Source organism: Chaetodon auriga, chromosome 20, assembly GCF_051107435.1.
Source record: "Chaetodon auriga isolate fChaAug3 chromosome 20, fChaAug3.hap1, whole genome shotgun sequence".
Lineage (NCBI taxonomy): Eukaryota > Metazoa > Chordata > Actinopteri > Chaetodontiformes > Chaetodontidae > Chaetodon > Chaetodon auriga.
In genome coordinates this window covers 16,862,647-17,006,825 of record NC_135093.1, presented here as the reverse complement: position 1 = coordinate 17,006,825, position 144,179 = coordinate 16,862,647, and the positions used below count along the sequence as shown (strand labels likewise).

General features: G+C 42.2%; 5 protein-coding genes and 2 long non-coding RNA genes across 8 annotated transcripts; 5 read left to right on the top strand and 2 right to left on the bottom strand.

Annotated features, from left to right (window-relative positions):
- Positions 1-38,311: 38,311 nt before the first annotated feature.
- Positions 38,312-40,510, top strand: LOC143338573 (bone morphogenetic protein 2). The gene is made up of 5 exons (XM_076759035.1): positions 38,312-38,600; positions 38,838-38,977; positions 39,286-39,402; positions 39,586-39,736; positions 40,068-40,510. The coding sequence occupies exons 1-5, from the start codon at positions 38,312-38,314 to the stop codon at positions 40,508-40,510; spliced, it is 1,140 nt and encodes a 379-aa protein (XP_076615150.1).
- Positions 40,511-49,229: 8,719 nt separating this feature from the next.
- On the bottom strand, positions 49,230-50,950 carry LOC143338914 (uncharacterized). Its single transcript, XR_013079277.1, has 3 exons — positions 50,882-50,950; positions 50,694-50,795; positions 49,230-49,301 (listed from the first exon to the last, which is right to left on the bottom strand). It is a non-coding gene; the product is annotated as an uncharacterized LOC143338914 (long non-coding RNA).
- Positions 50,951-55,405: 4,455 nt separating this feature from the next.
- On the top strand, positions 55,406-59,265 carry LOC143339313 (uncharacterized). The gene is made up of 5 exons (XM_076760482.1): positions 55,406-55,494; positions 57,766-57,819; positions 58,705-58,815; positions 58,965-58,978; positions 59,099-59,265. Exons 1-5 carry the CDS (start codon positions 55,434-55,436, stop codon positions 59,174-59,176), a joined length of 318 nt encoding a protein of 105 aa, XP_076616597.1. The 5' UTR covers positions 55,406-55,433; the 3' UTR covers positions 59,177-59,265.
- A 2,639-nt stretch (positions 59,266-61,904) lies between these two features.
- vstm4b (V-set and transmembrane domain containing 4b) lies at positions 61,905-79,159 on the top strand. Of its 2 annotated transcripts, none has more exons than XM_076759041.1 (8): positions 61,905-61,988; positions 64,165-64,572; positions 73,573-73,626; positions 73,860-73,967; positions 74,103-74,136; positions 74,233-74,357; positions 74,861-74,925; positions 75,648-79,159. In XM_076759041.1, the coding sequence occupies exons 1-8, from the start codon at positions 61,937-61,939 to the stop codon at positions 75,771-75,773; spliced, it is 972 nt and encodes a 323-aa protein (XP_076615156.1). In that variant the 5' UTR covers positions 61,905-61,936; the 3' UTR covers positions 75,774-79,159. The 2 variants fall into 2 exon arrangements, with proteins under 2 accessions (XP_076615156.1, XP_076615157.1); XM_076759042.1 differs by lacking the exon at positions 61,905-61,988 and adding an exon at positions 62,781-62,850 and having other exon boundaries at positions 75,648-75,869.
- A 7,767-nt stretch (positions 79,160-86,926) lies between these two features.
- Positions 86,927-89,261, top strand: lrrc18b (leucine rich repeat containing 18b). The gene is made up of 3 exons (XM_076760678.1): positions 86,927-87,192; positions 87,521-87,905; positions 88,344-89,261. Exons 2-3 carry the CDS (start codon positions 87,648-87,650, stop codon positions 88,800-88,802), a joined length of 717 nt encoding a protein of 238 aa, XP_076616793.1. The 5' UTR covers positions 86,927-87,192; positions 87,521-87,647; the 3' UTR covers positions 88,803-89,261.
- A 6,098-nt stretch (positions 89,262-95,359) lies between these two features.
- LOC143339376 (uncharacterized) lies at positions 95,360-102,778 on the bottom strand. Its single transcript, XR_013079321.1, has 3 exons — positions 102,384-102,778; positions 101,867-101,930; positions 95,360-95,645 (listed from the first exon to the last, which is right to left on the bottom strand). It is a non-coding gene; the product is annotated as an uncharacterized LOC143339376 (long non-coding RNA).
- A 4,363-nt stretch (positions 102,779-107,141) lies between these two features.
- On the top strand, positions 107,142-137,722 carry arhgap22b (Rho GTPase activating protein 22b). The gene is made up of 10 exons (XM_076760638.1): positions 107,142-107,302; positions 115,468-115,667; positions 119,703-119,790; positions 130,379-130,507; positions 133,295-133,502; positions 133,585-133,717; positions 133,806-133,879; positions 133,991-134,112; positions 134,269-135,298; positions 135,424-137,722. The coding sequence occupies exons 1-10, from the start codon at positions 107,260-107,262 to the stop codon at positions 135,644-135,646; spliced, it is 2,250 nt and encodes a 749-aa protein (XP_076616753.1). The 5' UTR covers positions 107,142-107,259; the 3' UTR covers positions 135,647-137,722.
- The last annotated feature ends 6,457 nt before the right edge of the window (positions 137,723-144,179 follow it).

Sequence of the window (144,179 nt, the reverse complement as noted above, 5' to 3'; positions counted from 1 at the left end):
TGGTGCATGAATGTATTCCTTTCTAGAATGCCATACAAGAGAGCAGGAATGTAAAAATATAAAAGAAGTGACATTTGTGAAAGGAGCAGTCAACCTTTTTTGACGTGCAACCTCTGAAAATAAACACATGGCCACTCACAGCTCCCCGCTGAAGTGTCAAACAACAGAATATTAAACTCAGACAAATTCCCAGAAGAAAAGCCACCAGAAATCATCCTTTAGCTTCATCCTGGAGGAACGTTGGGGAAATAAATGAACAGGAAATAATCATTGACTGTCACTGACCTCTATCCACAACCAGTCAGGCACAGTTGCTCTGAACACATTAGCATGTAATCAGCTCTGTTATGCTCTTCACCAGTGTTCTTTCTTGGTATGCTGTTTGGTGCTGGGCAGTTAGCAAACTGTGGGTACATCAAGCTTTTCATCTGAAAACAGCTGCCCGCTGCGGCCACAGAAAGAGAACAATGATGGTTAATCAAAGCGGTCAAGTTGCAGGCTGAAACCAAAATGCTCAATCTCTCCGTGAAGCTGAGAGGGACTCTTTTAACATTAGAGTTAGTCATATGATCCATCGTTAATATGAAAATATAGATTGTAGCAGCTTTAAATTACAGAAAAGAAGAGTACACATGCTAATTAGAAGAGGAATTTAGCAAAAACTAAACTGGAAATGTAGTCAAATAATCCCGGAGCCACTGTCCAGAACATTACCATTATCATCACCAAGTCCTAACCATGCTACGCCAGACGGCAGTGAAAGAATGTGTTACCCCTTTAAAGGCCCTGAACCTTGTCCTGTCTTCCCGCATGAAGACAAGACACATAATCTGACCAAGTTAGAGCACTTTGGCTCTTTCAAAGAACACATGTCTGTAGACGTGTTTTTGTCTGTGCTCTTCTGGCTGTGTTTAAGTAGGCGGGACTTGTTCGGAAAAAGGTGATGTCATGTACTTCCGCGCACCAACCAGAAGTTAGCTCCATTTGAACTGAAATCTAATAACAGATGTGGGTTTGTTTGCTGAGGCCACTGTCGCTCAAATCAGACGATCATAGCACACCCACACAAGTTATTAACTGTTGAACTAATGGATAAAGCTTGGACTCTGATTGTTGCTTATTAGTCAGAATTATGGAATATTATCAAGAAAAATATGAAACCAATTTGTAAGAGCTTCTTTTTTAGGGTGGGAGACGCTGTAGTTCAAACTTTAGAGTGATGTCTTCCACATCTTGGAATAGCTCAACGGCCTCTCACTCAGGATTTGTCCCACACTAAAAGAAATATTTTCACCTCTGGTGGTTGGACTGTTCAGTTTGCTGACCTAAAATAGACAATGAGAAATATTTTGGGTTTATAGTCCCCGTTAACCCACTTTAACTTCATCACCTCCCGGCAGCAACTCGTAACTCTGGAACATCTGTCTCTGTCTCTGTTTAGAGAAGACTAGTCACGTGTCCTGTTGTCCTGTTTCTCTTGAGCGTGTGTGCATGTTGGCAGGTCGGTGCACCTACGTGCATGTATGCATGAATGCGTGTGTGCGCGTGTGTGAGTGTGTGTGCGCCAGAATGAGCCATCCTTTGGCCAGCACGGGGCCCAGAGGGATGTTGACTCTGTTATTTTATAGATATCTGCAGCTGGAAGACAAATATTGTTGTCTTGCAGGGTTATTTGCTCAGACTTGGTAAGAGAATGTCTGAATCTCTTGTGGTACTTTTCAAATGTTAACTAAGAGAGTGCGAGGCCAAGCGTCTGACTTCAAGGCTCAAAAAGAAAGATGCGGTTGCATCATCAGCCTCAGCTCTCCGTCTAGCCCTTGTCCTCATATGATCGTTTGCTTAAGTCCGGCTCTCAGAGGACAACTCCCCCTCACATGCTCTTATGCTGTTAGACAGGGTTATTTTTCATGAAGAGTGGTAACTGACTTGCTTCTGGCTCATCTATTTAATCTAGTTCCATACAATTCTGGGAATGTCTCACTACAACCTCCAGAAATGAAGCAGGCTGAGACGTTAAACACAGCAGACAAAAGTGATGGTGATGCTGTTCAGTTAATACTTTTTAATTTTTTATTTATTGTAAGTAATATATTGTTTTAATTGATACTCCTGCAATGGCTTTTGAGTACACCTCAGGCCTCTGACCTGAAGCTGCTCACTGGACATTAACTGTCTTACAGCTTACCTGCTACTCCTTACAAAATTAGGTCATCAAAAATAGTTGAGGAATTTCCCCACTGAAAAAATAAAACTAGAGTTTACAACCATGTTAGGCTGCTTTGAGTTAACTGCTAATATCAGAATGCTAACATGGTGATGCTGTTTCCATGTTCATTTGACATATTGGCATGTTAAAATTTGTTGAGGAGATATTTCAGTCTGGACTAAAGCCACAGGCTGACCAATGACAGGCCAACTGGCGTTTTAATATTTTTTCATCATTTATCTTCAATTTAAAAGTAAAATCTAGGTGGATTTTGAATGCTGCACTCATGCTCAGAGATTATTCCCTCTGAATGAACATAGAGCAGAAAACTGAAATCAAGCAAAATGGAAACCTTCAAATATGTTGTCTGTATGCATTTTAAGTGCCCTCTCAGCTAATTCTCTAATATCTTACTGGAAAAACATCAACCGCTGGCCTCACCCACTCACTTTTCTCAAGCTCTGAACTTCTTGGCACTGCTCTGTCTCTCCCAACAGGGGCTGCGAAAACAGCATTAGCATACGTGGGAGGGGATTTTTTACCATTACTCAGAATCAGATAGCACACAGTTGACCGTGACATAATTCTGTTTATAATGGCTTGAGACCGAGGGCTGTATAAATGTCATATCCTTCTATCGGGGCTATCTACACGTCTGCCCGCAGAGCATGAAGAGAGAAGGCGTGGAGGTGGAATATGCAGAACTGGCTGAGCGAGGACTGACCTGCGACCAGTCGTAATGTAAATGTAATTATACAGTGGGTAGTTTCAGCGAGGCAATCTGATTGGACAATGGTGCGGTCAAGCCATGGCACAGCTAACCGTACTTGATCTAGAAATGCAGTCCATCACCAACTCAAGGTGCCATAACATCTATACAGCTACAGATCCACATATCTTCTTTATATCTCTGCTATCCCCTGACCTTCCTCTCTCAGTGGCTTTCCTCGTCTTTCACCTCTTCCTCCGTCCAAGCTGGTGGGGGCACAGTGAAACCTGGGCAGCACATGTGTTTGATAGCATCACTTGAGTTACGGATCAGGCCCTGGTCTGTGCTGCTTACGTAAAGCCGTAACAAGGACCATTTAGACAAACAAAATGAGGTAAATTCACCAAAGCCATTTTCTATTTATGCATAATTAGACTAATTTCTTCATAAATGGTTAAGCGAGAGAGAAAAAAGGCAGAGATTACATTTTGGATCTCTTTGTGGGTTTAGATCTAATTGCAGATTTACAAGTAGTTGATTTGTCGCAGTGCCACATTCAAATTAAGTCATCGGAGAAGTAACACAGAGCAATTCAGTTTAAATTTACTGTCACTCCTCTGTGCGCAATTACACGGTGAAACGTTATCTTAGTTTCAGGGCAAAGTCCAAGATATATTGAAGCAAAAGCAGCATGATGCAATTTTTTTTTCAGAAGTAGGTCAAGGAAAACAGTGTAATGCAAGATTAACATTTGCTGGCTTAATCCACAAAAAGAATCCAAAAAGTCAACACACACACACACACACACACACACACACACACACACACACACACACACTCAGTCTGACGTTAAAACATACATTTATTTTGATTGTTTAAAGATGAAAACAACCTGTCTGCAGTGTTGTCACAGTAAAGATGTCAAAGCATTAAAGGACGGATTTGGATCTGATGTAATTACAGCCATGTCTAAAGTACCTGCAGCCCCTCGACTCTCCCATGGACTCACCCAGGCCGGACCCTTACCCATGAAGGTCTGTGGCTCATGGGGAACTGTGTCCGTTAAAGGCTGCTTAAAATAACAATATCACAAAAAACACCCATATGAAATTGCTTTTTTTTTTTTTTTTTTTTTTTTCATGTGCCATCCTTGTCTAGACATACAGGCTGAACTACGTGACTGCTGGAAAGATTCTGTTCTGCGGCTGGATTTCTTTTAGTGATTTATGCTCTTACAAATGCCAGATTTTGATTGAGGTTTTCTTACTTCTGGAACACAACCCGGAAGTTCCAGTTTTACTTTGGCTCTATATGTTGGCCCGTAAAATGCATTTTGAAGTCTCGCCAAAACTACTGAAAGGCTTCAGCGGTCTGAGTTAGCCAAATCAAGTGGTCGCATTGCAAAGTTTCCTCATCCGACTTGAGAACAGAGGCTGTCATGGCTGTGCAGAGACACCAAGGATGATGATTTTGTAATGTGTTGTTGAGTTTAATTACTAAATAAGTTCTTGCACTCCAGAAATTGTTATAGATAGAGGCACTGGATCATAACCTGACTGTAAAAGAATCCAAAAAATCCCACACACTGTTGATTACTGCCCTCACTTTTTTCTGCATAAATAAAAATGACTTCACTTATGTCTCCGTAGGTTTCCTTGCTGAGCTGCCAGGACACAACACCAACAATGACCTTGCATATGAAGGAATCAGTTTAGGGCAGGTATTGACAGGAGGAACGATTTCAGAGACCCATAAGTCTCTTTTCATACATATGGCCCTTGAATTATTACGACAAAGAGTTTGTGAAGAGCTCTCCGTCAGCGCCTGCCCCTGCGTGAGCCCGCCCTCCGTCTCCAGCTCAGGCTACTGCAGGTTCACACAGGTCACAGGTGGCTGCCTGTCGGGGCAAGCAGCTCCAGATGGATGTCAAAGGACACCTCTCAATTTCACAACTCACCTCCAAGATAAGTCAACACAGCAGCGAGAGGAAGGGCAAAAGTGTCGGTGAGGGTAAGAGGAAACTCCCTGTTTTCTCATTGTTTACCTCTGTCCTACTTTGGCTGCACTTTTTACCCTCCGCATGGGACGTCATCATGTTCTCCTCTTCTTGTTCTTATCACCGCGAACAACAAAAAGCTGTGTGGAGTCATATTTTTTTTTCCAGTCCAATTCGACGTAATGGTCCAAGTGGAGAGAGCGCAGACACAAGAAATGAATGTGATACCTTTTTCACATCACTGTCAGCTCACATTGGTTGCGGATTCGTGTTACATCCTAGAATACATATAAACAGTCATCCAAAGGCCAGAATTGACCCTTTTTTGTGTGTTTCCCTGTCTCTCTGTTTCTCTTCTCCGAAGTTTAAAGCTTTTTCAATGGAATTCAACCTGGGAAATTCCCTCTTCTGACACTCTGACAGCTCTGGTTTGTGTTGTTCAGCATAATCAGTGAATTCTAGAGTGGAGCCGAACCTGTAATTACAAGGGAAATTAGCAATAGGCAGTAATTTGTGTCTATATACAGCCGGGCTTTTGACAGGGAGGGCGAGTTCATTCGTAACCTTTTTCACCAACTTGAGCAAGTTGCGAGAGAAGTTTGGCAGGGATGCTGAATGTTCATAATAATCCTCAAACATTTAAATCCCCATTCATTATAGCAGAACCAAGTATTTTGAATCGCAGTTTATATTGAATCAGTGTGCGATCTAATCCAGGTCAGCAGAGAATGACTGCAGAGACAGAATAAATTTGCAATGCCATCCCTGCATCCCTTTCTTTTCTCACTTCCTACCAAATTACGTCATGTGAGTGTGTAAAACATCGTTCAGTAATAAAGCCTTTGTTGAGTTCTTGAACAAAACCGCCCAATTCTCTCTTCAGATGCAGCAAGAATTGTGCTGTGACGCCTGTAATCTTGAAGCCATTTGGCCCAAGGAGAGTGCATTGCCCAGAACACAGTTAAAACACATTCGGTCCGTGTGGTTTCGAAAGCTCAAACCGTTTTTTAAATGCGCCGTGTTGCTGAATCACTACCAGCTGCCACAGCCAGCATCCTGCCAGGTTAGTCACCCACTGATGTGTTAGCAGCTGGCTGTTACACAGGCTGCTGCAGCAGCTTTAGATGCAGAAATGATAGGAAAATTAATATAAACAGCATCACGCATGAAACAAAAGAAGAAGAAACTTGGCTCAGGGCTGGTAATCAGTGCTGACAAAGGTATCGAAAATGGAACAAGAAAAAATTAAAGTTCACAAAGGCCCACTTACCCTAAAGGAAGGCAGGAACTAGGATTTCATTTACATATTCATATCATAAATGTTTTGGTAAAAAAAACAATTCTATAATTACATTGGCTGGTTATTGGTGAGTCATTCAATAACAGTTTTATTTATTTATTTATTTTTGTTAAGCTGGTTTCGCCATCTATAAAGCATTTTTTTCCCTCACTTTGCTCAGTTAATATGGTGACTTGTGTCAGCAGACTGCCGACTTGCACATCCAGCAGCCACAGAGCAACATCAGCAGTCATTTGGAGGCCTGTTTCTGGCCACCTGTCACTCTTACCTTCGCTCTGTTTTGGTCTCCACCAACTCCTTCACTCTACGTTCACCAGCTAGTTGCTAACTTTGTGTGTCTGCTCCTTGGTGCTTGGAAGGTAACAGATAACTGATGCAGCTGGAAACAGTGAAGTTGCAGACTGTAGAACTAAACATTGAGCTGAGAGACTAACATGTTAGATCTTTTTGCTTTCCACAACGAATACCACAACATGTTCCAACTGTTGACCAATAGGAGTACAAAACGCACTTCCATTCTTTCAAATCTGTAAATGTGGCTGTTGTTTGTCAGACTCTTCCCAGTGACATTATGCACGCTGTGAAAAGAGCAAGCCATGATTGGTCGGGTAGGAACGTGTAGTCTGTCATGTCTCTGACACAGTGACCACGTAATAAACAAAAACAGTGTAGCCACAAAAATAATGTAGTTTGAAACCTGGCATGGACAACAATTCTCTGCGGGTTTGTCACAGCAATTTTCACATTTGACATACTGCAGTCATTTGACCCAGTGATTATATAAAAGAATTGGATCCTGCAGGTTTGAGATTACATTTGTTCACCATACCCCTCAGTTTGCAATTGCTGTTGGTTTCACAACAGTTCCTGGGTTACTCGGGTTGTGGTGTATAAGTTTTAGCATTTTTACATGTTTCAAAAACTGAGTGGCTGAATGGCAGTTTACTCATTATTGGAGGTAAGAGTGAAAGAAGTGGAGCTTTGAGCTTGTTGTGACAGAAGCTTCAAAAAACTGCAGCATCACAGAAACTTCCACATTCATATTTCTCATTCTACAGCATAGCGCCATTCTGCCTCTTGGCATTTTGGGTTGTTCTGTCTCTAAAAGTCAGCACATGTTGCTGTCAAAATTTGCAGCCCTTTAATGATGGCTGTGATTCATTTTCAATTCATGTTCTGCTTGCAAACTTTTCTCTGCCTCTTTCTTCCTGTTATGTTTGTTGTCTTTGTCTCGTCCTGCTTCCCAAAAGGTTGCTATGATATTTGTCTGAACTTAGGACACCTGTGTAGGGCGTGAGCACTTCTGTGTGTGTAGGTGTGTGTGTGTGTGTGTGTGTGTGAGAGAGAGAGAGAGAGAGAGACAGCTGCTTGGAGGATAACAGCAGCATGTGATGACAGGGCAGCCAGGTCTAATTAGAGAGGTCTTCCAAAAGCTGCAGAGCTGATGTCACTGACACTGCAGCTGCGTGGGTCATCAATGTCCACACATACACACACACACACACACACACACACACAGTATTAAAGCCACCTACGTTCCACACCTGGTAAAGAGGGTGTGAGGTGTGAGGGCTTAAAGGGAGGGTTCTGAAGCGTCGATCATTTGCTGCAGTTGAGGGAGATTACGTGCTGAGTCAGACAAACAGCTGATCGACAGCAGTTATTAGCTCAGACCGGGGGCTTCCCCACTCGCCTGCTTCTTGGATACGAGGGCAGGAATACACCTGCACACTGTATTTAGATGACAGCCTTCCTGCTTCAATGAGCAAGTTAGGGGAAAGGATATCATGTAACAATCAGCTTTACGATGATCTTATTTAAAGATTGTATAGGTTTAAGCATAGCTTTCAAGAAGCAGCCTGAGAATACATTAATCAGTGACATTTTGAGAGCATGTTTCCGTTATGTTTTGATGTTTTAAACATTGTTTGGTACCATTTTTTAGTAGAATTCAGAAGTGCATCAGATTTGAATCATCTTGCACTTAAAATATTAATTTTAATGTAAAAATAGTTTGGAAAATACACTTGTTCTCAGATGAGAAGATCGATACCACTCTCATGTCTGTATGTAAAGCGGGGCGAAACTTTATGTACAGACAGGCAGTAAGTAGAGGGAAACAGCTAACTTGGCTCTCTCCAAAAGTTTAACAAAAAAAAAAAAAAAAAAAAAAATCACCTAAAACCTTTCATAATTACTGTTTTTACTTTTCTGTTCATGTGCAGATTTAATATGTTAGTGAGTTTTAGAGGTGTTTTAAGGCTTTATGCTAAGCTAAGCTAAGATAAGATAATGAGTCACTCATCTAAATCTTAAAAAGACTGTGAAATAGAGTATTACCCAAAATGTTGAACTATTCCATCAGCAGTAACCCAGACAGTACCAATGGGCCACATGGACAACACTGCACTCATTGTTTTTCTATGGTAGCGAGCCAGTCAAAAGATATTTTCTTATCAGTATGATGCACGACAAATCAAGGAGCAGCTGAAGTTGGCAACTCAAAGCTTTTCATAACAAAAAGAAGCTTAACAGGAAAGCAACAAGGTCTGGTATAACACTGTGATCTGCTAGGATGTCAAAGCTGAATCATGCATACAACAGTCCACGCTGGATACTGCGTTTGACTAAACATTTTACTGCTCAGTACACTGTGTGTAGCATTTATTATTAGCAGTGATAGCCACCATGACTAACAAGACAAGGAGGAGAACCTGCAGAAAGTGAAAGGAAGATTTAAGGAAAAGACAACCAGCAGTCTCATTTCAGTATTTTCTTTTCGCCTCCCACACTATGCCCATCTTCCTCTTCCCACCCACAGAAACACAGACTCTTGGAACGGCACACGTCACCACAGCCAAGTCTCCAAAGACTGACTTCCTCCAAAAACACAGTAATCTTGTTTGTACTGCCAATTTAGGGGTTAACAACACGATTCTGGTGTTTAACTAAAGGCCCTTTATCATTCCTCGGCTGACCTCAGCATCCCCATGGGGACCTAATGATGACATCATTAACAAGCGCCAAGTATTGCTGGTTGATAATCCCTGAGATCATGTGCTGTAACTGACAAGGGCGGATCCTGATGGTGGGCGTGAGAGAGAGGGAAAGGGATGGAGAGAACAAGAAGAGGGAGGCAGCGGCACTATCAAAAAACACGGTTAGCTCAGGCATAACACAAAACTTTGTTGGCAATCAGCCATGCTGTTAGTTATGGTCTGTCTGTATCTTAGAGATCTTTCTTTGAGATTTCTGCCACCCCAATACTGTCGAGTTGGATGGAATCAGGGCCGAATAATGAATCAAAGTATTATTGAAATCGTAGTACGGCCAACCACAACATCCAAAATTGTAGGTGTCGCAACATAAGGGAACATGCTTGTTTTGTACATACCCCAGTAAAGATCACACTATTGTCATTTTTATATTTTGTTCTGTGTAAATAAATGGAAAAATGACCACGCTAAACTTGTGACTTACTGCAATGTTTGTCACAATTGTCGCAATATATTTTTTTAGCATATCATTCATCCCTAGATGGGATTTCCTTCTTGGTTCAGACAGCACATGAAAATGGCCTTTTAAAAAATGAGCAGCCACGTCTGCTCCCACACATCGTGGTCATGTTACTTTAGATAATTCACAGACTCACTGTGAACAACGTCGACCACAGAATTAGTCCTTACAAAAACTCTTGACATTGAACAAGCAACTGTATCTTTAATGGTGGGAGGAGGATTTTTGCTTTTCTTGTACCATTATCCAACAAAGACATTCATTAAAACAGCAAAATGTTTGACTGATCCACACACTGACCGTTGCCTAACAACACAAAGAGTCCACAGCAATGCCAGCAGCTCTGTGAGGTCATCTGTGGCCTGCACTTTTCTGCTAAATGGTACCATCAGCTACTCATACTTAAAATGACAACGCTGACATGCTGATTTTTGGCGTGATTTATTTACCATATTCTCCATCTTACTTTAGCCTGGTAGCATTCCAACATTTGCTGGCACAAGACATAAAGTAGACTGAGGCTGATGGACAGGTCATTAGCTTTGCAGGCATTTAGCCAAAAACCAAACATGTAATCCTTTGACCTGATGATGGTGATGTTAAAAGATCTCCAAAGTTATTACAATTCATCCTGTGAAACATGAATGTGTGAACCTAACTTCAGCCTAACAATCCATCCATTAATTGTGGAGACATTTCATTAAAAGCCCCAAGCAAACACAACCTCATGGTGGTTTCATTATCATTCATCCTCTTGGCACTATGAAAGTTCAAACTACATCTCATGGCAGCCAATAAAATAGATGTTGCGATACTTCAGTTTGGACCAAAGTGGTGAACCAACCTGCTGACCGACTGACAAACCAACCTACCCATACTGCCATGCCTAGAGCCACACAACACATCAATGTACTGCTCACTGTGCCAGTGACAAGCAGAACTCAGCATCTGTTTCTCAATTTGTGCATCTGACCTTAGATCTGACGGGCTCACCAGACTAACACGTACTGGACTATAACTTCATTGGCAAGAAGGAAAGCAAGGCCTTCATCATGCATCCTGTCTGAACAGCATCATCATCTGTGTAACTGCACAGAGCTGGTGGACAGTGATATGACAACCTACAGCTATGTGCGTCTATTCTTTTACTACAAGCAAACCGGTAACATGGAGTCAAGCAGACACAATATGCTTCTGTCATATAAAGATCGACACACTGGCAAGAGATCAGATTTTCTACAGAAAATCTGGTTAGAATTTTCTAGAGTTAATCCTCCAAGTACCTCTCCACCATTTGGGCATCATGACACTAAGACCTTCATGAAGTTATTGTTTTCTGCAGAGAGAACTTCTTTATAAAGTTCCAACTTGCAAAAAGTAAAGAAATGTGTTTTTCACCATCCCTATAGTGTCTGAACATATGGCAGCTCAGTCTGAGTTTCTCCTCAGAGCACCATGGCGTTTATTTCCAAACACGCTTCCCACTCAGATGACACATGTGTGTTTATGTGTGTTTGGTGAGTGGGAGAGTCTTATCTAGCAGTTATTGGCCGACACACACATTATTTTACCTTCCAGTGTTTGTCAGGTCCTCAGGGCTAGATGAGCTACGAGATGAGCTGGTAAAAACAGAAGCGACCCATCCAACTGTTACTGTGAAGAAAGAGTTTTAGAGTGCGGCCTCGTTTGGCGGCTGCAGGGCTCAGCTCCCCTCACAGGTTATGTATCCCTGCATGACGCTGAACGCTCTACCTCTTGCTCGTGTCTGAGGACATGAGCTTCTGCTGAAGATGTAAAGCTGAGAAAAAGACCAGTAGAGAAACAGAGAGCATATGGTGTCAATGCTTTTTCTCTTTATTTGTTGCCTTCAATTATCTCCTTCCTGTAACAGACGTGCTGAGGCACACATCTCTTGTTGCTGAGTGAACATGGCCTTTACATGGTCCTTTACTACCCCCACCAGGTCAAATTAGGAACTGCAGCTGTTCAGATGAAGACAATTGTCAAAACATAGATTGATAATTAAATGTTATTTTTTTCTAAAGAACCCTACAATTGCAGTAAGTTACCACCAGACAATGTGAGGTGTGTTCCAGGAATCATTTCATAGATTTTTGGAGAGTCTATGTGATAAAATCTGCTGTTCTATTATATTCTTGTGTCTGTGGTGCCACTTGAAGAATTACCACCAGCCACCCACTGACAATGACTAATCTTCACCTGCTTCACCTATTCCTCAAGGAATCCTAGATAGGAATCAACATCCTCATCTTCCTATAGAGATCAGCTGGATTCAATCAGGAAACCCTGCACTGTAAAACCAATACCAGCCAACAAAAGAGAGATCATCAATTTAGCTTAACTTATCTTAACCAACCTAATTTCCACTGGGACGAGGGACATGGCTCCATAGTTTTTGCTCTTCTGTGCCTCTGTTTCTTTTCTACTGTGGATGTCTACCTGTATGACTGGCAACAGTAACAATGATGAGAGGAGGGAAAGTGTTTGACCACATCATGGGGACTTTTATGATGCAGATTACAGGCTGTAGGTCCTGAACACTCATTAAATGTATCAGTAAGCTGACTCATCCACCTGACACAGGAGAGACAGAGGAAAGTAAAAGTTTTAGAGGACGACAACTTACAGGGAGAGTTACTTTGTCTACCAATTACAAAACATATTTTCAGACTTTGAAAACCTTTTGTTTTCGTGAGAAACACTGCATTCAAAAAGCAGGAGGTGTTGTCAGAAAAAGAACCCTAGAGAGCAGCTTCACGAAAAGGATCATTTGATAGCTTCTTACTGTACGAAGAGCTGGAGCTGCTCACTTCCAGCACGACTCGGTTGTCAGTGCTCTTCATCAGCGCTTGAACACACCACCACACAGTAACCTGGCCATGTTTTTTTTTGTCAAAATGCATACTTTCAGCAGCATTATGACACCTGATGAATGTCAATGTGATGGACGTCCTCTTATAGCAAGATGCTAGTCTGCAAGTGTAATCATGATGCAATATCCATGTAAATTACAGCAGCAACCTCAAAGATAGAAACAAAACTGAAACTAATGAACTGCTCTCATCTGACTTCCTGTAATGGTCCTCATAGGAATAAAGGTTTAAGTGTGCGCACATACACACACGTACTCTTCTGTATGAACTCTAAGTATGAAGTTACATATCACTGACAGCAGACACCATGCTGCCTGCAGACAGACACAGCAGTCATGACTCATTAGGAGAAATCACTGCGGGGGGGATCTGTTGAGTCTGGACTGACGGACATGCATAAATTTGTGTGTGTTTGCAGGATGTATCTGTGTGCATGTGTGTCTGGATTGGCTGCTGCATGTTACTGATGGCTGTTACAGTGAAGCCTGTAGTGATCGGATAGATCTACACATGCACAGGTATTTTTCACAATGTAGCTTTTTCTGTGTTTTGGCCTTTTGTCCACACTCAAGCACAGTTTTAGGTTACTGAAAATTGAGCTTTTGGAAAAATCCTTAAAGGGTGAAGATAATCAGAAGCTCTTTTCACAGTGTATTTGCAGGTAGCCTACTGGTAATGGCAATGTGGACTCGGCATGAGTGTATCTCTGCAGTTGTAAGAGAATGGGGCAGTCACAGCATTTTAATAATAGAAAGGAATTTTAGCTGAGTCATTGTGCAAACATCTAGCCTCAGTTAGTAAAGCAGACTTATTTTCTGTAATGCCAGAGGTCTTTGGTAATAACTCAGATAAAACCAAACGTGTTTACACCCTTGTAAAATGAAGCATATTTCAGCAGAAGTACAGCCTTGTAGACAGCTGGCTACCACTGCATGCAGCTATACTTTGAATAGAGAAAAATGAAATGAGGAAAATCCTAATATTGGTTCTTACTCTATGATTGTATGATCATTGAGTGTGTTGCTCTCATTGGCTTTGTTATGACTACACTAATACAGAAAATGTAAAATTATCCCCCTGCACTTTTCTGTCTTGAAAATGCTCCATCAAAAAGAGCATGTGTATCCTGCCACTGTCATTATAGACCAAACCTCATTTAAAAAAAAGTATTGTTAGAGTGTAGATGCACAGATTATTACTAAGGCTCTCATTTTTATGAGATGACTTAGTTGTTGATGTTGGCCTGCGTCAGTATTATGTGACTTCCTCATCGGTGTACCAGTGCTCATTTAGTCAGCAAGCTAATCGGCCCAAAATCCACATTTTGCAGTGATTCACTGTCTGCTGACTAGTTTTTAGCACATCCATATCCTCAAAGTTATCAAAGGACTTCTGTTGCTTCTTTGAGAAGCTGTAACAGCTCACACCCACTTCTTCTGCTTCTTCCAAACAACCTAGAAATATGTATCACATCCTGTGCACCAGAGAAAGTTTACTGGAAAACACCAACCTGTTGCAGAGTTTTTCCCCTGAGGATGGTTATGGAGGTCTTGTGAATAACTAATAACTCCAGTGGTCACGACATCACTCAGCAGCGTCATCTGCCATTAAAATCAAAGTGGAAACTAACATCACACATTTTGCTTATTTGTGATTCATGGCTGCCAACATGAAGCCATTCATGAATTATTCATGAGTTTTCCACTGCTGCTCCAGGAAAAAATGGCATACCTGACACATTCAGCACATAACGAAGCAACAACGTCTCGTCTCTGAATCAAATCCACGTCTGCCCTCCCAATGCCCTCCCCTCTTTGCTGTCGTTTGGCTAAAAAAAAAATCAAAATTCACTTTAATATCTCATTTTCTGTGCAAAGGAAAACATAATATTGGATTTGTAATGAGGTGTTCACTCCTCACACAAGCCTGATGCAGCAGGGAACGCTATTCAAAAAGCTGTTGTGCCATTACGCTCGTTGGAAATCATTCTGGATAATAGCAATCAGAAAAGTGCCTGAGTTTTCTCTCCCGGTTGTCGGAACAAAGCAACAACAGTGCTCAAATCTGCTGCCAGATGAAACTGCGGAGGAAAGCCGGAGCAGATGTCTGATGGGAGAGATTTCACGAATTCTGCCAAACCTTAAGGGAATTTCACACTGACAGAAGACAAGAGATTCCAGAAATGAGAAGCAGGGAGGGGGATAGACGGAGAGAGTGATGTGGTAGAAACTCAACAGCTAGATTGGAGTTCGGGCTGATACTAGAGGTGCTGTTATCACTGGCTGGTAACCAGTAGCCACTGTGGAGACACATAATGAAGCGACAGTGGAGGAAATGATGGCAAGATCATTCCATGATAGCTCCGTTTAGTCAAGAAGTCTTTTATTTGGAAGGCTTTTCATTTATCTGTGGAAGAAAGACACCATCATTGGGGGGGCCTGACTGAGAGTGGGACTGCACCAAAAGCAGGAAACAAAAAATGTCTCCCGGCGAGGCACGGCGAGTTTACTTCCTGTTTAACTTTTGTTAGAAAATCATCCAACATCAAGAAAGAGCAGCAGCAAAGTGGAAAAGTCTTAAAGTTAGCAAACTGATTCAATGTCTGCTACACAATAAATCCCAAAAGTTCTAGCATTAGATTTAAAGGGTCTAATTACTGCAACTAATTACAAAACCAAAAACAAGGTGTTTTTTTTTTTTGCGGTCAGCTCTTTCACAACCAATTGAGATTGAAATAAGATGATTTTCTGCTATATTTGAATAACCTCTCAATTTCTACAGAAAGGTGAAGCCACCCTCCAGAGAACTGGGCTAAGGTGAACATTTTCATTCAGCTGGAAGCTCATATTTAAAGAAAGTCCAAGGCGTTCATCCCATTTGTGCATCTCATTTACAGATTTTTGTTGAAAGCATTGGATTAACTATAAAGCATCTCAGTTATAAAGTATTATTCCTTTCAACACATGGGCAGATAAAAAAAGAAAAAAAAAACCCTAATGATTGCATTAGTGCAGCAATATTTAATCAACTGTTCCTGAGCTACGTGATTTTAAAAATCAATTCAGCTTGTACAGTTTGTTTATATTGTTCTTGGCTCTTTTTGCCTTTGACAAAACCAAGACTAAGCGGCAGGCAGGCACTCTGTACTTCCAGCCAAGCTTGGATGTTAAAGCCAGCAGTGTAATAGGATATCATTTGGATAAATCCTGGCATTTTGAACATTTGGACAACATTCAAATGTCAGTTGTTTTAAGGAGACTGAATCCTCCCCGAGCTTTAAACACAAACACACACAAGCTGCTCCTCTCATTTATGGTGAAAGCTAATTTTTACAGAGCCTCTGAAGGGTCACAGTGCAAATTGGTTTTTTGAACTACTTTTGGATTCACTCACAATCATTTTAGCATCCCCCGCAATAAGTTTGTACAATATACTGTCGGAGCTCGGCCTTGAGAAGTAATGAATGCACAATGTAAAGTGTCACATCATCTCTCCTTTCTTCAGTACCTGCAGAGTGTTTCCCTCAACTGGCAGAGCAACTGGCCCAGATCAACTGTTCCTACGGATCAGGGGGGGACGCAAAACTTACTGTAAGTGAACACAAAAGGAGGTAAGAAAAAAGAAATATAATTTTTCTCTTTTCTCTTTCATTGTCATCCTTCATGATTAAATATTGCAGCTTTAATTAAACCACTGTAAAAGCTTAAAGTTGCATTAATTCATTTTGAAGCATTTGAGGTCAGCAAAACCAGCTGAGAACATCTAACATCTAACATAATATCACTTTGCTGACATGTTAGCAAACACTTGCAGTAATTTGATCCATTGTTAAAAAATATAGATATATTTATTACTGCAGCTAGATTTAGCAAGGCTTGGATGCAATGCGCACATGTGATCCTGTGTATGTTCTTGTCTTGAATAATGTGGTTCAAAGTAAGGCAGCACACCATAATTGACTTGCTGGCGGACTGGTGGAGCCGGATGGTGGATTTTTTGGGCCCGTGTCCCCCAGAAGCCGCTGATTTGGCAGAGCTGTGCTAGAACAGAGGATTTGCAAGAACACACTAGTGATGAAAACTGGCTTCAGACTACATTTCAGGAACAAATAACAGAAGGTGCAACCATTGTGTATCACTGGATCGACCAGCGCTCCAAGGAACCAACATAAGCAGTGCTCCCTACCATAAAAACAGAAGTGCAGCCATAAACACAAGAGAAGTAGACGTTAGAATAACAAGACTGCTGTCCCGCGACGTGACGTCCACAATGTCGGGCCCCAGACTCCTCTGTTTGTCTTGGACCAGCTACAGCAACGTGCAGATGACCCCGGTGAACTCTGCAGTTAATGATGTGGTGGGTGTGCATGTCCATGTGTTTGCGTGTAACTTTGCACACAATTTATCCTGAACTACAACATCATACCTGACAAATAGCTGTGTGTCATTGTAATTAAGGGCAGTAAGTGATGGAAAGTTTTCGGAGTTAAACAGAGTTGGGGGAAAAAAAGCTCTGGACATCTTGTGAAATAGAGGAAGGTCATCTTGTGTAGTATCACCTGTGCATTATGCTGTGTTGATTAGAGGTAGCACAGAGTTAATTTAGGAGGTTTTGTGTTTAGTTTGTCTTGGCTCACGTGGATCTGACATATTTCATTCTCTCTCTCATCCCTCTACTTTGCTTCACCTCTTATGTTACCTCACAGCCATTTGTTTCACTCTTTTCGAATGTACCGTCATTCTCCTCCGCTTTCCTCCCAAGCTCCAACACACGTCAACACTTCAGGTTTTACCAACCAGTATCGTCTTGCTTACGTTCTTCTCAGACACGGAATACGTAACATTGCTGGCTTCATCCACAGTACCTGTTAAAGTGATGGAGTTTGTCATTTAGACGGAGGTGTCTGTTACGTGAATGCTCCTAACAGCTTTAATCAGACTTAACCATTATGGAAGGAACTGCAAAGCTTGCAAGGTATTTCCCATCTGAGAGCAGTGGTTAAAAATTAATGACATGTACATTGTAACATCAAAGACTTATTTTGCTGTTGAAGCCTTAATTAATGACCATCGTGAGCATGACGGACTGCTCACTGATGAGCAACTATTGGTAGAATTCTGCTGCAGGAGATCATAATTAAGTAGCAAATTGATTACATTATCAGTAATCATGCAATACATGGTAACATGTTATAGTAATGAGATTACTTTTTTTGAACATGTTAGCTTGGAGGCCTGGAGAGACCGTTAGCCCTGACCAAAAGAGGAGAAATGCAACTTCTGGTAGAAGTTACATAATTTACTTACCTGCCTTGCTAACATTTGCCATTTATAAGCCTACATTTATGCTTAGTCATAGATGAAGGATGTGTGAACTTACATCTTCACTGAGAGGATGGGACTTGGGCTGCATTCAGTCACTGAAGCTAAACTAGCTGTTGACATGTCAGTAACACCATTAAACTGGGTTACAGTTTAACTAGAAAGGATTATTCTAAATTTGATGCAGCAACGTGTTTCGGACAAGTTGGTACAGGAGCAGCAAAAGACTGGGAAAGTTGTGGCCAGAGAAGACAGGAGAATGATGAAAAGTTTACAGTTTAATGGATATTCAAGGAAGGTGCAACAGATGACTCCAGACGAGGCAGAGAATCCAGAGTAACGGCGTCTGGGAAGTCACAGGTCCAGTTTCTTTGGTGAGAGCAGACTGACAGGTGAGGATTTGGCACCTGAGCAGAGACACAAAAAGGTCAGGAAGACAAGGCAAAAACTGACAAAGGTACTTCGCAACCTTCTTGGTTTTGGTTGGTACCAAGCAGGCAGACCAACATACTGGCTGAATACCTGGTGCTTATGTACTGTGTAGGCAGGTGAATCTTGATTGTTTGATTGAGCACAGCTGTGCTCAGGAGGAGAGGAGGCTGGGCCCAACCGACAGGAGAGAAAAAACACAGGACATAATGGAGGAAAGGAGGGGAGACTGTAGCTCTCCACAAAATGAGCATTTAATTCCTCTGTATTATTTACCTGTAACATGGGTTGTTTTAGGACTCAATCACAGTACCACCAGAACACAGCTGTTGCTTGTAGTAATTTTAATTTTAGGCTTGGCAGAGACATAATGTAGTTTAAAGTGTCTTGAAACATGTGGTGAACCAAACACCAAACAGTCACATGCAAACAAAATCCACAAAGCGCAGGGCAAGACTCCATGGTCAAAGGCAGGTTCAGCAGCGAGATCAGTCCAGTTGTAATTGCTGGAGAGTCTTGTGTGGCGGGGCTGGCGAGGAGCCCAAGAGGCCACCAGAATGAAACCACTCGACAACGCCACCTGGTGAGTCTCACCCCAGGAATTATACTATGGGCTAAACCAATACCGAGGTTCTACACAGACAACACAGGTTTGTCAACTGCGGTACGACAGAGACATCGTTCCGAAACAAAGGAAAATTTATAGATTATTAATTTAAAAGGTAGCTGGAGAGAGTGAGCACTGTAAAGACAAGCAATCAAGCTGGCATGAAAAAATGTAGAAAGATTTTAATTACAATTTTTTAATTATTCTTACAATGTCACATTTTCTTTAAAACAATAAAGTACCATACCAAAATATTACACCTTTTAAAAAAAAATAAAAAAAAAAAAAATCAACAGCATCACCTACCTCAGAGTCACAAAGAGGGGACCATGTGGCATCAGATGGAGACAAGGCAAAAGGTAGCCATGATGCCACAGGTGCTTTTAAATACCCTCAGCCTGATTAGAGGGCTGGACCAGGGAGGAGCTGACCTAATTCTATGGGGGTACGTTCACAAGCCAACAGGAGTCATGCAGCCTGGACACCAAGTGTTCCTGCTACACTTGCATGGAAACAATGAACAGTGTGGCAGGGCAGCTTAAATACTGCACTGATCGCTATGAGTCTCAGGTGTGTGATCAGGTGAGCAGGCAGGTAGGCGTGGCTGAGTGTGGAAAACTACTGATGGCCCAGGTGAGCAGATGAGGAGACGATGGCAGCAGGTAAGAGACTGAATATGCTGTGACATTACCTGGTGTTGCAATGGCCTTTCCATTAATCTGATGACTTTCAAATCAGACTTGTACCACGTGTGAAGTTCTGCATGAAGCACTTACTAATTTTGCACGGACGTCACTCATGTTTTCTACTCACACGCTCAATATTCACATATTTTACAGGCAATCCAATAGCCATCAGTCAACAGTGACGCCTGTTAAACCAATAGAATAGTGATGTAACTCAGAAGTCAGCCTCTGTCTCTCTGCCTACATATGAGTGTTATGACAGTCTATTCAGTTTTGGCACTAATTACAGACAGCGCTGTCAGGGAGGAGAATTCAACAGATCTTTGTCATAAAGATTCTCACCTTCTATCCATCTGTCTCTCTCTGCATTCATTCCTATGTCTCTCACTCTGTCCCTTCTTTCATCACAACAGTCGCGTTTGTCACTTGTCCTCCTCTGAACCTCAGATTCCCACGGAGAAATTAAAAACACTAAGTCATTCCATCTTAAATCCATTTGCTGGTCTGAGCATGAAATGAGCTTGTCTTCCACCGTGGGCTCAGTGTGGGTTGCTCTTGGGACGAATTGAGAATGAGATGACAGCGGGAATCATTCGCTAATCGAATCAAACTGCCGTTTTTAGGGACTTCTTGATTTTGTGGTAGCGCTTCGGCGTGCCATTCTCATTTTCTTTTCTTTTTTCTATGTGTGTGTACATGTTGAAGTGGCTTATATTTGCTGACCTCTGTTTGTCAGGGAGGTTTCTCAGAAAATTATCAACATGATTGGGCTGAACTTTAGCAGCAGAAAGCTATGTGCTGGTGGGAGTCCAACATCTGGGACGACCGACTTGGTTGCTCAAAAGTTTCAATACATTCACATGCTATTTTGTTGTAAAATGAAACACAGATGATAAATGACTACAAACAGCTCTGCACCTCACCATCTTCAGCTGCGGAGAAACATAGTGTCTGTTCTTATTTTTCTGTTCATTATCTCTAAAATAAACCGCTCACTGTGAGGCAGCAGACCATTACTTAGTTTCTTGCTGGTGCGCCGCCAACCAAGCTTCAGTTGCATAAATTATCTCATCTGATAAGTGGTAACCACAACATACTTGACCTTAGTGGTGCACTGGCTGACAGTGTCGACTGCAGGCTCCTGACTTGCATACCCTAAATGCCTCTGATTTGGCAGGAATAAGGCAGAGAAGCTGTTTGTTGCTTTTCCCATGCGGTCAAATTCAAATAGCACACATGTAGTCAGCTATGTTTGCACTTAGACTTCATACAGTGAACCATAAATTTATAGCACTGACATTGCACCCAACAGGAAAACTATATCAAAACCAGACAAATCATTAATAACATGAGGACAATTAAAATTGATTGGTGGGTAAAACAAAACAATAATATTCTCAGTTCATCTTAAAATCCGTATTGCAAAAAACATCAAAGGAAGCCTATTTTACTGATTTATTTTGCAGGCCTGAACCTCTTTAGCGACTTCTCAAAGTCCTTTGTTTTTCATGCTGCTAAATGCTCCACTATGTTCACCAGCTAGTTGCTAAATGCTGCGACATTTGGTGCTGAGCAGGTAGCGTACAGTGGGTTTTTAGAGCTTTTTCCTCTGTAAACAGACTCCTGCTGCATGGGAAAATGACTATGAGATTGATGAGAGTGAACCAAAACAGGAAAGCTATGGACCAGAAAACCAAAATACTGATCTGAAACTGGCCAAAAAAGTCACCTCATGTCAGGTTTAAATAATGATAATATTATATGTTCAGTATATATTGTGCAGATTACCATTTTTATTGATTTGTTGTATTTACTTGTCCCTCCTTTCTAAAAAAAAAAAAAAAATAAGTAGGATATAAAGTAAGTAAAGTAAAAATAAGTAAAAAAAATAGTAATAATAAGACAGTTTTCTAAAAATAAGCAAGCTGAAATCTCACTAAAGGTGCAGATGCAGAGCAGAATCTTTCTAATCTTATCACCTCCTGACAGCTGACAGTACAGTAAACATAAGAGTGACAGATTTACTGGCTGCTTACCAATACTTTGATTATTACAAACATATTTTGGAGTTGATGTGTCACATATTATTTATTTAAATAAAACACCAAAACACGGGTGAATAAGTTGTGTTCTTTGCTGATTTTTGGCCTTGAGCTTCTTCCTCTCTGCTTAGATATGATGTGGAAGAAGTCTAAAAACATCAATCGAAACACCGAGTCATTTTTTAGCCATTGTTTGTCAGTAAAGAGATTGTTGAGAGAGCTTAAACGATCATGCAGACTTATTGAAAGTTTGAACACATAAACTCTTGTTTAAATAAGCTCCACGATCGTCATTCATTGGAGTTTTGACAGAGGGGGAACTTGATCTTCGCTGAGTGGTGATAAACATTCCTGCAATGTAATTATCCATTAAAGAAGAATTCAAATAGCAGTAGCTGTTCCAAAGCCAGGCCTCACACCTCGGCCCAATTCATGTGTGTCGACTCATGTGCACACGCGTGTTTCTATAAAAATTGGGGTTGGCAGCGGCAAAAGACTTTTTGGTCATTAATTAAATGTAATTAGAGTCAAACTGAACTGTTATCAGCTTCTCCTCAAACAAGCATTTTGGTTGAAACTCAAGATCCTTTGCTACGTTTGGCCTCGGCTGTCCCACTCGCACTTTATATAAACACTTTATAGATCATTCCAGCTATGAGTCCACACACACACACACACACACACACACACACACACACACATACAGTGTCTTCTAGTTCCAAGCAATCGAAGCACTTATTTATAAATGAGGCCTGTCTCAGATTGTTCATGGAGGCTTTGCAACAAAACCACAATCTGCCTAAAGCGAAAAAGCCAAAGAGGTCTTGGCCTCCATTTTTCTTTCTCTTTTTTAAGCCTTTGTCTGAAGAGGGAAAAACCTACATAAAAGAGATATTTTGTTTCACATGTTTCGTTTTAACGTTTTAACCGGCTGACTCCTCTGCAGTACATTTTTTTAGAAAAGTAACACACTGGTAAAGTGTCAGCAGTTTAATGTTCTTTAAGAAACCATAATAATTTGAACTTTAGGTATTTAACTATGCTTTAGCGGCATAGTATTCAGCTCTTTAAGGTTAGCATGCTCACACAAATTTGACTTCTTTAGTGAACTCCTTGAAGAAACGCAGTCATTATGTGGTGATTGTGTGGGTTGTCTTCAAATGAGCTGTCTGATTTGAACTCCAGCTCCATCACAGAGTCCTCATCCAGTGTCAATATGTAAAACTGTGAGCAGCAGGTCATAATCCAACCAAAAACAGGTTTATAAAAGTTAAACTCTGCAAACTCTTATTTGCGGCATGTTTGACCTCTTCAGACTTATTCTCCTCCTTATGCATTTAGATAGTGGTTGAAGGTGTGTATGTTTTGGGGGAATCACTCTTTTCAGGGCCTGAGGGTCCTGCTTGGTGCTGTTTCTATAGCAGGCAGCAATGTTCCCTGTCAGGATACTGTAGATGGTGCAGGAGTAGAGTTTCCTCAAGCATCTGAGGTGAAACAGTCAGTGTGCAGCACCCTGGTAACACCAAGGTAGTTGAAGGTGTCCACCCTCTCTGCCGAGGATCTGTTGGTATTAAGGAGGGACGTATTTCCTTCCATGTGTCCTCCCAAAGGCCGCGATCAGTTCCTTAGTCTTGCTGACATTTTCAGGAGTCAGTTGTTGTTCTGACAACAGCAGTCGGCTACATACTTCAGGAATTTCTCTGCCATAATAATCGTGATGGTAAAAACAGATGAGTTGTCGTTCGTGGTTGTTAGTGTGTATACATGATATGAAGAATGGTTTAATTTCCTTGTGAAAGTAATTCGTATCATTCAAAAAAGTTGAGATAGTAATAGAACAGCTTTATATTATGTATTATATCTTAAAGTAAAAGAGGTAAATAAAAAAAGAATCCAATGGGAGGTATGAAAAATAAGCTTTTGAGGAATACCTGGAATATGAAATACACATACACTTGGACCTCAGGGTTTAGTGAAGGGTTTCATGTGCCAGTTAACTGACATCACCTTGCAAGATTTCTGGGTATTGAAACTTGAATTTTCAAGAAGTTACCTCTTAATGCCACGGCCCTGTGTAGTTTAAGGACACTTTAGTAGACACGAGCCATTTGTGGAGTCATGAGGATAAAAGAGCGCAGAGCATTTGGCATAAGAACGACCTGCCGGTCAACCAGAGTTCCCATTAGGAACTCAGCACAACAATGGAGAAAGGAGAGGAGGGTGATGATGAAAAATGGATGTATGTGGTGGATGCGTTCCATATGCCTCTCAGACGGGAGCAACAGGCCTGGATCAGGTTCCCCATCCCAAATCCCAATCCTAGACCATCGGCAAGAAAGAAGGAAAACTGACCGCAAATCAGCATCTAAGGTTTCTTTATCCTCTTCCATCAAGCTTTTATGTATCACATTTTTGCATAGACTTTCTAGATTGTTTTATTCAAGATGGCATACAAAGAGTCTTAGTGCACCAAGATTTTGCTCAAGAAGAATCCCTGACACTGTTAACCACTAGACGCAGTCACCCCAGGATGATCACTTAAATCGCTTCACCTGTGTTTAATCACCTGAGCACATTATTCCTCAACTTCTTCTCTTTCAAAAACAGATGAAAACTATGAATGTTTAACACAGTAGCTCATCCTAACTACTACACACATGCAACCATCTGGTTCCTCTTTATGTACCTCTCCAGCATCTATCTTGCCTTATTATGGGGTTAGGATGCAGAAAACAAGGTGTTTGCAACTGTTGTTAATCAAGGCTCATCACCTTTCCTGGGATCGTTTCAGAAACAGTGTTTTGGCTGCCTGATGTTGTTGACTTGCTCAGGTTTTCTTGATTTGGTAATTTTTCCTTGATGTTTGTGTTTCTGCTGTGGGTAAATAGGCTACATAGTTTTCTTTTTTATTTTCTGTTTCAAATGTGTCTGTTGTTGACATACGATCTGGATTCTGCACAGAGTGTTTCATTTTGAAAACTGACCCTCTCTATGCCGTTCCTGTGTCTGACTTCCTGCCTGGCTTGATCTGCTCTGTGCAGCTTGATGCGGCTTCCATCAAAAATAAACCAGGAATGTATCCTCTGGGAACAGGGCTGCTTCTGGGATGCTTCTGCAATGCATTGTGACTCTTCACAATCACGTTTAGCTCCAACGACCACGTCATGGGCGGAACTCGACGTAGCCGTGTCCTGTGGAATTTAGGGGTTAGCTAACAATCGCAGAGTCCTCAGACCTGGGATACCTGAATGGAATTCAACCATTATTAATGTCATTGATTACACCTGTGCTTTTCCTGTCAAGCTCCCTGTCACAGAAAAGGTCTGTGGGACCTAGCACTCCCCATTGGCTGACTGAAAAAAGCTGACATATATATGCATATTTTCTTTTTCTTGAGCTGCAGCTGGACCAACATGAAGGAGCAAGCCACATTGTTTTTAGACTGTATGACTGAAAACCCTCTGTACTGTGACTGGACTCTACTATAGGTCCTGTAATCTTTAGTTTATCCCAGCCTGAGGGTTTGGTCCAATGTGGGTTTGGTGAGCTTTTGAGCTGTAGGACTGCTGAAAGACAGACGTTTTCTTGTGTTTTTCTTCGAAATAAAGTCTTAAATATTGCAGTGTTGTGGTCAAGAAAATGAAAAGAACAAATTGAAGCAGATAGGCAGTGCTCCAGCTATTCCTCGCACCATTTGTGACCACCATTTTTCAACCAGTGACCAGTTTATGCAAATAAAAACACAAAGAGTACCAGGAGATGTGTGGTTCAGATAGCAGACCTCCGTAATAATGGGCTGGTAGCATGATGTATGAGCCAATTTAAATAACATAAACCCTAACTTCATCTGGAAACTTGACACACACACACACATACACATAATATCCTTGTATGTGCACGCAGTGGTAGTGCACATCTGCACTCCACGTGCCTGCTTCCCTGGAGCCACTGCAGCCATAGCTACAACAACTGGGCTACTTCAGTCTATTTGGCCAGTCCACCTTAATCTACATCAGTCGATCTGCAGGAGCCAAAGGATGTTGGCACACAATGAAATAGACAGAGAGAGAAGTGCAGAAGTTTCCCTGCTGCTAAGCGTCCCGTCAACACGTCCCTGTTGGACATGTAACTACTTCATGTGGACTAGGACTCAGTTCACATTTAGAGCTGCACTGATTCATTTTTGGGCACATGGGGGAACCAGGAACACTGAGATATTCCATTCAAGCTGTTTTGGCTCTCTACATAGCTAGATGCTCCACCATGTTCACCAACTACTCACTAACTTTGTCTGTACTCTGCCAGCAGTGTACAGTGGGTTTATGAGAGCTTCTTGCAGAAAAATGTCTGTTGTTTGAAAACTGCATTGACAAGACCGGAGTCTGGCCCTAAGACCTAAACAATGAGCTAAAAGAGCGAAAACTTTGGTAGGAATTGCAAAGTTGAGTGATATTTCTCTGTGGGTTTGTCACCACGAGCAAGCACAGTCATTCAATCCACTGTTGATATAAAGATTACTTGCTAATGTTAGCAATTACGCTTTTTAAATATTTACTATATACCTCGTTTTTCCTCAGTGTTTTATGATTGTTATACCGTATTTGTTTATTAATCGCGTGGTTAATTTTCTCGTAATTTGGACTGTCTTGGACTGACTTTTGGAACTGGAACATTTTTGAATGAATGTAGTTAAAAATCTTCAGTTTGTTTCGTTTTTTGTCCATAATGTTGAGAAAAACACTTTCAGACTTCATTGGCTCATTAGTGATTCCTTTCTCTGTGGCCACATTCACAAAATCCGTAGCTGCTGTGATGGATTGAAATAAAATGGTATAATTGATGTTTGGACACTGACGGTCAAGCCAGGCTTTAACTGCTCCTCTCTGCTTTTAAGCTTCTCCATCTCTTCCTCCTTTCATCTTTGTGCTACCAGTTTACGCACTTTTGGCCTCCATTCCTCCATCAACAACCTGGCTGAACACATTGGCAGTGGGATGTACTGGTTGCTGTTTCAGCACTCTGGCTTTACTTTTTTTGGGGAGGAAATCCTTTGACAAACAGGAAATATTGCATTTCCACTTTGTAAGAAGGCGAAAAAGTGGAGTTAACATGAGTTACGCTTCCTGGACTATGAAACTATGGTCCCACCTTCACCAAAAGGGAATCTTGCAGCACACAAAACAAAACAAAAAAAGAGCTTAGCAACAAAAAATGAGACTAAATAAAAAACATGAAGATCTCTAATAGTCACAGAGGTAGACACACTTATGCAATGTAATATGAATGTATTCCCAAAAGAAAACTCTCTCACACACACATGCACAGACCAGGCAGGTGGCCGACCATGATAACAAACAGCATAATTAGGAAGAGGTGAATGCTATGAGGCACTTTCTTCTGCAAATATTGGACAAATGAACAAGTATGCGAGTATGTTTCAGCGATCAGGAATATCGTTGAAACCGCAACAATTTCCAAGATGAAGTAGCGTCTGGCTGCCTTAATGACAGAAAGGTGAGGTCGCCACACCGAGCACGGGGGAAATGGGATGAAGTTTTAAAAAAAAGAGAAAAAACAGGACTGGTCCATGTACAATACCACTGCCTCTGGAGCTCAAGCCAAGCCTGAAGGTTCTCGCTGCTTCTTCAAATTAAAGCTGCAGTATGAATGAGATGAGTGACTGAATTCAGACAGTGAATAAGCAAAGTTAGCAGTACAAAAACTGAGACCAGTTGAAAAAGGAATGAGAGTGAGATATTTTTCACCATCAGCTTTAACAACATTGCAGTTTGACATTTTAGGATAGTACACTGTCACTGGGTCAACACCTTCTGCAAGGATTACATGACAAGATCAACACCACCCTCATTTATGCACACTAAATATGCAGCTAGGCCCAAGCAGTGATTAGCTTAGCCTAGCATACTGCAAACAGGAACACAGCTAGCCTGGTTTTCTCAGAGTTCTTCATTTTACATTTCCAATTGTTTACAAATTAAACAAACAAGATGCTAATTAGTGAGCTCTAAAGTTGCAGGTAGATGTTTTTTCTAAAACTCCGGCGAGAGCTAAGCTACCTGTTTCTGGCTACTTTTAGTTGTGTTAAGTTAGGTTAATCACTCCCAGGCTTTAGCTCCATATGTAGTGCACAGATATGAGAGAGATATCAATCTTCTCATCTAACTCTGCAAATACAGTGTTCCAGAAATATGGAATTATTGCTTTAAAGCGTCAGTTCACCTAAATCACACACACAAAAAAAAATGGACTAGATTAATTTCAGTTGTCTAGGTTTGTTGATAATTGCTTCTGAGATTTTTGCTCCCACAAAGGTGGTAAAACCAATTTCATTCTTTTTTCTTCATTCATGATAATAATCTTTATGTCTGCAGATTCATATACAGCAGTCATACAGTACTCCAGCCTGCTCGCACACAATTTGAACACAGAATTTTGGGCCATTCTTCCATCATTAAAAAATCGTGAAAAAGCCAGTTCTCCATTGATGGAAAGATGAAACAGGAAGCCCTCTAGTCTCTACCTGACCAGCACATTCACTCTTACTCTCATCAGCTTTATTGGAGCTGAGGAGGATATCCTCTAGTCATCCTAATGGCTCCACTGAGTATTAATCTAATACTCCTGTCTCAAGTATGGTGATGGAGACTTACAGAAACCTGGCTACTTTGGTTTAAATCTTCAGTTTTCTATGTCTTTTTTCTCTGTCTCTTTTTTCTGTCATACCCTATCGACGTCTCTCGTGTCTCTCATTACCCCTTTAACGGTGTGTCTTTCTCTAAGCACTCTCATTTTCAGCTCACCTTACTGCAAAATGTACTTAAACTATATTTTGACATCTTTATGAAGCAGAGATTTAGGAGAAGGTATTATGGCTAGATTGGCCTTAAAGGGAGCAAATAGAGGAAGAGGGGGAAGGAAAATGTGAGATATAAAAGGGCAGACCAAGAAATGACACATTTTATTATTTGGGAAATCTCAAAAGAGAAAATTTGTCCACATCCAAGTAATGTATGTCTGCCTATGTGGGTCACTAAAGGTTCCAATGTGGGGTCCATGTGTGCAACCGTCCTCAGGCTCTGCTAGGGGCCCTTCTGTGTCTACTCACTTAGACTAATGCTTGAGCCACAGTGGACTGCAAGTTGGGGTTTACATCATTTCAGGTCTCATATGATCCATATTTAACAAGTAGGTGAGTGTTGTTTGGGCTATTGGGAAGTATGAGTGGAAAGGTTACAGTGGCATAAGGTTGTTACGATGGGCTTCGTGCATGTTACTATGACTATGACTTCATACCTAGTTGCTAGGTATGAAGCTAACACATATATCTTGTCACATGATCGAATAGATACTTGACACTGGACAACATCAAGATACATATTACCCAGAAATCTTAACACAGCTTTTAATATAGATTTTGGAAGCCATCACACACTAACATATTGTTGCCTGACACACATATTTTAAGGACGTTAAAACAGTAGAGACAACACACGAGTGCAGTGTGAACCAGTGTTGTTGGTTGTATGTTTGTGTCTATAAATACAGCTCATTAGAGACTGAGCAGTAACATTCATAATAAAAGCATAGGGACATTACAGTAATGCCTCAACAGAAGCTGTCACTGCACTTCAGCACAGACGGAACGAAAGGGTCAGAACAATGTTCCCTTATCCTTCGAGAACTTTTGGTTTGGCCAGTTTGCATCAAACTTTAAACTGTGCGATGGTGATTATAATGACGTATTGTTCCTGGACATGTTTGGAAAAGAAAAACATTTCTTGATGATCTCCCGCCACTTATTTAGAGGTGTGGCTCTTTTGTGATTGTGCTCACATTTGCACTCCATGTACGGTCTCCAAAACGAGAAAAACAATCAAAATAAGGGGAACAATTTCTTGTTTGAGCAATATAAAATGAATGAAGTGCCCATGTGGCCTAGCTTGTGTAGATGTAGAGGAAGATTTGGTGATCACTAAATAACAAGTGAAGCTTTATTCATAATCAGAACCAACGTAGCACAGAGGTGACCAAACAGCCACTGTCTAAATGTAGATACAGAACATTCAGTCAATTAAATCTGGAAGAAGAAAAAAATTAGTATCTATAACCTTCAAACTTTTACCTGTTTCTTTGCTCTATTGTCTTATTCCGATATGTTACTTTATGGTCGTTAATCTGTGTGTCCTGTTTTTGTCTTTTACATGCACATGTTACTCAGCGGGTCATTATGGTGAAAGCGAAAGTAACAGTTTCCAATAAGTTCCAGTCGAGATCGAAACACAGATCCCTTTTTAATGGCTTTAGTAAGAGCAATCAATCAATCAACAATAATCTGTGTTTATGAGTTAACAAGGCAGTGTAAGCAAACACCGAGTGTGTAATTATACTGAACGTGTTGTCTCTCATCACACATTTTAGTCTCACTTATTATTTCAAGATCTCATTTATTTTCAGTTTAGTTTTCTGAGCATTGCCTTCTCGGCTTATTTCACTTTGTTTTTAATTTAGATATCTGTTTCGCTTTGGTTTGCACAGAATTTGGGAAAAGTAGAAAAGGAAAATATAATGATAATTGAGCATTTTGAGTACAGGGTCAAACTTTTCCCAGTGCTGCTTTTAAAGGCGGGTGTTTCATAAGACATCGCTGATTTAACAAAACAGTCGCGTGGCCTCTGGCATTATCAGCTTGGCTGACTGATCTGACCACGACTGCTTTACAGTGTTCAGTCCATAGATGGGAGAGTATGTTAGCTAAACACTTTCCCCCTCTCATGCCATCTGTTGTAGCCACATTTTGCCCATTGCTATAGTAAAAAAAAGAAAAAAAAGTCTTTGGACACATTGTTTTAGGTTTTGGGAGTTTTATTTTCCTATCAGGGAACAAACCTGTCAGCCAGATGAACCTCTTTTACTTTCTGTTTTATACTGAAATGGGTTTGTTGGATGGATATTGACATGTGACTGAAGTGTTCAAGCTGTGGGCTGCTGACAGACAGAGCGGCTTGTAAAATGAAGTGAAAGTGTTTTGTGAAATGGCACAGACAACATGAAGGATGAACCATAATGGAAGCCATTTCAATTCAATTTACATCATTATTTTTGTGTCCTGACCCCAACTCTTGGCTAACTCACCCAGTTTGATTGCTGTTAAAAATGTTGCTGCCTGATAATGCAAAGATACAAACATTTATCAGTATTTGGTTTGTTGTTTCTGCCAAAATGGAGTAGCCACATCTTTCTAAAGAGTAGTGCGTTTATAGATGTTGGTTTCTCACTGTCTTCATGCGATTGAAGCTCTGAATCTTTCAAAAATGTTGGTGAAAGTTGTTGCAGTCAAAGTTGTTTAACTACAATCTGTGAAACCACAGAAATCTGTGCAAACATTTGTTCAGATTTAGTGATCAACAGAGCGATCTGAACCGCCGATTAGATCACGTTAAAATACTGTCAAGTGACATTTCCTTCAAATTCATAACCAGAATACATATGTATTAAGAACGTGTGAGTATGTTAGTTATTGGTTGAACAGGGATCAATTGGACAGTCATTCACTTCATGTTATACAGCATGCCGTTTGTTTGATGTGCAAGTAACAGCTGTGTGGTATACTTATTGTATGTCCTTAGGTCATTTAGATTTCTGCATCAAGAATGATGAAATGCTGCACTGGTGACATCTATTTTTAACTGCTTCCTTGTCCTGCTTAGAGAAAAGATGACAGCGTCCTGGTAAAGCAATTTGAAAATGAAAGCAACAAGGTAATATTTACCACTGAATGTTTCACCTACTTTGCACGCAGCCTTTGACACAGCATTTTATATGTTTCAATGAAATGTTGATGCTTATCTATTGTCTGCTCTACATTTTATTTTTCAGTGTTTCAAAGCTGCAGAAAAAACATCTGAGGCAGCAGTGTAAATTTGTAATGCAACATAAGCTTTCTGTGTAAGTCTGTCCTAAAAAAAAAAAAAAAAATGCATATGGGAGTTGTATCTTGGTGAAAGTGTGACTAACAAACCTCTTTTCAAATTTTTCACAGGCAGGTCCTGCAAAAGCTCTGAACTACAATCAATATAAAACGCCCAGTGGACTGAAACACTAGCATCTGTCACTGGTAGGTCACTTGGGGAAAGTTGGAATAGAGGTGAGAGTAGCTGTAGCTTGCTTACCAGGAGGTTGTCAGCTGGTGAAAGAGCTGCAAGCATGGTAGCGCTAAGATGCACCGCAGCACTTGTTGGGGGTGCAAGTGTTATTACAGCAGATGCAATCGAGGCAATGAAGGAGAAAATAAGCATAGAAACTGTGGAAAGTTTGGAAAAGAATTCATGGCAATCGTTGAACTGCTAAAGGATGTCCTAAAAGAAATTAAAAGGTGTCTGAGGAGCTGGAGGAAAAGTCATCCTCCTTAACGACAAAAACCAGAGCACAGGCAAACAGAGGTGTGTCGAAAATAAAGCAGCTGCAGCAGCTCCTAAAGCAAACAGCTGTACTGGCAGAAAGGAGCAGGGAAGTTAGGGATGTGACTCTTACCATGCAGCATATCACCATTTTGTTGATTTGGTCATGTTCCTTAACTTTTGTGCATCTACTATGGGTAAGTTGGCTATATAGTTAAACGGTTTGGGGTTTTTGTCTGTTTTGATGTGATCTACGATTTGCACAGGATGTTTTATTTTGAAAACTGACCATCAAAACTTACGGATTCTGTATGCCGTTCCTGTATTTGACTTCCTCGCTGGCTTGATCTGGTCCATGCAGACTGACACAACTTCCCTCAAAAATAGGCTAGCCCTGCATTTTCAGTGGAGCAGAGAGGAGGGCTGCTTCTCGGCTGCTCCTGCAATGCGCCGTGTCTCTTCTGGTGGAATCACAAGCATTATCTTTTAATGAATGGCTGCAATGAGTTCTGGAGGCTGTGGTGGCGGAACACCACGCAACCTTGCTCAGTGGAATCAAACAGTTAGACATTATGATGGTAGTGGTGTTAATCTTAAAGACCACACCACAATCTAACTTGATTGTAGTGAGATTTGCAGCTATGTGTACATGCTGTTTAATGTGCTACAGTAGCTAATTAGCTATCTAGCCTATAAACTGGCATTAGCATTGCACTTTGCACTAGTGCAACAAAAATAATTTCGCTTAATCAGATTTAAGTAAAGAATTAAACATTGGACTGCAATTTTACCGTGCACATCTAGTCCTGAAGTATCTTTTTTTTTTTTTCTTTTTTTTTTTTTTACTTATTTTAGGGCAGGCAGCACTAAACCTTGCACCTTTTTGTAACTTTTTTGTAGTGTGAAAAATGAAGAAATAATTTCAATAAATTTGCTTTTTTCCCCCCTTGTTTTGTTTTTAGAACATCCAGTATGATTTCACATTTTACAGCTTATTGTTTTATAATGTTTTGTTTGCTGAATATAAACAGCCACCATGGGCGATGGGTGCATTAGTTGAACACCACAGATGATTATTCCGAACACATCATTACTCAACACCCACAACAATGGAACAATGCTTACAAAGTCTGTGAAGAGGAAAATGGAGAAGTTATCTGTAAGTGCGTTGAACCAGTTAACCTGCTGACAATCAGAGAAGGATACAGTTCCTAAATGAACCATCCCATTCTTATGAACGAGTATCTCAAGAGCATCTTGAGAGAATTTCTTCAAAGTTTGCACAAATGTCCACTTGGACTCAAGGATAAAGGTCAAAGGTCACTGTGATCTTCCAGAACAGCTTTTTGGCCATCACTCAAGAATTCATACACCAATTATGACAAAAATTCTCTTAGTAAAAGTCTCTTACTAAAATAATGAAGTCATGACGCCTTAGATCCAAAAGGTCAAGGGCAACTTTACTGTGACATCGTAAAGTTCTGCAAAAACACTTTTCTGTCCATAATTGGCGACACTAACCTTGAGACTGTGCTGATTGTTTAGATCGTATTGCTGGTCAGAAACTTTTCAAAAAAACATTCACTTCCTCCAGTGCAGATGCATTTAAAGCCGTCTGCCCTCAGCACAGCAGAGTTAGCTAATGCTAGCATCCCTGGGTGTGTGTGTTGCCTTCATACCCTAATAAGCAAATTCTGCACTGACAACCTTCCCATTCTTGAGAAAAGTTAAATGAGAAAAGTGCTACCAATTTTATGTTTGTGTGGGCTAAATGACAGCCAGTAAGCTGCTAGCTTAGCTTCGTTTAGCATAAAGACTCACAGCAGCTAGACTGCTGCTGTCATTAGGTAAGAAAACCCACTTGCCAGCACCTCAAATGACGCTATAACAAACATGTTTCATCTTGTTTGTTCAATCTGTATAAAAACCGAAATGTAATTAAACAACAATTTGTTGTTTTATATGCTGGAAATATTTGTTGCTAGGTGCTGTTACTTCCTGTTAGCTTTAGCAGTGCTGGTAGTGGGATTTGTTTTACCTTTGGACAGATCCAGGATTGCTGTTTGCCTTTGTTTTCAGTGTTTCTGCTGAGCAAAACTAAGCTAACAGCTTGCAGGCTCTCACTGTATACTTAGCATACCAATTAAATATGGCAGCTTCTAGATGTTCTCATCTGACTCTCGACAAAATCTTTCTCCAAAGTGTTGATGTATTTCCTTCCTGGCCGTAAAGTAATAATGTGTTGTATATAATGTGATGACATGAGGCAGATGTTGAGTGGTCACCAGCCGTCTATCAATGACATTATTGGCTATAGTGGCGTCCCTGTAACTTAAGCAACAACGGAGAGAGATGGCAGACCTTCCTGCTAAAAATGGACACTTCAGACACTGAAAAAGACTGCCGATCCAGCTTACTTGTCATCAGAGGTGATAAAGATGCATTTTTCCCCAAAAAAATCACATTACATTGCAACTGACTTCATCACCCTTGTCATATGTTTCCAATTTTGCTGTGATTGTATTCCTCTTCATTATTCATTCAGAGTTGCTGCAGTGGCCAGCACTTGCAGCAAATGCCTTCCATGTGTCTCTAATTGCCTCAGTAGAGGTATTTAACACAAGGTGAAGTCATTAACACATGGACACACTGTCAGATGTGGAGCCAGGCGGCCTGGGGTGAAAGAGTAGACAACAGCACTCTAAAAGCTCACGCACCATCCATTGTATCTGATGAGGAAAGCATGCTGTGCATCAATTCTCCGATAAAAATACTGCAAGTTCAACATTTACTACAATGTAATATAGAGATTACAGAGATTACAGTCTGTTCAACAAGTGGGGGTCAGATTAATGGATCTGGATGACTGGATGCTACACAATAAATATGAATATATGAAAACACTCTGCCAAAAATAGCTTTAGGATAAGGATTTCCACTTTATTTTAAGCATGATATTAGACATATCACCATTTGGTCTTTCAGGACTAACCTGCTGTTTAGACTGAAATTGTGTGTAGTGAGACGCTGACACTTAAATGTGAAATATTTATACAAATTAAACCATGTACTGAAATATGATCATACTTCTCATCCCTGAAGATGAGGCTCCAGCTCCTCTTGTTTCCACCATGACAAGTCAATACCTCCATCTGCTGTTCAATTTAGAGCACTGCGCCCATCCAGCAGCCTGAACTAGCCACAATGCAGACCCAGGCACCAAAAACAATTTATATTAGTTTATAACAAGAACATTTCTGACTGTCTGTTTGGCCTCGATAAAGAAATCAGTGAGTGACTGCTGTAAAAAGTTCTCCAGCTAGTTCATTTTTGATTTTAAGATCATTTTACTCACATACAAAGCTCTTAATGATATAGCACCATCGTACATTTTGGAACTTTTTATCTCCTTATCAACCAATGAGAGCCCTCGGGTCCTTGAAGTAGCCCACAATACGAGTGGGAAAACTGCTTTTAGCTCTCCGACACTGTGGAACATCTTGCCTGGTTACAGGAGATATGCTAGCTCTGCCCACCTTACTAAAAAATCATCTTGAGATTTTGTTCAAGCAGTCATTTAGTTAATGCAGGACATTTTTATCTCTTTTTTAATACGTGTATTTCTCTGCCTTTTTATTGGATCTCTTATTCTAGTTTTCTGGACCTATTTGTCAATTTCGAATTTTTAGGTTGTGTTTTGTTGTTAATGCAATTCTGTGACTTTGACCTGTGTTTGATGTATGAGTTATGAGTTGTCAAGTTATTGGCCTCTGGTGGGATTCAGACTGAAAATAGCCCTATGCTAAAACATAGGCAAGAGCTGCATAGAAATAGAGCAACCACTCTAGAAGGTCATGGATACGCTCTGGCTTGTATTCGATTAGCTAACCCTGTGCCTTATTGGATGATATTGCTTTGCATTGTGGCAAAAGTTGCACCTGGCTCAACATTTTTGCCAGAGTCCCCTGTGTTGGCACACCCACCTGTGTCACTAGACTGGTTCCTTTCAAATAAATGAGATGGCTGTTTTCTCACACTGGGCTCAAGTTAGTCTGAATCCAGCCTTAATGTTCGGCCAGCAATCTTACTGCAAATGTCAGTGTGCTCGGTCATATGATACAAGTAAATCTGTATATTGTTGTTGCTTCAGTTTGTAGTAGTTTCCTGTCCATCAGCATCACTGATGTTGCGAGAGAGAGAGAGACCGATCTACTACTCTTGTGAGATCAGGATCAGGGTTAATCACACTTAATTGACTCCTTTCTTAAAAAAAGCAAATATGTATATGTATATGTCTGTAAATGTCAAACTACTCTTTCATTTAAAAAAAAATAACATTACAATTCATCTTTCTGTTAAAATCTTCAACAAAAACTCCAATCTCTGGCTCTCGGCTCCGCTGCAGAGGTCCCTGTATATCTGTAAATTTAGCCATATGCACAATCCACCGTCATCTGTCCTCAGCCGGTGAAGCTCTGCACAGATGTACGTCACAGGGCTTCCCTTTAAGTCTATCTGTGATCAGCACATGGTCAGTGTAAACATTTGAGGACACCCCACACCCACCAGCTGTCTCATATACAGTACGTTCACGTGCCAGATGTCACACACACATACAGTACACATGTGCCACAATCCCATATACATGACAGGAAGAAACACACCCAGCAGACCACTCCTTCAGCTCTGCTGCTCTTCACTGGAGGTAATGGCTTCCTCCGCATCTCATTTCCTGACTTTAGCAGGAAATTTGAATTTAAAGAAAGGTGCACCATCCCAGAGGAAAGCACACAACATACTACACACTATGTTGTTTATTCCCTGATGTTTGTTATTAGCATTTGATTAATCACATATCATAATACTCCCTGTAACCTTGTTTTTTCCCCCAAAATAACAAAGTTGAAAGTGTGACCTTAGCTTTTGACAATAACGAAGGACATGATACAGAAAGAAATGTACATGAATATGAAGTTGTGTTTGAACAAATCCAATCATGATGTGATCTCCTGGTATCTTGTTTACAGTGTTATAATCTATCCTGTGGTTTATCTGACAGTGTGGCCTGGCTGACACTAGAAAGGGGGCCTTTCTATGGGGCTTTAAAAAGTGAGTAATGGCCCCTAATTGAGGGGATCATCATTCCTGCGTAATGGCCATGATTTTGATTAACAATAGGGGAGAGACCGATCTATTGATCAGCGCAACGATCTTGGGAATTTGATCCCTGTTGTTCCAGCTGATTGATTGGAGATCATCTCGGATTCATCTTAACGGAGGAATAAACGTGTCGCGCTGATTTCGGTGTTAACTCTGAGTCACTGTTCAAACAGTGCGGAAGGAGGGGAGTGAAAGAGGAGGGGGGCACGATGACCGGCTGCGTTTTGTGGAAATGTTGCGCATGAACAAGCAGCTTTTGAAAACGCGCTTCATTTGCGTCACGGCGCGGCTGTTCGTTTGCTCTCTTGCAACTGGCCTCATACTGATAACAGCCGAGAAGCACATGATGTGGAGCACCGACGACAAAACATCATAATGGGATAACTTTATTTGGTTGGCCCGTTAATTGGCCCCTATTAGAGTGCAGCGGTAATTATGCAATAAAGAAGACAAAGTTTCCTTTCCCTCATTCTGAATATTCATTCAATTCATATATGAACATCAACATATATTATTGTCACAAATCTCTACATATTTTATTGATCTATTTATTCACTGTCAATGGTTTTTATGAGGTCAAACGGGTTATTTCGACACACTGTTTTATAGGCTGGTAGTTTCTATGGTGACTCCTATCAGAGGGATTTATCATTTTTTAAATGATCTTTAAACAGCCTGCAGTAATGACTTAGAAAACCTTCCACATCTCTACAAACATGCCTCTGCCTCCTGATAAAAGTATGTTTGGTTGAATGGGTCAAATAAGCTAAATGACGTTTAACCTACTGTAAACTGGACATACAAATTAAGGGTAATTAGTTATTTATTTATTTTTATCTTTATGGCTGACTCTCGGGCCATTTTCACCCTTCTTTTGTGTTTTCCCCTCGCCATCATCAATCACGGCCCAATCATCTCCTAGTGTTAGCTGAATACAGGGCCAGCGTGTCATCAAAGGCTGCGGGGTCGCCCTTATCACCCGCCGTCCCGCAGGTGTAGAGCTCAGTCCCCTCTCTCTCTTTCTAAAATGACAGCAGGAGCTCTGCGCCTCTGGTTCGCCCTCGCTCTGCAGATCAGATGGGTCACCCCGCTCGCTATCCGGCAGGGCGGTTTGGATGCGACGAAGACGGCGAACGAGAAGCTGGACGCGTTGGTCCATCTGAAGGATTTACCTCGGGGCCCAGTGGTGGCTCCTCACAAGAAGGCGCCTCAGTTTATGTTGGATCTTTTTAACGCGGTGTCCGTCTCCGATGGGACCCCCAAAAGCCAAAAGGAGATTCTGGAGGGAAACATAGTGCGGAGTTTCGAGGATAGAGGTGAGTAAAGTTGTTTTTGAGAATGTTTGTTGGAAAATATAATGAGTAAACAGCCGGCTATACATCAGCACTATAGATCAGAGTGCGTAATTGTTATCCAAACGTACAATTACGCACGATTACGCGCGACTACCGCTCCTGTTAAAGAGATCATTTTAAGGACTTTGTGACATTCCTTTATCAAAACATGATTTAAACGTTTCACTAAAGATGTGTTTGACATTTTTCCACTCGCAGGTCATGCTGGAGAGAGGTTTCACTTCTTCAATCTGTCGTCTTTCGGCAGAGACGAGAGAATGATCAAGGCTGAGTTCCGTTGGTTCAGAAAGAAGCAGAAGTTTTACCTGGGAAAGTCATATGGGCCTCATTTCTATAAGGTAAAATCTCTTTTGTGTGACATTATTTAATCTGTGGCCTTGTAGACATTTAATTTATGAGTTGCCTAAATCAGAATTTGTGCAAAGTGCAAACACCATCAGAGACCAGAGGGCAATAGGACACATAATGTCATTTGTCTGAGCAGTATTTTTGTGAGTAGTTTACCATGAATAGTTTCACACTGAACAAATAACTCTTGCTTTAGTGTCTGCAGAAATTAAGTAGATATCCAGTAAGCCTTAAACTTGATGGGGAAGTGTTGGTACCCAGTTTATTGCACTAACAGCTTCATGTTGTGACTGCTCAGGTGGATCTGTATGAGGTGCTGGACAGCCGAGTGAAGCCATGGAGAGGAAACCTCATCACCTCCAGACTGGTGCCCCTTTACACACAGGGATGGGAAGTCTTCAATGTCACTCAAACGGTCACAGTCTCCCTATTTTTTGCTTAACTTGTTGTATTTTTTGGTTTTATCATAAAAAAACCTTCTGCTCATTTCAGTGCCTTTATACATAAATGTGTTTTAGCTGTGTTTCATTGGAGTGAAGGTTATTAAGTATTTCTCAGCTAAAGTGTTTAACCTGTTCAATCGTGCTCTGATTCTCAGGTGTCAAAGTGGATCCGCAACAGCCAGGAGAACAACGGCATCCTTGTGGTGACCACACTTCCTTCTGGTAACTGGATGGAGTCAGTAACAGACACCAGTGCCTACCTGGTCATATTTTCAGATGATGGAGCATCAAACCAGTCCTACCTGGGTAAAGTGATGGCTGTGGTATGAGTGTATTATATAGGATGGAAGATTCTGAGCATGGGCAGGAGAGGGGAGTTCATCTGTATTTAGTTTCCATTTCAGTACAGTAGTCATTATTTGTATGGAACTCCATCTTCTCATTACATGAATTAGTATCATGTCATTCTATGTGTCTTGTTCTTCTTGTAGTTTAATCGACTTTAGACTCTGGAGTTTTGGTTGCTGCTATAAACATTTTATAAATACATTACAGAAACCTAAAAGGCCTGAAAATGAAATACTTTGTATTCATGATGCTATTCTAATCTAATGTGATCATCTTCCTCTTTCCATAGGACAAGGCCAACCTGCAGCAGCAGCAGCAGCAGCAGCAGCGGCGGCAGCAGCACCTGAGCTCAACGACCACCGCAGCAGGAGACGGCGTGCATCTCCAGGTCTCTTGCCCCACAGCCGCTCCCAGTCCTGCCAGCGGGTTCCCCTCTTTGTTGACTTTGAGGAGATCGGCTGGTCTGGCTGGATCATCTCTCCGAGGGGATACAACGCCTACCACTGCAAAGGCTCCTGCCCGTTTCCCCTGGGGGGAAACCTCAGAGCGACCAACCACGCCACAGTGCGCTCCATCATGCACGCGCTCAAGCTCTCCAGCGATGAGGTAGGAGTGCCCTGCTGTGTTCCAGACAGACTCCAGTCCATCAGTTTGTTATATTTTGATGATGAGGAGAACGTGGTTTTGAAGCAGTATGACGACATGGTGGCGTTAAGCTGCGGCTGTCACTGACTGGCTGTGCACCTCCTGCACTTTTAACACTGGGACAATGAGAGATGGGGAGATGATGGTTGGCTTGAGTTGATTAAAACACTGTATTTCCGTGCATATGTTTAAATATTGTATTATTTTGAGAAATAAAACAGCTATTCCTCAACTATGAATCAGTGAACTTTTGTCTAACTTAGTTCTGGGATTCCAAAACATCTCATGAAAGGATGCTTAAATTTATATTAGTGGTGAAAACAATCCTGATGCTGTCACAAGTTTACAAAGTGGTGAAAGGTAAAATTACGAAAACTTGAAATAAATTGAAACGTAAATAGAATTTAAATATACAGGCTGTGTATTTGCAATATAGGTGAGAAATAGTGTTAAATGTTCATATTTTATTGCTTGAACAATCAAAGCCAGAGCAGAGTTTCATGCAAACCTCTATAATTTAAAGCAGTTAGGTAGAAAATTAAAAGTTTCATCTTGACAGACTCTGCTTTTTGTCTCAAAGTTCTAATTTGTGTAATACTGCAGATGAGTAAATAAAACCTGGCTCTATCATCTTTCTCACTCCTGTCACTATGGTAACAGACCAACAGATGGCGATATAGAGTCTTAGTTGAAGACTACTCACCTACTTCATAATGCAACTCTGCAGCATCTGTATCAGGTTGGGATGACATTTTGACCCACACACAAACAAAATCTTAAACAAGGGCAGTTATAGAACCACTTTAAACCTGTTCCAAATGGAAACCCTCCTTGTAGAGTAATTGTTCACTCATGAATTTGTATTTTTTTTTTGTTTTGTTTTTTAGCAGCGAGTGAATTGCCAAATGGTAACAAACGTTTGTGAACATGTGGTGTTTTCATTGCATGCTGAGAACACTGAACAAAAAACCAAAGTCAATGTTATCTGTAAATTAATGATTATTGAAGCCCCAGTCGTAACAGTTCTAATCATTAATTTGATAAAAAATGGTTCAGTAGTTTGGAATATATTTTGTTTAGACGTATTTTACATGAAGAATGACACTAAAGTGAAATTAAAAACACCGGTACAATTTAAGTCTGTAACAAACAGTTGTTTTTTATTGGAATGGATCACAGACACAATATAGCCCTGCTTTATTCTAGTTTAGAAAAGTTCCAATGCAACAAGCTTGCAAAACCAATTCTCCACCATGTCCTCTGCATATTAAAAAACATGAATTGCAATAATGCCAGTTCAGGCTTTTAGACAGTATAAATGAAATGTGTGTTGTATCAAACACGTGGTGGAACTGCAGTTTCAACTTCAGCATGCAAAAGGTTTTCAAAATGTAGTTTTGTGGACATGATCAGTTGAAAACAATAAATCAATGGCATATTTTTGAACGAGCTCTATTTGTTTCAAGTACTACTGATAACTTTAGTGACTGCAAACTGTGCGGTGAAAAAAGAAATCTCAAGGCAACAAACTTTGCAGGTAATAAAACAAAAAACCACAATACCCGAAAAGCAGTGGAGACTTCAAAACCACTGTCGATGTATATAACAATCTGTCAGCATTTACAATAAATACTCCACATTTACATTCAAGCTTACCCTCTCTGTTTACACTTAAATACATTATGTACATGGATCATCCATGTCCCTTTCATCTTTCTCACAATTGCACATTATGTTACACAAATCCGTCAACCCAGCATACAACTATCATCAATTCACAAATTCATTATCTGACGTCAGTTCACACTCAAGTCAAACTCATTCTTCCTCACAAAACTGATCGAGGCATCGGCCGTTTCACAAAGCCCACGCAGTGTCTCATGTAAGTTAAGGCAAGTAAAGCAAAACAAGGACACTTGAAGGAAAAATCCACCCAAACACTTCAACTCTGTTCAAAATCAAACAGATGTTGGCAATGTACCTTGCATTTCTGGGTCCATTTTGTTGCTCATGGTGTATTTCTTATTCAGTATACAATAGGTCAAACATCCAGTTGAACTATCTCCCCTGCAGCTACAATGGTATTTAACATCAGAAGATATTTGAGAGCTTCTTTCTAGAGTTGTCACCTTGTACCAGCAATTCAACAATCAAACCGGGAGAAATTCATGAATGAACATTAATCAATGTTGCTTTCTTAAAATCCTTGTGGCAAATGTAAGATATCACTAACTGGAGTCATAGTAGACAAGGCAGCATGAAGGTGGGAACACCCAAAATAAAAACTTGAACAACACATGAACATAAAATAATCCCTGGAATGCAATGACTGTCACAATTTAAAGAATGATACAAAACAGCACAAGCAGAGGGGGGATTTTTCCTTTCAAACTTCATGTCCTATCAGCTTGGACAGTCCAGCTCCTCAGTGCCGAGAAACTCCCCTAGCATGTGGTCATGTTGAGCGTAGACGGGCTCTAAATATGGATGTCTCTCCTTACAGTGCATTTGCCTCGACCTGTCCAGGTGTCTCTGCTCAAACTCTTCCTGTGTTATGTGAGGGGCTTGGATGGTAGCTTTCTGTGCCATGGGAGACAGAGGCACCGGGACAAAGCCGTGGTAAACAACCAGAGGTGGGGTCAAAACCTCCAAGGGGGATGCCTGAGGAACAGCACCCTCTGGTGGCTGGACCGGCAGCTGCACGTAACTTCCTGTTTCAGGATCAAAGAAAGTTTTCGTCTTGACTTGCACGGGCATGTCTACAAAGAAGTACTGCCCTGAGTCGGGATCCTGGAGGAGCTTCCTTTGGGTCATAGGAAAGGACTGCGTAACAATGGTGTGCTCAATGCTCGACTGGCGAGAAAGCTGGCTGGTGTGGCTTGACTGGCGGGACAGGTTTGAAGGATGAGGTACTTCGGTACTGTATGCATCAATACTGTGACTCCTTCTCAATGGGTTGTCTCTGCTCGCCTTGTCTCTGGCTCGGCCTCTCTGCTGAAGTTCATCCATGATGGATTTCTCAATGCGCTGGGTCCTCGGATCAAGCTTCTCATTGACTGACAAATCATCACTGAGCCTGCGCTCCACTTTATCTCCTAAATGCCTATCAATGCTTTGTGACCGGTGGAATGGCCTGTCAGACGTGGGTTTCTCACTGATGTGAGCTTTGTACACTGGTACATTACTGATGATGCTATCACTACTGTAGTGCCTGTGCTCTGGCTTATCTCGAACGTGTCTGTTGCTGCTGCGGCCTTGCCTTTCTGTTGCACTTCTGGGTAGTGCTTCACTGTTCTGGTTATTGCTTTCCACTGAATCATGGCTCTGTCTCCGAGTTTTGTGGCCCATCTCTGCTCTGTTGTGATGGCGGTTTTCACTGTCATGGCTTCTTCCTTCATCGAAAGGTTGTTCACTTTGATTGTTGTTGTTTTTACCATGGCTCTCACTGCGACTGTGACCATCTTCAGTCTTTTCTCTGTGTTTTTTCTCGCTGCTTTTGCTTCTTCTACTGCTGCTGCCGCTGCCTCTGTGCTCAGATTTGTCACTCTTGTGCCTATCCGTTCTCTGTTTGCTGCTGCTTTGAGATGATTTGTGAGAGGTCTTCTGGGCCTCCTCCTTCTTCATCCTTCTATTTGTCAGCTTCATGGCTTTGAGAACAGCCTTTTCTGATTTGGGTAAGACCACTGGTGGTTTGGGCAACCCTGTTTGACTTTCATTAGCACTGCAGGTGGACCCAGACCGTTCACTGGGAACCTTTGGTACATCACGATCTACATTCAAGCCCAACTCATCAGCTGTGTCACCTGTGCTGGTTGCAAAGCTCTCCACACCTTCAGATGATGGACTCACCCCAGACAATCTGTCTTCCTCCTGTGGAACAGTGAGGAACGCTCCACATTGTGGCCTCTTTGGGTTGTCACTTTGCAGATTTGAAGGAGACTGCAGCAGGGGAGGTGAACTGTTTGACAGAATCTCTTTAGGTTTGAAGATTTCATGTGGGATTGGTGTGATACCACTGGTGGCAGGTTCCTGAACCAGAGGGAGTTCTGGATGTTCCTTTACTTGATGTAACTCCTCCTCTCCCCTCTCTGAGCCACTCAGACTCCCTCTTGGTGACCAGGGTTGTACAGTTTTCTTCAACTTATTGCTGAAAGTGTTGTCTTTCACCTTAAATAAGGCGGGGATCCCCATAGGTGGTGAGAAAGTGTTGGAGGGTGACATTGGTGTCTGACTCTTTTCTTCATGTGTTGAACTTTGATCTGAGGTGGTATTTTCTCTCTCTTTGCTGTCCTTATACTGTATTTGTGCCTCTTTTGGAGGAGATTTTATCGGTCGCTTTACAACCTCCGGCTCACTTTCATGATCACTTAAAGAATAATATTCTACTTCCGTCCTGTATGAGTCCTGTTGTGCATTTTGTGAAATATTCCGCATCACCTCATCAACTTCCTCCACCTCCCCAATCAAGTTCTCCATGGAGTGGTAAACATTTGATTCGCTCTCAGTGTTTCTGTGCAATGCACTTTCCACAGAGAAGTAGGATGATTTTGAGGACAAGCTGGCGTGATCAGGTGGGCTCTGATTGATGCTAATACCATTGACCAATAGTAAGGGTGACATTATGTTTCTGGGGATTTCACCGAGAGCCTCTGCATTCCCATTCTTTTCCTCACTAGCTCTGTTCATTTTGCCAGATTCTTCTGCCACTAAATTGTTAGTTACGTTGTCATGTGTCATGTTTAAGTTGTCTGGTCTTAAAGGAGCCTTCCGCTTTACCCTGCATGTTTCCTGTGCCTTGCCGTTATTTTCAAATGTGGCTTCCGTAGTGGGGCTGCTATCTGCTTTCAAGTTATTTGACTTATTGTCATTTCCTCTAAGCTCTGGTGAAAAACACAATCCCTTTTCCAATTGCGAGGACTGGCATGTAACTGAATTGGTTGCACTAATCAATTCTGACTTTGTGTTATTTACCACATCCCACCTGGCTTTATCAGCACTGGTTTCAACTTGACTGAGCACAGATTCGTTTGTGAACACATCACTATCTACTTCTTGTTTTTCTGAGCCTGTACTCTTCATGTCTTTTAGGTGTACTTTTCCATTTTCATATTTTCCATCTTTGTTAAAAATATCCTCCTCCACTGCATCTTTCAAACTATCTGTCTCCATAGTAACACTTCCATCTCTTCTGTTCCCTCCCTTTTTGATCCTAGGAGGAACTGGAGGAGCATCCACCTTTTTGCCTTCTCCACTCTCTTCAGATATCTGTCTCACTATATTTCTCAAATTCACCTCTTCTGATTCAGAGTTAGGATCATGTGTTAGTTTATCATTAACATGTTTAGCTTTACTTTTAAGGAGCATGTTTAGCTCATTACCAGTCTTGTCCATGCCAGGTAGCACCATCCCACCACCTGATACGTGAGCCTCACCAAGTCCAGGCTCAGTTTGCGACAAGATCTGTCTCATGCGATTGTGGTCTCTCAGATCACCTAACCTCTCTTTTAAATCATTATCTTTTTGTGTAAGAGTGCTGCCGTTTTGTGTTTTCCTGGCCTCCGTCATAGAATCTTTCATAGCTTTGCTACGTTGCTGTATCTTTGTTGCATAACTTTCATCTCCGCCGTTCTCATCAAATATTGGACTTGCATCCTGCTCTGAGAATTTATTCTTTCTCTTCTGCCTTTCCGAGATAATCTCTTCAAGTGCCATTTTTGCTTTGTCATAATTGTCATTGAAAAGTGCTTTGTTTACTATGACATTATTGTCTATCTTTGTGAAAGCCTCCTGCTTGTTCAGCTCCTTCGCTTTATTTGCAAATAGTTCTCTCTTAGCCAATGTATTCCCTCTCATAGACAGTATACCCTTCTTGATATTCCTTAGCTCCCTCGAGATCAAATCATTCTTAGCCCTCGTCTCCTCATCTATGTTTTTTGCACCATTGAGAATAAGATCGCCAAGTCTTGCTCTCTCCAGCTCTTTCAAAGCATGCAAATCATTAATTATATGCTCACTGTCTCTCATTTCTCTGGGTGACATCATCTCCTCATCCACCTCTATACCCGTGTTCACTTTCACATCGCCTTCCTCAAACTCCTCTCCTTGTTCATCATCTGTCACTGAATGTCTCTGACATTTTATGTAATTGTTCAGTCTGGCTGAGAATATATGTTTTCCCTGCTTCTGGACAGGTTCATTTTCATTTGATGGTAAATCTAAGTTTGCAACCGTCAGTTCACCATTAGTGAGTTTGTCAACATCATTATGTGTTTGGTTTTTGTCAAGAGGAAGCTGAATATCAGATTTAGCAAAGTTTCTCTTCGGAACTGGCGGGGGCTCTTTCTTGACGTGACCTTTTGTGCCAACAGGTTTTGCAGCAGTTGCTTCATTTCCTCTGTGACATGAGACATTGTTGTTTTCTGGTACTGAACTCTCCCTTTTGCTGCTAAATAGTTCTTTTGAACAGGCAACCTTCTTATCTGTTTCTTTCTCCCTCAGTTCTTCTATGTCTGAATCGGGCTTATTGCTGCTATCTGACTGAGCTGCAGATAAGGCTCTATTTTTGGCTGCATTAATAGCTTCCCGTGCTGCTCTGATCACATCCATTGTACTCATGGGTTGGCCATTAGTATCTTTTTCTCTAGAACTAACAGGCTGTGCTCCAAAATATTTTTCTTTTATCTCTTTTGCAGGTTGTTTTGCTTTGTCTGGTACATTTGGCGGCCTTTTTGCTGCTGATACATTTGATGACAAGCCTTCTTTCTCAAGTGCATGAGGTGAAATTATGGGTGAATGATCTTTGTTGATATTTAAAGTATTTGGTGACAGCTCTGTGTTTGTTGGCAGTGCTTTTGGAGAGAGCTCTTTGTTTAGCGTGAGTGCTGAAAGTTCATTTGTCTCAGTTGGTTGGTCTGTGTGTATGGGAGCACCAGTGCTCAGAGGGACTTGAAGATATTTCATATCACTGTCTACAGGGCTGGCTTTCTTGTACAAATTCAGAGACGGGTAGTTTTGCTTTTTAGCCATGGGACTCTTGGTCTTTTTTAAGTGTGCAAAGGGGGAGATGGGATTTTCCTCACCAAGGCTACCTGCAGCCTCCCTTTTGGTTTGCAGTAGATTTGATAACAAATAATCACCTGAAAGAGGTCTATCAGTATCTTGTTTAGTAACATCTGTTGCTGTGCTGTTAGATTCCACAACAGGACTGCAAACTGTCTGTCCATCTTTTAAAATTGCAGGAGTGCTAAAGCCAGATCCGTTACCCTCAGAGCCAGCTTGTGGATGTTTCAGATAATCTGATTGTGGAGATTGGGTGCCACCCCCTGGCACTTCTAAATTTTTAAATTTAGGCGGGCTGTAACGACTTTTCACCCTTTTCCTGTTGTCTTTGAGGTTGAAGAGGATGCTAGAGGCAAGTGATTTGTAGTTGTCCCGCTTGACTGGGGGTTCAGGGGTCAGTTTGGCCTCAGAGTGTGGTCTCAGTGGAAGGTCAAGGGCAGAGGGTGAAAGGACCCCTTGAAGGATTTCTGATGTTTCTGTCGGTTGTCTGGAGGGAATAAGAGGAGTCATCAGCTGGCAGATGCTGAACGGGGTAGATGCCAAAGAGCTGACCTCCTCAATTGCTTTCACCTCCACAGATTTGACTTCCTTTTTGACCAAAATAACACTTTCATCCACTGCTTTTGAATTATTTTCCTGAGGTGGTATCCCAGGCTGATTGACTGGAATCACACTTTTTGCCCTGGACCTGTTGCGCCTCCAGGGGGCAGCACTCCCATCCCCTCCATCTGATGAGCACCTCTTCTCAGCTGGAGTAGCTAAGGGCTTTGGCAGGACCTTTGGTGGAGGGGAGGGAGGGATGGGTTTAGGAGCAGTGGGAGGAGGGGGCTCAACTGCCACTTTGTGGCATGACTGCGCCTCCTCTGTATGCAGAGTCTCTTTTCTGTGTGCCTCTGTCAGTTCCTTGTAAAAAGGCAAGTCGTACCATTTAGGGATATTATCTGTGGGAAGAACTGTGTCCTCTTGGCCAAAGGGGAACCGGTTAAAATCTCTCCATGTTTGGAAAGGGCTAAACTCACTGTGGAGGAAAAAGTTTTTGATGTTAAGTTTCCTTAGTTTGACAGTGGATTTCCCATTTTTCATCTTTGAGGATTTTCCTGAGGGAAGGCCAACATCTTTGACCTTTTTGTTTGATGACCCATCACCAGAGTGATGTTTTTGATGGTTCTTGTAATGTCCATCTGTGAGATTGGTTTGATAATCCGAGGAGAATTCCGATAGTTCTCTTTGGATGCTGCGGAGAGCAGACTTATCCCAAGATTCCCCCTTAGAGTCTGTTATGCCTCCATTTTTGATTAACATGCCCTCACAGCTTTCCTCCGTGGCACTTAATGCCTTGAGGAAAGACGACATGTGGGATATGTTCTTCTGTTGCTGTTTCCAAGGCTGAGCATAATTGTTTCCATTTTTGTTTTGCGCTTGCTTTTTAGATTCCTTATGATGAGTCTTTTTAAGAGGCTCTCCCGCCAAAGGTTTGTGGCAGCTGAAAGGTGAATATCCATACAAGAACTCATCATTGTAAACTGCGTCATCTCCAACGCAGAGACTTCGAAAGGCTCGATCGGTGAGAGTGCTGACCTCACGATCAGTCTCGTCCATGAACAAGTCTGTGAAGCCGTTGGGGAAGCGATGGTGGAGCATGCTCCCCACCCGATGGCTCATGTGTCGCTTTTCCACACAGCTCATGATGTCGACAACTTTCTTTCTGTCTCGTGCATCACCTGTTTTGCCTCCTCTACAGTTCTTGCAGCTTTGCAGGTCCTTTGCTTTTCCTCCAGTTCAAATGGACATTAGGGAAGTGGTGGGATGTGTGAACTTCCTAAAGAAAGACAGTGTAATCAATGTCAGTGTTTAAAGTTGTGGTTTTAAGCCAGTCTACATACTCAGACAATGTAAGCATCTCTAATTTCACCACCTTCACACAAAAAGGTTGTTTGATTAATATGATTACTATAAAAGGTTGTGAACTCTGTTGCACTGATGACCTTTATGTATTCAACATGTGCCGGCTTCTGCCATGCTGTCAGGCAACAGACAAACACTTCATACCATGTGCTTGGTTATTTTAAGAACTGTATGGTGCCTTAACCTGTGAGCACTAAGCATGCTATTGCTGGTTATGAGAAGAGCTCCTAGTCCATTTATAGGAACATTATTAGAAAAGATAAACATTTCATTTCCATTGTTCATGTGTGCATTTCAAAGGAAAGACCCTCACATCACACTGGTCCCTTTCAAATCATATCTTTTTCACATTTAATGAATTCATCAGGTTAGTATAAAGACAGATCCTCTGCAAAGCTCTACAACGATATGCGTGTGAGCATTTTTACACTATAGGGTGCAGGAAATGTAAGTAAATCATCACATCGGTCACAGAGCTCCTCAGCAGCAGCTGCTCTACTGTAGCTTACTTTAGCTATCTGGGTGAGGTCTTAGAATAGCTCATTAACCCATTTATATACTCTGACCTGGGAGCATAGCCACTGGCAGATAACTCAACTCTTCAGCTATCTGCAAAACCACGATTCTCCTTATAAGCACATGAGGTTCATTGAGACAAATATACACAGACATTCAATGATTCAGTGATGTGTTTGCTTGTACCTGTACATTAAAACTGCGCAACTGGAAAGCAATCTCAGTTGTCACGAACCAGTCGTGTTAACAGTCAAGGATGATTTGAAGAAAGGTAGGTGAGTTTGCATCAGCCAATAAGACAAATCATTGTTAATGTTATTGTTATTGTTATAGTTATTGTTCTTGTTATTAGAACCTAACAACTCTGGTAAAATTACTGGAACTGAGTGATTTTACTGTATCTTGAATATGACTTACAGAATGTTTTGGCTTTCCAGGAGACTTTGGTCGCCAACAGTCTTCCAGCTCTTATAACCAGAGATCAGTTAGCAACCACGGTACTTTCCCAGCATCTGCTTGTGTATTTTTAACCAAAGAATGAGGTGGGCCAGTTAGTTATACTGTACAAAGCCGCAACCATTGGAATATAATTAATTTCCTCACAGATGTGTAATTATTAGTAGAAATCACATAATAAGTAATGATTTTATTGCAATAAAATGCAGGCATGAGCCATTGTGCTTTAGGTCTGTTTTACTTCAGACCTAAAACAAACAATCTTATAGTCCGTCTGGCCATCACTATTTTTGTTGTCTTTGTAAACATCCATATAATCACACTGCTTCCTCACCTTGGTGATGGATCTTTCATGCTGAGTGTAACCATCCACTCTACACAGTGGCATCAAACACAAATCCTCAATGAAGAATCAAAGAATCCACTGCAGAATCGCCTGCCAAGAGCAAATTCCAGTTAGTGGTAGTCATTCATGGCAAACAAACATTTTCTCTTGAAACTGAAGAAACAAAGAAAACTCACCAAAGTGAGTCAAGCCTTCAGATCCATGTTCAAATGCACTGGCGTGGCCAGGGTCCTGATAGCGAGCTCAGAAGATACCAAAATAGATGCACAAGTCGGTGTGGCCAAACTGAGCAGCAACACAGCACGCAGCTAGCTAGCTCTCATTGGAATAACCAGTGGGTGTCAAGTGGCAGGGCAAGATGGGCCAGCAGGATGAAATGGACACTGTCATTGGTTATTTTTGTAACTAAGCCGTGAGGGCCAATAGGCTCCCACATGGGCCCTCTCTTTACTGTTAGGCACCTTTGAAAAGATGACAGGGCCTTCATGTCAATGAATCATTTGGGTCTTAGTGGAGACAATAAAGAGGGTTGGGATAGATGTAACATTTAGCGTGTGTCTCATTTGGCCTCTGTCACCCAGGGAAACAAGCTTTCTGATATAGCCCATTGCATCACACAACTCCAAATTCGCGTGACAGTCCCTGAAGTGGAGACTGGTGGCTGGAGGCATATGTCTGCTGACTGATAGGACTGTGGCAGGGCTGGCCTAATTCTTGTTGTTCAAGCTCTGTTTACAAGGCCATGTTGTGGACCTGAAGGTGTGTGACTGGGTAGTCTAGATTTAGAACCAATGCAGCTGTTGTTGCTGCGAGATTAGGCTGAAATGGAGGGGGGCATTTTGTTGACTTGATGTTGTGAGGCAGAGGAAGTCAATGGATGAGGTCACATGTGAAGGCTGACCCTGTGCATTCCTTAAATGGAGAAAGTGGAGTGTTTACAAAATACTGTATGGCTCAATTTGGTTTTATATATTGCAAGAGAACAATTTATGTAACCTACTGCCTGTATATTTACAGTTAATGCTCACATGTGTTGTGCTTCAAGTATAGGCCAGAAAATGCTCTGCTGAGCCTTCCTTGGCCCCAACGACAACTCCGTGATTCCGTGGCCCCAGCATCCACAGGCCTCCATCAAGGTGCCATATTTAAGCCAGTCTATTTCTGTCATGTTGTATTTCATAAGGTAACAACCTGCCTCTCTGCTGACTGCACCTTCCACACTTCAGCTCATCAGCCAAATTCTAACCTTGCACATGTTAGTTGCCTAGACCATTTTCTGCAAAAATGGTCTTCACATCATCCAAATTTTTCTTGAGTGCACAAATACTGTACACTTGCACAATGTCTCAATCAAAGTGCACGACTCGAAGGTCGCTTTTAAACTGTTCTCCCTTGATGCAATGGATATAAACATTTATACAAATCATATTTCATTAGCTTTTTGTATTCCAAAGCATATGATTATTGCATCAGGAGAACATGTACTGTGTCAATTTTTAACAGAGAAAAGTCCCTGCATTGTTTTGGGGAGATAGACTTACTTGCTGAGCAGTCTCGGAATATCATGTTGTGAGCAGCGATGGTGTATGTGAGAGCTTTCCCATGTTACTGTCTGCATTCATCTCTTGCCTGGAATAAGACCTCACATGGGCCAACCCCCTTCTTCCGCTTGCATGCCAAACCTCCTCTTCTAGCCTGTTTCTCACCTTTCTCTGTTTACCTCCAGCAAAGCTAATTAGACCCAGTGCTTGTGCCAGCTACCTAGTTATTCCCTGTGTCTTAGACAAAAAGCTAGCCCATGCTATTATGGGAGTTGTAGTTATAGTCAGACCAAAATCTAACTTTACATATATGGTATATACTGTATGTTTATGAAGGGATTTTATGTCAAGTATTTGTGCTGTTATGGTTGTCAAAAATGACACTCACTTATTCTCTCACTTCCACACCAGCTTCTACAGTGCTGCCACTTTTCTTTAACAAGAAGCTTCACCCAAAATTTTAAGGGGCATAAATTCAGATGAAAGACTACAGTATATCCACAATGCAAATTAATTTAGAGAACGCAGATAATAAAGCCAAAGCGGAAAGAAACCTGCCAACATAGTAAAAGCAGTCTGCTCCATAGCAAATAAAAGCTCCGACTGAGCAGTAGATACCTATTTCACTAAAGGTCCATCATCACCACTGTAAGTACATATAACCTGTAACCAGATCCACACATACTGATATAATGCTAACTAGAGGGAGGGGGGAGCAGTAATACTCAAGTGTAGGATTTTCATGTCTGTCTAACGTCTGTTTGCAAGACTCCATAAGGAATCATTAACTCTCTCCAAGTTCACTTCCTGGGTCCTCTCTTCCTCCACTGCAATGACCATTGATCACAAGTCACAACTAGCTTGTGAGTCAGAAAGCTGAACAACCAGACTGAGGGATGGCTCTTTAACAAACTGTCTTTCCAAAGCAAACTTACAAATGCAGTTACACGACTACACCCATGATGGGTCTGAATGTTATGGATGGCACCTTTGATGGGCTGGTCTAAGTAATAGATAGAATGTAATGAATGATATTACAAATTACACCTTCTGCTGAGTAATTACCAAAGTAATGTACATTTTTAATGATTAATAATCAGCAGTCAGCTTGATTTTGTGCAAGTGCATACAATTGTGTCAATTAATGAACTCCAATAGAACAAACATATCCCATAGACGTACTCTGAGGCAAGTTCATAATTTAGGCTAGCCAATGAGTGATCAGGAATAGAGCAGCTCTGACCAGTGAAAAAATGCTAATGTTGACACCTAACACTTACCATGCACAATACCTGCACAGGGGCATATGGTGAAATAAACAATAAAGAGTTTTTTTCATTGCTTATCACATTCATGAAAAATCCCCCTACACTTCTAAATGCTTTGACTCTCATATAACTGTGACGCAAAGAGAACAAAAACTGCTTTAAAAGTCAGTGAGCAGACAGAAACAGAAATGGGACAACAGACACCCAAGAATGAAGTCCAGTCTGACAGGGTCTGGATTCAGTCTTTGTTTATGCCTTTATGACTGACACCCACATGTGTTCCTGTTGGCTGTGAAACCACAGGGAGCTAGCAAGCAGCCTGGCTCATGCTCCTTCATGCCTGCTGAGAAATGGAACCGACAGGCAGATGGAGGAACTGGCCCTCAGGACTGACAGGCTAGTAAACCCAGGTATGGTATAACTCCAGGACAGCTGAGGCAGATCACGTAGAAGAAATAAGGATCCAGTGACAGAAACACTGTAACTTATCACATAAATTTTATTCCTATAAAAATATTTTCTGGTGCTAAAGCATCTTGATTACTATAATCATAGGCAGAGGCAATGTGTTTTGATGGTGAGATAACTTTTCATGTCGATCTTTTGTGTTATATGTCACCTTCATTACTTTTCTCATGACAACAAAAACTCCTAAAAATTACACATCCTTTCCTGTGCAAGGTGAAATAAAAGTGTCAAATATGTCATTGTAGAAATGAAGCACAGATGCTATGTTATTTTAAAGATGAAACAGGTGTTTCCTCACATGATTTACTTTCGGCGATGATGCACAAGTAGCGCTTCCATGTGTTTGGGGGAAATGTGTTTTTCTGATTTCAGATATATAAAAACTACAGACAGCCACGTCTCAAGCCAGCAGGTCCACACAGCTTTTATCACACAGCCAGGCGTTATTTGCCTTGTGTGAGGGGAGTGATGACAGGCCTGCAATAACTGATACCCTCAAGGGCTGGCACCACAGGCATTTGACCAATCAGAGGAGAGTGTTGGTGTGCTGCAAATGCAGTTACAACATCATCCCATGAAGAAGTCAAGATGTTAAACATGGTTGAAAACCAACTGCCAAGGTATCTCAAAAAAGCCTGAACCCACCGGGTTGGATCCAGTCAAGTCTGAGCGGAGACCTTGACCTATGATATTTTCTTGGCAGTGATAAATCTAAGGAGTCTGCCGTAGCAACATCTGGCCCAGAAATCTTTCCACTGAAGCAACAATATCAGTAACCTGCACCCAATAGTCTATGTCAACAAGTATCAGTGCCAACCACTCACTGCTGCTCGTCAGTCAGGAGGTTCAAACTGAAAATACATGAAATAAATACATAAAACTTAAATGTTGTGATGTTCAAAATCTGCTGAGATTTATGCCTAGGTTGAAAATATGAATGTATAACAGATAGAAACAAAAAGAGACACAGCTTTGAACTGTGTTGATGCAACTATTTGTGAAGTTCTTGGAACACATTTTCATTTATTGACATTTAACTAAGTTTGAGAAAACCCACCGCTTCCTTTCCCGGGAAAAAACGACAATGCAGCAAGCCAAGTAAAAGCTTTCATGAAGAGGATTGTGGGAAAAATCACTGCTGGATTTAGATGATAGAGAAGTGAACTAAACAAACTGTGTTTATCTAAAAAAAAAAAAAAAATAGCACTGACCTATACTTGAATAAGAATTTCTCACGAATTCTGTAGGTCAAATGTTAAAACTGTGGCTAATAGTCACCCAAGAAATGTGAGGGGCCTTGCATTATAGCAACTTGGGGGGCATTCTAGATAAGTCAAAGATGTAATCCTTTTACTAAAAAGGCTCACGCTCAGGAAATTGCTCGTCATTATGCACCAGAGAAGGCGCACAGCACTCACAGGAAGTCAGTAAACTGTGGAGAAACAAGAGAGATGAGAGCATTTCTGATGCGTGGGTGTCCGTCAGCTCTTATCAGGGCTATCCTCATCATTGGTGAGTACAATGGACTTCTGTATGTTGCAGTAAATAGTAAACAATATTCCTCGACCCTATGTAGACACGATGTGCTGTGATGACGAATCATTTAGAGTGAGAACAGCAGGCTGTGCAGTGTTGCTGTATAGGCAGGGGTCTAAAAATGAGTTGTGAGCTTTTTGATTGCTTGCAGTGATGATAGTAAAGACCATTCGGTGTGAGCAAGCTCACACTGACAGCTGTTAGTAAAAAAGTAAACTACAATAGAAAGCCAAAACATAATACGTAAATAAAATTCTGGAGTTAAGACAGAAACCTGACTCAGAAAAACCTCACTAGCTTCACTCTAGGTTAAGCAGTCTTACTTAATGTTGCTGCAGCAGCTGAAACAGAAAGCCAAGGCTGGCCTTGGTGAAAGCCAAAGGTAGAATTGCTTGGCTTCACCCCAGCTGTTAAAAATAATACATTTTTGATGGAGTGAGATCTTGTACCTAGCGTTTGCTTAAACAAATAATGGGATGAGAATCTATCCAACGTCCTGCTAAAACCAGGTCTCAGGAGCTGTAAATCGCAGTTTGCTAGGGTTAAACTCTCTTTTATGGTCTTAAGGAGTTACATGGAAAAAGTGTATTTCCCATTTCCTGAAGATCCAAAGGTAAAGAACAGTTCTGCATTATTTTGGAAATAAAAAATGGCACAATAATCAGTCTTAAAGACATAATGTGAAATCATCACAACCTTCTGTCTGTTGGACAGTTTGCTTTTTACCTGAAAACTTGAAACTCTTTTATTCTTTCTTCACTACTTCTGAAATCACTGCTCTCTGTCTTTGCAGTCTATTGACATTCAACAAATCACTGCTTTATTTCCATTTTTTGTGTTGCTGTGGGTTTCAATCTTTGTGCAAAGTCACAACAACGTTGATGTGGTATCTGCTGCAAGAGTCACGTTGTCTGCAAGACCTTATTTATATTTGTATCTTGTGAGTTAAAACCTGCAGGGAGTCAGACTCCATGGTCTGGACATGACACATTATGTAAGAGGTCGGCCACTGGTCACTGGAAACTTTATCTCCCCCCACACTCAAGACACATTAAGCTAAAACACCATAGACTGATACATAACACATAGACTGACCCATGACTAGTCACAGGTCCAAACCCTGCAACAGCCAACACTTTACCCTCCAGCTTGTGACCTTCAGCGTGGCACTTAACCTGTTCCTGCACTGTCTCTGCCCCTACAAGAAAACATCAGTAAAATGAAATCCTACAATATGCTGACCGATAAACGGTGGCTGAAAAGGTCACAGGTCATTCAGCGTCCTTGTTGATTGATAAGACGATCTCTGCTGAGGCTGCATTTGCTTTTCCCATTCGGGATCTCATACACAGTCACAACAGACCAGGTCCCAGAGCTGCCAGAGGAATGTGACTGCTGGCTTTAATATGCAAGATAGCCATTTGCTGAGCATGTATGCTCTGTTTCAGCGACACCCTGCTCAACTCTCAGTTACAGTCATACCTCAAAACCCACAGTGCCACTCTGCTGTCTTACGTCAGAATTTAACCGTGAACTTTCAAAGATCTGTTCATCTGTTCAGTTTCATGTAAAATCTACCACAGGGGTCATTTGTGTCATTACCAAAGAGCCCATTTCCCTTAAATTCAATTCATTTGTGCCTTTTGTGATATGCAGTGTTTTGTTCTTTATGAAACTTTATAGTTTTCTCTGTCTTCCAATTCAATTTCTGCGCATTTTTTCGGTTGCATTTTGCTTAAAAAAGGTAAGGCATGCCATCAGCATGTCTGCCAGCAGGCACGTGTCCAGCCACGTCTAAAATAAGCATGTGAACTGTATGTGTGCACCTATGAGTGCGTGGTTGTGTATGTATGTGTGTGTGTGTGTTTTAGAAGATGCACATGTATGTACTGCTGTACATTTTGTAAATTGAATGAGTCCGTAATTGTGAATAGAGAACAATTTAGTTTAAAGCCTCTAATAGCACAAGTGTGAGTTTGCTGTTATTGAGGCAGGGACCAGAAGTACTGCCAAGACTCCTGCCTGGGTGTCCTTGAGCAAGGCGTTTACTGTTCACTGCTTCAGCAGTGTTTCAAAAGTACTGCTGAGTCGAAAGCACATCATGATTGCTGGGTATTGTGCAACTGTTATTGCACTGAATTCAGCCTTATCTGATACACAAGAACGCTGTGGTCTTATCTCCTTCCTGTTTGTCTGAATGACCTCTTTTTGTTACCTGAAAATAATTAATTGAAAACAATGTTTCAGAGTGTCTGCTGAGAAGTGTGAGAGGAGATGGAGCAGACTCTAAAGAAAAGCTAGGTAAGTCAGCAGGTTACACTAAACATACAACAGTTTGAAGGGAGATTTGTAGTTGTAACACTGACAACACGGCTCATATAATACAGGGACACCATTCATTCAACAAATACTTCCACAAAAAATTCCACAGGAGGCTGCGAGACACATTTTCAAGCTCACAAGATAATTAAAAGAAAGGAAAGCAGAAAAAAACAATTATCTGTTGCACAAAGTTATGCTATTTTCATCTTCTTCTTCTAAGATTTGCTTTGGTTGAACTGGTCACGTAGACACTGCTTTGTTGTGAGAGGTCTAAGGGGCTTTAAAATGGCTCTTGAAACAGATCTGTAGTTGTAAAAGCTGGTTTATGATATTCTAATGTTAGTTCTAATATCAGAACGCTTTTCAGTATTATTCTAAGGTGGATTATAATGTTCCATAAAATACTGTGACTTTTGTGCTTTGTCAGGTTTGATGTTAAACCTGACCTGGTTTCCATGCTATAAAACCCTGTCAACTGAATTATCTAACTACCCTTATTTTTAAAGTAAAAATGCTTAATTTATGGGGGACAGCCAGTGTTTTACCAAACAAGTCCAGCTCTCTTGAGAGCATTGGCTCACACTGACCAGCAGTAACCTCCCCAGTATTTCCTAGACGTTCAGGATTCAATCTGCAAACACTGGTGATGCAATTCGATTTGTGGAAAGGGGAATGATACCATGACTGAGACTTTCATCTTCCACAGAGTAAACAGGTTGTGAAATCAAACATCTCTCCCTCACCCTTCATGTCCAGCATGTCAGGAGGGCATTTCCCAAACTCATGTTCTGCCCTGTCACAGGTGCTACATTGCATCTTGTTTGTTAATGGCTGAATGATGTCTAATGGTTGTTTTCCCTCCAGAAATTCAATATGTTTTGATTGGATGTGGGATTGGCCTGCTCTTGGTCGCTGGATTCATTATTGTCATAGTCTGCATCATCAGGAAGCAGGTCCAGGATAACAGCACGGCAGGTGAGATGATGTTTAGATTCCTCTGAATTTCTCTTTCTTATATCTAAATCACATGAAAGTGAGGAGATTGGAGAAAATATGACAGTGTGCTTTGTGTGAAATCTAAACATCATGGTTTTCTGAAGAGGTCAAACTGTTCTTCCCTACAGGTAGACCTTCACAGGTGAGATGTTACCAACACTGGAAGAAACAGCAATTTAATTCTTGTATTTTATGAATTGAAGGAACATGTATGTTTCAAAAGGTATAGGTTTCCATAACCCTTATTTGCTCTTAACCACAGCCTCACCTGCTCGTTTTGAGCAATCTCGGCCAATCAGAACCTCCCGTGGTGGCGGTGTCCGATGACATGCGATGTTAAAGGTCAGACAGTGATTTGAGGGGAGCGTGAACCCTGCAAAAGTGGCATCTGGGTGGAAGGTCAACCAGGCGTCCCGCTGTCACCTCACGTTTTGTTGCACACACGTCATTGCAGATCTGTTTTACCTCTTATGATTCTTCCTCCGCAACATGTATCATTGTCATTTTCATAATAAATGTCTGGAGAGCATAAGTAAGAATGCCTTTTTACTTGGTCGTGCAGAGTTGTGTCATTTGAGAAGCTTAATGAGCCACATTTCAGCCTGATTATGTCTGTGTATTGTATTTAGTTACACTCCCCAAAATCCAACTGTTCTACTGACATAAATGCTGTACAGAGATTATTAGCACCACTCAGCAGAAAGTATCAGCACTAATAAGCATTTCATACAATTACCACAAGAGGGCGATATTCACCTCCAAGAAACAAAAACCTTGAGACTAACACAGGTCCAGTTTCACATCTGAGCACCTGGGGAACCTTTTAAGACAAATTCTTTGTACCTTCATCAATTGCATTTAATCACTGAATCACATGTGGGCAGTGACAGTGTTTTTTCCTTCATGCAACATTCTCAAGTTCCGTACAAAATATGTGACTTCATAATCCTTTCTACTGTATCTTAGTCTCGGCTCTTTTTGCTTTTTGTAACACTCTTCCCACTTGGAGGGTCTTTTTGTTTTTTAAAGAATTAGAATTACCTCTGTTAGCATTGGACTGTTGTTGACAGTGTTGTGCTCCTTCCCATCAGGCATTTCATGGATGCATACAGTACAGAGGGAAGTCAAGTTTACTGTCAGCCCAGATAAGCACAATACAGCATCATTCTATGACATAGTTAAAACAACATATTAAACCAAAGTTTAGTATAAATACACGTTCATTAAAAATCAATTTCTTTATAAACATACAGTACTTTTCAAAGTCAAAACATTTGCTGTGTTGCAAGATGAGTTGATGTCATGACATTTTGTTCATCTAGAAATCAAAGTCATTATACTATTGCACTTAATGCAAGAGCATTTCGTGCTCAGGCTACAGATGCAGTGTTTAGGCACCGTATTATCCACAGTGTATCATTCCAATTAGGAGTCTGAGTCTACTGCCAGCTTTGTGAGACTGGCTCCTCCAGCCCAGAGATGAATGAAGAAGAACCAGTAACAAAAAAAAAACCTCCTCTAATATCCTGGAAACCCAATATTCAAACACAGAATAATAACTAACAGATGTAGGCATTGTTAAAGTCTTACTGTTTACTGTACAGTCGATGAACTGCTGCTGCGCTTTCCTCCAGACAAAACCCATCGAAGAATCTATTTGTAGCTATAAGACTCTCCGGAGAGCGATGTTGTAATGACATGACTGATTCCAGCTGTTACTTCACCTATTTATTCGTCACTGTGCACTCAGCTGCAGCTTACTTTATTACGTTTACTGCCTGCTTGCTAAGCGAATGTTCTACAGTGCCTCCATCTTCCACATGGCAGACAGACAAGGTTAGCAACTAGCTACAGCACCAAAAACAAAGTTTACAGAGAGCAAATATTGGACATACGTTCATTTTATTCACCTTCCCACTCGTGGTGTGAACTTGTTGGTTTTCCTTCATCAAAGAAATGCAAAGTTTCATTTTTGCTGCTGTACACCATTAAGCACAGAGCTGTCTGCGGAACTGATAATAAGCAAGCAAAAATGCATGAGCAAGGACTCCTGCATTGTGTTTAGAGCCCAAATTTGGTGAACCCCTCACCACATTTTGCACTGAATACTGGAGGTTAAGGAGCTTTGGTAAAGCGGGGCCTTCTTTGTCGCCAGACTAGAAGCACTTAGGAGGCCCCACACGCCGTCTCCTCCATTATCTGTAAATCAAAAGTGTTCCAGATCTTCACAGCGCCGCTCTCTGAGGTTTGATAAAAGCCAGCAAAGTGCCCCAAAAACCCCAAGCTGACAGACTGCAGTACAAAGATTCACTGTGGGATCCTGTTACATGAGCCATGAGATGAGGGGAGATAGATGGACACACACACAGGCCTACGCAGACACAACAACTTAACTAATATCGGGTCTGAGGACCAATTTTGAAAGCAGGATGTGCAACCACGCTGGTTTAACGCTGGATAACTCTGGGATAAGTTAGAAGCTTTAAATGCTGAATTGACCTACGTTGAATGTTTTTCTCCATCATTTCATTGGCAACAGAGATGCTCACACACAAAGACAGACAGCAACCTTTGTCAGCACGTGTGTGTGTTCCAAAATAAAAGCCCTGACTTTGGTCTGCGCCTGCTGTCCTCCACAGCTGGAAGTGTGATTTGCTCGGCGTCAATCTCAACAACACAGCCCTCCCTCTCCTCCATCCTGCACAGGAAATTATGTTTCCCACTCACTCGCCAGAAGCAGAGGTGTGCGTGCGTGCATGTGTGTGTGTATGTGTGTGTGTGTGTGTGTGTGTGTCTGTCTCCTCGCACATGCTCACCTGTCTGTTTCTGTCTGCTTTGCGTGCATGTGCATATGTTTGTGTGTGGGCACGTGAGTCTGCCAAATGTGTGTGTTTTCGCTGTGTGACAAGAGGGGGGAGGGGCAGAGGGAGGTTCTGAGTAGAAACAGAGTGTCCAATGTTTCATATTACACTCCTCGGCTGGGGAAAAAAAAAAGGAGAAGAAGAAGAGGAGGAGGAGGAGGAGGAGGAGGAGGAAACCTGGGGCTTCTTTTCTTCAGAGGCATTTAACTGGGAGTTTATGGAGGCTGCAGCTGTGGAAAATGAAGATCTCCTCTGTGGTCTTCGCTCTCCTCACTCGAGCGCTGCTTGGAGGTAGGAAAAGTTTATTTTGCTTCATACCAAAGAAGATGTGGTGGAGACAAAATGTTTTCCACTATTTTTCTGAGGGGCTTTGCAGAAAACATCTGAGAAGCAGACAGGATGTTGGTGTGATGGTTGAGGAGATGGAGAAAAATCTGTTTGGTAGCTAAGATGGTCTGTTAACTGAAACCTCTTCATACACTGTCCAGTTTCTGCTGGAGTACATTTACTTCTGATTGCAGGGTATGTTGGCAAGAAAATAACAAGTTTATCAAAGTTGCATGTGTTTGCAGAGATGAGAGGGGCTTCCAAAGTGAAAATTGGTGGTTTTCCTGAGCGTGTTTGTAAAGTAAAACAGAGCATGCAGTCTCACTTCTACATTAATTTATGATGATTTCAGTGAACCTCTATCAAAACAGCTTCTTACATTTAACAGTTAGAGAGCTCAACATCAACATGCAACACTAAAACAACACTTTTCAGCTTCTTAGCTATATTCTCCCTGTTTTATTCTGTCACTCAAAGTTAAATGAAAGACAAAACTGTGAAAAATGGCACAGATTATCATTAAGTGCAGAGCTGAAAGCATCTTGTGTGTCAGTAAAATGCTTGCATGTCATGGAAAGTGTGGATTATGAAATTGGCCAATGTTGAAAAGACCGACGTGTGATATATTGTCATGCAACGCACTTCGCGGTACAGTTAGTTCCTCTATATTCATGCAACAAATGCCTGCTCAGTGCCAAAAACAACCGGGCTGTCAGGAAAAAAGTCATTTCAGCAACATCAAACTCACTGGAGATGAGGACTGTGTGGATTTCTGAACCTTTCACTGTATTCGTTATGCTGATTCTCAGTCCGTCAAGCTGCTTTGGTGAGCACGTTTTGACACCAATATATTTGTCTGAGCAGGTTTTAGGTGTTTTGTAGCAATACTGAAATCACAGTTTGAACAGGTCATTGATTCTTGTTGTTGGAACAGCAGTTGAGTAAACAAACCCCCCCTCGGGGTCCACTTACTCACCGCTCTGGAGCTTTTGACTGGATCACTCACTGTCTCCAATAGCAGATGACGTTAGCTCAGCTGTTGTGGAAGTGGAGATGTTCAAACTTGACATTATTTTCATTGTCTAAGTTTTGCCAACTGCTTGTGTCAAGGTGAAGAACGATCTGTTCTTTGCTACTGTTCAACTTTTTAGCCAACATGGAGGCAAAGTCCAAAAAGTGAGACAAAGGGATGACGGATCTACTCCTGGATTCACCATGTGTTCACGCACTTCAGATTTTTTTAACTCTTGTGTACGACTTACACATTTAATGAATTCAACTATTTTATCATTTTCTAAATTAGATTAGGATAATCAATTTTAAACTTGAATCAACTTTAATTTTCAGGTCATCACATTTCAACCATATCAGAACAAACCTGCTCAAACCTCGAGGTTTAAAATAATGAGCTAAACGAACGTGCCACTGACTGTTCACTGACAAGATCAAGTGAAGATCATTCAGAAACTGCTGAATTATGCTCCTTTAGAGCGGTATGATTCATAACATGTCTTTATGGGTGTGTTAATGTCCCTGTTATGGTGCATGAATCTCAATTTTCCAGTCCAGACAAGTGTTGTCAAGTCATGTATGCAAAAACTTTCTTGCACATTATGTCTAATAATAATGAACTAATGATACAGGTTTAAATGTGGCTGAAAAAGCAAGACTGGTTATGTGTGCCATATGTGTCATTTGACAATCCTTTTCCAGTGAACTCAGTTTCACCTTAAAACAACTAAGTAACCATCCAAACAAAGTAAATATAGTATTTTCTACTAGTTTCAGTGCTTAATTTGATATGATGTTTTTTGTTTTTTTGTTTTTTTTTTACAGTGCAGTCGGTCATTTGTGGCATGGACAAAACAATGGAGAGTCAGGAAAACAACTGCATGTTTTTAGAGAGATGTCTCAACTCTGTGATAATCAGAGGGTTGCTTTAGCTAGCATGCAGTCAAAACAAGAGAGGAGCATGGCTTCATGTGTCTCATATGTTCTGTTCAGACGTAGCCTGCATCCACGTCTCTGACGTCTTTTTCAGACTGAAAGGGACCATCAGTCCCAACAAATCCAGGAATGATACGACATACTGCTCCGAATAAAGATTTTAAAATAGCATGTATAAATCTCTCTTCTCCAGATTTGTGTTTGGCCGTCAACGTCACAATCACCCCGTCCCCCTTCACAGTGGCCCAGGAGGGTCAAAATATCACACTCTCCTGTGTTGTGTCCCAGCGGCGCCGCAACGCCGCTCTACCCGTGGTGAAATGGACTTTCCTGCCAGCGGGCACAGACCGGCCAGAGGACGAGCTCCTCATCGCCCGCGTCAACATGAGGAAGGCCCGTTTCTATGGCAACTATACAAAGAGTTTCCCGTGGCCCAAGCTGAAGCTGACAGTGGTGAAGCAGGGGAAGATCTTTGACCTGCTGATCTTGAATGTGTCCGAGGGGGACCGGGGGCTCTACATGTGCCGTGTGCAGGAGTTTAAAAAGCACCAGGACCGCTGGAAGGCCTCATCAAACTGCACCGCTGCTACTGAGCTCAGAGGTGAGGGCTGGATTCACTGTTTTATTTAATCGTATCTATTTCTTATCACTGCACAGTTGGCCAAGTAAGCGCACTGTGAGCATGACCCTGCTTCACATTTGATGTCGTTTAAGACCACCTAAGTGGAGTCAAGACGGAGCCAGGAGAGAACAGAGGACACACCTTTGTAAATGTGCAGTAACACTATGATAATGCTTCTAAAGTTTCGTAATGGGATGTTTCACCCAAAGTCTTTTTAGTGTGAAACATTTGAAAGACAGCTGACTTCAAACAGTTTGTAGTTTGAGGGCAGAGGACATGGTCAGCCTGGATTCATTCACTCAAGCTTTTATGTCAGACAAAAATATCAAGTCCTTTAAAGAAAGCCAGTTTTCCACTGTCCATACATCTGCTCCGTATGTTCCAAACACTCACACAGTATTTTGCCAAATGACTAATTCTGGGTGGAGAGGTTCAGAGCAGTGGAAGAACAGGACACGGGTCCTCTGAACCAACCACTTCTACTCACCAGTGTGGCAGTGTATCTCACCAAAGTTTGACAAAAAAATATGATTCACTACTAAGCTAAAACAAACAAAAATGACAGTTAACAACTCAAGAATGACTCATTAGACATCAGTCAGTACAGATTCACATATATCTCTGAACTGATCATTAGATAGTGGGTCATTAACATAATTTCTATCAAACATATCTAGTGTCTACTAGTCCTCACTCCCACATTCTTCAGGAGCTAATCACTAATTAGCAGTTCCCTCCTGATTTGTTCCATGTATACTCAGGACTTTGCATAACTTATTGTCTATGCTTCCAAAAAGCTTCTTTAACTATAAGGACATCTTTTCCGAACCTTGGAGCAGGAATCCCACAATGGTTGCCTAATATGTAAATGGAGTCGCAAGAAAGTTGGTAAGAAAAAAAAAAAAAAAAAAAAAATAGTCAAACTTGAGGTCTTGAGCGAGTAAAGGTGGGGGAACCTCTGCATTCGGCCGATTCATTCTTGGAAGGAGAAACCAGTAGCTGTAGCCCAGTTTCTCACAGAATGACATCACTGCTTTTGATACCGCAGGGCGGAGAGTTAACAGCTATTTCTGCAACCACAACAGAGGCAATGAAAAATGCTGTTTTGATAATAGTAAGACTGCGAAAGGTTTGAGGCAGATGCCAGGTTTGTCTGCAGAGACCTTCCATAGCCCACAGCAAAAAAACTGTGACTGCTGTTGAGCAGCTCCCGGTTGTATACATGAAACTGTTTGAGGCTGGAGCTGGACGAGCGTGGAAAAAGAGCATGGATGCCCTGTTGAGTCTCTCTGTCTCTCTCAGTAATTTAGACCTCAAAAATATGACTGGATCTGAGGGAGAGGGGAGAGGCGTAACAACTCTTTGTGCCACCACATTTCTGTTAGTAGTTCTGTCAAATGCCTCTGCATAATAGTTGAAAACAAATGGGGCCATGTTCATAGGCTTACAGACCTAAACAGAAGCTCCAAGTAAACTAAACATGTGATAAGAGTACACTGAAGATGGCAGTAAAAAACATCGTCCTGGGGGAGTAGATCTGAGTCTCCAGCAGTAGCATTTTCTCTGACCACAACTGGATGATGTAATTCATCTGGCTGAGGAGGCACTGAAGTCGGTTCACCAAGCAAAAGCACTGTCCTGCTTTTAATTTGGGGAGGGGAAATGTCATTGGTTCGGAGCGAGTCTGCAGATTAAAGGATCCTCCGTCTCAATAAGTTGCGGCTTTGACTGAGTGGATGATCTTGGAGACAGAGCAGAGGCAGAGTGTGAGGTTTCAACGCCGCTGCTGGCACATGAGACGTTCACACAATGGAATGGATGACAAATCCACTGGTACCAGATACTGCTCCGAAATCCCTTCACTTTCATAAAACCGCACACACGCTTTAAAAGCTTTGTAATTTTTTCCTCCCGACTTTTCATTCGTGTCAGATTTTGAATCAAATTCTCATGTTCACCAACAGCCACGAGGAGCTTCCTAATTGTTTGTTTTAGTCTCAAACTTTGGTGCTAATTGACTGTTGACTAAGCCCCTTAGTTACTGTTGCTGTGCCCATCAAAGTTTCTGTCCTTGCAGAATACGCACTCTACAATTATGGTTGGAATAAGAAACAATGCTTCCTCAATTTTAAACAGATGGACAAGAGCAGGCGCCTTATTTCTAACCAAGGAAGCTTTGTTCTTGTACTGCAGTGTGGAGCTAGTTAGTCCTAGTATTATGACACTAAGACAAACCATCTACTCATCAAAGAAAAGTATGATAAGGTTGAAGGAGGATGAGACTGTTTCATAAAATTAGATTAGCTAATCCTTGTTACCTGGAGCTGAGTGAATTTGTCAGTTTGAGTGTGTGTGGTCCACCGGCAGCAGATTATAAGATTGACAGCAGCATGAAGGAAGGACCTGCAGTATCTCTCCTTCACACACCGTGGGAGTGAGGGAGGACTTTCAGGATGAGGCCTAACCAACCAGTTTGGTAAATCTGATACTATCTAGGGCAACATTGGCTGAGAGAGCTGGAATGCCAGCTTCACCAAATCCAATAAAAAGCTAAAAAGCAGAGCTGCTAATGTTACCATAAACTTTCATAGCATCCAGGACCAGCTTCCACACGGAACAGAAATAATACACAATGAATGTGACTGTTTATTATTATTATTTATTTATTTATTTATTGTGTAACCTGTAATGTAATTGGCCAATGATAGCCTAAGGACTATAATAATCCATGGAGAGTTGTTTTATCAGACACCTCCTTTGACCAGTTAAGATCCTCCTTTTCACCTCTACAACTGTCATGAGCCAACAAGAGTCCATAAAGAGGAAGTACCTTGTTCTCTTCTTTTGTGTAAAGATCCAGCCAACTGCAACTGATTGTACAGATGACTGGACTGCCAAGACACACTGATCGAAAAACATGTAAACTATTCATTTTCTGTGGTATTGTTGTTGAACTTTGACGAGGGTAAGGCCTCATGCCGTGGTCCCATTGTGTTTTCCAGATAATAAGTCCCAGATATAGTCGTCTGCAAGCATCTATTTGCAAAAACATATTCAGGAGGAAATATAAAACTTGACTTCTTTTTCTATCACTCAGTGCCAGTAGCACTTAGAGTGATTCTGACTGCTGGGGATAAAACTTCAGAGTGTTACTTTTCAAAAGAGACCACAACCATGATGTACTCCAAATGGTTTCAATTTACTAGGTATGCCTTGGATAGGCATTTCAGGCTTATTTTGCAGCAGTGGTAAGAAGTTTTAATCCATCTTTTACACTTTTGCACGTAGGCTAGAAAAATACCCACCATATTCCAAGCTCTGTAAATGCTAAGTATCGACCTGCCATGCCTTGTCAGGGTTAATAACAAGGACAATCAGAAAACAGGGGAGGGGTTTAGCGAAGAGTCGATTGCTTTGTCCTGTGTCTATATTTGTAAGTCAACAGGAGTGGGAAGTCCTCTTCCGTCTTTGCTTTTGTTAACTGGGCTATTGTTAATGGCGATGCTAATGCAAACTATGCAGATTTTCTTTTATTCACTGGATTTTCTGTGTGCTTCTGCTTCACTGAGAAAGCGCTAACACTCACCAAGCCTTCAGCAGCAAAAGGCAAAAACCCTCATGATATGGTTGCAGGTTCAGTCAGTAAGGTGTCTCATCAAAGCAGAAGGCTTTTGACCATTTATGTGAAATTGCTGCTTTGAGAGTGGTTTATCTTAAGAATGAATGACTCACAAAGTTTCATCCTTGCAACAATCTAAAGAGAGTTCCTCTTATTCACGCTCATTGGTGAAGTGCTGTCAGTGTTCAACAACACTAGACGTTGCTCACCACATTTTCCATGGAAGCGTTCCTACAGGCTGTGACTTTCGGGGTGTCCACAGCCAAGTCTGGGCCCGGGCAGACACACAGTCCCTACCGAGGGCTGTTGACATTGGCCCTAACGTGGAGTTTCCCTCCCAAAAGTAGAACAGTCAAAGTCCAGAGAGACTCAGCAGAAATGGAACAAGAGATAGTTGTGCTGAGGAAGGTAGAGTTCAAATGTTTGTCTGCAGTGACAGTCGAGTGGACAGCTGGCTCGTGTCTGGCTCTTAACTGTTCGTGGTCAAGGATGTGGGGAGCTATTTTTATCCAAGGAAGCGCCAGTCCATTGTGGTTTCAGAGATATTAATAAAAAAAAAGCCAACGGAGACATTTTTGGATGGATTCTGCAATTATGACATGAATGGCAGTGCATGTAGAAAATAAAACTGCGTCCTTTATTTTGGATGTGAGAGGACGCCCAGAATTCTGGATGAGAGTAGAATACCTCTCTTGTTTGCTTCCACACACAACTTCGCAGCCTCTTGCAATTTGGAAATTACACTTGTCACATACTGATTTAGATTTATTTTCTAGTTGGAACCCCACTTTGCAGCTTTGAGCATCACATATGATTTAAGGCTGTATTACAATTACTCTTACCTATGAGAACCTTAATGTATGTTAATGAAAATAAAAGTTAGATCTCAGTTTGTAAATCCAAATCCTAATCTGAGCCATCAGGATCTGGTTCTGAAAATCCACTATTCAATTCACTCTGTTTTTATTGAAATCCACCTATTCTGTGTGACTTTGTGAAACTAAACGGGTTAATTATTGTCAGATATTGTTAAAAAGAAAAAGAGGATAAGATTACTTAAAGTTCTTAGTGTGAGTTTCACTCCAAAAATGCTGGACATTTCCCATAATGCAGGTGAATGGCATCCTTTATTAGACACTTTCTGCCAAGTAAATGGCTACATCTTACGAACTTCATACCCCTAGTTTGTCATGCAGGTTGTTATAAACTTGCTGCTGTAAGCCTTTAAAATTCAGGGAAACCGAAATTAAACCTAATGTAAACTAATAAATTTCATCACCATTTGATTTATGAGTTCTTAATCCTTTGAAATACAGTCCACGATTTAGGCTGGATAATTGTAATGGACAGGCTAAAGCTCTAACAACACAGAAAAACTGCACTATTTCTGCCCAGTGCAACAGCAGGGACTGGTATTTCTTCCCAGTATCCACATCAACGGTTGACAGCCATGATAAACATCAGCTCCACATCTGAGGGCTTGAAACCCCTCCGGGACCATTGCTCCTGGTCTCCACTTCACGTGAGGAACAGCAGATGACTGAGACTTTATGTGCACAAAAGTGTGTGTTTGTGACGTCAAACTGATGGAATTCCTGTGGTCAGATAACATTAGGAGCCCAGGTGTTTCCACAGTCCGTCTCACACACAAAACTCCCATTACTCTACTTACTACTGCTATAATAAACACATCCAGAGAGGTCAGAGGGTTTGGTAGAAAAACAGAGGGCAGAGCACAGTGTGGACACAGCCTCCTCTTGGCATAAACAAACTGAACTTTTAGGTATTTCTATAACACGTGTGGGCGACTGCAAGTTAACAAGGGGTTCAGGGCACACGGATGTGGCATGGGTTTAAGTATAGTGACAGCAGGGACCTGTGGGTATTCTATTAGCAGCTTCACAAGAAAAACTGAAAATCAGAAATATCACAGCTTTAGGATCACACAACAGCTCTGTTGACATAAAAAAAGCACATACAGCATGAATAAAAATCCAGCAAAATATGCCTATGTTTGTCACCATAATAGCAACACAGTCAGCAAATAGAAAGATGCTAATTCTAAAAGGATGCAAAGGGAAAACAGGAAGTGAAAGGGTGGATTAGTCAAAGCTTTGTAAGAGACACACAATGTCGCTGTGTATTTGCATTCATCTCTAGTCTTTTATAATGCAGTAAATTAGAGCAGTGGCTGACTCAGTTGATGGTTAAGACACAGAGGATCATTATTCACTCCAGTCCACGTCTGTGATGTTTACAGTGTTGGATTTGTTAGGGCACAAAAAAGAGCCACAAATCTGGAATACAGTCAGCAAATGAATGCATCTCTGTGGCTCCGATGAACAAAAAGTAGTGTGTTTGAATGTTTCCACTGTTGTCCAATGCACTCTTCAGCCTTTTAAAAGAAGACATTTTCTAGATGAGGATAAAAGCCAGTTTGATGGCTTACAGTACGCCAGATTTATCCCATTTCTAATTATTCCAACATGTACAGCTGCCACACTGACAGAGCGACACAGAACCTGAGGGAAAAACACCACACGAACGTCACAGATGTTATCGAGATTGACCCTGTGAAGGATTTACTGTGAAGAACGCGTGGCTCTTTAATTAATTCATCTGCCTTTTTAAACTAGTGGGAGAAAGTCTGTTTTTAATCATATTTCACCCTGCAGCCTTCATTTAGATTGTGCCATGTGCAAAAAAAGATCATGCACAGTAAATAGCCTCTGTACATGTAAATCAGCACAGTCATGCTAATGCCCAGTCTTGCTAGCTATAGTTAGCTTGATTAGCAACAATGCAAAAGAGCCAAACAAACAAAGAAACTTTTTGTGCTGAGTAGAGCAAACTGAGATGTGTAGTTTGAAATTTTTCGAAATTTCTAATTCCTGTGCTCACTTTAAATTTGCTGTCGACTCCTTGGATGACAAACCAACCTATTTGACAAAATATAGCCTAGCTAGTAACAAGGTATGAATGAATTTGACTCTGTCTACCACAACATTTCTGTCAGTATAAAGGCACTTCATTTTCTATTTTGTTTTCTATTTTTGATTGGTGGCGAATTTTGAAAGTCTGGAAAGCTCAAGCATCATGTTGAGGAGGCGAGAAAATCTGATATTCTGTGTTTTCACCTCACATTTTGACTATGAAGCACAGGCTTTGATTTGGCACCGTCTTCCCTTCAAACCTACTCATTTAAATAAACATCTGTCAAAAAACATGATAATCCACAGCCAAGATCTTTATTGTCTATCTTCCCTTTAAAAATGACTCAGGCCAGTGTTTCCAAACAGCAGAATGTAGGTCACATATGGTCAGTGAAGGGTTAGTGGTTTCACAGATGGGACCAAATCTAAAGGCATGTTCCCAACAGAGAACCGTCTGAGGACTAGTGGGTCCATAAAAGCCTTTCAACCAGCAGTTTTAAGGATAGTATTAAAATAAAGTGAAAATGTCAATTTGCCTTCTTGAGGTTTGAAACAAACTGAGACTGAATTAAATGCAGAGGCATTTTAGTGGAAGTCAAAGTAAGATCCACCTCTTCTGTTGTTGATGTCAGTAGCAGTTGGTAACAGTGCTGCTTAGTGCATGTCATTGTCTAAACTGGCATTGCTGGACGCACTGGCCTGTGAACTGGTGAAGGACGTGTGCGGCCGGCTGGTTTTTGTATATACCCTATTATTGCTGGCCTTGTCATGACATTTAGTTTAATAAATGTTATCCTAAAACAGAATGAGTAGTCTGACTCTAGTGTCATAAGTATGATGCAGCACTTTGTAGAACTCTTCTCTAGGATTTAATCTTAGTCTTCTCAGAGCTGCAGGCTTTGCAGTAAACACCGCACTGCTTTATGTGATGATTGGCAGTTTAATTCACACTTAGGCTGTTCTGCTCAGAAATATGGCACCAGTTGTGATTGATGTTCAGTTAAAGCTGATCTTAGAATCAAGCCTTGCTTTATTCAGTTGTCACTTGGAAGGTTCTGGTTAATAATTGCCATGCTTTTTTAGAGTTTAAGTTTTGAATTGCTTTGTACACAAAGAACTGTCTGTAGTAATAATGCAGGCTCAATGCATGCAGGGAGGATCCACGTAATATCTCCAACTGTGTTGATGTGTTTTGAAATCACAAAGCTTGCTTACTGCAACTTTGTCAGTCAGTCAGCACATAGCACAGCCAGTCTGCCTGTGGGAAAGTCTCCAGCCGGCGTGGCGAGCCTGCCTGTCGTCAGCTGTTGGTGGTTTTGGGTATTTCAAGATGCCCTGGTGGGTGTCGCTTCACGAGCTTCCTACCACCAGCTCAGCAAGAGTACAGCGGTGTTAAGACTACTGCGGTCAGATGGGGTGGAGAAATGAGTGAGTGTGTGGGGCGAGATTTCAGGTTGACGATGGGAAACATTTTCTCAGTCATTTTGGACACAAGCAGCACGTAGCTGGGATTCTCATTACGGATGAGGGCTGCATTTATAGGCCTTTGATTCCCCACTCATCCTCTGCTCATATATCGTGTGGTGTAACGGTTATCTAGTCTGCACTGGTATGTCCAGTAAACCATATCTATCAAGACACAGTGACGCTGACAAGGCAGTTTAAGTCACATCTATTTTCCTCCTCACTTTTATTATGTTGTGCACTTTAACACATTGTCTGAGCTGACTTTTTTTTTCTTCGGTAACACTCTGATTAACTTTATGCTAAATACAAAAACAAGCCATGCCCATGTCTCAAACGGCAATCATTACCTAAGGATGCTAACTTTTTTGCCGTTAACTTACATCTGTCCTGCAGCATAACAGCTGGGTTATCACATATGGCTGTAACCATCAAATGCATATTGCATATGCATATTTTAGGGTCATAAATTTATCTGAGCAGACTCAAGACTGAGTTTCCAGCCAAAGACAGACATCTAAACCGGTTACATCGATGGTAGCCAATTGAAAATGAGAAGCATGCTTTCGTCTTCCTCTGTCTCAAGTCAAGGGCCCATTGTTCCACAGTGCCCTGTTGATGCTCACTGAACCGTTTGATTCCTGGCTGGGGACCTTCATCACATGTCATTCCTATCTCTCACTTTATTTCCTGCTCCCTCTCTCTCTAGGCTGTGACTATGTGATGATGCATAACTCTAAACCAACTGAGTTAATTAAGTTATTCATCCTTTTTCACCTAGGAAAGGTTAAGGTTGAGACAGTGATTCAGAGACAGGATCAGGCAGGGAGGAGACCAACCTCGGCTCGTTGTCTTCCTACAATTAGCTTTATTTAAACTCCAGCCAGCATGTAATCAGGCGGCAGGGAGGCCACAGTGATGACTACGGACTTTACATGATTCTCTCTTCCTCTCTCAATCTAGTGCACGTTCTGCCGGCCACCAAGGCCAAAGAAAGCCTGTGGAGCTTGTTTGAAGGTAAGTCAACATATTTTTTAGTGTGTTTGAGTGTGTGTGTGTGTTTGTGGTGGACTGGCACTGTATCGTCCTTGGCAGGCAAAAATAGGCCAACCCAAAGGATATAGTACAGCGCCTTAAATAGCTCAGCAAAACATGTACTTCTTTTTTTCTTTAAGATTTTTGTGTAACTTCAAGCACTAGGCTTGAGGCCGGTCCACTGAAGAGCTAATGTGTATGTGTTTGTGTTTCAGATGTGTACCTGTGTGCAGTGCTAATCTGCTCAGTGGGACTGCTGTGTATGTGCATGTTCACAGTCACAGTAACCTGCCAGTACATACAGAGGAAGCAGAGGTTAAAAGGTTAGCGGCAGAATACCTCTCCACTCTACAACTCAGCAAACTCAGCTTTGTATAGACTTGGAGCTTGCATTTTAATAAATTACAGTAATCTTGGTCCTCACCCCAGATATTTCTTAATGTGTTATATCTCTGCAGATAATTACCACTTGGTCAAAAGCCCTCAGAACAGGTAAGATTTTAGGGTAACAGCCTCACACACAGCGACAACAAAGATGTTCTCAACTGCACTGACCTTGTGGAAATCTGGTTCTCAATCTCAATTCAGCTCAGGAGAGACGGTCACCAGCTTGGTCAGTGTGTCTCCTGCTCTGCCTAAGAAAGAGAGGAGGTACAGGAAGAAAAGGAGCAGAGACTACCAAGAGGAGGTACCACCAGAGATACCTGCAAAAGGTAAAGCAAGAGTGTCAGGGTGCATTTAGTTTTGTCTAAAACATGCTGAAAACATTTTTGTTTTGGATTTGTTTAGATGTTAACTGCAATCACAAGTGAGCCACACCTTGTCAACAAGACACGACTCAGTAGCTCATTTTCTGTTGAACTTAAATAGCTGTTCTGCTTGACTTTCCAAACATGAATATGTGCTAGCATGAGAGGTTCACATCCACCCCTTCTACATATAATTCTTTAGTTATGGGGTGGCATGTGGAATGTGCCATTTTGAAAAGCAAAAAAAAAAAAAAACATATTTGGGATATAGTTATTTTGGGATCAGTACAGTCTTCATGGTCATCGTGTTGTGGTAGAACTCCCACATCCCTGAATTTCCTCCCAACTATGTGAAGGTAAGCACATGTCAAGTTTTTTGTTATGATGGGGAGGTCTAGTTATTGTCATGCACATAGATATAGATAATAGATCTATACAAACCACTAATATTTCTTTTGTCCCTGCAGCTCCCATTGGAGACAAAACACGGAAACCCAAACTTTTAAAACCACAGCCAAGGAAAGTAGTGTTGGTGAGTACCATACATCTGTATCTAGTAATACTTTCCACCTGAGGGTTACCATTATGTGCTGTATGTGTCATTTTGGAAAAATCTCTTATTTGTATTGGTACCTTTTGCCTAAAACTACCAAGAAAGGCACAGTGACAGTCTACCATTGTTACACTGCCAAACACAGTGGAGAACAACCAGCATGTGACAGGAATGTCTGCAAGCAAAAGAGCCAAACAATGTCATAAAATATGCCGCATAATCCAAGTTTAATTTTGTAATTGTCACTGCAATGAAGTGGCTCTGTGGCAGCTTGGCATTTTAATGGCACAGAATGCGGCAAGTGGTAATTGAATTTTGGCAACTTGAATGCATGAATCCTGTCAGGTGACGTCTGCACACAATCTGCTCACATTTACCAAACCAAGGCTGTAAAGCAGAGGGAAACCAATGAGATGGGAGAGGAACACATTTAACTTTTAGGAGTATTCCTTTCTCTGCACAAAATGCATCCTGACTGCTGTTCAGGGACTCAGTTTGAACTCAGTATAGACGATGTCTTGACTCTATTCATATATCCTCACAAGAAAACTTGAGATTAATGATGGAGTTTGACATGAAAATCTTTCCTAACCTCTCTGCTCATTTTCTAACCACCGATACCACTTCCCTCCCGTTCCATCTCCCTCTCCTCCATCATTACGTTGCTCCGCCCTCTGTCTCCTCCATCTCCACATCTCCAGCCGAAGATAGTGGAGGAGAATCTGACCTACGCAGAGCTGGATCTGGTGAAGCCAATTCCAGAGACCAAAGCATCATGTAGCGGCACTGTGTATGCTCAGATACTGTTTGAAGAGCAGCAGCTATGAGAAAAACACATACACCACTAGTAACTGTGTCTTATGTAAAAAGTACTTTTCTATTTATAGTCTGTGTTATTTTTGTTCTGGTGGTTTGTGAATGACAAAAACAGTTATTGTACATATGATTTTATATTTCTGTGATATAACATTCTTTTATGAGACCAAGATGCAAAAGGAAATGTTTTATATACTGGACTTATTCATATAGAATTTTTCTTTTGCACCCATGTTTGAATTCTGTGTAGCTTAAACTGGGAACACAATAGAAGACTACGGTGCTGATTTAGACCAGATTTGTCCATCATGACAATTGGAGGAGAGATTGAATGTTTGAATGCGCAGGCTATTCTGCATATTCATATCAAACAGGTTTCATCAAGTTTGTGGTTATCACAGCCGTTGAGAGTCAAGCTTACTCTTGGGTGAGATGAAGTGAGATCGATAGATTAGGCAGTTGATGCCAGTCTGATGTCTGTGCATTAAGTATGGAGAAACATGAGCTGAATAGCATAGCTTAGCAAAAAGAGTGAAAGCAGGGCAAAACAGCCAGCCTGGCTCCAGCTAGCTAGCTAGCTAACATGGCTAGGGGGAAGTTACACGCTAGTTAGCTAGCTGACTAACATGGGAGGGGAAAGCTACACACTAGTTAGCTTGCTGGCTAATCTGGCTAGGGGAAAGTTACACACTAGTAAGTTGGCTGGTTAATATGGCTACGGAGAAGTTACACACTAGTTAGCTAGCTGACTAACATGGCTAGGGGAAAGCTACACACTAGTTAGCTGGCTGGCTAACCTGGCTAGGGGAAAGTTACACACTAGTTAGCTGGCTGGCTAACATGGCTACGGGGAAGTTACACACTAGTTAGCTGGCTGGCTAACTTGGCTAGGGGAACCTATAACTGTTTCTAGACATATGTCTTGCTGTTTGCAGTGAACAAAAGCATGTACACAACTCCCTGTAAAAACCACAGATTTCAGTATCTGTATAAAACAAAGGAGATTCAATGTAATTAGTGAGCTTTAGAGGTGTTGGGAGATGTATTTTTGAACTTTGGAGAAACCTGTTGTTTTCCCATTTCCAGTGCTAAAATAGCTGCCTCACAACTTAAGCTTCACTTAATGTACAGACATGAGAGAGGTATAGATCTTCTCATCTCAGTTTTTTCCAAAAATGTCAAACTATATTCCGGATGCAAACATTTTAAAAATATGACATACTCATAGGCTCTGCATCCAAGAAACAAAAAGTCACATGATATATAGCCTATTGTTTCCTGTGAGATCTTTATGTCTTAATGTTTCTTAAGCCAGCCAGTTGAACTCTTACATAGTGAATTGTGGGAAACCCCATCCTGACTAAGCCGATTTATGAGGGTAAGACAAAGTAAATTAAAGACATCCATTGATATTGGTTGTGAATTTTCAAATGTGATTTAACTCTAGTGTGTTCCCAGCATTATCTGCCTCTCATCTGTGTTCAGTCGGTTTTTGTGTCAGGCTGCCGCTTATAATGACCACAACTCCACAGAGTTGATATTAAAGTAGCGATTAGCCCCCCGACCTCCCCTGACAGGCAAGTATGTGTGACCATGCAAGCCCTTTCATCTGGTGCCAACATCAACTAAACAGGCCGTTAGCGACACACACAGACATATACTGTACATACATACAAGGGTGGAGTTACATGTAGGCCAAACCCTTCAATGTTCAAACACACAAAGGCAAACACTATAAATCCAAGAGGTTTCAAACAACTGTCACCTGATCTGCAAACGGAGACCAACTAAGATCAGTTTGGGCTCTTGCACAGTAATGCACAAAAGTCACAGTTTTCTACAAATCTTCAGGTGGTTTTGTTATTTGAGATGAGATATGAGCCAGAAGCCATATCAGCTGTGATCCTACATACCTTTGTCTCCTTGCCTTCTCACTCCCCATGAATCTGAGTGTGAAAGTGTTTAGACCTCTTTTTTCCATTTAATGATCCTCTGGATTCAGGAATGGAAAAGCAAAGGGGAGTTTTTTTTAAGCAGTGAACTTGAAACCCAGACACAAAGGCACCGGATTCCCTCCCTTTCCCTAAGACTTCCACTTCTTCAGTAGAGTTATCCATGAAGCTGGAGCAGTGGTGGACGAAGTACTCAGATCTTTTACTGAAGAAAAGGTACCAATACAACAATGTTAAAGTACCTTATTACACATAAAAGTACTGCATTCCAGATCCTACCCAAGTAACAGAACAGATCTATTAGCAGCACAATGTGATTAAAGTCTCAAAGTAAATGCACTTGTTTGACAGGAAAATGGCCCCTGGGAGTGTATTATTATATATAAGATTATTAGTTATTGTTACAGATGTGTCAGTGTGTAAGAAGTCAGGCTTTAATCCATTCTTTTTTTGCTTTGGACAATTCAACGTCTCTGGGGCTCAAACAGTTTTTTAAATGAAACCAAGTTTAGAGGGAAATGTCTCTTTTATAGTCCTTCAAACAGCTGATGTTTTCTAAGGGGTCACAACATGTTTGGGAACCACTGACGTGTTCTTTAGTAATGTGTTATATTTCATAAACGCAGTAAATATTTCTTGTGTAAAATCATAATCTGTTAATAAGGAACCAAAAACTGTCAGATAAACACAGAGGAGTGAAGAGGACGTTATGTCCCTCTGAAATGTATTTGGAATGTGAAATGTAGCAGCAAAACAAAAACTCGTAGTACAAGTACCTCAGAACTGCACTCAAATACAGTACTTGATTAAATGTAGTAATTTCCACCACTGAAATGGATCGCCTCACTTGCACACCTGCTGTTTTGCCCACTTTTTCATCAAACGTTAGCTAAACCGGCTATTTATCTGTATTGAGTAACTTGAAAATGATTTGACTAAAAAAACTTTCATGTCTGAAAATGTCACATAAGTCAAGTTATATGATCACCACAAATCTGTAACCCATTTTGACAGCAAGCTGGTGGTTGTGGACTTTGATGCTTTGTTCCTCTGCATATATCACATCTGAATTTAAACCACTATAGACCTCCGTATGGCACCTTTCCAATTTTCCATTGTTGTTCTCATGTGTAAAGTTCAGTTGCACAGTGTGTATTGTCCGTATATGAAATGACTGAAAGTGACCTTTCAGTTGCAGGCAGAAGTGTCTTAAACTGTGAAATGTAAAGTTTGTTCCAGACCACATTGTCCTTAATGGGAGTCCACTAACTAGAACCATGTGTGTGAACGGTGTCTCTCTGCTCTCTGCCTCTCTCTTTTCCCTCTCTCTGCCCACCACTGACCTCTGCATTCGTCAACATTCCAGCATTTCAGCTCTTGTTCATTTTGTTCATTTCATCTGTACGCTGTGTATCAGTAAGTGAAATAAATATAAAGTGGATGTGAAAAGAGGTGTTTTTAGCCATGCTTGTAGCTTCTTGGATTGTGATGTCAGTCTGTCTGTCAGTCTACCACTTCAGTCCAGACTTAAATATCTATTGGATGGCCATAAAAAATTTATAGAGACATTTATGTTCCCCTCAGAGGATGAAGCCTTCTTTGGTGATCCATTGACTTTTCCTCTAGCATCACCAGGAGGGGAACTTTTGTCATTTGTCACATGAAATAACTGAAGATTTACTGGGTGAATTAGCACAAAATGTTGTCTATACATTCCAAGACAATGTGTCCTCATGGTGTTGTTTATCCTCTGACTTTTTTATTGCTCCCTTAGAACAAATAGACATATAGAGACTTCTCACCTTGAGCTTACATCAGGTCAAAACTTACATTGTGACAAAACTTTAGCAAATGCCTGCAAAAGTAAAGACATTGCCATCTGCCACATCTCTACTGGACCTAATATGCCAAATTAAGGTGAACATGACAAATATTTTGTCTGCTAGATAAAGCTTGACCCACACCAATAATCTGAACTGTATAGAGCCACTGCAACGGACGTGACCTGTGGAAATGATTTAGTGTGACTAATATGAGACAAACATGGAACTATTTTTTCATTGTAGAAAAGTCCAAATGTAAATTTACAATGGTCTCTGTCAGACACATGTCATCTGGCTGTCTGAAATATATCTAAATTAACTGACCACAAGCAGATTCTCTCTTGTCCTCTTAAGTTAAGGAGGTTGGCTCTTGTCTCAGTGAAAGAAAGCTCATAAACTATGCTTTGTTTTCTTAAAATATATAGGGCTTGGGTGCTGCTTGTACCATGTCCCATTAACTCTGTGAAAGATGTATGGTCCTAGTTCAACCACTGAAAACATTTTGAATGATCCGATGGATTGGATTAAAGCATGCTCTGAAGTGATGATCCAACTAAACTGTGATCTTCAAGCCTTCACATGCTATTAATATGCATTAGTCATCAGATATATCCATACTTTGATCCAAGCTCAGACTCTCCTGCTCCAGTTTTATTTCACCTCCATGTTGACACAAAGAGGAGACATGAGAGGGGTGCAGCCGTTAGCAGCCGGGATGGGTGTCAGCAGCTCTTGTGGTGATGGAGGCGCTGTAATGAGAGAGGGGTGGATCAAAATGTTAGGTTTAGCAACCTCCAAATTATTTTTGAAGCGAAAAGAGTGTGTGTGGGACAAAAGGAACCCCAGAGGCCTTTTAAAAATGTCTCACCCACAAAGAAAACACACAGAGATGACAATAAAAATGCAGATCAGTGGATGAGCTTGGAGGAAAGTGGTTCAATAGCAATTAAATATGATCAGTGAGGTACAATAAATGGTTTAGTGAGTATAAAGAGGATGGATTAAAAAAGGAGAGGTAAAGACATTCCGCCCTTGCATGGGAAAAGATAGACTTGGAGGTGTGGGACAGACTGATGCCAGTTTCCGGGCTGAGAACAAAACAGCAGGCTTTGCAGCCGCTCCCTTAAAAAGAAACAACTGATGTCATCCGTAAAACAGCCAAACAGAACCTGTTGTTAAAGACGAATCCCCTGCCTGCGTGTGTCTGTGCTTGCTCTGTCCCAGGCATCATCTCAGTCCATAGAAATACAATGCATAGTAAACACAGTCTACAACCAACATATCCTGTGTGGTTACAGTAATACATAGCTACGCTGACCTCGAGGCAAAAAAGAGCTTATAATGAAAGACTGCAGCAAGTGCAAATCGCAGGAAGTAGGAGTAAGATTAAGGCTCAGAACTGGATGTCCTGTAAGCTACTCAGATCCAGTATCCAGTGTTGAATGGTCAGTGCATGTTGGAAGAGTGACCTCTTCCTCCTTGATCTCTTCTGTAAATATACAGCACTGCTCTAAGGTCATGTGCACACAAACGTACAGTTAAGGTCTTCAACCAGCACCAGTTGGACGTTGCCCATAAGCCTCCAAACCCAGTGGGTTTCTGGCTGTTTGGCCCGCCGTGAAACACAATGGAATCCACAGGCAGAGTGTGGGAGAAACAAACTGCTGCCTTAAAGGAAGTGATGAACTGGCCAGTGCAGCTAGAGCACACTAAGAACATCCAGTGAGTTTAAAAATACGCATTGTGTTAGTCCTGTCATAAATTTTGAGGGAGAGGACTTGTTTTTAGAGGAAGACTAGGACAGATCACACCAGGAAAAACACCAGGCTTACAGCTTATATTTGGATGATAATACACAAAAGAGCTCTGAAAATTCCCCTTTGCGGCTTATTGAATCTACTGGTGGATGATATCTGCTCTTGTTGTTTTGAATCCAACAGCTTTTCTCATTCGTCTCACACTTAGATGTGTTTGACAGACACACGGTAACTGATGAGGCATTTCACTCCAGGATTTATTAGTCTGCAGCAAGGGCGACTGTCATTTCTCAGTGCTGCGGTATGATTGACTGAATGGAACTGCAGGCCAAGCAGAACTAATGAGAAACATCTTGTCTCAGGCTCAGCGGCTGGCTGCCTTTCACCCCTCTGCTTCTTAAAATGAGGCCATTAGAATACAATGGCTTTTGCGATAGTTAACAGGCAGTGAGAACAGCAGTGCAGGTGCAGAGTTGTAAGTGATTTTTGCAGTGCAGCTCCCCTCACTAGTGACTGAAAGAACCCTTCTCAGCTCAGCTGTGATTCACAGTTACTGCCTCACTCGTTCAGTACGGGTATGAGCTGTGATACGTTCACTTACTGTTGTGCATATTGGCTAAACAACTACAATGTGTAAACTGAACAGAGCAAAACCATTTGACTCAGCAAAGTGAAGTGTTGTATTCACCATTAATTTCATTAATGTCATGCTTTCAGGCATTTAAACACAGAGGTTTTGGGCTATACCAGACAAAAATTGTCAGTCCTAATGATCCTATATCAAACTATTAGGCCGTCTTTTGAGGCTAATGTAGAGCTCTGGCAACCAGAGACAGACCAGAAACTCACAATGCAATTCTCTGATAGATGAATGACGTGAGCTGATGATGAGTCGCAGTGCTACAATTTACCAGGCATGTGGCATCTGATTCCTAAAAATTGATCTTGTGTAGCAGGAGTAATCAACTAGACAGTATATTTGCCAGATTTTCAAATAAAATAAAATAATTTAGCCATAGTTAGCCTTTTATTTCTTAAAATTTTTGCTTTCTTACAAAATCAGTGTTCACTCTTCACTCTTCCATGACAATCCATAACAATATTTAGATACTTAACTAGGAAATGCTTTCGAACCTCCACTAAGGGGGCAGTCAGTGCTCCATACAAAACCTGCAGTTCAACTACCAAACAATGAGTCTTGACTTAGCAAAAAACTCCTTGTCAGGATCCCAGGAAGCAAACAAAAGCACTCCATTTGAGACTCAATACAACAGTTGGCCAACAAAAATAAACCCGTGACGCCTCTTGCCTCTAATAGACAAGCTCAGGGATTCTCCTCCAGAGTTCCCTCCTGTAGTCCGGCCAGTGCTGCTGTGGGCTCCAGGGAATGACCAGCCTGGGAGCCAAACAGTTAAAATGTGGATCCACGGAGTGGAGAGGACGGAGCTGGAGAACAATCTGATTCTGTAGAACAGGTGAACTATGTTTTACGGACAGCATGATAATCGACAATCACTCTCAGGACAGACTGGGCCTCTTTCCACTGGTGAGTAATGTGAGAAGTGCACATGTTCTGAATTCATTAATGTTCTTCATGCTTCCTGTATGCAATGATTTATTCACTAAGTCTGTTTCCATTGTACTTTGCGGCACTTCGCTTGTATTGACACTAACTGTTAACTGTTCAATTTTTCAATTCATAACAGCTGACAGCTTAATATGATTTGGCCATTTTAGCATTAACAAAAGTGTGGTCAAATCAAATAACGAAGAATGAATGAAGAAAGCTAACAGCTAATAAAATGGGGAAAGGAAACAGGATACTGTACAGGTCATGCAAATGGCTGCTTATATTAAAGTTTGAACAAATGTGTTTTTAGTTACTGTTAATGCACACACAGCTAAATTAATTTGGCAAGTTAGCGGAAACCATTAGGAGCGCTCATGATGACTGATCACTTCACGTCTTCTAATGAGGCTCTGAAACAGTCGAAGATATTTCTGCACACTGACTCTCACCGGATTAATCCTGACCCAGTCATTACTTTCATCACATTCAAACAATTCCCACATGACCCACCCACCCAAACGCACTTTCTCAAATGCCCAGTGAATATTATGTCAAGTCCACCTTCAGCTTTCCTGAATGAAACTTGGACAAACATTTACAAAAATGAAAGGCGCTCTTTGAACTTCCAGCCCTGAAGCAAAGCCAACACAACAGTCACATAGTTAGAGGAAGGAAAGCCACATCCATTCAGAGCTTAGATAAACACATGAACTTCTCTGCCCCCGTGGTGCCAGCTATCCTAAACATGTCTAACTAGCCATCACTCATCTCTGCACAAAGGCAGCTTCACTCTTGTTTCGTACTGAAGGCCTGAACAATAGTTCATGAAGAACACTTCACATGAGGCTGTTGCATGTGTTAACACACTGAGCAGCTTCATGAAAGAGACACTGTAGTTCTCAACTTACCTTACTTTGCTTTGCAGTTTCTGGTTCCCTCTGCCAATCAGAAATTGTCTGAGCAAAGCACTTTAAACGGGAAGTGAGAGCATGACACAGGAAAAAAACTGAGAAGTCTTCTGTGGCATATTGACCATCATGTATGCCATGTGATCGTCGGGATGTATTTGCTGTGTGATGAATTTTGTGTGAAAGCACTGATGCAAGGGATGGATGTTTAAAGCATCTGGTTCAGAATCAGTTTCCTATGATTGCATTTTTCTATTTCCCAAATCAAATGTTTTTCTCAGGAGCACTTCAGCAGTGTTCAGATCACAGCGGGTAGAACGCAGTGACGATATATCTGACCAGGAAAGCAACATGAACACAAGTATATAAGCAGGAAAGCGCTTCAACATTCTGTCAAGAAACTGTGAAAGAGGACAGGAAGGAAGGAAATGAGTGAGTGAAAGAAAGGAAATGGTTGCTGGCAAGTTAGTAAATGAAATACAAGGATGGTGACGTACATGACACCAGTGCTGGGTCTGTCTTTATTATTATTTCTATAGTTCTTTGATTTTCTGCTACTGTTTCTGTTGCCGCTTGTTTGATTAAGACCCAATTATTCCCTGAATTCATGAAATAGGATTGCCTGTCACTCAGTTGTTATTTGTTCAGGAAACAATCATTTTTGAGAAGCACAGGGAGATAAAAAATATACTGGTCTATACTGGGATAAGGGATACTAAAGCTCATGCTCATAGATGTTTTAGGAGTTACCATATTGTTTATTTATAATCATACTTTTATTTGAATAAAGATGATTTTCAGTTCTCTACCTACCACACAGCAACAGTTTTAAACAAAGTTTCTTCCTTATTTCTCTCTGCCATGCTCAAAAATGCTTAGATGTGCATGCACACACACACACACACACACACACACACACACACACACACACACACACACACACACACACCCCTACTCTCTCCCTCTGTTCACATTTCTAATCATCAGATGTAATCTGAAGCGCTGTGTGCACCACCTCACTCAATTAGGTCAGCACCATTTCCTCCGGTGTGACCTGCATATCTCCTGACCTGTATTTCACACTGCTGAGGGAAATGACTCAGGCTTATAGATCATATTATACTGCTGCCTTGTTGTTTCAGGAGAATTACAAATAATGAATAAAAGGGAAAATCCAACAGCAACAAATGGGCGGGTCTGGGTGAAGGACATAGGCAACAAGAAGGAAGTAAAATGCGTTTGAGTTTGTCTGTGGTTTAATATTTCAGAACATATGGCATCTTGTGGCTGTGTTTTCCCTTCTCTACTGCTTTTGCTCTGACAGCCACAGTGGAATCAAATCCCTAATCCAAACAGATTTTTGTCTTTCTGTGGGATTATTATTCACTTCCCTGATTCAAGTGTGTCTTTACATGCATGTGATATCCCCTTCTTAATGTGGTTCCATAAATAACCAGATTTAGGTTGGTGGAGCATGCAGACCTAAAAATATAGCCAGGTTTGGACAATTAGTGAGCCTCAAGCTCAGATGCTGAGATTTTGAATTATTCAGCCACTGTACTTACTGTGCTAATTTTGGGTTTAAGCAAACTTAATGCCTTGCAGAGTTTTCTAACAATAGCACTAGTTATGCTATTCTGTAGCTCGACTATTAAAAATAACAGCGAGCTGACCTGACTTCATGCAGCTGGTGCATAACCTGAGCGTATAAAGACCTGTGACATGTTTAAGTTTTCTTTTCACGTCTGTGAACAAGAGCAGCCAGCTGGTGTCGATTATTTTAGTATGCACACGTGCTTTTCCTGTTCTGTGACATGTCAAAATGCCCTCCATGAAAGAAAGCTCCTTGTAGTCCTTCAAACCAGCCACATTAGTTGAGAAGGTAATGGAGTCATTCTGCATCTCTTTTTCTGTTCTCTGATTGGTCATTAATGGAACTTTAGAGGGAGAAACTAGTTATTAAGTTGATGGTCACAGTGGCCACATAAATGAGACTGTTACTCCAGTCCAGTAACCTTTTCTATCTGGAAATAAGTTAGCCCAGTTGGGCATCTCAAGAGCTTCTTTTTTTTTTATTTAGCAGTTTGTGTCTCTTTATCTTGCCATCAAGCACCTGATGCCTCTTCCTGGTAAACCTGGAAATGCTCATTCAATTGTGTAACCTGAATAAGACCTTGTCAGACGATGACCAGGGCGTGGTTGCATGACTCTCTGCACTGTTTCTCGTCACAAACAGCAGAATTCATTTGATTTCCATTTCAGTTCACAAAACAAACCCTAACCCTTAACAACAGTAAGCAATCTGATGGCAGAGGTCTTTCACCTCGCAGCAGATCAGGGATATCTGACTGCGATCTGTGCTGATTTCAGGGTGGAGTGACATGATACTGTGATTTATACAAAAGCAGCACCACCTACTGGCAGGAAATAGGTACTGTGTTGATTCACATCAAGTGAAAGTGCATCATATGAAATGAACCAGGCTAAATTTAGACACAGGTCACAGCTGAGTAATGTCTGAGGTGCGACTACAGTATGTGATACATCAACTGCTGACAGTGTGTGTGATTGTGTGTGTGTGTGTGTGTGTGTGTGTGTGTGTGTGTGTGTGTGTGTGTGTGTGTGTGTGTGTTCATGCATGCGTGTGTCTGTGTGTGAGAGAGCTGCAGTGATGTGATTGCCGTATCATGTCACAGCTTGGGAAAAAGGCCTGACTGGAAACTATTTACAAACAGCAGAGTTAAGCGTGTCAGCACTGAATACTTCAATGATGATTCATCATTTATTTTTAATACATCTATTTTAGAGTGGAAGAGTAATGGTTAGTGTTTTACTTTGAGGTAAACAGATAAATACCAAGGATACAAAATACACTTTCTACTTTTGGACCAAGTCAGAATTTTCCAGTGATACCTTCCAGTGAAGCTCATATAAAGCTTACATGTGATCAACACTGGCCTATTCTATCAGCGAACACACACACACACATAGAACACTCTCAGTATTTTTATTTGAAACAGAGTAATGCCAGAAACAGACACAGTTACTGCAATCTTTTAAAATTTCCTCCCCTAAACAGCGTAGCGCCCTGCTGTAGCTGCTGACAGCCATAAAGTCTACTGAGAGCAAACAGCAGTTGCCTGGGAACAAAAGCAAACAAATCCCATGTCTAGCCAAGTGAGTCCAGGAGCTGACAGACTCTGCACAATATGTCTGCAATCTTTTCTCATCTAACTACAACAGTCTGACTGTTTTTTTGTGTCCAACAATCTTTGGTGGCATCTTGATGTAGAGTGTAATTCTCAGGCTGGAGAAATCAAATGACACTCAAACTGCACGACGTGTCTGGAGTCGTATTCCCTTCGTCTCTTTCCTGGTATTCAGTGTGCAGGACCTGAGGAAGCGGACGCATTCATGCTGGTGAGAAATCAAAGATTCTTCATTATGAAATGATTTGCATGAAGGGAGTTCAAAACAGCTAATAAACTATTGACTTTAATCTTAAACATTTCCTCTTCTCTTTTTTTAATTATATTTTGCAGTAAGATTGCAATGTTGTTCAGTGTCAGACAGTAAAATCAATCTTCTGAACAAGCTATTCTGCACTGTACGCTGATTCCAACCTGTAACTACACCAGAATAAAGCAGCAGTGTTAGTTCCTTTGCTTTGTCATGGAACAATGGTGTTCATGTCACAGATATTTTATTTAAGGAGGAAGGTAAAACTCACTTTTGTCTTCTGTTTCAGCTGGCTGGACTGTGTCAGGTAATATAATCTTGCAGACCAGTTCCACTGTCAGCTCCTCTGTCTCAGCGCATTATTGAGTACTGTTAAGTACAGTCCCTGTCACCATCCTGCATCTCCCTGCAGCAGAATGGCCAAGAGAAAGAAAACCAGGCAGACTCAAAGTAAGACAATCACCTTGAAAATGGCTCTGAACTGCATGGAGCTGACGCTGGACGGTAAACGCTGTCTGAACCTCAGTTTCAAGGAGATCACCACGGTGCCAAAGTGTATCCAGAAGCTGTCCGACATGGATGAACTGGACCTGAGCAGGAACCTGATCAGAAAGGTCCCGGACTTTATCGACCATTTCATCAGCATCTGTGTTCTGGATCTGCACAGCAACTATGTGAGTATGACAGAAAAAATGCTTCAAAAAAAAAGTTTATTTGACTATAAGCCAACGGCTTGATACAAAATACTGTTGAAATACTGCTTCAGCATTAGCAAAAGAAAAACACAGGTTTGCATGCATGCTACTGCAACCTCAGTTGTCCTTTTTTTTAACTTCGACTCAAAAAAGTACAATTTAAAACCCAATTATCAGCATTTTACTTAAAGGTGTATCCCACCAATTTTTAGTCAAAAGTTTAGTGTATTTGTCATGAGGAGAGCTGTTTAGCAGGTTAAAACTGCTTTTTGATATGTTCTTTGGCACTGAAGGAGCGGTCTAAGGTAATAACCCCTACGATGTCATCAGAGTTACCTTGACTTGAGATTAGAGTCAACAGATCTCTAACCACAAGCCTGCACTGAGGTTGTATCACAGACTGTGTTTTCATCGCAGCTGGAGCAGCTCCCTGTGACTATCGGTCGGCTCCAGAACCTGTTGATCCTGAACCTGTGCAACAACCGTCTGACCAGCCTCCCCAGCGAGCTCGGCCTGCTGAAGAAACTCCACACACTCAACCTGGGTCTCAACCAGCTGGAAGCTCTTCCGGCCTCCATCGGTGCATTGAAGGAGCTCCGCCACCTCGGCCTCTCTGACAACCGATTCACTCGAGTCCCTCGCTGCCTCTCGAAGCTGGACAAGCTTGAGAGGGTCAACCTGGACAGGAACCCCATCTGCACTGAGCAGGCGCCCAGCCAGCAGGCATTCATGATAACAGAGAGGCTTTACCTGGTCAAGGAGAGCTTCCTGTGCGAGGGCTGCCTGAACAAGTGCCAGACTGAGAGGAAGAAGCTGGAGGATGCGGCAACGGGGATGGAGCCCAGATCAGTGGGTCTACCCATCAGGCAGGTGTAGAGATCAGTTTCACTTTCAAAAACACGTTCACAGAAGGAAATTCCTAATCGTTATTAATTACTTCTTATATTTGCCTCACTGTAAGATCAACCATATGAGATCATTTCATACTGTAGTTACTCTCGACTGGAAAATGGTTTCAACTGGCACTACAGCACCATCTGCTGTCTTGAAACATGCAGAAAGGACCCGAATGTAACCTCTGTTAGATAATAATGCACATGATGCACCAATATAGTTATGACCTGACTCTTAAGTTTGAGTGGGCGACTTTGATGACAGAAATCTAATCTATGATTGTCTCACTTGTGGTTTATAGTGTAAAAATACAATTGTTAAACAGCATAGATCAAATTTGAAGCAGTGATGTATAATAAACTGTGCGATTATGTAAAAACTGTGTAACTGTGACCCACATGCTGATTTTAGCCGCATGGAAATTAACAAATGAGTGTACTGTAAATACTGTGTATTGTGCTGAATGTGTCGACGATCTCTTTGACCTAGAGGGCAGCAAACACTCACTGAGTACCAACACTTTTATCAAACAGCACCTTTATGTCTTAACTTCTGACCGTTTCAACAAGCAATACATTATGTGACATTCATAACAGTAAAAGTACTCTGTCAATACACTGTAGACACCGTCAAGGCTTGAGGAAAGGCAATGCTGCACATTATGCGCAATCACAGCAGTGTGACGCTTTAAAGCAGAAGTGTAATTTACTCATTTACAGTGTATTTTTGTCTCACGATTGTCCTTTAAATAACCACAAAACAAGTCTGATGACTTTCTTGTTTAAATTAAACTTCTTGGCTTAACTGTACCACTCTGGGCTTTTGAAACCAACAAGTTGCTGTTGCTGTTGCTCCTGCTAAGATGGCACCAGGGAGATTTGAGGTTCTTATCATTATTCTATTGATTTTTATTTTTCTGATCAATTCAGTATACACATCAAAATACACACCTAGAACTAATAACAGATGACTAAAGATAAACATTACTCATGAAGTTCATATTATTCTATGTCACAATGGATCAAATGTGTAAAGGGTCACTCGAAATGACCCGACTCAACTCAACTCTACTTAGCTACTGTATATTTAGAAGGAAAAAAAAGCTGTAAAACTCCCCTGTCCACTACCTGTCCAGCACCACCAAACAGCAGCTAAAGCTAGCAACCAGCTGGTGAACATAACAGAGCATTTAGGCCACAGCCTCTGTCCTCTGTTTATTCTTTTCTATCTCATTCCTTTATTATTATTCTCCTTCACACCTCATTCTCACTGTCCTCACTATGTCCACACAAACAATCAATGCAATCTGAAAACCTCAGAGGCCCTTGTCACCCACCTTTTACCACATCGCTGATCTGAAGAGTGCTGAGTAGACTGGATTAAGATCTCGGTAGATAGGCTCATTAAGAGATGGGGAGCCCATATTGACTCAGTCATATTGTGGGACTGAGCGATGCTACAGTGAAACAGGAGGGAAGTACAATAGAAGTCTGAAAACTAGAACCCTCAGAACTACCAGAACATTTCAATGATAGACATGTGATTCCTTATAATGGCGCAAGAGCCATGAGAGAGTTCATATCTGTGTATTTATTTAAGGTATCTCATCATTGCTTGGCTTCCTTGTGTGTTGTAGCTGGAGGTCTGTTACAGCTGAACAGTCCGATGCTCTTTGAGCACCACTCCACACACACACACACACACACACACACACACACACACACACACACACACACTCCCACTCAGGCTCTGTCAGTGCTATTGAAAATCAATTCGCACACATTCGTATGTGCTGCCTTTTTGTTTGCCCCTGCGTCTTTTTCCTCGGCCGTTCCATCAGTGTCTCCATCCCCCCAGTCTCTCTCGTACGTCAATCACCCAAACACACACAGGCAGGCAGAATGAATGAGACAGAGCTGCTGTAGAGGCAGAGCAATGTAGCCACAAATAGAATCTAATTAATTTGGATTGCATGGCCCTGGCTCTGTTATTGGGTGAGATAGAGGGCGCTTGGACGTTGTTACATTATAAGAAATGAAAGCAGGAACTTAAAAAGCCATTATGGGGCTTTCTATAAGCTAAAGATTCTTCTACTCATTATGGATGTATGTGTCGACAGCACCACTTGCCACATTCATTTTAAGCCATCAGTTGGGCCTCTGCTGCATTGCTTTACAGACGTCCAGCTCAGTTCAAAACCATGGTGACATTATTATAACACAGATTACTTTAACCTGCATTAATACACATCCAACAGACATGGAGCAACATCAGCATTCATTAAAGTTACATTCACGCTCCTCCCGGGTTGGTTTTAGTCTTCACCAACTCTTGAGAAAAATATCTTTTTAGCCACTAAATGCTGGGCAAGTTGAGTACAGACAGCTTATCAGAGCTGGTTTGCTAAAAACTGTTGCCTCCTGTGGCTGGACATGGGGTTGATGAGAGCAGTGACACTGAATCATAACAGTAAAGTTATTGGCCATAAAAACAATATAATAAGCTTTAATATGCCAATTAAGAGCACAGGGACTGTAGTGATCAGCGTGTTTGTTCATTTTACATTACAGTAACACCTCTCATCTCTCTTGCACCTTGCTAAAGAGAGTGTCATGAATTTAACTCTACTTTTTATAGACAGGGATCACAAATTCTTTTAAAAAAAAAAAAAAAAAAGAAAAGAAAAGAAAAGAAAAAAAAGAAAAAAAATGCTCTTTTTGTTCCAATATTTCTGTTAGCAGTTGTTCACAAACACCATTTCCCAAAATTCCAAGACAGTTATAGGTTAAATCTTACCAGCTTGACAAACCAAAGCCAGGTTTCCATTCAAATGAAGAATTTAAAAAAAAAAAAAAAGCGGCAAAAGAACATGTGAATTAAGGTGTGCTTCATCCACTCCCATTATGAGATTATTTGGAGTTGCTTTGTGGAGATAAACAGTTGGGGGCGCAGCTTTCCCTGTCACATTAAACCATTGCAGGTAAAAGAGGATGCAGCTAGTAGACATAATTAAATAAATGACAGTCAAACGTCAAACACTGAAAAACAACATAGCAAATACAGAAATATAACGTTTTATTTCCCTAATTTGAGGTTTTTGGGTTTTTTTTGCTATATTTCAACATCATTTAGAATTGTCAGTGTTTCTACACAGGTTTTTCTTATGCTACACATAAAAACAGGTGGAAGAAAACCCACCTTATGACTGTCAGAGACAAATTCTGCCACCCAGACAGCAGAAATCACCACCAAAAAGTTGGAAAGATGATATTGGAATAGAGCATGGGAGGATGTCATGGATAAGGACAATGAGGTTTAACATTTATTAATAAATTAATTAATAAACCAATAAATGAGTGGATGCATTGAATTACAGTTAATGGCTAGAAGCTCGTAGAAAAGCAGCTAGCTGTGATTTGGCGTCGTGACTTCATCTCTATATATATCCCTAATATTAACTTCCTGACTGCGGCTTTAACATCAACTCATTTCATAAAGCCTTTAGGGCAGCTTGTCTTCTGGAAAATGCTTACACGCAGCAATGCTAACCTAACAAATGGACTGAGTGAGAGAATTCAGACAAAGAGACACACACGCAGTCAGACAGGCAGAAGGCTTCCATCCATATTGCATACGCCACGGTCTGCTGTGCTGTCAGCTCCTCTCATAACCATTAGTGGATGAAGTCATGGCCCTGTGCTAATTGTCAGTGACAGAGTAGTGAGGAGGGTAATGGGGGCAGAGAGAGACAGACAGAGGCAGACAGACAGACATAAAGACAGACAGACCTCGGGGGAAAACACCTGTCTGCTGTATCTTCACTTAGTCCCACTACTCTCTTAACAAGCTTCAAATTATATGATGAGAGGTTCAGGCACTGGATTCTTACTCGTCTCTAATGAGCAAAAATTTCCAAATCTCTTTGAGCAGCGTTCTTGCTTCAGTGCATATTAATTGTACAATTACAATTCCACAGAGGCTTTAAGATTTAAATGCAAATTTAGTAAAATATTTCTACTTTAGCATTCGTCTGCTTACACATTATTATTTTGTTACTGCAAGTGGAACAGTTTACTTAATTAAATGTTTAGCGGAGAATATGGAGAATAATTTGCTGAACAGGCTGAGATTTAAGAGCTTTCATTAAGCTTTTTAAGGTTTATTAAATTATGAAGGTTTTAATATTATTCTGTCTAATGAAGGCAAACTCCTATTATAAGCCTCTCCTCATAGCAGCATCAAGTAGAAATAAAAATTACCTCATGCATGTCTTTGAAATCTACTTTTTTATATGACTTTATTCAAAGAACCTGATAAATATAGCTCCCTCATCATTTGAATGCAAAATCCATATAATCATCATCATATGTCAGTATTACAGTAGCGAAACATCTCAAAATTATCTAAAGGCATTTATTGTCATATTACCTAATTGCGGTGTTATTTATTTAAAATGTCCAACGGAGGTCAAATCCGATTGTAACAGCAGTTAAAGTTACTGTTAATACAGCCCCTCTGTCCTCGCCAGTGAGTGATGCGGGCCATCGGTGGTGATCAATAAGTAATGCTAAGTCAACATTCACACCTTTAGCAGCCCACTGGTCTGCTTCAGCACAGCCCCTCTCTGCCTACTATGAAATTTTAATCATCCTCAGTATCAATATTTAACTAGGGTTTCTAAAATCTGTGGATCCAGAGGACTTGTTAGCATTCCGAGCACGCTTCATCCTCCGTGACACGATTTGACCTCTGTGGTGACTGATGGGACTGAGGAGATGATAAACACAGTTATTAAGAGAAACATCAATGGTTGCATCTTCACAAGTTCCTTTTCGCCATGATGGGTTTTGTTGAGGTGCTGGAAGCTTGGTGATGATGTAATGATGCTCACAGGGTCAGCTGGGAATACGCTCTGCAACTTAGCTGGCTTGCTAAATGTCAGCACACTCGCTTTGTTGCTAACCAGACAATAATATTTCCACATAGTTCATCGACTCCTGGCTCCTGCTTGGAAATCATACCTCTTTTGTGAAGCAGTTTATTGTCCAACAGAACAGGATGCTGCAACACACCTAGATTAGGCTGGACTAACAAAAATATAGAGAGTATAGTACATATTTTTTTCCCATTTCCATGTTAGTATCAACATGTTTCTGTCCATCACATCAGCAAAAACATTTTTAATATCCTCCCTTCTAACATAAAAGTCAAATTTGACACTGTGCTGATTAAAAAAAGATGAAGTAGAAAGACAAGCAGCTCTTCTTATGGAAGAAACTAAGAATTCCACTTTAAAATACAACTATGTCTGGACGGGATTTAAATTATGGATGACAAGCTAGGTCTCTGCAAAACAGGAGGTAACTAGGTGGGCTGGGAGTGAAAGTAAGGCCTCGGATATGTGCTCCAAACAGGATTAAAATGACAGACCAGGTGATGTGAAACTCCTTTAGGTGGCTTTTCTGTTATCTAACGAGCTTATCAAACACTACATCCGATCACAGTCCATCACTGACTCATTCATAAGCTCAAAAGCTGTCTCCAGTGTGGTGATGGGGAATGTTCAGCCTCCATGCCGTGTGAGGCCCACAAGACCATCTGATCCAGCCCTCATGGCAACTCAGAAATACAAAATTAAAGCATTTGGCTTTTCACAACTGACTCTTTAACTTCAACTACATTCTACAAGTGAGATTTCTTAGGAAAATAAAAACCCTTTATGTCATACATATTATCTGTATTTATTTAATTGATATCAGTGATAACAGCAACATGACTGGCAATCTTTCTTCTTTCAGTATGCTTACCATTATATAGAAAAGAGGAACTATATTTAGTTGTGACTGTTAGTTGTCTACCTATAGTAATAATGACAAACTGTCAATCACGTCCACGTTAAGGCTGAAGGCATCAGGTTTCATTTGAAGTGATCCCATCCACAGCTGTCAGGCTCTCTTCAGCTGCTGAGCTAATGGCAGCTAATGTTATTTCCCCGACAGGCAGGGTAAGGTACGGCTCGGCCCTGAACGTCTGGAGAGCCTGTTTCAGGTGATTAAGAGACTGATGGACTTTAAATAACTTTTTGCAACACTGCCAGCATTCACAGTTATTTTAACATGCGGGCATGAAGGGCAGCAATTGTTGAGGATGTAGCGCTCTTATCACATCAGTTATCATTAGTTGAAGAGCTCCCCTCATATCCAAAACATCTCTACTCAGCTTATGTGAAGTGACATACAGTGACACCCTGATACAGTTGCTGGGCCCCCAGGCTAACGCTGTATAACAACATGCTGTACACACAACAATATTTTATTTTAACAAAGCTCACTGATAATTTGATCATCATTCAGTTTCCATTAGGGTGAGACTGGAGATAACCTGATGTGGCGAGGGAGGAGTAGGAGGAAGTGATTAATCGGAGTACTATATGTATGCTTGTACACACTAACGGTTGCACGACAACGCCACCCCGGGAATTTCACCCAGGGAAATCGACACACAGGTCCGTTTCTACTGATGGGCAGAGACGTGGTTCCAAAGTTTAAAAAGGACAAGTTTATTAAATTGTATTTTTAAAAGCAAACCATTCACACAGGGAGGAAAAAGGGGGACCTGATCAGGAGCTGAGGCATCGGGGTGGGCGAGTGCTAGTGAAGGGGGGAGTGAGCCAAACAAATATGAAAAAGTAGTACCAACTTAAAACACCCACACACACACACGTGATGGACAGTGAAGTGACCAAATCCCAGGGGAGCACAGCACACAAACCGGAGGACACCACCACCTTCCACCGGCACCGTCACCACCACCGGCCTCCAGCAGCTGAAAAGGGGGAAAACAAATTAACGGGACTGGGACAACAACAGAAGAGAAACCAACAAAATCATTCAGAATCAAACCAAAGTTCAAACAAAGTTAAACTCTTAACCAAAAATATACAAAAATAAATCATTTAAATTAGAACTTATAACAAACGATACCAAGGGACAAACCCCTCAAATTAACCCAGCAAACATAAGACACAGAGGAGACAATTGAAATCAAACTAAGTCAAATAACTAAATAAATGGGATGAAAGAAAGAATACAAAATCAAAATAAACAAAATACAACCAAATAAATCTAATGTAAATAACACAGGAGTAGGGAGAGTAGGAAACACACACGCATCCGGTTAAGAAGGACGCAACCCCGGTTAAAAAGTTTTATTAGACTCGCGGGCCGAGCCGCCGTGGCAAGACCACTCGCTCCGCCAGAACAACGCGGAGGAAACTTCTTGTGGAGACAAAACAGCAGTGGCCCCAGTCAGCTGATTATTGCGGCCTGATCGCCGTTTAACCTGTTGAAGATGGACATACGCGCACACACACACAAGGGAAGCGAGAGGGCTGCAGACAGTCACCAGAGCTCTCAACCACACAAAGGCCACGCACAGGAGTAAACTCAGGGGGGCACGAAGCGGCGCACAGCAATCTGTTGAAGACCGACAGCTCTGACCCGGAAATGACGCGTCAGGTGAAGTGCAGAGAGGACGGACCCGGGGAACGAGCTGTCGCTTTTATACGCCGCTCGTTTCCCTGATTGGCCGTCGCCCGGCTCATTACGTGCAGCAGTGCATAGATAAATAGACAATATTTCTATGCTGCTACATTCTACCCCCCCTTTCTGCATCGTCGTCCCGACGATGGCTGAATTAATGCTAACAGTATGAGGCTAGTTCCAGGGTCTAAACAGAGCTGAGACAGCATTAGACACAGGAACAGCAGCACTGGCAACCTGCACGTCCCCAGCGGATCGTGGGAGGCGGTGGACATTAGGGTGATGGCCAGCAGTTGACCGTGTGGTCCGGCGCAGGACCAGGTGGCTTGGGCCAGGACCACTGACAGGAGGAACAGCCACAGAGGTCGAGGCTCCACTGGGTGGAACTGTTGAAGGGCCATACCGAGGACAGTCAAGGTCAGGTGGTAGCACTGGGGCCTGGGACGTAGTTTCAGTCACGGTGGCGGAGCTGGTAGAAGGCACGACCGGAGTAACCCCAGAGGGTTGCTGCTGAACAAGCAAGTCATAATCAGCCAAGCACTCATCCTCAGAGAGTGGCTCTTCTGCCGGTGGCGAGTTAGGTAACGGAGCATGGCCAGGGGAGTCTACTCCAACCACAGCCTTCAACATGGTGCGGTGGACCTGTCTGGCCTTGGACTGGTCGTCCACTGGCACAACAGTATACACTGCACCACCTGGTTTAGGAGCCCTCAGCACTCGATACTGTATGGAACTCCATCGATCTCGGGTCTTGTGGGGCCCCCTTGCACTGAAGTCACGCAAAAATACCAGCTGCCCTTCACTCAGTGGCAGATCTCTGACATGCTCGTCATGGGCCCTCTTCCGGCGATCTGCAGCCTGTTGTAGGCGTTCCCTTGCACCCTCAAACGCTACCTGGAGTCTGGCCTGGTGCTCTTGCACCCACTCATGAACAGGCCCACCCACAGGACTCTCAACTCGACCCAACAGGAAGTCTACCGGCAATCTAGGCTCTTGACCAAACATCAGGAAGAAAGGAGATGCTCCTGTCGCCTGGTGGGGAGTGGTGTTATAGCAATAGAGGACCTGGGGTAGGCACGCGTTCCAATCCCTTTTACGGGACACAGGCAGTGTACGCAGCAAGTTGTGGAGTGTGCGGTTAAACCGCTCACACTGACCATTCCCTGCTGGATGGTATGGGGTAGTGCGTGACTTGGCAACGCCATACAAACTGCATAGCTGCTGAATAAGAGAGCTTTCGAAATTCCGCCCCTGGTCAGAATGTAGCCGAGCAGGGACACCAAATTTATAAAACCATTCTACCACCAGAACCTTGGCCACAGTGGCAGCACGCTGATCCCGGGTGGGGACAGCTATGGTATATTTGCTGAAAACGTCTGTCAGAACAAGGACGTTTTCCACACCATTCTGGGCAGGCTCTAGAGTGGTGTAATCAATGGCCAGAATCTCATTAGGGCGCGAGGCCAACAGATGCCCCATAGGGCTGCCAGCTTTCGGGTGAACATCTTTTGCCACCTGACACCTTTCACAGGTTTGACACCACCGGGCCACCTCAGCAGACATACCAGGCCAATAGCATCGGGACCGTAGGAGGGCCAATGTTCGCTCCACTCCCTGGTGCCCATGCTCCTGGTGAACTTGGGTCAACACCTCACTAATTAGCGCACCAGGCAACAAAAGCTGGAGCACCGCTTCAGCACCATCGGGGCGGAACACCTGGCGATACAGGACCCCGTCCTTCTCAACCAGGCGGTCCCACTGCCGAAGCAGAGCCAGTGTGGACTGGGACAGTCGTTCCCGCTCTTCCCGACTGGGACGCCGCCTGTTCCTCCAAAATTCCCACATTTCCTGTATAACAGGATCAGCCTGTTGAAAGGCACGGAGCTCGGAGGGGGTGTGCTGTGGCATGGCTACCATCACAGCTTGAGCTGCCTCAACCTTCTCCAACCCCAAAGCTCGCTGCAATGGTTTAGGTATGGCAGTACCAGAGAGCATAGTTTCCACATCTGAGGGGCCAGGTTGGTGCTGACGAGAGAGCGCATCAGCATTGGTGTTGCTCCTCCCCGACCGGTACTTCAGCTCAAAATCGAACGAGGCTAGCTGGGCTGCCCACCTCTGCTCTGTGGCCGCCAACTTGGCAGAGGACAAATGACTGAGGGGGTTGTTGTCAGTGTATACAATACACTTATTGCCCAACAGGTACTCCCGAAATTTTTCGGTCATAGCCCACTTCAGGGCCAAGAACTCAAGCTTCATGGAGCTGTAGTTTGCCATGTTTCATTCTGTGGGGCTCAGGCACCGGCTAGCGTAGGCTATCGGTCTCACCTTGCCCGCCTGTGACTGTGAGAGCACTGCCCCCAAGCCACCATGGCTCGCATCAACCTCCAGAATAAACGGGAGGGCAAAATCGGCATAAGCCAACACTGGTGCAGTGGTAAGCTTAGCTTTCAATGCATCGAAACTCTGTTGGCACTCAGCAGTCCAGCACCGAATGACCCCATGACCAGACTTCCTACCAGTTTTGGCAGCCCCACACTCAGCCACCACCTTATGCAGAGGGGTTGCCAACTTGGCAAAGCCCTCCACAAATCGGCGGTAATAACTGGCAAAGCCAAGGAAGGAACGCAGCTCTGAGGCAGTAGTGGGAATCGGCCAATTGGCTACCACTTCGATTTTACCTGGATCAGTGGCGACACCGTCGCCAGAGATCACATGCCCCAGGTAGTGCACCTCCTTCTGGAAGAAAGAGCACTTGCTGAACTTGGCCTTAAGGTTCTCATGTTCGAGGCGCCCCAGCACCACCTTCAGTCTCTCAAGGTGTTGTTCTATTGTTGAGGAAAAGACCACGATATCATCCAGATACAACAGTAATGACTGGCACTGTTGGTCTCCAAAGATACGCTGCATTAACCTCTGGAAAGTGCTGGGGGCATTACAGAGTCCAAAAGGCATTCTGTTCCACTCAAATAAGCCAAACGGGGTGCAGAAGGCAGTCTTTGGCCGATCTGCCTCGGTGACAGGCACCTGATTGTAACCACTGGCCAAGTCCAGGGTGGAAAACCAGCAAGCACCATGCAAAGCATCCAGAGACTCCTCTATACGTGGCAGAGGGAAGGCATCTCTTCGGGTCTTACTGTTAAGCTGCCTGTAGTCAACGCACATGCGAATGCTCCCATCTCTTTTTCTCACCAACACAATAGGGGATGCGTAGGGGCTGCTACTTTCCCGAATGACTTGGGATGAAAGCAGCTGGTTGATGTGCTCCTTCACAACCTCATATTCTGAGGGTGGAATACGCCTGTAGCGCTGCCTAACAGGGATGTCATCAACCAGGGGGATGTCGTGGGAAATGAGGTTGGTACAGCCCAGATCTCCCTCGTGAGCTGAGAAGACAGGGGTGTACTGCCTAAGCAAAGACCTCACCCGACCCTGTTCCTCTGCGGACAAGGAAGACAGATCCAAATTCTCCACCTGCTGCTGCACACTAGGAGAAGCTGTGTGGGAGGACACGGTGGCTACACCCGAGGGCACCTCAGTGACGCCGGAAGGAAGACTGACAACGTTTACCAGGTCCAGTGTGCCAACCACAGTGCGGGGATGCAACACCACATCAGTTGAGCCAACATTGAGGATGGGTATATAGGCTGTGCCCCTGATGACTTGAACCAGGGCAGGGGAAGCCAGCAACCCATCAGGCAAACCAGAGTCCAACGGCTCGAAGAGTACTGTAGAGCCAGAGTACTGCTGAGAGCACGTGGTGGCCACGACCTTCAGGACACCTCCAGGGATCCGCCAGGGCTTCTTACCCCTGACCTTCACTCTCCCTGGAGTGTCCCGAAAGGCTTGAGTGCTAGCCTGGTGACACTTTTGCAGCGCGGAGAAGACTTGCCCAGGGGCCTCAGAGACACAGGGCTGAGAGAACCAGGCTGCACCATACTGCCCAAAGAGCTCCTGGTAGCATTTGCGGATGACGTTCATCCCCAAAACACCAGGCACTTGAGCGGGCACCCCACCAGGGGGATCTCTCACAACTAAAACGCCACAGTGGGGCATCAGTTTGCCACAAAGTTGCACCTCCAGCTCCAAATAGCCGATGTAAGGAATTGCCAGACCATTGGCAGCTCTAAGCTCCAACCAATGACATGAGCGGAGACGCTCCTGGCCCCAGGGCTCAAGATGCTGGCGGAAAAAGCTCTCAGACACTGTAGACACCATGGAACCAGTATCTACCAAACAGGGAACCTTCACCCCACCCATGTCCACATCTAAATGGGGACAGGAAGAAATCAGCGTGGAAGCGTCCATGCTGATTGAAACAGCTTCTGAGCCAGTAGCGGCCCCACCCAAACTGTGGCTCTGCAGTTCGGTGGGCTCTAGTTTTCCGACACCGAAGCGGAACGAGACTGCCGGTCAAGATGGGAAGAGGGTTGTGAGGGGGCTTGTAAGCGAGGAGGAACACGCACCCCGTCACACTCCCTTGCAAAATGTCCAGGCTGATTACAACGCCTGCAGATTAGGGGGCCGCTACGAGGTGGACGACGGTGCTGATAGGAGTTCTGCAGCTGAGCAATGCTTCCCACAAGCTGATTAAGCTGCTCTTGCTGACGTGCCAACATCTCTCTCATCTGACTCATCTCAGATGCTGATGAGGAGGCAGCACTCTGGGGGCCGCCTTGAACACCATATTGGACACCATACACGGAGGGGACAGATTGACTGCGGCCTCTCACACCACCAGGTAGCCCCTCACGCTCCCATCGGATTGCCTCTGCCCTCACATCCAACAAGGTATGGTTAGGCTGCCTACGCACCAACTGCTTCAACTCGCGGCGCAAGGAACCATTCAACACATGCTCGACAAACTGGTCTCTCAGAAGATCTTCAGCATTTGTCATTCCAGCAGGTGCACACTGCTTCACCCTCTCCATAAGTGCCATCAGAGCAAGGGAGAACTCCTGAAGAGTCTCTCCCTCTTGCTGCTTCCTAGAAAAGAAGGCCTCCTGCAGGGCAACATAGGACTCAGAGCACCCATACAGCTCCTTTAAAATGGCAAGTATTTTAGCAGGGTCCTCTCTCTCTGCGCTGGGGCGATACCTGATCTCCTCTCTGGCTTCTCCCTCTAGATGGTCAAACAGGAAAAATGCCTGGTCGGACCAGGATAAATGCCGAGCCCTCATACATGCTTGCACCTCCTCCATCCACTCACTCAACCCTATACCTGTCCTTCCCCTAAAGATAGGACACTTCCTATCTCTGGGCACGAAAATGAGTCTCTCTGCTACAGGGAGACTTGAGGCAGAAGGAACAGTAGGTGCTGCAGAGGTAGATGGTTGAGCACCAGGGCTATCCTGTCCCTGCCGCAACCGCTCATTATCAGCTTTCAACTGTGCGATCAGGTCTCTAAGTTGCTGAATTTCTTCCTCCATAATTGGGACAATACTCACTACACTACAAGTAGTCAATAGGGTGCAACGGCACCACAAAAACCACAACTGTAGTAAATACCTCACCAGAACTGTCAAGAAGATCTGTTAGGAACCACTGCTGCTTTGTCTCCAAGCTCTCCAGTCTGCATACAAAAAAAAAACAAAATTAGTGCACACAAGACAGAATCCACAATAAGAATAAGAATAAATAAGGAACACACGTCTCAGCCGTTCAGGAGTAGAATCCTGCCGACAACGCCAAGTTTGTGGCGAGGGAGGAGTAGGAGGAAGTGATTAATCGGAGTACTATATGTATGCTTGTACACACTAACGGTTGCACGACAATGCCACCCCGGGAATTTCACCCAGGGAAATCGACACACAGGTCCGTTTCTACTGATGGGCAGAGACGTGGTTCCAAAGTTTAAAAAGGACAAGTTTATTAAATTGTATTTTTAAAAGCAAACCATTCACACAGGGAGGAAAAAGGGGGACCTGATCAGGAGCTGAGGCATCGGGGTGGGCGAGTGCTAGTGAAGGGGGGAGTGAGCCAAACAAATATGAAAAAGTAGTACCAACTTAAAACACCCACACACACACACACGTGATGGACAGTGAAGTGACCAAATCCCAGGGGAGCACAGCACACAAACCGGAGGACACCACCACCTTCCACCGGCACCGTCACCACCACCGGCCTCCAGCAGCTGAAAAGGGGGAAAACAAATTAACGGGACTGGGACAACAACAGAAGAGAAACCAACAAAATCATTCAGAATCAAACCAAAGTTCAAACAAAGTTAAACTCTTAACCAAAAATATACAAAAATAAATCATTTAAATTAGAACTTATAACAAACGATACCAAGGGACAAACCCCTCAAATTAACCCAGCAAACATAAGAAACAGAGGAGACAATTGAAATCAAACTAAGTCAAATAACTAAATAAATGGGATGAAAGAAAGAATACAAAATCAAAATAAACAAAATACAACCAAATAAATCTAATGTAAATAACACAGGGACAGGGAGAGTAGGAAACACACACGCATCCGGTTAAGAAAGAGGGACGCAACCCCGGTTAAAAAGTTTTATTAGACTCGCGGGCCGAGCCGCCGTGGCAAGACCACTCGCTCCGCCAGAACAACGCGGAGGAAACTTCTTGTGGAGACAAAACAGCAGTGGCCCCAGTCAGCTGATTATTGCGGCCTGATCGCCGTTTAACCTGTTGAAGATGGACATACGCGCACACACACACAAGGGAAGCGAGAGGGCTGCAGACAGTCACCAGAGCTCTCAACCACACAAAGGCCACGCACAGGAGTAAACTCAGGGGGGCACGAAGCGGCGCACAGCAATCTGTTGAAGACCGACAGCTCTGACCCGGAAATGACGCGTCAGGTGAAGTGCAGAGAGGACGGACCCGGGGAACGAGCTGTCGCTTTTATACGCCGCTCGTTTCCCTGATTGGCCGTCGCCCGGCTCATTACGTGCAGCAGTGCATAGATAAATAGACAATATTTCTATGCTGCTACACTGACATTGATCACATTAACCCCCAACCCTTGTCAGCACTACAACAACTATAATACATTACATTAGAGCCACAGCATGTAGTATGCTGACAGTCCACACAGTAGTAGGATTTAAGTGTCCACATTTATATTGTATCCTTGAAGTTCCTTGCATATTCTTTTTGTGAAAAGAGTGACATCCTTTGCTGTTTCCATCATTTGTGCAAGTGTTTTTGTGTCTCCATTTATACGAAGCCAGCCAACTTCAACTCTGTGTACTCCAGGATATCCTTTACAATCTGCAGCGAACAAATTAAGCCAAGTTACTTTCACACGAATAAATGTGTAATTTGTCTTGGGTAAGAAGGGTGTGAAACACAGCAAAAGGAGTTTGTTGCAGACACACAATGGTTGAATATCTTAATATCTGCGTCAATACCCTTTACTCTTTTAAAATGTGGTGTGCTAACACACAGGGATCACTGTCTCAGTGTCACTGGTGACCAGCACGGACTATAGAACTACAGGGTTTTGCACTTCAAATAACTGAATAGATAAAAACTGTAGCACAAAAGCATGTACAAAAGCCACTCAGAGAACTGTAAGAAATCAAGAACTTAGCTCGGCAGATGACCAACAGCAGGTATCACAAACCTCACATTACTCCACCCTAACCAGGCCTTACTCTGATACAAACTGCCTCCTTCACATCAAGCTCTGAAACGGGCGTGGAAGCTTGTATTATACTGTCCAGCAGAGTCATGGTGCCAGTGAAGTGTACACAGAGTGCAGCCCGGTGGTTATGGCCAAACAAAAACAGGAAAGCTATGGTTGAGCGCCACTCTGGTGGTTTGCAACTCTGCCACTTGTCTCGTTCTGTGGCTCTGAAACGTCCAGCCTCCGACTCTGACATGTCCGCTCCTCTTCTCACCTTCCTGTCTCTTCCTCTTTTGTGCAACATCCCACTCTGTGATGATGGAACAAAAGCAGGATGATTCTGATGATAAATTCAGAGGGAAACAACACCCAGAGCCACACCCAGTACGGTGCGGCCACATCGCTTTCACCCAACCTCGCTCTCAAACCAAACACTGGCACTGAAGGCTGTTTATTGCTGTATCATTTTGGCTTCCTGGTGTTTTTGTGTATATGTGTGTGTCACTCCTCCCTCACTCTGCTTCATCTTGTTTCCATGTCTGTGTGTGTGTGTGTGTCCTCTTTCCCTCTGTTTCATTTCAGCTTGTGTGACCTCTATCTCTGCTTCTGTCAGCCTCATTTTGGTTCGCTCCATGTCTGTCTGCACAGTAGAGCTATCTTTGCATTTGCTGCTTCATTTTAACTGCTTGTTGGCCTGTGTGCACATATGTTATGTGAGGGCACACACACACACCCACACACACTCCTCCACCCCCTCTGTGTCTCTCTCCCTCTTTGCTCTGTAATAAGAGCAGCTGTGGCTGACACGAGGCCAGCTCTGATTCAATTGCAGAGCAGGACTTAAGGCTATTATCCTCTGTACACTGGAGGAGGAGGGAAGCCCGGCTGCTGTACAGCTGCTAACAGCAACGACAGGTCTGATGCTGCCTTTCAGAGATGACAGAGAGCAAGAAATTTTAACATCATGGCGAAAATGCAAAGAAGCAGCCCTTGAAAATGGAATTTCATGCAGCCAACTCGAGCCTAAACTCTCTGACTGATGACTGATCAAAACTAACATTAAAAACTGAATTAAAGCTTATTCTTGAGTACTTTTCACCCCCTGGACATAATATTATTTTGTCTTACAAGCTGATCATCTTTGGTTATTACAATAAAGACATGTAAATCTCTATACTAGTAGAGGTGTGACAGCTGACATTTTTTTATCAAGCTATTGAAATGAATTGTTAGTATTGATAATCCAGGATTTGGTGTCATTTAATGCTTATCTTGTTAATAAAAACTAAGACTGCTAAGACAGAGTAACCTTTGTAAAAGGCAACTATGCGTGAAAGTATGAAATTTTTGTCAGCCAATACAAACTAAATGAAAATGTGAAAGATGGACAAATGGACAGATTAACTCATTAATACAAAGTTTTATTCAACAACCCGTGTGCATCTGTGAAATCACACACTGTGGATCCTGATTAACATTTGCTAACCTCACCAGTTCTCAGATGGAAAAAAGGAACAGAAAAGTAACCTTACAAAGGCACACAGCAAGTCATTGTGGGGGGAAATCAGATACTGTTTGGACAATCTAAAGGACATGTGAGCTAGGCTAGTTAGCTTTTGGCAGGATTAGTTTATCTGTGTTTCTTTAGCTACGCTCTTATTAATGTGCTAAAACAAACTCAGTTACTAAGACGTTGGAGTATCAAACTTGATTTTTCAATTACAGGAAACATTTCTATAATAATCGTTTTAATATGGTAAAAAGTCAATGTTGACCAAATATGCAGTTACTGTGTTTCAGTTTTGAGGAACAGTATGGACTAAATCAATCTACAGACGCACTGAACATTAAAAGAAGTAGCAATGAAACCCTGCAGCCCAACATGCCAACATTTATTAAGAAGTTAATACTAATTCAACATTATCAAAAGCTACAGATGAAGCATTACTGCTGCTTTCAGCTGGCTATCAGCCATCTTTGTTATCAGCCAAGTCTTCAAGTCAATGTTCAAATATCAAATATTTACTGTGTTACTGTTCCTTGATATTTTAGCTGCTCGTCCCAAGCTAAACTCTTACAGTGAACAGTATTTTGGTGACTGATCACACAACTGCGGTAATGCTAAGACAACTTGAAAGACAAGTGAATTTACTGAGAAAAAGTGAGTCCACTGTATGTTTGCATTATTACAAATATAAGACTAAAATTATCAGAAATCAAATGACAAAAATGTGACTAAACTTATGTGTATTTTTGTCCAATGGCTAAAACCACAGTGAAGTCTGGTGACATGTTTCCTCTGAGCTGTAAATTTCTCTCGCGATCAGTGCTCACTCCTGCACCCTTCCTTGTCTCAATTACAGACCACTGTAGCTCAAGGCGACATGACATTGTCTGTTTGGGGGGGAACAGTGTTTATTCTCCCCTGGTTTTTCTGAGTTTTGCCACTGGAATGCCTGGAGGATGTAATTACGACCTACTGTACAAGCTGGGAATTTCCCACATCTGACTTTGAAGTGAAGGCAGCAGCGTTTTAAGACAGCCAAGAGTGGCAAGGACAAAAATGGTTAAGGAAGGTAATTAAGAGGAAACGAGAGTAGGGGCTGACATATTTAGAGTAGAATTAGAAAGGGACTGTGGCGAGAGAGGTGGGAGCAGTAGGAAAAGACAAGATTAGAAAGGGGTGATCAAACATTGATAAAGCAAGAGAGAGGCAGGAAGAAAATGAAAGAGAAATCAGGAAGGATGGGGGAAATGAGTGATTAAGGGAAGGAGGTGGAGACAAGCTGAGGACCTCTACAGCTTAATTAGATGCAGAGGGAGGAGACACCTGCCAGATGAGCACCCACCCCCCTTCTCTTTTTCCCCCCTTCAAAAAACGTGCAGGTCTTTATGGAAAAGCACTCATTTCAGAAAATAACGACACTTAAAGCCAAGCATCTGTCAGCCGCTCAGGTCCATGCTCCGCTGGTGGGAGACCCACCCCAAAAACCTCCTCCTCCATCGACCCCAGGCGGATGCACTGCTATGAATAATGTAACAGGGAGCGGTGGAGGCCACTGGGCGTGTGCACAGAGGAAAAAACAGGGCTAGCGCCTCCTCCTCCTTCTCCTTCACCACCCCCTTCTCTTTCCACTCTCCTCCCCTCCTCCGTTCACCCAACCCCCAAGCTGCCGGCCGCACTGCAGAAGGTCAGAGAGAGAAGAAGAGGAGAGAGGCGAGGGGAGGCAGAGGGAGAGACAGGGGTGGAGTGCTTGGATGTACATGAACATGCCGAGAGGAGAGTGTGTGGACGAGCGATGACAGCCATGCTGAGCCCAAAGATCAGACAGACCAGGAGAGGTAGGACACAGTTTGTTTGTTGTGCCGTCACAGATACAGTACCCGCCAGCTGATTATTCATCCCTAAGTCTGTAGTGACAAATCTGACAGGGGCTATGATGGATGTCAGAGCAGAGGATGTGTTTTGGGTGATGCTTTATCTGGATGTTCAACTGCACTTTTAGAAATATGTCTCATTTTTAAAAAGTGCTTTTTCTCCTATTCTCAGATTTTCCATAAAAATATGACTGCAGAAACACTTTTTCTCCACTCCATCTATTTTCCTGCTGCAGTCACATATTTCTGAATGAAGCGGCAGGTCTGCCCACGCACAAAGATCTCATGTATATTAGCATTCTACTACAGCTGGCCGATGCTGCCAGTGTGAATTCTATTAAGAGGAGAGAGCAGCATCTCTAGTTTCATCCCTGCAACGCTCAGCACTATCAGGCTGCTGTCAGCTGCTGTGTGTGTGCGCTCACACTCATGCATGTACAGTATGTGTGTGCGTGTGTGTGTGTGTGCATGGATGGAAATATTAATATGTCCATGTGTGCCAGTGTGTGTGTGTCCTTCCTTCCTTCCCTGGCACTAATCTCCATGACTGCAATTATACAGCTGGATCTGATTAAGATTAAATGAATAGTTCCCAAGAATGGGAGAGTGATGTGTAAGTCCTCTGCCGGAGTGGCATGAAATTGGCAGGAAAGTGGATTAAATCCATGTCTGCATATATTAAGACGGCAGAACGGATTCAACTGGTTTGATGAGCAAGTGTGATTCAGTGTGTGCGTCTTGTAAATTACCAAATTGATCACAACATCACACTTTAATTAATTTTAACAAACATGATGGTTTAGCGCTGGTAGTATTAAGGTCAAATCTGGAGTTCAAAGAAGACCCAAATATACAAAACATAAAAAAAATGCATCTTCTCACTCCATTTAAGGTGTTAGATATACCACTCAGCCTCGCTGCGTGTCCGTTAAGACAGTGAAAGTCAAAAAGATAAAAGCCACTCTGTGATTCGGCGTGAGAAGCATTCTCTGCATACCATCCATAGATCTGTGCTTCGCTGCTGACAGCATCACATTTGTTGCATGAAGCCCATGAATAAACGGGTATGTGACAGATGTGGCGGCGTCGTACAGCTGAGGTTAAAGTGGGTCAAGAAGGGGACGCAACACAAACCAGCGATTTAAAATGACTGAACTGTTGCTGACTGGCAAACTAGAATGTCAAAGAAGACATTGAAAATATGAATCAATAGCACAAATGTCGTTGACTTTTTTTTTATTGATTGTTCCTGGCTGCGACATTCATGATGCTAGAAGGTCAGCTGGCAAGCTGTCTAGCATAGATGTGCTGTGTATAGGCTACGTCATGTTCAACTTTGGAAGATCAGTGCTAACTAGCTTAGATATGCTATATGTAAGATATGACTGATCTGAATGTGGAAGGTCAGTTGAGCTAACTAGCTTATGAATTTAAATTCAGAGGGTTAGCTTGTTGTCTCACTAAAAAAAAAGACTGCATTCAATATGCCAACTTCTTCCTCTCTTGGCTTTTAAGCTCCACGTAATAGAATAGTTTAACATTTTGGGGAAATATTCACTTCTTTGGTCAAAGGGGATTGACACAGTCTGAAGACTAAATATGAAGCTAGAGTCAGGAGACAGTTAGCTTATCTTATTTTAGTTTAGCTTAGCTTATCTGAGTTTATGTCAGCGTCGAAGCTAGGCACCCAAATTAGCGTGTTGTATTATTTGTTTACTGTGTAAAAAAATTGAAATATAAAACAATAAGTTAATTTTAGGCTAATTGTTTTTCCATTTTTTCCAAAGAGCTACGCTAACTGTTTCTCCCTGCATGCTGTCTTTGCTCTAATCTAAGGTTATCTTCTGCTGGCTCTACCCTCATATTTAGCATACACACTGGCATCACTTTTCTCAACTAACCAAGAAAGCAAATATGCAAATTTCCCAGAATGTTAAACCAACAGTATTGATCCAACTGATTATTTGATCTGCCCATGAGGCATAATTAAATCAGTGTGATTATGGCTTCCTTTCAGAGCACTAATTGGAAATGCTGCTGTCAGTAAAAAAGCTAATTTGATACGATTCTAGGATGCCTGCAGACAGATATCTCTTCCAGGGAATCTATTCATCAACAATGTCTCCTCCATAGAAGAAAAATCTGACTGCTGTATTTCACTAACTGCTGCAACCAAGGACATGTTCAAACTGTGATCAGGTTCTATGTAGGGTGCTTTTTTCTTTGGCTGGCACCAGAAATCTAGCAGCAGCTTTAATTGCCCACATATCAGCTGCTTCATTCTTTGCTGCATCTTTTTGATCTGTGTTACCATGGTTTTATGATCAAAGTCCTGCAACGTAGCAACTCCCTGACATTCTGCCTTTCTAAGACACATGAATGAACACCCTCACTACGAGATACTGTGAGCAAGAACATGCTGCACAGATAAAAACCTCACACACTGACACATTCAGAAAAGGAGCCTGTGGAGATGATAGCATGCACAGAAATGCACACACACACACACACACACACACACACACACACGCACTACTGCAGATCAGTTCAGCTCCACTGCAGCTTTCACATATGGGCTGTATATTAGTGGCCACACCTCCAACTTGTCAAGAGAGGCTGCTACACACACACACACACACACACACACACACACACACACACACACACACATAATGGTTAACACATTAATCAACAGTGATAGGCTAACTGGAAGTTACGCATTGATGCACATGTAACTCTCTTTGCCATTTTCCACGAGCCATAAATCACTACACAACAACTAGATTAATGAAATTGAATTCCTCCAACATCCCTGCCTGCTTGCTCATGTGTATGTGTGAGTGTGTACGTGATTTAGTCATCAGTGTAGTACTTTCTAGCTATCGTGGAGTACCCGCTTTGCCATGCTAATGGATAGACTCATGCATGAGAGCCATATATCCATTTCCTGCTGATGGTAAATATACGACTGCATTAAGTGACATCATGGGAGCCTTGTGTGTGTGTGTGTGTGTGTGTGTGTGTGTGTGTGTTTGGGGATAAAGTGTGCAATTGTATGACAATGTAGCATCAAGAGTCCCGTCATGCTCTTGTGCCATTTGTGTTTTTGTTTTTTTGATTTCAGTCTACAGACAACCATTTGTTCACATGGTAGCATTACTTGCACCTTACTTGGGGCTCTTTGAGAGACTGCCTGGCTTTCATCATTTGCATTTCTCATTTGACTCATCACGTCCTGTGACAGAACAAGCAAAGACGTTGTCAACCATATTGCATTTGGGCAAACTGGCTCAATCTGGAGCCTCTCAGGTGGTGTAGATTTGGACAGTCCTTGCTTAATGCAGAAGGGGATTATTTACCCAAATCACATAACATTTTCCCTAAAGAGTATTCTGTACCTCACTCTTTATATCCACTGTCAGTATTACTCAGAAGTAACAGTGAGGGTGCAGAGGTTAGGATGGTGCAGACAGTAGCCACCATAAGCTCCTACAGGTTAAAGCTGTGGCCTCACCAGAAAGTGGCATAGTGAAATTCAGCTGCTTGTCTTTGTAAAGTAGGGATGCTAGAGACTCGATCACATACTGGCAGGACAAGCTGATGAACAGCTATATTTGACGGGCAGTTTACGTTGATCAGCCACAACATTGAAACTGCTAATATTGTGTAGGTCCGCCTCCTGCTGCCAAAACAGCTCATCTGGCACTAAGACGTCAGCAGCAGATCCTTTAAGTCCTGTTGTGAGGTGGGGCCTCCGTGGATCAGACTTGTTCCAGCACATCCCACAGATTCTCATTTGGGTTGAGATCTGGGGGGTTTGGAGGCCAAGTCAACACCTTGAAGTTCAAGGATGGAATGGTTTGCGGAACAATTTTTGCACTGTGGCAGGACTCATTATCCTGCAGAAAGAGACGACTGCCATCAGGGATTACTGTTGCCATGAAGGGGGTCTGAATGTTTAGGTAGGTGATTCATGCCCAAGTAATATCCACATGAATGCAGGACACAAGGTTTCCCAGCAGAGCAACATTAGAACGAGATGATCAGTATTATTCGCTTCAGCTGTCAGTGGTTTTAATGTTGTTGGTGATCAGTGTGCACTGTCAGAGGAGACAAAATCAATATGAATAATGCAACACGGCTAATAAGCTATGATGGCATTGTCTAATTTGGACTCTGCAGCTCTCTGGTCCCTTAAAAACCAGGATTGTCAAGATGGCTTGTTGTCGACAGTGCAAACTTACAATGCTGAACCAAAGTTGAGAATGTAGAACAATTCGCACAGATTTAAGGTGTTTTAACAGCTGAGGTGACCAGGCTTTAACTCTGTCCATCCTTTTGTGGTAAATCATAGCTGAGGTCTTAGTTTTATAAAATGGTCCACATCATACAGCCTGCTTAGCACACCCCTCCCCATCAACACACACACGTTCATGATATCATGTATGAGCTCATGACTGCATGAGTCGCCAGTCCATCTGGTATTCCTGGATATTCAGCTCCATACCCAGAATTATTCATCCATGACCCTGAAATAACATGACACACGGACCAATTTACATACATTATCATTGGGGTATGTCACAATAAACAAATGCGGGCAAACTCCACATCTGCACACAGAGTCGGGCTCCATGTTGAGTGCCTGTTATTTGACTCAGCCCTTCCTTAACTACTATCTACTGTGAATGAATGAGCCACAATTACGCTCTGTGTTTCAGTGAATTGCAGTGCCTATATGCATAGAGTGCACTTTTACAGTAAAACAGCCTCTTTTCAGCATCATAGTTGATAGCTGTAGAAGTGACCACAGAACAGCTCCACCCAAGCCAAGGAAGGTCTGAATCACTCCGAGCAGAAGGTCCAAATTGGCACAGTGGGTAGTCGTGCTTGGCACACACACGCACTCACACACTCAAAAATCAGTTGTTGTGACTCAGGCGTGAATCATCGGCCAGTGTATGTTCCACTAAGTCCCTGATCCAGACAGCTGAAGTGTTAAACAGTGGTGCTCTTTCATGCTAACGTTGGCAGAGCAGGGAAGGATGGAAAGACACAAGGGATGTGATGTGGTGAGGAAAAACAGAGGGGTGAAGGAGGACAGGGAAGGTGAGTGCCACTTTTAGCTGCTAATACGATGGAAAGAGTGAGACGTCTAGTCAGGGTTTTGAGGTTCATTTCACACTGCTGTCGATCACACGTGAGACACTTTGTGTACATGACGTTTGCACTACCAAATAATCTGTACGTGGTTACTGTCCTCACAGGAAAAGGTATGTTTAACTGTATGAAGGAGTGAATTTAAAGATACAGGAATTGGGAAGCTGTTGGAAAACCCAGGTCATAAACACCACAGTGTCTTGATACTGTATATGATATTACAGCATCCATATGTATGATTGTAGTGTGATTATCAGTCATATTCATGATCCATGCCAATATTATCAGTATAGGTGGGTTGGAGGCACGAGAGGTGCGGAGGCAAAAGAAAAAAAAATGGGCTGATTTGTTTTCCCTTGAAAATTGAACACTAAATTTAGAGCTTTAACGCTGTTTTTATTTAGACATCCGACAAACAGGCAAAAATAAAATCATTGTGTTGCAAAAAGCAATTCAGACGGCTTTGCAGTGCTTAAACAATGAACATTGTTCTCAAAAGCAAATGGATATAATTATATTTTAAAAAGAGCTAATTAAAGGTGCCGCAAATCCAAGAACTCATTTGCTGGACAAATGAGGTGCGAGTGGTGAGAGCAAGGATCCTCCTTTGTGTGTGTGCGCTCAGTAATAACAGAGCTTTGATTCAGCGGGAGCAGCAGCGCTGATCGTATAAGGAACGAGAGACCAATCAGAGCGAGTCAAAGTAAGAGAAATGAAGGGAGACAGGGCCGGGGGGGGGGGGGGATACAGAGCTGGAAAAGACAGGAATTAACATTAAGATGGATAAATGAGAAAAGTCTAGGAGGCCAGGGTACACAGAGAAAGAGAGCAGAGAGGGGAAATAAAAGGAAGGAAACATGTTGTCCCACCAGATGTTTGATCTTATAGAAAGGCACCTTTTGCCTTGTTTGGTTGTTTGGCAGGTCTTTAACAAAGCTCAGTTACCCAATCTCCACAATGGTGCTCAAGTTTTAAACATATCGGTGCCCTGAGTGGAAGCCCAGATTCAACCTGACACATCAAGTCCATTTATCACAGTGAGCAACTGCACATTTACAGAAAAAGTATCATTCTATGGATTCCACAGTGAAGACATTAGAGACTGCTGGGTCTATGGAGATTTAGTGACACTTTAAAGCTGCACCAAAAAATATATTTATATTGCAGTGTATACATGGTTGCTCATATTGATGGACCAGTATTGCATCACCTGACTTTGCAGATCCCCTCAGCTTTACAAAGCATTTTAGCATCTTTAAACCTTGTTTCACTTTGACAGCTTTACCGTTTGGTTCAGTCTCACCACTTTCATCATGTTTCCAGCTGTATCAAGCAGCTGTGTTCAGCAACAAGCTCTGATAAACCCGCTGTAAGCTGGCCAGACTACCTTGTGAAGATGCAGCACTGAACAGCTAAAGAGACAAATGTTTCCCTTAGGGGTTGGTCGAGACCAAAACAGAGATCAGAGCGACTATAGACCTAAAGTGACCCAAACATTTAACACCACTTGATTCCACGGTGATTCATTTAATAACCTTTGATATCGGATGTGAGTAGAATTCACATTAACAAGGTGGAAACCTACAAATGTCAGACTGGGACCATATTGAAAGGTTCACGATTAGAAATCCTACATAAAAATCCTCTGAATTAATATAGGTAGATCACGAAAACTTGCCACTTTGGCAGCATGGTCAAAAAAAAATCTTCATCCTTTCTAGAAATAATGAGTCCGCCTGCCGTTCAACGCATTTCTGAGGATCAACAGGCTTTACCGGCTGCCAGTAAAGGCTGTGACATGAAATAAAAAATGAAGTGAGCGATATGCATGCTGGACAGAGAGAGAAGGGACAATAGAAAAGAATAAACATTGATTTTCTTCCCCCTCTCCCTTCATCCATCCCCTTCTTCCCTCTGTGCCATCTGAACATTGATCATTTCTGTGCGTGTGTGTGTGTGGCACAGAACGCACACCAGCAGGGAGGATGTCTGCACAATTGATTTCTATAAATTATACATGATCATCAAATAGCAGTGCCTTGTTCGCCAGACCAGAATATAGCCCTCATCTTAGCTCGGTGCCTCCTTGAAATCTTCAGCCATTTCTGTAAATGTGTAAGAGAATTCATCCTCAGACTGGATGACACACGCTTAAAAAAAGACACATGCTTTACACTGATGCATCCTTCTTCCCCTCTGAATCACATATTTGAGTGTCAGCTGGTGTAATATTACTATCAAACATTGTCAAAAATGATACACATCACCCTCCTAAATCTGTGTTTTCCACTGCCAATGTCATACAAGGACAATATGAGTAGCACAGAGGGGAGAAGCCTGATGTCACATTGAGACACACAGCCATAAAGCTGCCATCCCCGTCCTTTTAAAGGTGTCCTTGACTGAGCTCAGGTTACACACGTTTGTTGAGACTGATTCAGTCTGTCTGTCCCATGTGGTCCTATTATCTCAGCTCAAAAGCCTCTGCTATTGGGTTATGGCAACACACAATAAGTCTCTTCCAAGGACCTCTGAAATAGAAGGGGGGATCCCTGTCACCTGAGGCAGTGTGTGTGTGCGTGTGTGTGTGTGTGTGTGTATATGTGTGTGTATTCCCCCTTCACAGTCTCTATTTTATCTGCTTTCTGTTATTATTTGTGCCTGCTCTCTGCAACCCCCCTTTCAATTCATCTACAGGCGCTGCAGCCCGGGGCAGAAGGTTGTGTGTGTTCATGACTGAAGAGCCTGGCAGAGCATGCGTGTGCATACAGCATACAGAATGAGGGATAACACAGGCTTCTATTAGAGAGAAAATGAAAAGACGCAAGCCAAAGAAATGGGAGAAATATACTAAATCAAGCGGAACCACCAGTTCAATCCCCTTTAATCCACCCAGCCCCTCGCTTTCTGCCTGCTTGTGCAAACACGACATAAAAATGCTCTATGTGTGTGTGTGTGTGTGTTTGCAGCCAGGTCCAAGAGCATGGTGATGGGCGAGGTGTCGCGGGGCTCATGCAGGCCGGCCTCCCCCAGCCTCCAGGAGGGGGCGCTGAAGGCTGGCTGGCTGAAGAAGCAGCGCAGCATCATGAAGAACTGGCAGCTCCGCTGGTTTGTGCTGCGCTCAGACCAGCTCTTCTTCTACAAAGACGAGGAGGAAACCAAACCACAGGTAATGCTTCAGCCACGTGTGCACACAGTGAAACACACCGACAGGACAGTGGACACAGGCTCAGTCACTGTTCATTGGCTATCTTTGTCCCAGTGGAGCAGATTCACACTCTCTGGACGACTGCTGGATTTTTACGGTTTAATGAGTCAGGTAGCACTAAAAATGCTTGTTTATGTTAATGTAAGGCTGCAAAATATGGGGGCAGGGGACATTTAAAGAGCTGTTTGATGAATCTGTGTAAGAAGTGTACTTTCTCGGGGAGTAACACTGCATATGCGCTGCTTGAACTCTGATAAATGTCCTCAAGTGATGTGTCACGTTACATTAGCCACTAGCATAACATCCAAATCTCTGACTGAAGTTTCGACCTTTGAGTTGCACTGTGGGAATTGTAGGAAGATGAAAGCGTGGAATAAAAAGGATAATATTTCTGGTTCTGCTGCATTTTTTTTTTTTTTGCCCTATTTTTTACCTTTTATTTCATTTGGTTTCTGACATTTTTATTTGCCCTCCATTGCTTTGAAAATATACAGATGTGGTTTTTACTGGCCTTGATATTTAGATCATTTATTGTTTTAGAAACACTGTCTCATAAATACTGAACATTCTCAGTGTCACTTTTGCTCAGAGGACTTCCTGTGCTTTTGAGAAAGTCACCAGGTTTCTCTTACTGTGCAGCCGACATTTTGATTTGTCTCAGAAGGAGAAGCACAGCTGTTTCTGATAACATGTTTCTGGCCTGAAACTGAAGCAGCTCAATGGAATTCAGCCATCATTAACTTTATTATTTACACCTTTACATTTCCTTCTCTCACACGTCAAAAATTCCATGAAATACACCTATTAAAGAGAGCAAAAGCAGCTTACTTCTGGTGGCCACAGGCAGCACAATGCAACAAACTGAAGCCATGTAAAGGGACAATAATCATACAGTTTTAATACATTACCTGAGGTGACACACAAATATTGTAAACAGTAATAATACTAATACTAATAACGATATTGTTTAGAAAGCCACACTTTCCACTTGGAGTCTGAATCCCATTTCCCATATCTGCACTTCTCCAGGACATCAGGGCCTTCATTCATTCTTGTCCAATATGAAAAGCATTGAAGTCATGCTGACATGTATATTAGCCATGACACGCATCGCAGCATGATCCTCGATGAGGAGGCGTGGAGTAAACAGACTACTACAACAACTACAAATAACACCAGCAATGCTCTTTAAGTAAACTCGACCAGCCATATTACCGTACATGCTTTATTTATGACAACGGATGGAAATACACAGCGGTGATGATGAGTCACTGCACTCACGGTGCTTTAGTACAAAAGCGTGTGACGCCTGGTTTCCTCTTCCATTAGTGCACCATCATCAAAATATTTACAGAGTAAACCCCTAATCGATCCCATCGCTTCTTTGATGAGGGACGTCTTTTGTGGCCAGGTGCTGACTCACTTTTTCCCATTTTCATTCTTAGTGAAGAGTTCGCAAGCAGTTCTGTAGCTGGCCTGGACTGACCTCTTTCTCTCTCTCTCTCTCTCTCTCTCTCTCTCTCTCTCTCTCTCTCTCTATCTATCTATCTATCTCTATCTCTCTCTCTCCCTCTCACGCACACACACACACACACACACCTACACGCTAATATAAACAATGTTGGGATGGACGGTCATTACAGCTGACACGCTTACATAGCTGTAACATGAGGAGATGATGTAATCAAACAACAAAAGACAGCAGGGGCAGGTTTGTGACACACACACACACACACACACACACACACACACACACACAGGAGGACACGGCCTTTAGAGCATAACAATCATCTCTTTACATTCCTGGTTGAAATCTCGACACTTTTATTGATTTCTTCCATCTTCACTCTGCTGTTCCTTCAACGTGGGCAGCAGCCGTCTGCCATCAGTGTCTTTCATTGTGTCAGCACACACACACACACACACACACACACGCTACATACATGAACACACAGAGTGACGTCTCTCCTCCTCGCAGTCTCCACTCAGCAGGGAACAACTGACTGAAGGCTTTGACACACCGTCTTTAATCAGAGCTTGCCAATACCCATCCAGCCTATATTGATTTGCAACTCCCAGTGGGTTTGAGTCACACACATGGTTGAATGCACTCACACATATACACTCAGAGGAGTGCACACTCACCACACACACACACACACACACACACACACACAGCACACAGGTCCTCCCCCTCTGAGAACAGGATGTTTGAGAAAGTGTCACCTTTTTTTCTCCTCTCTCTCATCTTCTAATCGATAGGAAATTTGAGACTGGGAGTGGGAGGGTTATGGGCGGAGGGAGGGGGACCAAATTGCAGCAACAGAACAAGAGCCCCCCCACCCCCACCACCCCCACCACTAAGATGAAAAGATGTGATAATTGGTTGAAGGGAAGGCAATACTGACGCAGGATCTGTGCAGGTTTTCTTTTCATCATTGTGGGACAAATGGACTTCAGTTATCGGACAATAGATTTCCGTTGCTACAAGACAAACACATGGGGGGGGGGGTTAGAGGTGGAGGAGGGGTTCATTAGTGTGCTGAATACAAAATGAGCCTTTTGCTGAAATTCATTACCCACAAAGCAAGAGAAAAAGTCATTTTTTAAAGGGTGAGACATGAGGAGCTTGTTGCGCCTCCATCTTTATTTCTAATGTGACGTTTAGAGTCCTGTCAATCTGTCAATCTGTCAATCAAACAGCGTGGGCAGGACCACGGTGTCTTTTCAATTATCCCTTTAATTATCTGCTGATGGAGCTTCAGTTCAGTGGCACAGTGTTCTTGTTCAGCAGTGGTGGCTAACGCGGTTCATATGAGCTATTCAGTTCTTTTTCTGTGAATACAAAAGAAGAAGGAGAAGCGAAAATTTACTCTGGAAAAGTACGAGGAAACCTCCAGCAGCCAGATGTGGAAACATAAATATGTCTAATTCTAAAAACTGAGAGAAAAATATTTTGGCTTTATGGCTCAATTTGAAACGTACACACAGTATCAATCATTAGCAGTGTGTGGTATTTGTGGCACCGGTGGAGGACCCTGCCAATGTGAGATGTGAGTGGGAAGGAGTTGTCGGGGGCCCAGGCTGGTGTTCTGGTCCAGGATGATGATTGGCATTTATGTGCACTGTGTGTGTCCACATCTGGTTGTGGCTCGTTGAAGGCTGAAGGCAAACCCAGTTTCATGCTGATGGAGATAAAACAGGAGCTCTCTTCAAAGTCTTGTGTCATCCAGGTGAGACTAGAAAAGGACAAACTGTGCTGTCTGTCCTCCATTTTCATCTTGTACTGCTTGACTGCGTGATTTGTGTTCTCGGGTGACGTGTTGCCTCTTCTTATTCATTCATCCCCGGCCAGCTACTCGTGTTATTCCGAGCACATAGCACCCTTGGGAGTTCTTCCCCCCCCCGGTTCCTGCCCTGCCCCTGTGCTCCATCCATCCACTGCTCCCACCCCTTCCATTTGTTGCCATGACGACTAATGTTGGCGGCAGCCCGGCCCTCCGGTGGAAGCGCTTTGGCAGACCCCTCTCCCCGTTTGATGGAGGATGCCAGTGCGCAGATTAACGTGGGCCGACCTACAGACGCTGGCATCTCTTCACAGCTCACTAGGCCTCAGTTCTCAGGGCTAAATGGGTATTGATCTGGATAATGTATTCTCATAATCTGTGTGGGTCCCTGTTCAATCACAGGCATAGAAAAATTTAGGGGGGTTGAGACCGGAATGATGGCAAAGAAGGACAAGAGGAAGAAGTGACGAAGGAAAGAAGGGCCAGAGGGCATGTAGGAAGGACATGAAGTCAGGAGGATGGCAGGCAGGAGGGAAATTTCTATATAAATGGATCGTTCAGTCGGCACAATTTGATGATACAGTAAAAAGAACAGAAAGAAGAGGCCTCCGGGGTGATATGATAAAAAGACAGAAGCTAAAAAGAACAAGAAGGAAAAAAACTGCATCTATTTCAGCCCAGTGTCTGAATGTCTCCCTCTCTGTTTCAGGGCTGTATACCTCTGCAGGGATGCCAGGTCAACGAGCTCACAGCTAATCCGGACGAACCAGGAAGACACCTTTTTGAGATTGTTCCAGGTGAGATCACCACTAGCTCCTCCTCCTATTCGTCCTCCACCGCCTTTACCTCTGAACTCTGGTTCACTTCACATCACCTGAATGGCTGCAGCGTACATTTGATTACTTCATGTAGCTTGATACTGGTGGTGCACTTCGAAAGTTCAGTTTTGTGACTATAAATGACTATTAAGCTCCTCTCACTGCCGTAGCATACTTTACATTTTCCCTGCATCTATTTACATAGCATGTATTCATGTGTATGAGATTGCTTATATTGCACTGCTATTCTGCATTCAGACAGCAGAGAGCACTATTAGCCAAGGATTGGGGACTGCTGTGGTCAGTCTCATGTCACACGACCTCAAAGCTTACATTTCTTAGTACTATAAAATAAATAGAAAAAAAATGGGCCTCTCCATCATCTCAAGCTGCTCCGTGCCTGCAGATGTCAGGACTGTTAGAGAGCCGTCACGCTCCACATGTTAGCACCCATACAAGAGGTTTGCCTGCGGCTGAACACTCTGCTTTACACTGCCCTCACATCGCCTTTCAAGTTTTTACTCGATCAATATGACATTTATTCTGAGGTGTGTGTTTGTGTAGATGTGATGTTTTTAAGTGTTGGGGCTTTTGCCCCGACAACCGCGCAATTACAACTTCAAAATCCAGCCCTTCAATCGACACTACAAGGCAGCAGCTAAGCTCAGAGGTGGTGCAGTCCATCCCTCTGGCACCATATATCACTCTGTCATTCTGGGAGTGTTTGCACAGAGGTCTCTCCTTGTGTTTAGAATGGACGACAGGCTTGTGAGCCTCTGTGTGTTTTGTTTATGGCCAGTCAACATAGCAGAGGGGTGAGAACCCGAGTGGCCTGCAGGCCGGCACCCTGGGGGTCAGCTGGGACGGGGATGGGAGGGAAGGGCCAACAGACACGCAGAAAGCCAAAGAGGAAAGCAGGCAGGTGGATGATGCAAAGAGACAGCTAGGACCAAGATAAGGAGGCAGGTCAGCAGAAATGCTCGGCATGATGTTTTTAGATAAATATAATAAGGAAAATATTTATGTGACACATTTGATTTGGACGCTAATGAAGACACTGATGAAGGCTTCAGGGTTGAAATGTCACATCAAATGACTTGTTAACAGAAGGGCTGCTCTCCAGATCAACAGTTAGAGTCCGATTGGATTTCAGTATGATCCAAATCAGTCTGTACGAGTTACATTTCTCCTCTTTTCCATCCCAGTGCTGACGACGTCTTCTGTTTATTCCATTTGTTGGCTCCTTGGGGAGAAACACATGAATCACTCTGCTTTCTCTTCACTCTGTAATCGGCTTAGAGTGATGAAGGCTTTTTTTTCACTCCTGTTGTATGAAATGAATAGACCGAACAGATTTTAGACTTCACGTCGCGTTGAAGGTAATGCTTCACCGGGGACAGAGCTTCCTCACGTCTTTAAAACATCATTATGGTCTCCAGTCATGTCTGCAGAGACAGAACAAAGACAGAAGCTTGTTGGTGAAAAAAAAAAACAAAAATCACCTGATGAAGCATGAAGACTCTCAGCTCACTCTGGCAAAACAGTAATCAACAATGAGCTCAATAAGCACTTATGTTGTTTGACACAATCTTTCATGCTTCTATTCAGCCCTTAAAGGAAAGCAAAGTAAAGACTATAGTGAGTGTTTACTGTTGGCCGCTGGAAAAACTGCCACTTGAGGACGTCTCAGCCATCATTGATAAGGGAAGAGTGTCTCTGAAGGGTTCTTTGATGAGTCCTTGCACATGAGTCCTTAACCCGTCATGGTTTAATAAACACAGGATCTCACAGGGTTTGATCCCAGTCTCCTCCTTTCCATACGTCCTTGGGAAAGACACATTTTGTTTGGGTACGATGCTGCAATTATGACCAATATATAAGCTTGAATCTTAATTTCCTGCCGGAAGGTCTGAGAAACACATTTCTCTACCAGAAAGGCTTATCATTAGGTGTGTAGCGCACCGTATGTGGCTGCGACAGGGGATCATGAGCAGTAGTGGCTTTGCCTTTGCTGCTATACAAATGGTAGAAAGCCACACATCTAATGGGCAGGACTGATTGGGACTCCCAGACTGATAAACCCCAATTTGAGGTCAGACCAGCTGAGAGATGAAGCCGCTGGGTTTCTCTCACTTGCAGCTCCTTTGTCCACTGTAAATAGCCTTGTTCTTCAAAAGGGCTGTTCATCTGGGGCATGTCATTGACTGATAGAGTGTTTGTTCAACAGAGTGTGTGTGTGAGTGTGTGTGCGGGTGTGTGTGTCCAGCCACAGGCTAAATCCATTGGTCATGTCTATTGTGGAGATATGGAGTACCCTGTTGCAAAAGGTAGATACAAGACATATAACAGCTGCAAGATGGTGAACCCCTGACACACACACACACACACACACACACACACACACACAGTGTTTAATGCTGTGAGAGTTAAACGTCTCCTGTGCACAGTGCCCTTCTTTATCCATGGCTTTACATACAGGCCTTGTCTTTGTTTATAGAAGCAGATTGAGGACACTTTCTCATAAATTGACTCATGACATCATGGGAAAGAAAAGCATCCTTGAAAATAAGCAGCGGCTCGATGTTTTCATGGCTTGAAAAGCGTGAAATTATCATTCAATGCAAATGTCTTATGGGTACACCATCTCAGAGTCATAGCCTGTGTAAAAATCTCCATCTGTACATTTGTCCTGCATCAACACATTCACACAATACAGCAATCCCCAGTTGTCAGTTCTTTCTTCAGCGTTGGTCAGTGGAAGCAAAAGAAACACGAAACTGAAGCTGCTCCTCCTTGTAATTTACTCTTGGCATATGAGTGGAAAAACAGCAGTAGTCTAGCATGCAAGCAATTAAAAACTGGACTCCCACCATGTTTTTTTTTATCTGTATGTACACCAGACAGAGGGAGCAGTGCACCCAAACAAAGCCGATTCAACAGTCATGTGCCTGAGTCTGAACTGAGCTCGTCTCAAAGCCTGTAGGCATGAAGGAAATGGGCAAATAACTGGATATTTAAAATATTCTTTGTATTTAACGGCTGACTCAAGGCTATAAGCCCTCTGTTGTGGTGGTGTGAAGCAATTAAGCCATCTGGAAAACAGCACACACACACACACACAAAACACACTCGTGCCTGTGCAAACGTGACAGCTTCTGCTAATTCATTATTGTGGACTGGCAGTTTAGGCAGCCCGTCCATGTGTGCACAAACACAGGGGATTTTTTGGTGTCTTAGAAATGTCTTTTTACCAAGACGCAACAACAAACCCACGTTAGAGTTCAGAGTCCACATGGTTACTGTTTGAACTCTGTATCATTAACGGGTACTTATCCATAGCGTACTAGGTAATACACTGACTATTCTGTATTCCTATGCATGCTGCACACTGTGTTGTGCTGCAGTTCAGCTGTTTGGGTCAAAGTTCATTTTCAATGCATGAAAAAATGACAGCAAAGTCAAAATGACATTCACTGTGGAGACAAGAGGGTAAATTTATAAACAGGGGTACACAGAAGAAGAACTTATGCAGATGGACACTGAAAGGGTCAGGGTAGAGGGAGGGAACCCAGAGAGAGCCCATGCTGCCTGATGGTGCACGTGGACAAACTCGGTGGAGAGCTCCTGCTGCCATGAGTGGGACTTATTACACCACGACTTAAGGGTGTTTTTGAGTTAATGTCAAAATGGAGAATTTCAACAGTTGAGAAAATGTAGTGTAGTTGTGTGATGGCAAGGAGAAGTGGTGAAACTATTCTAAATATAGCAAACACTTAAACCGATATTGATTTTTCTATGTGGGCCTTTTTTGAACTGGATAAATTATGTGCTGCTGCTGCCCCTGTCCACACATTTGCTTAGCTTCTGTACTGCTTCTCCAAACTGGGGGCGTGGCGACAGCCATCTGCTCTAGCTAATACACCAACTATGGATAAGTACCTCATACAACCCCACTTCAAAAGATCCAAAATAATCCTTTAGCAAATGTCAATATATGTTAATCCCTCTGTCTCATATTTAGTCAGGTTTTCATGCGTGCCTTTCAGGTAGCATTGTAAGATGCACACAGGGACAAAAAGGAGAAGAGTAAACGATCACATCGGATATCGTGAATTTCAGATGCACCCAAGGGGAAAGTGAATTTTTTTGTTCTTTTGGACAAAGCACATGGTTTGACAATTAAGATAAACACTCTTATTCACTTTCTTTCCCAGAGCTCTCAAGTCTGTGTGCTAAATGTGAAGCTAGAGTAAACAGGCAGTTAGCTTAGCCTAGCATAAAGTCAGCAAACAGGGAGAACAGTTAGCATTACATTTATGTCTGTGTATGAATGAAAAAAATATTTAACATTAATAATTACAGTTTTGAGATGGAGGTAGGCACTTTTTTTATTTTGAATTCCCTGTCTAAGCTAATAGCATGCTGGCTAGCTCTAGCTTCATATATATCATAGAGAAATTAGAGCGGTATCAATCCTCTCAACTAACTGCCAGCAAGAAAGAAGCAAATACACACAAGTCTTAAAATGTCAAACTGTATCACTGTAACTAATTTCTTGAAGTAGCCTGTGTCCTTCAGCCTGCCTTAACCTTTCCAGTTAGCGACTCATCATTCACCAAGAGCCTTTCTTCATCACACGTGTGGGTGTGAAATTGTTGCATTCAACTTGGGATTGCCTGTGGAAGAGAGATGGTGACGAGCTCGTGTTGTAGAAATGGGGAAATTTTACAGTCACAGCTCGCCTTGTTGTTGCACTACTTTTTGTTGGTAGCTGTGTGTAGAGGTCTCACAGGTCCAAACATTTGTGCCCAAACCCAAAAACATGTGGAAATGTGCTACCCAGAGCCACACCAGATCCATGTATTAACTGAAAACCAGGACCCGGACCCATGCAGAACCGAGAAATGTCGGACCCGAACCTGTGAGACACTGATTGCTATTAACAAGTTAACGTTAATTTACAAGATGTCAAAACAAAGCTTTGTGTCATACGTCACAGAGCCTTGGCAGCCTTTTCCCCTGAGCACGCCCATGATGCATAATCCATCCTCCTTGTCAAGAAAGTTGATGAAATACATCCAGGTTATTCCTCTGTTGCTGATTGAAACAGCACGGCTTATCTACGTGTTATTTCACCTTAAAACTCCACTCGCTGTCACAGTGACGGATGACAAACTGCTATATTAGCATTGCTAACTTCCTATCATCTATATTCTCAGAGATGAGGCACCTTATTTCCCAGCTGCACTTTCGCATCCTAATGTTACAATGTTGTAAGTTACAATACGTACTGGGACACACACACACACACACACACACAAACATACACACACAGCATCCCCATCATGATCAGCTCTGTCTGATCACTGCCGGGTGTTTTTTTTTTTTTTTCACTGGCGGTCGTGCTTTAACCACCTGTAGCCTTACACTCTAAATGTGGGGGATAATAAACATTCTGTACTGTAAATAAAGCACAAGTGTTATGTACACTGTTTAATGTATACACTGCAGATCCTAGTGAACATGTTACACCAGACTAAAAATCCAGTGTCACATACATCTTGGGATCAAATATACTCTCTGGACTTACAGTCTGAATAAGAGATGCTTAACATATCTCAACATGTGTTATAAAGGTCATATTACTGCATGGGAAAACTTTGTTCGGTATTTGATTCAGCCTCAATCTTTTTGATCATTGCTCGGGTGTTTGGCAACACAGCACTGGCTTTTCCTGCAACTTTATAGGCTGAACATACAGAATATCTTTGTCTGTCCAGGTTTGCTGGATAAAAAAGATAGAGAAATGTCTTTCATTGTTGAATTTACTAAGAATGACTGATTACACAGTATATTTCCATTGGAGATTATTTAAAAGGAGCCAATTACAACCACAAACAGCTGCCTCTGATTGGTTAATATTCCTAAAAAATGATGTCTGATTGTTAATCAGTTTAAGATGAAGCTATGAAGCCCGGAGCACGCACTTTAACTGTGTTTCATGTGTTGTTACCACATGTCATAATATGGAGCACAGAGTCACACTGAGGCACACATCTACTACATGCTTGGTGACATTTACAAGACAGAGATCGAGTCACACTCACACGTCCTGGGAACCACACGATTCTACCTTGCCAGATGTATTTAGAGCAGAGTTTTCACGAAGTGCTTAGAAGCTGAGTCACTTTTTGATTATAGCAATCAGTGATATTTGCATGATCCTGGAACAAGTCTGACTTAAGGAAGAATCCAAAGTCTGTACAGTCTGTATCTCAGAAAGATTGATTGGCATTGTCTGCTTTCTCTGTGTGTGTGTGTGTGTGTGTGTGTATACTAGTTTGTTTGGCAAAGACTGGAGGACAGCCCATCTCCCTGCCACTGCACACACACTCACGCAGACAGAGGGAGAGGGAAGGACAGAGGGAGAGAGAGAGCCTTGTTACACTCCTCCTCAGGGATTTGCTTCTCCCCAGGGGTGCTGAGGGAACGGACCTGCTGCCCATGCTGCTGAATGAAAGAAACAGGAAGAAAAGAGTGAATGAATGGACAGAATAAATAGTGAAGGGCAAGTAGTGGGACTCGTTTGACGGGTTTTGTTTCCGCTGGCATCGAGCATGCCTCACTGGCAGGTTCTGGCCGTCAGTGCTACCTGCGTGCTGATCTGCCTCCAAGCAGACTTAGTGGTGACGGAGAAGCCGCTTCATGTTGCAGCTTTAGGCCAGAGCCAGTTCCAGCTCCAGCCTGCGCTGCTCACTCAGACATGGGGCCGGTCTGCTGCAAGCCGGACAGACTGAAGGAACATCTCCAAGGTAACAGGAAACAGATGCTGGAGATTTTTAACTAGTGTTGTGGAGCGCTTGAGTAGCTTTGAGGCTGGTGGAAGCTCTATAATGCAGTATGTTTGGAACAACCTTTTATTTACGGCTTTTTTTTTTTTTGCATAGCATTAACAGGTACTGACTCCTGCTCCTGACATATTAGCTCATGGTTTTCTGCAAGATGCTTCATTATTGTGTTTTTTTTATGGATCAGCAAGACACAGACAGACAGCAGAGTGACTTCATGTGCAAAGTTCTACTGCAAAATGAGTTTTGCCAATAACTAACCACTTATGCAACATTTTTCAATGCTAAAGTGCAGGAATAGTTGCCCAGCATAAAGAAATGTAAAGTATTCAGTTGAATTATTATCATTTTTTTATAGGAAATTATGTATTGCAGCTTAGAAACATCGCCTCCCCCTCCCCTGCTTTGATCTTGGTATCTAATTAGCCAGGCAGGAAGTGTGCCGATATGGAAACGAATATAACCCCATGACCTGCAGAATTGTTTAAAGCAGCTCAGAGCTCCTTTTGTTGGCGGTTGCTGTAGTTGCATGATTGACAGGTCAGCTGCACACAGTTACTGATACAGTGTGACTGTGGTGCAGTGTCTACTGTACTGTGGGAGCCTGTTGTGTCCACAGCAGTGCATGCTGGATGAAAAACTCGAGGCCAGACCTGAAAAGCGGTTGTGAAATGAGGTGGAAATGTGTCTCTGGTTGTGATTTTGTATTTGTGCACTCACTGGGCGGTTATCCATGAGTATCTTTAGTTTGGACAATATTGTATGTCTATTTTTCATAGTTTCTCTCCTTCTTTTATTGTTCCTTGCAGAGCTTATAGTACTATAATCATGCATTCTGCTAAACTAACCCAATCTAGATGATGCTAGAATTACATTTTGTTGAGAAAAATGTAGTAGTGAGCTGTGAGCTTGAGTATTTACGTGTTGAAATGGCTTGTCATGCTGCTTGGTAAAAATAAGCGATTGTTAGATAAGGTGGTGTGTATTTGAAAATCCTGAGCAGAGGGTTCAACATGCCGAGTGTAAATCCTGAAATGTTGACTGTCTATTAACTGGCAACACAAAGTAGCAACAACATCTGAATTCTCCCAGACACACAACAGAAGAGCTGACCAAACATGAGGCTGAACACGTCTAGGATCATCATCATGTAGTCAGCAGGGACCGCATGCTGTAGCTAGCAGGACCTGTGCTGTAAGCTATTTTCTGCTAGTATGTCTCTGTCTGTCCTGTCTGTCCGTCTCTCTCACTTATTCACCTGTTTGTTAACTTGCTCTGTCTCTATCTTTGTCTCTCTCTCTCTCTCTCATGCATAATACCAATAATAAGGTCATATAAAGTTAATCTCCAACCAATTCATAGCGCCCAATCATCAGTCACATTATTAATAGAGGACATGGGCTGAGGGACAACACACACCAAACAATGTATGAACTGCATGACCTCTGTGAGGCCAGAACAGTGGCTGGAGACACTGCGGCCTGTGTTTGAGTGGTTTCTGTGCGGCTGCTCCACCAACATGAATACTTGTTAATGTTGAACAAGAGGAGCTTGGAGCAGAATGATGTTGGTGCAGAAGCAGGATTTTTCATCACCATTTGTTTGTTAGTTTACGTTCTTGTTCCAAGAAATCAGTCCCTAGTGTTTTCTTCCTGACATCATAAAATCGAGAGTTTTTACGGGGGTTATGTGCTCGACTGTTTCTTGGCCGGGCTAAGCTAGGTTCGCTGTCATCCAGTGCTCACAGTCTTTATCTTGAACATACGTAAGAGAGTGGACTTGATCTTCTCATCTAACTAAGAAAGCAAATAAGAAATCAGGTAATTGGAGACCAGGAAAAGTGGAGGTGAGAATCACCCAGACTGATACTGTCAGTGTCTGAAGGTGCATCACATCACCTGACTCTCTTCTCATGCTGAGTGCAGTTATCTCTCTCCAAACCGGCGGTTTAAAAAGCTCGCACCGTGACACCAGAAAGGATCCCAGCTTTTCCTCACATCTTCCATTCAGTAGCGTCTGCAAGCAGTCCGATATTTAAGAGCCGAAGCTCAAACTGAGATGAATCACGGCTTCAGTTCTGAAATGTCAGACACTCTAAAGGCGTAAGCTCCCAAAGCTGTAAACATTCAACAGCCTCGCGGGCACAAATATCAGCCTCTGTCTGATGATCGCCACGTCGAAATCGAATTCACCACTGAGGCTCTGAGAGGAAAACTCAGTGTGTCTCCACAAACCCTGCAGCCAGTCTTATCTCAGCTGGCTCCAAAAGGACTCCTTTGTACTCCTTATCCATCCAGGCTCGGATTCTCCAATAGTTTTTGTGTCTGTTGGCTAATTTGAGATTGATTTTAAGTGTCTCCTCATGTGTGCGTGGGTCTTATAGAGGAAATGTTCGATAAGCCAAGGCTCCTTAATGTCTGAGTCTCCTCTCTGTATTTTAATTGGCTTCTTTTCCTCACAGCAAATTGAAGCACTCATGTATTCTTATTATATTATTGACCACTATTCATGCACACACTGTATATATATGCAGTAATGAGGGCAAAATATCAATTTAGTTCCTTATTTCCAAGGCACTGGAGCACATGTGAAGACAGGCTGCAGTGTGCTGTTCATCATGACAGTGTGAGTTTGCAAAGCTGGGTGACAATGGCACTTAGCTTTATGGCACCGCTGTTTATATTTGGATTCCCTTCTCACAGCTAAATGACTGCGACAGCAATGACTGTGACTGTGGCAACAACACCATCCGACACTAATGGCTCAGACAAACGGGAAACAGATGACTTGTTCTCCAGATTATTTAAATGTTGTCTATACATAAAGATAAGGTATATTTGCTGTCTATGGTGTTAATATGTATGTTGCAGTTGGTCATATTTTGCACTATGTTGCTGTTTTAAAAGAAAAAGATGTCCAGTATTCTTATCTCAACCAAACATCGCTCATTATGCGTTTTAATTCCAGTGTCGCTGAGGAGTTAATGTAAAGGGGATGCATAACAGGACAATTGTGCCATCTAGTGGTGAAAATCCTTTATAGCCTATTGGTTTTAATCTGGTCTCAACCTGACATGACTAATAGAGTGGATTTATTCTAAATTTTATTTTTAATTATTCATTCATTTTGCTCTGAAAGCATTTATTACACATTAATTGAAAGTGAAAATGAGTGCTCCCAAACTGAATGACTCATTAGTGCACAGCATTATGTACGTTAATCTACTTCAGAGAACAGAGAACAGATTCATTCTCTCTGCCTTTCTATAGTGGATTTTACTACTCTTTTCCTAATGTCTTCTTCTGAAAAATACCTGCTGGCTCATGGTCTGTCGGCACCAGCCTGTCCAGCCCAGGTCAATATCTGCATGCTGCCTCAAACTCTGATTAGCTGCCACAGTGGAATCCTGCAGGAGGGTGAAAATAGAAATACGAATTCTGTTTGCACAAGTGAAGTTAAATCAATCAGTGTCCTTCAGTCCTTTTTTTTCCTTGGAAGTTTGCTGTCCTTGTTGTGAGAAGCAGCTGATTCAGCTGCATATTGCTGAAAGATGCTGGAAGAAGTGCATGTAAAAACAATACTTGGCCACTAATCAACATACAGCTTTGTTAGTTCTATGATAAACATCAGTGTTCTTGAGAAAAAATAAATATGTGCAATCTCTGCTGTTCTCACCCTTTTTTTTTTCTCTCCTTCCTCCCCCTCATTTGTCCCTGCAGGTGGGACAGGAGAGAAGGACCGTGCACCGATCAGCCATGAATCCTTCCTGCTCATGGCAAACTCCCAGACCGATATGGATGACTGGGTCAAAGCCATACGGCGGGTCATCTGGGCGCCGTTTGGAGGAGGTAAAGCCAAAACTTTTGGACTGAAACATGACAAACATGATCATTTTAAAAAACACAGATTTTTATCCTGAAATTCGAGGACGATCTAATGCAAACATTGGATATAAATTAACTAGAAAATGTAAAATTGAAACATGATGAAACGTAAAGTTTCAGCATATCCGTGGTTCACAGAGACGTACAATGTCAACGTTTATTCTGCCCATTGGGTGGCCCACAACACTTCTTGAAACAAGATATTGCTGCTGAAATGGGAAAGGCCTTCAGTCCACGTCTGTGGTGTTTCTGTATCACACTGTGTGTTACACACTTGAGCCAAGCCATGAAAAGTATCACTTGTTTCTGGTGTCCAGCTACTGTACCTGACTGGGGAAATGTGATCAGAGTTTGCTGTTAACCTATTCCTGCGTTGCTTTAAACTCAGAAATAGAGGGCAGGGTGCTTCTGCTGGGTTTCTTACAGTACTGTGGTGAGTAACAAGCTCCAGGATCAGCAGAGCATATGTGTGCAGGATGCAGTTAAGCTTGTTAATTTGAATCCAGTCAAGCTGAGGTTCTTTTACTCATGAGAGGACTAATTTCGGTGTCCAGCAGTGAGCCTGTGGTTCGTTCTCACCCTGTCTGCTCTGGACCGCCCGTCTAACTAGTGTACTTGACAGAAGGCCAGAAATATAACCAGGCCTGTCTGGGTGTGAACTGGGACACAGGGAGCAGCTGAACAGCCCGGTGTTGGGTTACAAAAGAGCGTTATATTAATAGGGGGATAAATGTAGAATAACACTGATGATAGTGTATGTCTAACATCACTGGTCTCATTTTAAACTTCATCTTTAATGAGCCTGGCTTTAGCTCTGCTGGCAGTGAGGGAACAGAGCTGATCATCAGCATTTCATTCTACCAAAGTGATGTCTTCATGTTGCTTCTCATGTCTGACAATTACATAAAACAGAAAGGCAGTAAATTGTCATGTGAAGATGGCATCAACTCATTTTCTGTTGGTCAGCTAACCGATTAACAGAGAAGTAGAACTTCAAGGAGAGAGCCAGTCTGTAAAGTGAGATCCTCATATTTAATATTTACTTAATATCGTCTCATATTAACACTCAATCAAGAACTTGATTTTAAGGCTTTTTTTTAATAAGCTGTTTTGGTATCAGGGTGCATTTAGTTAGTGGTCGTCACAGATGTATGTCATTCAGCACAAAACAGTTTACACTGAAATTCATTTTTCATCCTTTGACAGTTCTGTTTAAGAGATTTACACACACTGAACATACAGTTGCACATATGACACTCTTCATAGGCGTACACGTCAACAGTCATGACAGTTGCATATATCACATTACAGTGTATGCTCCAGATTCGGATCTCACACTGATATTGTTTAGCAGCAGGATAGACTGATGTATGAAAGAGTTCTTCAGTGTTTGTTTAAATACAGGAAAAACATAATTAATGGATTTTTAAGAGATCACTTGGAAGGACTCTCATGCTATGACTGAACTTTAAAGGGCAAGTTGTTGTGTTATAGCGTTGTAGTGTTATTTCATGCCATTCTAGTTTTAAAAAAGGGGGTTTGCTTAAAATGCAAACAACTGCAAATAAATTGTGGTGATCTTAGAATTTCTGGTCCAGCTGTTGCACATATGAAGGGGGATGCAAGGGGGTGGGGGACGAGGGTGTGTGGGGACCCTAAATCTGCACCCCTGTTCACATGTGTAACACGTTTTCTCTCAGAGAGGGGGCGCAGCATCAAAATCAGCACATATAAAGGGTAATGGCAGTGGTAATGAGTTATCCACCGGGTTACTTCATGCTGGCTATGTCCTATGTCCAGCCTCCCTCTCAGATTCACAGGGCAGGGGGTATCTGTCTCTCAGTTCCCAGTCCAGAATAGACCTGTCGCCAACTTATAGACCCGTGGTTAACAGCAGCACTGCAGTCACAGCATGCTGACCGTTTGCGTGAACTCCACCTCAGTTCCTCCAACTGTAGCTCGTCTGTGCTGTGCAGGAATTTGTAAAAGCAGGATTAATCTACCAGTTGAGTCAAATGCCTGAACCGGAATGGACAAAGGTGGTGAAGTGTGGGTTTGGGATGTATGAGAAGCGTTCTCTGCTGCTGTGCAGCTCCTGTTCGGTGAATTACTATGATTACTGGGAGCTGTCAGCCAGCTGCGACTGCTGCAGCCAATCAGCAGGTAACAATCAACAGTGATTCACTAACCAATTAATCACGTTAAGTCGCTCTGCTACGCCATTGTTTTCCACTTCTTTTAAATGCTTATCAATGCTTTGAACCAACAGGTTCAGAGCAGTTACACACTCTGAAAACTTTACACTATTATGTAACTGCAAAGATCTTAATGGACTGGGTCTCTAAAGCATTACATTTAATGATGGTGCTTGTGATGTTTGTGACTGTGGGTCAGTGTACAGTACAGTATAATAGGCTTTGTTGAAACTTTCAGACGCACTCAGGACATTCAAGATTCAAGTTGTTATGAAGTATTAATCCCTCTAATGGCTGCACTCCTTGCAATTACTGTGTGCTTGTAGTGTAACAAGTAAAGATACATTCTACAACATTTAACATGTCTAATTGGCTCATATGTGAAGTATGTATTAGATCTACATTTTATACACATACAGTATGTCTGAAATATAATTTGAAGATACCACTATTTGTTCCAAACCTCAGCCCAGCATAACTCAGTGGATAGATGAATGAATATCCTGATGGACCTACAGTACAAAAAATTTACTACATTTCGACCGTCTGTCCCCAGGGATATTTGGTCAGCGTTTAGAAGACACGGTGCAGTATGAGAAGAAGTTTGGCCCCCGGCTGGCCCCCCTGCTGGTGGAGCAGTGTGTGGATTTCATCAGGGAGAGGGGTTTGGATGAGGAGGGTCTCTTTCGGATGCCAGGACAGGCCAACCTGGTCAAAGAGCTGCAGGAGTCCTTTGACTGCGGCGACAAGCCTCTGTTTGACAGGTAGTTAATGGAGCACACCAGGTTTTTCATGATTAAATGATGGAACGTGCAGCAGGCAGCTTTTATCTGTTGTCCTTTGCAGTAATACAGACGTCCACACGGTGGCATCCTTGCTAAAGCTGTACCTGCGAGAGCTGCCTGAACCAGTCATCCCCTTCTCTAAATATGAGGACTTTCTAACCTGTGCACAGCTTTTGGCCAAAGATGAGGAGGAGGTATGTGTAGTATACCATGTGTGTGATTATGTGTGTGTGAGTGTGTGCACGTGTCTGTCTGACAATTGTTCAATCTGTCTTTTAACAGGGGGTCCAGGAGCTTGGAAGGCAAGTTAGCACTCTACCTCTACCGAACTACAATCTCCTCAAGTACATATGCAAGTAAGTCCGCTGCCATTTGTTTAGTCATGATGTTTTATAAAACATCATCATCACTTGTCAAGAATAATCTCTATTTCTGCTTTAGTTTTTAACTTAGTTACCTCACCTTAGATTCCTTGATGAGGTCCAGTCCCACTGTACTGAAAACAAGATGAGTGTCCAGAACCTCGCCACAGTATTTGGACCAAACATCCTTCGACCCAAGATGGAGGATCCAGTCACTATCATGGAAGGTACAGACCAAGTTCACTGATGTACTGACTCAATTCATACATATATATAAATGTATATATATCTATATCTGTGTGTGTGTGTGTGTGTGTGTGTGTGTGTAAACTGAAATTATTTTACTCTACATCAATGAAATCTTATCTGACTGTGATCCATAGGTACTTCTCTGGTCCAGCATCTGATGACAATCCTCATTAGGGAACACATCCGTTTGTACTCAGGGAGGGACCAGGAGGGACCCACCGCAACACAAACAGACCTCCCTGTTCAGGGGCATCAGCTCCAGCACCGAAGCTTGGGAGCCTGGATCTCAGAGGAAGACCTCCAGAGTTGTCCTGTCTCCAACCCCGACCAAGAACTGCACAGCAGTGCCTCATCTCTGGATGCCAAACTGTGTGCAGCCGTTACTCCCACCCAGACCCCAAACCTGAACCCTGGACCAAAACTGGGTTCTTCATCAGGGAAAGGAGAGACGCTAGTCAGCCCGAGTAAACAAGCCAAGAGCATACCTTCCTGGAAATACTCTTTCAAAAGCTCCTCGGCGCCTCGTTCCCAGACACAAGCAAAGCAAAGCAGCAGCGGCAGTTCTGTCGCTGATATCACTAGTGTATCTTCTGGTGGGGGAGGAGGTGGAGGTGGAGGTAACTGGCTCATGAATGGTCTGTCTTCCCTGAGAGGACACCGGCGCACGTCATCAGGCGAGCGGTCTGCCCGTGATCGTGACTCCACTGGCTCCTCCCAGAGACTGTCAACTTACGACAATGTCACATCGTCTTCTAGCATGGGGAGTGTTCCAAGTGTAGCCAGCACACCTTGGTCCACTTCCTCCTGCGAAATCTCTGTCCCTGACTCGGGAAGTGAGCCCTCAGCAAACCAAAACTGTGGAGTGGGGGGTGAAAGTGAGGAAAAAGGGGAATGGATGGAGAGCCAGGGGGAGATTGACAGAGGAAGGGATGGAGGGATGACAACAGACCCAAACTCTGAGCAGGACAGTTGTGAGGCCATGGAGCTGTGCAGCAGCAGCGCAGCATGCAGCGAGAATGGAAACATGGCCATTGCGGCAGGAGTGCCGTCCATCGTCATGTCCGAGGATGGAGATGGGACAAATCTAACACTGAGCAGCTTGGTGGAAGGACTGAAGGACGAGTTGAGGAAGCAGAAGACTTCATATGAGACCAGGATCCAAAAGTAAGTATCGGGAAAAACGTGCCTTGTGCAGCTTTAAGTTTTGTCCTAATACCACCAAAGCATTTCATGATGTAGCCACAGATTAAAGGTGAATGTTAATGACTTGTCTGTCTGCCTCCCCTCAGACTGGAGGAGTCCAGTGCTGCTCTGTGTGCACAGATGGAGCGTTTGGAACAAGAGATGGAGCAGGAAAGGAAGAAGCAACGCATGCTGGAGATCAAACTGCGAAACTCTGAGAGGGCACGGGAGGACGCAGAGAACCGCAACCGACTTCTAGAGAAGGAGATGGAGGATTTCTTTTCCACACTGGGAGATCTGGCCCTTGGTGCAAGGACTAGTGACATTTGATATGACAAGGCCACTCATCTGTCTGTGGCTCAAACTGTCTGGGTTTCTATGGCAGGGTTGGGTGTCTTACCAGGTCCAACGTCCTCCTCAGTGCATCAGTATAACAAGAAACTAAAGGAACTGGCCATATTTGTGCACATTCAGGACAAACTCCAAGGAAATTGAAATACAGAGAAGGAAATTCTGCAGGATGCAGATATCAAATTGGGACTGACTGTGTCTCCATCCCCACTGAGCACCAAGCGGTTTGGACTTTCTTATGCATGCTTGAAAACGGAACATTAAGATAAGAAGATGGCGCTCTTGTGATTACAGTCCTTGATGAGTCCAGGGTTTGTCTTGTGAAGGCAGTATTTTAACAGTTCAGGTGCCTGTATGTGACTGGTGGAAAATAATGTATTTTCTCTGACATTCTCTATATTGGAGAGCACTGACTTCTTCAACCACTATTTTACACAGACATTACTGACCACTGACTGATGTCTGACCTTTATCTTTATGGGGAAATGCTACATTTTGGGAAATGCGCTTGTTTGCTTTCTTGCCAAGAGTTCGATGATACCACTCTCATGTCTGCAGTGTATAAATGAAGCTACTGCCTGCAGTGGATGAGCCTATCTTAACATGAAGACAGAAAACGGCGGGAAAGAGTTAGCCTAAATCTAAATCTGCTTACCAACACATTTAAAGCTAACTAATTAACATGTTATATTTTGTTTAATTATTATAAAACAAAGTGTAACTACAAGCTGTGGTTTTACTCGAGTTCTAGTCAAAATGCTAAGCTAACCGACTCCTGGCTCTAACTTTATATTTGGGGGGGGTTGGCTAACTCTTCACCCTGTTTTCTTTATTTATGTTAAACCAGGCTAAGCGGCAGCTTGCTGTAACTTCATATTCATCCAACACACATGAAAGTAATATCAATGTTCTCATCAAACTTGCATAGAAAACAAATAAATGGAAAATTTCAAGCTAGTCCTTTAACTGTATGGTCAGGTCAACAAATTAAAAAAAAAGAAAAAACATGAAAACTTTTCTCACCTGCCTGTATTTGTAGGTACTAATGCAAACTGCTTTCTTTTTGGCCAGGAGCAAAGAGTTCCAGGTTGGTGGCCAAAATCTCATAGACAGGCAGAAAACCAAAAACTTTATTTGCATGGCTAGACACCGCCAGGGGTAGCTGAGAAAATACGTTGTTTTTTTGTCGTAATCTGAGTGAACTGACCGTTACGCTGTACAGTGGTACCTTTAGCAGAAGTTCCTCCACTTGCATTTACCCTCTCGTACTGTATTTGTTCTACAGACTTTTTTTCTGGATGTTGAATTGTAGAATCAAATTTGTATGTCGTAACATAAAGTCAGGTTTAAATAACTAGATTTTCCAGGAATAGATGGAACCTCCGCAATAGCTGCCTCTGTACTTTCTTGTCCTCAGGCCCTTCCAGTGCCTCTCTCCTCACCATGTCCATTTAATGTCAAAGCCTCAGTCCTCGGTTCACTCTGATCCTCACAGATGTCAATATACCTTTAATGTACAGATGATACAACAGGGACAATGAAAACAATTGTTCAAAGCCTTTCAGCTTAGCGCATGCTGCCTAGGACACAGGACACGTGGCTCAGTAGGTGAAGGCCATTGACAGCACGCAGTAAATACCAAAGCTGGACCGCCTCAGCTGTTCGCTCACTAAAGATCAGAACAGCCTGCCTCGAAGCCATGTTGATTTTGGCACATGAAGCTCAACACTGCCCTCAAAGAAACAATGGAATTTCCTGGTTGTGCCTTCAGGGAAGTGTTATTGAATAGGAAAAACGTAGTGTTGCTTGCTTGTCCAGAGATGTAGTGAATCTATTTGCGCATAGTACACACAGTGGCTGCATTTTTTTTTTTTTTATATATGGCAAAAAACTGCTGAAGATGAGTAACATGAGCTCCCTAGAAGGTGCCAATTCTTGTGAAAGTGAATTGTGAATTGAATGGAAGTTTTGGATTCAGAATGTATTCTTATCGTGAATGTAATGTGTTGTTGATGAAACCAGCCCTAAGAAGAAAATGTCAAGGAATACCAGGGGAAAAAAAAAAAAACAATAGAATCACTGATGGTGTTCAGTTCATCCAGGTCTGCAACTCATTACTCTTACTTTGACTTCAACTCTTGGTTGTGCTGGACAAGTGATGTATTACAGGATGCATCACGCAGACCTGCATCACATCAGGAAGCTGTGATTTGCTGTGTGTGGATCTGGTCCCTTGAATTATTAACACTTAATTTTATGTTTTTCCAAAATGAAGAGTTGCAGATATCTCCTTTGTGAGAATTGCATGTGATTACATTGAAAATGATCAATCAGAAGAATGTCCAGATGTGGTTAAAGTGACACTTATTTAAGGGCCCGACAAAAAGTATATTTACATGTGAAAGCGTGCTTTGTGTTGGAAAATGTGACTGTATTTTTCCTTTTTATATTTTATACAGAAACATAGAGTTAATGTTATTACATTACACTTTACTTCTCACAGGTTTACAAGGTAACTGTCCTTTAAGGATTTTTGATGGAGCTCCGACGCACTACCACTATCACAGCTGACGATATGATGGTCTACATCGATTTCAGGTTCTTTGATTCCAACAGATGCATTGATTTCCCTTTATGTGTGTCTCATGACTAAGGCTAAATGTTTCTTATTGCTCTGCTACGGTGCTTATTTATTATGGATTTCCACAATTGTAATGAATGGACATGTATGGGAATAAAAGGTGACAAAGATCATCTGGGAGACATTAGTGAGTCTGAGTTCTTGGAGGATCTGATCTGAAAATCTAAGGTTTTTTTTTTTTGTAGGTTTTTCTCTTCAAGTAAATTTGACAGTAGTTTAAAAAGATGTAAGTGAACTATGACACAGCAGTAAAAAGGACAACATGATAGAAAAGATACTGATGAATGGGAGCCTTTAAGTTCCAGTAAAACGGTGAATCTTGCAGCAAATGCAGCAGTCCCTCGTAATATTTCGATATAAAAGATCTAAGACTTTGTGTGCAAAGGCTTATTTCACTCGAAGTCTGGGCAGGAATCCCAAGTTAGTGAGCACCTCTCCTTTGCCAATCTGCAATTCATCCACCTGTCAAGTGTAGCATATGAAGATGCTCATTAAACAGGGTGATGATCAAAGTTGTGCCGTTGGCTGGTCACAATGACGGCCACTCCAATGTGCAGTCTCATCACAACAGACAGTCTCAGGGAAGCTCATCTGTGTGCATGTCATCCTCACAGGGTCTTGACTTGACTGCAGTTTGTCGTCCTAACTGGCTTGAGTGAGCAAATTCTCCTTTTTGATGACGTCCAGCACTTTGGAGAAATGATCTCTTCACAGGTGAATCCTGGTTTTCACAGTAATGAGCAGTTTGCTGACATCAGCGTGTCCCATGGTGGCGGTGGGGTTGCCGTATGTTCAAGCATAATGTTATTGATGACAGTTAGAATGCAGTGTGGTACCATGACGAGATCCTGAGGCTCACGGTTGTGCCATCCGTCCACCACCATCAGCTCATGTGCAGCTTGCAATCATCCAAGTTTTTGCACGGCCTGCACCAAACATGTGAAACTGAGCAAGTTTGGGATGCTGTACGTCAACTAGTACGACAGTTTTTACAGTCTTTAACAGCTTTCTTAAGTGTAATTTGTTAAATCAGCGCGACGCTGTAGGTTTTAGTAAAAGTAAATGCATGTGTTAGGGACTATTTTCAGCTGCAAACTGATACACATTTAGTGCTAAACTACAGTGCACGCGTACAATGTTCACTGTAATGACAACAGTAAGAGTGTATCTCTTTGCTGTGTTTTTGAACAGACTCTTTAAATGAAAGAATCACCTGCTGGTGCCACCAAAATGCGACTCATCTGTACCTGATGATGCTGCATGCAAAGCAACACACGTTTGGCAACTTGTTAGTACAGGAAAAAAACAGACATACAACCACAAATCAAAGTGTATTTCTTTTATTTGCAGTACATGTTTTTTTTGTTTTGTTTTGTTTTTTTAAGAGGTGGCATCATCAGATCCCAGTGCATGTATTCTAGTAGTGCACTTCTTTGTTGGTTGCGGTTTTTGGGACGCGCAGATCCAGGAATTCTTAAAACTACTTGCATGGCTGGATTCACTAGCAAACATTACAAACCAGCACCATACATATAATGATTTCTTGTAGGTATTTACTCATCTTTTTTTTGTGTTTATTAACATTATTGTCCTTACCACATTCCAAATCAAAATCTGTTGGCCACGTTGTGACTCAAAGGACTTCCCGTCTCGGCATCAAACCTCGGCAGACAGATTCATTTGGTGGGTAAGACTGATTACGTAACATCATGACTATAAACAAGTCACAGAAATAAAAATTGATCTTATTCATAAAAAAGGAAAACATGGATTGACAGTACCAAACATTTTCTTTACCTTCAGGAGACAGCTAACAAAGGCTAGGCCCATCACATACTACTAGCACAGTTTGCTGAAGGTATTGCACATTTAGTTTAAAAACCAAAAAAAAAAAAAAAAAAAAAAAAAAAAAAGAACAAAAAATACATATAACAATTCTCTTACTTCTAGGTGAAGTATACATAATGTACAAAACTAGAAGTCTGTTGAAACCAACAAATAGTACACTTTCAAATAAATAAATAATGGAATCTGTTATTCACACGTCTTCGATAGCTAATTCTGCAGGAGACTAAGTATATGCAAGAACTGGCAGAAATTCAGCGTGAGGTAGTTCATCAAAGCCGACTTAAATCAGAATGACATTGTTTGGAGAGATGCAGTAATTATATATATATATAAAAAAAAAAAAGTAAAAAAAAAAAAAGCAACAACAACCTAAGAAGAAGAAAGAAGAAAACGAGATACTCCAATTAAAGCCCCTCGTTTTGGGCCAAGAAAATTAAGAGCACTTCAGACAATTTTTTTTCTGATTGATTATTTTAGCTAATATGACAAATGGGCTAATATGACTAATGGATACAGACCACCCATTTTCTCACAGATGTGACACTGCTTCAGTCCTAGTTTTTACTCCTTTTTATCACAGTACTACTGCACAAATACTACTGGTCTTTTCTTTGCTGTTGGAATCTACAATACCTGAATCTCCAATACCTAACAAATCTTGATTTAAATCCTCTAAAAAGAGAGCAGGGGGTCATGGCACCAGCTGTCCGTAAGTTCAAACTTCAAACAGGAAGTGTTCACGAAGTGGAGATGTAGCGTTACGAAATTAAAATGGGTTGCACCACATGAACCAGCTCGTGCTCAGAGATGATTTGTTCTGATTGTTAACACCCAGTAACTACCAGGTTTAACTGTTGCATAGCTAAGTGACAAAGCTAACATTAGCGTGCTAATGTGTTAAATGTTAACTGTTTTGCAGCTAACTGGCAAAGCTAGCATTAACTTACAAATATACATTAACTGCTGTGCGGTTAACTGACAAAGCTAACATTAGCTTGCTAATATATCAAACGTTAACGTGTAGCTCGGTGACAAAGCTAATGTTAGCTTGCTGATACATCACACGTTAACGTGTAGCTCGGTGACAAAGCTAATGTTAGCTTGCTGATACATCACACGTTAACGTGTAGCTCGGTGACAAAGCTAATGTTAGCTTGATAATAGATCAAAGTTAACGTGTAGCTCGGTGACAAAGCTAACAATTTTTTGCAAAATTACTAAATGTTGACTGTTGCACAGCACAGTGACGAAGCGAACATTTACTTGCTAACATAATAAATGTTTACCATTGCTTATCTCAAGCTGTTTACCATGTTACCCGTTTAAACTGAAAAGTAAAGAAAAGTAAAAGAGGTAATGTGTTACAGTCGATGCTCTGGCATATACTTGACAAAATGCTGCTCATTAATGACGTGAACTACGAAGTTTTTAGAATTTAAAACAAATACCACAAATACAACACAGAATACCTCAAATTACAAAACGTGCCAATGATTTTAGACTGAATGACCAAATAAAACCGAGACTAATGAGAATGTCTCTCTCTTACTCCGAACTATATGGATACTACGAATTCTGAAACACACATCATTCTTTTTATTTATGCATATATAAATAAATAAAATCATAGCTACATTTTTAAAGGACTGGCTGTTACGTTTAATATATCGTTTGGCCGACTAAAACTATCATTTCTGGAAGTTACTGCGTGTTACAGTTTGTGCTACAATCAATTCCATTTTACATAGTTGACTGATTTTGTCTGATATAGCTACAGATGACTTTTAGCAACCAATTTAACCATTGCTAGGGTTTTTACTGGCTAAGACATTCCTTAATGGTGCAACCCAATTTACTAAATCACCAGTTACACACTAGCTCGTAGTTACTTAGAGAGAACGCACGCGCCCACAGACTTAGCAGTGGATTTTACGAATAGCTGGTGCAAGTCCAGAACTTGAAACGGAGTACAAGCCACAGTGCGGCAGTATGAGAAATCGGGCCATTAAATCAACAGTTCCGTCCATGTTTGGCAGACAATAACAAGTTTGTAAAGCAGAGCACGGCACAGAGCTACAGCAGCATAATGCTACAGCCTGAAGACAACCTTTCTTGCAACTTTGCTTTGAGCTTCCCAGAAAAACATCTTTATCGCAAACCAAGACAGGTTCCAGACAGACACAGTAATGTTTGTGCCTCTGCTGTCAACATCCACAACACCTGCTCATGATCCATGACGGTACAATGCGTCCTAACTCTGCCTCTTGCAGATAGGAAGTTATGCAAACAAGGCTTCATGAAACCTCTAAACTGAAACTGAAAATATCATGGACTCTGACGCAGTTATGACAATGATATTCATGATCCTCAGAAGTCAACAAACCATTACACAACTTGCCTAGATAGCTTTATGCTACTATGGCTTGTTTCGACTGGAGTAACTACAGTTAGAGGTTTTTCTTGTGTGTTTAAGAACTTTAAAAATGAATCAGTCAGAAACACTGTGGTTGTTTGGCTCTGCCTCTCAGCGTGCCTTCCAACAGCCGACGGCACACAAAATACCACAAAATACTGACAACAATTCAGGCGCAGAGTTCACTCATTTAGTTTGATCCAGTAGTTGAGTTTTAAAACATGTCCATCCTGTTCATTCTCCTCTCCTTCAGTCACCCCATTGAATTAGTACTCAGAGGAAAGCCAAAAAACTGTTAATAACCTATATTTCGGTTGCTGTCACTGCAAAGAAACGCTTCTTTTTACTTTGATGAAAGACCTTGACAAAACTGCCTTTTCTTCTGAAATGACTCAAACACATGCTCAAGCATCTCAACGTATACGTCATCGCCTTCTTACCCTGCAAGACACCACAGTCTCCCCCTCAAGGGTCAAAATTAAAACAAGTAGAAAAATATACGACACATTTGTGAAAACTACAGCCCCGTCATACATTACTGGTTTGATATGGAAACTACTGTTGTTACCCAGACGTCATAAAACCCTACATACGATGAACACACTTCCTCCAGGTACTCAGGAATGAATGACTAACAACAGGCACTTTTCCCTCCAAAGTTAAACCAAACACACTCAAATAGGGCACAATTATTGCATACCCAAAGAATAACTCGTTTCTTTTGACTCCGGTTGTTTGTGCTGCTGTTTAACATGCACCTTCTTTGAGTTTTCTTCACAATTGCAGGCAAGTCTGGTACACAAAGAGATTGGCCAACTTTTAGAAAAATCACTTCCAAATTCACAAAAGCATATTAGTAAAAACAGGATCTGGTAGTAGGAAGTACACATCTTTCCACACTGTTCCATCAGGCTGCAGAGTCACTTTCCCTCCAAAAACAACGAAAATCAACACCATCACATGCGTTCCCAATACCACAATTCCCTACTTGACTGAAGCGCGTTCTACTTAAACCGTCACCAATTTTACAACCTCGCACAACATCTCGAAAAACCTCCCAAAGCACGACCCAACAAAAAAATAAAAAATAAAATACACAAAACATTCTCAAGTCCTGAACTGTTAGCAATACCTCACTATCAAAGCAAGCCAGCGGAGAGCGTGAAAGAGCTCCATGCATCCAGTCCTCCAAAGCAACTCCACCACTCCAGTTCCATAATGTTTCACAGCCTGTCGCAGACAAGAGGAAGAGGTACTTTAAAGCACTTAAAAATACAGAAAACAGTCGTCAAAAAAGCTCCACGTTATCTTGCGGGACCTAACTGTGCCATTATCAATCCCATATCCTACATGTAGAAGGTAAAATGAATGACATGGCGAATGAAAATCATTTCTGAAATCCCATCATGTCCGAGCAGGAAGTGAAGAATGATCAAATTATAAAGCTTTCATTAAAATTTTACAAGGTGGGAAGTGGTAGTGACTCACAAGAAACGAACATTTTTACAAGTAAATCTACATGATCTCAGTTCAGATGAATGGAAATGTCATATGCGCGGAAAACAGTATCCATATTATGTGAGATAAAACAGAGGAGGGGAGTACTAAAA

Coding starts and splice junctions, on each gene's coding strand:
- LOC143338573 (XM_076759035.1), top strand. CDS start 38,312: ATGACAGCAGGAGCTCTGCGCCTCTGGTTCGCCCTCGCTCTGCAGATC. Junction 38,601..38,837: donor GCGGAGTTTCGAGGATAGAG/GTGAGTAAAGTT, acceptor TTCCACTCGCAG/GTCATGCTGGAGAGAGGTTT. Junction 38,978..39,285: donor ATGGGCCTCATTTCTATAAG/GTAAAATCTCTT, acceptor GTGACTGCTCAG/GTGGATCTGTATGAGGTGCT.
- lrrc18b (XM_076760678.1), top strand. CDS start 87,648: ATGGCCAAGAGAAAGAAAACCAGGCAGACTCAAAGTAAGACAATCACC. Junction 87,906..88,343: donor TGGATCTGCACAGCAACTAT/GTGAGTATGACA, acceptor TTTTCATCGCAG/CTGGAGCAGCTCCCTGTGAC.
- vstm4b (XM_076759041.1), top strand. CDS start 61,937: ATGAAGATCTCCTCTGTGGTCTTCGCTCTCCTCACTCGAGCGCTGCTT. Junction 73,627..73,859: donor CCTGTGGAGCTTGTTTGAAG/GTAAGTCAACAT, acceptor TTTGTGTTTCAG/ATGTGTACCTGTGTGCAGTG. Junction 74,926..75,647: donor AGCCAAGGAAAGTAGTGTTG/GTGAGTACCATA, acceptor CCACATCTCCAG/CCGAAGATAGTGGAGGAGAA.
- arhgap22b (XM_076760638.1), top strand. CDS start 107,260: ATGACAGCCATGCTGAGCCCAAAGATCAGACAGACCAGGAGAG. Junction 115,668..119,702: donor AGGAGGAAACCAAACCACAG/GTAATGCTTCAG, acceptor TCTCTGTTTCAG/GGCTGTATACCTCTGCAGGG. Junction 133,718..133,805: donor TGGCCAAAGATGAGGAGGAG/GTATGTGTAGTA, acceptor GTCTTTTAACAG/GGGGTCCAGGAGCTTGGAAG.
- LOC143339313 (XM_076760482.1), top strand. CDS start 55,434: ATGAGAGCATTTCTGATGCGTGGGTGTCCGTCAGCTCTTATCAGGGCT. Junction 55,495..57,765: donor CAGGGCTATCCTCATCATTG/GTGAGTACAATG, acceptor ACAATGTTTCAG/AGTGTCTGCTGAGAAGTGTG. Junction 57,820..58,704: donor AGACTCTAAAGAAAAGCTAG/GTAAGTCAGCAG, acceptor TTTTCCCTCCAG/AAATTCAATATGTTTTGATT.